This window comes from Excalfactoria chinensis, chromosome 1 (assembly GCF_039878825.1).
Source record: "Excalfactoria chinensis isolate bCotChi1 chromosome 1, bCotChi1.hap2, whole genome shotgun sequence".
Taxonomy (NCBI): Eukaryota; Metazoa; Chordata; class Aves; order Galliformes; family Phasianidae; genus Excalfactoria; species Excalfactoria chinensis.
Window position 1 is genome coordinate 43678546 of NC_092825.1, and position 144179 is coordinate 43822724.

Here is a 144179-nt window from a genome sequence, read left to right on the forward strand (position 1 = left end):
TATCTGTTACAGACCATTTGGCTCCCCTCTACCCATTACCATAAGCAGTCTCAGTTTAACTTTTGAAGCTTTTGCATGTCATGTTGTCAAGGAATCTTGCTTCAAAACTCAATTCATAAAAAGACTCTAAAAATCTTTCTAGCTAAAATTCCTAAAAACATGTTGCAATGCTCAGGAAGGATGGATTTGGAGATACATTCCAGACTTGTCTGGTTAGCTGCTGTTACATGTTTTGTCTATTTTGTTTTTAAAGCAACATATGCACAAGAGATGTTTCAGCATGTTAAAATGTATTTTACCCTGTGTTTTCTCATCAGTGCTCTATACATCATATTCAAACTAGGCTCATGTTTTCTTCTATTTTACTCACCCTAAGCATACTTTCCTTGCATTAAACCATCAGAAAAATTCAGAACTGAGGTATCTGAATATATTTTGACAAACAAAAACATTTAAAAAAATTTATCTTTTTACATCTTTTTACTGTCTTTCGGGCAGCCATTGAAAACTCTCAATAAATTGTGTAAAATGTGTACTTTCGCTGACCTACATATGCTTAAAGTGTATACAAGGTCTTAGTCTACACATATGAAGTGGCCAATTCCTTGAATAGGAGTTATAAGTCTTTAAGGGACAGTAAGAAAATAAAATGGATGAGAAACTGCATTAGGTAGCTATCTTGCCATATAGATGCTCTGGCTATTGTGGCCAGGATTGTTAAAATAATTGTCTTTAGTTATATTTTATATCTAAATGAAATATGGTGTGTGTTATTAAGTTTCTTCTTCAAGTTGATGGAAAATATTCTTATATTTTCCTGTACTGTAGCAGAGGAGAGAGTCTGTTTTTTGTTTGTTTTTTTGTTTGTTTGTTTGTTTTAATATAGGCTACAATTAAATAGAGTGGACAGTGAGTGTGATTACAATATGTTAAGAAGGCAAAGAAGGGAGTTGCCTACCTGAGCCCAGTGAATAGTTTCAGAGAGCTGAATAGTATTATGGTATTTCTAAAGTCAGTGCAGAAAAGTAACCGATCATTGAACTGGCAATAAAATGCTTGCTTCTGGAACTGGAGAGTGATAATCTAAAGGCATACTGTGGTGTGGAATAGAATTGATTTTGCTTTCCCTTGTTTATTTGGGTCTCTGGCTTATGTGCACTTATATATTCCATTTCCATGTGCATTTTATGTTGTGATCTATTCAAGTTCCTGGATTTTTTATGTATCAAAAATATGTATGGTAATTTTCATGAGAAAAATCTATTGCTGAATTTTTGTATTTAATTTTTACAGGATTAATGGCTGTTGTTGCATTTAAGTTTCTTTTTGCAATGGTTTCAGAAATTTGATTGTTACTAGAAATATTAAACTGCTCCATAATACTGCAGACAGAAAGTTCTGTTGGTGGGAAGATTCAACCTCTACTGCTATCCACTTCTGACATTGTGGGCCAGCATAATAAAATAGGAGACAATACTTTCAGAGCAGTCATAATGCTTGAACAGCTCATTGCTGGGCTGAGCTCAAGAAGACTGAGTGCCGGGTCCTGCACCTTGGCCACAACAACCCCATGCAACACTGCAGGTTTGGAACAGGTGGATGGAAGACTATGAGGAAGAAATGGATCTGGGGGCACTGGTTGATGCTTGGCTAAACATGAGCCAGCAGTGTGCCCAGGTGGCCAAGAATGCCATGGCATCCTGCCTTGTATGAGAAGTAGTGTTGCCTGCAGGAGCAGGGAGGTGATCATCCTCTGTAGTCAGCCCTGGTGAGGCTGCACCTCAGGTACTGCATTCAGTTTTGGGCCCCCTGTTACAAGCAAGACATTGAGGCTCAGGAGCATGTCCAGAGAAGGGCAATGAAGCTGTGGAGGGTCTGGAGCACAAGTCTTAAAAGGAGCAGCTAAGAGGACTGGGACTGTTTAGTCTGGAGAAGAGGAAGCCTTGGGGTGGGGGTGGAACTTACTGCTCTCTACAGCTACCTGGAAGGCTTCTTCTCTCATGTAAGTAGCAGTAGGATGAGAGGTAACAGCCTCAAATAGCACCAGGGTAGGTTCAGATTGGATATTAGGACAAATTAATTCCCTGAAAGAGTGGTCCAGTGCTGGAATGGGCTGCTCAGGGAGATTATTGTTGCTGTCCCTATGAGTGTTCAAGAAAAGCTTAGATCATGTACTAAGGGACATGGTTTAGTGGAGAAATAGTGGTGGTAGGTGGACTAGATGATCTTGGAGTTCTTGCCTAACCTTGCTGATTCTATGATTCTTTTGGTTATGATATAATTCTCTCTCAGATTTGGTAGAACTTGGCCAATAAGTTAAAAAATGTCTGTATCTAGAAAAAACATGATCTCATTAAGTATACATTTTTCAGCAATCAGGCCTAACTACTGTTATAAAAATGCTCATATAAGGAAATGTAGATATATATGCAGTATTTAGATCAAAGTATTCAAAGACTAGTCTTTTTCCGAGGGTAGTAAGGGAGACTGCTGACTGATCTCATATATACTTCTTCAGTCTTCATCTTTTATTTTGATACCTGCATGTTTGCAGTACAGACTATGACAGTTGAAAACAAAATGCTCTTCCTCCTCTTCTTTTTCTCACTGATTTCATTTAACTTAAACAGTGTTGACAGGAGTGAGTTGAAAGGAAGGGAGTTTGGACAAATTTATCTCTGTCATATGAAAAGTCACACTTGGGAGTGAAGAAAGGCAGGGCAAAACATCTAATCTTTCAGCATTAGACTATTAATAGCCAATTATCACAATTAAATATTAAATTCTTGCTTTTAATTATTGTGTTAGTCTTTGAAAACAAAGTATTCCTTGCTATCTCCCCCTTGAGAAGATAAATAAAACTGTCAACTAAAACTGAAAAATGCTAAAGTACATCTTTTATTTATTATGCTATGTCTATCGATTTGTCTTTTCTCTCATCGAAAATGTAGGCTGGTTTTAGATTTAGAATTGTTAATTTTTTCTTCTCTCTTTACTTGAAAGTCCTTTATTATCATGTGAAGTCAAAGAAGCATGAGTATAAGCTTCCATGCTGTGCGTATAAATAACTCCTGTAGCATCTCACAAGAATTAAAACATGGCATTATCTGTGATAGCTGCATTAGCTGGAATGGTTTTCCCAGGATACATTAACTAATAAACTTGTATCTACTTAAGAAAGAGTCTAATTAGGATACTTTTGTTACATAAAGCAAACCACATTGTTTATTCTAATAAAACCTACATAAAATAATGAATAGAACATCTTCTATTTTGTTATTTCTTCAAATGAGATGACTTAAAGGCAATTTCTACATTTTAAACATTTAGTTTCATCACATTCCCTAGCAATTCACTGACTATAATGCCTCAAATGTTTGCCATTATTAAGAAACATTTAATGTAAGATTAGATCGGTCATAAATATTTTATAGGGAGAAATATATTCTTTCAGGTGCTTTCTGATGCCTTTATGCCTGCAATTTTCTGCATCTGCATACAAATAAAATGGATGTTTCATTAGCATATTTCACTCCTACCACATCCTTCTGTTTTCGGTGAGTCAGTCTCAAAACACTCTGAAGACTGTTTCAATTTTGTTTCCAAAGTCAGACAGGTAAATCTCCTCTCCCTACCAGTGTCATCTTGGCTGCTCTCTGTCAGATGACAGCAGCCTTTGTGGGAAAGTTATGGCTTTTCCCAAGTGACAGCTGATACCCTGTATTATTTGTGATGTGGTTTGTGCCTGGCAATGGGAGGGATGGATCCTGCAGCTTCCTTGCTGGCAGTGGGCAGCCAGTTGGAGACCATTGCACTGCCTGCCCCGTTGGTCCTTTCTGTAATTAAAAATTGAAATTTTTTCATGTCTAAATGACGATGGAGTTTTGGGGGGCTATGGGTAGGAGTTGGTTTTGCACAGTAACTTGTATCACCCTTTGAACTATCACTTCTGGTTTTCCCTTCACAGGGTCTGCATCATGGTAGTGCCACTGGAGTACAAAAGGTCAGCCTATCTACATCAAGTCAGTGAAAGGGAAAAGCAGCCAGAAGAAACTGATTTTCATTTCTTATGGTGTGTTATGGCACAAATGCTACAAAAACAAACATTGTGCTTTTGTGGCTTGCAGTAAAATGAAAAAACTACCCAGTGTTTCTGAGAAAATGAGCCATGTTCTAGAGTTGGATTTTTGCCTACATCTTTTTGCCTTTTGTAGTGAAGGAGCTGTGTGCCACCTGCTTCTGTCCCATTAGGCCCATGTCCCTCCTGACTACTATTATGATCAGAACAGCCATTCTCAAAGTTTCCCTCTCAGGGGCTCATAATGCACATCTGGGCTGTGATTCACCTGGAGCGGTAGAATATCCCAAGGGCTGGTGACCCCACTTCTTGAATGCATCCTTTCTTACAGCATATGGATGCTAAGTGAGGATCTGCTGATGTGTATCATACACAAGAGCTGGATGTTAGCAGCAGCAACCTGGTGTGGATCTTCCCAGGCATGGCCACAGCCTTGTAAAGAAACAGAACACCTCAGAAATGTTGTGTGGTACAACTACTATGCTCCCTGCTTTAGGGCTGTTCTTCACTATGGAAGCTTAATAAACTTGAAGGAAGTACAGTGTCTGCCTTGCAGCCTGTCTATTCCGTTTATTTCCTTATTCTGGAGATAAAGCTGTTTCTGTTATGATCATATGTGATGAAACTTTGTTTTGATCACTTAAAATGGAAATAATACTAGTGACTAAAGATAAGAGAGTAGTTTTTCAAGCCATTGAAAACAGGTTAACAAAATGGAATTAACAATTTTTTCTTTCTGAATGTTTTCTCGTCTGGATATATCTATTATCTGCAAAGTTGTGTGCATTTTTAAAATCAGTCAAGTCTAGTTTTGTTGACAGGCAATGTTGTTCCTCATTTGGAATTTTGATTTGCTTCCTATGAGATTTCGTGATATATACTACAAGTACAGTTATAATTTAAGTCTGAAGAATCCCATCCTGCAAGTAAATGCAAATGAAGATGCTCTAAATCATGGGAATTTTCCTCCATGTACTGTATCCTTTGGCTTTGCACTAGCCCATGTTGGTGAAGATTGATTCCCCAAAGTCTTCTCTGCAATATGCTGTTTTCAATACTCACAAAATTTAGGTGCAAGGATGTTAAAGTCCTTGAAAGTTTCATTTCTTCTGTGATTCTGTGTTCCACAGCTTTTCCACATCCCTATGGATGCCAGAGCAACAACATTCCTTAGCAATTAACAAAATTGTTAAGAAAGATGAGGGACAGAAATTACAGCCCAAACAATTGTCTTCTTTTGCAGAACATGGGATTCCAATGCTTTTAAAGTAGTTTCATCTCTATACTTGGCAATAGCACTTTTTCTTCTCTTTGTTTCTTTTTATTTATTTATTTTTTTCTTTTAGTTTAGCTCTGTGTTCTCCTTAATTGTCTTTACTAATGCAAACAGTAGTCCTCATTCAGTGCATAGAAGTCTATTATCAAGTTGCATGCACGCAATAATGCCTTTGCTTTTTCCATTCTGCTTTTTTGGCATGCAGGAATTGGAGTGAAAAAGAAAATAGGCTGGCAATATCCTTTCTTGCTGTTTAATCTAAAAACATTATAAAGTCAGTGATATAACAGAATTTATTTCCTTTCAGCATATATTAGAAACAACAACAACAAAAATCCAAAAAAGCAGAGTTGTTTACAATAACATTTTACCATTTACCTCCTTTTTACACTATGTGATAAACATAATATTTTGTATGTCGGAAGATACTTCATACATCCTGCAGAAATAATAAAAACAAATAGTTCCTTGAGCACTTGCAGTAATGAAATCTTTTCTGCTGATTTATCTTGTGTTTAATTTTACTTTGGAGCATTGGAAAGATGGAAACACTGATTGAAACGTTTAATAGGTTTTGTGCCTGAACTCTCTCATGGAGGCTTCTCTAGCTGTTATGTTCATGCCACAGCCTGAATCTTTTTAGGTTTGTTTATTGGAGGGTTCTCCCCTTCAGCAAAAGTCTCTTCTGGCAATATCTGTGGGAACACGGTGTTTAACCCATCCACCCTTAAGTTAATTTTCACCAAAACTAACAATTCAGGAAGTGATTAATGAGAGTGGCAAACAAGCTGACAGAGCAAATAGTATTGACTGCATAAGCGTGCTCAGTTGGACACTGGTTTTCCCAAGTATATAAATAAATAAGCCCCTAACTTTATCTTAATGTTAGCTTGTAATGAATCAACAGAATTCTGCTGGAACTCAGAAACTGATGACATAACTTGTTCTTAAAACACTATTTAATTTATTTTAGTGTTGTACTGGAAGCTGGAACTGAAGCAAGTGTAGAAGATTTCTTCTTCAAATTCTTTTGGAAACAACCCAACTTTTGTCTCTCCCTTTTTATGGATGTATGATGAGGTAGGTGTCTTCTTTCTGGTTGCAAGCCCTGTCTTCTTTACTTAAACTGGTGGAAAATATTATACAGTGTTTGAACCCAAAGTTGAGGATTGGCATTCTTGCCTGTGGTGATGTTTGTTTGCATCAGAGAAGGGTAACAAATACAATTAGGAGAGCTAGTAACTTTTGGATTAGATTTTTCTAATAAAAGTACATATATTATTGATGCTTAAGTCAGGAAATGAATAAGTGCAGGTTCTCATGGTAACACTTTCTTAGCTGCTTGACACAAACGACTTTTTTCCTGTTTCTTGTACGATGCTAATGCACATTGTATTATCACTTGCTTTGCTCTGCTTGGAAACAATTACCTTTCTTGCAGGATATACATTGTCTTCAACTCACTGTCTTTAGTTAAACATTTAATAGTGATGATTAAATGATGGAATGTATAGCTTAGCTAAGCTTAATTAGCAAAAGCACGTTTTCATTTCCTGAGTCTTGATTGTTGATAGTATTGATGTAACCTTAATTTTAACTGTGTATAAGCTTTGCAATGTAAATATAAAACAGCTCATCTGAAAATGTCATCAACTGTGATTGAAATGTGCTAGACTGTGTACCCACCAACACAGAACACAAAAGACAAGGAAATCAGCAGTTAAGCCGTTTGACATCTAAGGTCATCTTCACTCAAGTCTGCATCTCAGCCGTCAGCTCGTCTTAAGTTTACTATGTAGTCGTCCTTATTATCACCCACAATTATCATTCACCAGTGTATTTGATAGGAAGTATAAAGCTGGCATGTCTAAACTAAATCTGTCATATGTTTCAAGTATAGTCTGTGTATTTCTGCTTGTGAGTTGTGCTGGCTAGTGCAAGCTAGACAGCAAAATCTTGCAGCAGGGTTTATTATAGCGCTTCTCTGGATTTTTCTGCACTTTTGAGGTCTAAAGAGGTATCCTCAGCATTGAGTGTGCTGCCCTCTGCTGCTGTGACTCCATCTCAGAGCTACTGCTCTCTGTGATCATTGCTTACTCAGGTCAAGAACCTCTCTCAAAAGCAGGGCTGGTGGCAGCAAGGTCGAGTCAAGACAAGTGGGTGATGATCAGCAAGGTGCAGGCATGCACACAGCATGCTTCAGGCAGGAACTAATGGCTGGAGCTTAACTATCTCTTCCAGGCTGATGGGCAGATGCAGGTTTCTCATAGCTCTTTTCCTGACCTAAGATCCACAGGTATTCGTTGGCACCATGACCAAGGCTAGCTTTGACTACAGGCAGCTAAATCCTATGAGGAGTGAGGGGTAAAAGCTGTGGGGTGCCACTGTACCTCACTTAGTGTTCTGACACATTCTTTGTCAAAATACTTAGTTTATGTATATAGAGTTAGTAACTCCCTCTGCCTTCCCTGCTATGAAATGCAAGAGTTTGGACAGGATGTGTGGAACTGGAAGAAGTGGGAAATTCTCCCCATTAGTATTTGGCTTTATCAGTACTTTTGAAAATCATACAGTGAGAATTCCTATCATCAGCAAAGCAAACTTGGATCTGAGCATTGAAGAACTGATGGAAATTCTGGACTTAGTGACATAAAGGAAAGGGAGCAGCTGGTATCTCCTGTGGGACGCTGGCAATCAGAGGTGAAGGCAAAAGCTGGTCATCTTCTGAGAATGCCTTAAGATTCTAAAGTCTTGTAATAGGGTTATAATGACTCTGGAATTTCTGTTTGGATCTCACAAAGAGATCCCCCATCTAACATTTGACACTTTCTCTGATGCCTGAAATAGTAAATTTTCTCTTCTTGTCATAAGTTTCACAAACTGTAATAAAAAACCTAACTAACTAGTTCACCTTTCATTTGTCATCTGTTTTCTATAAGAGTTGGGAAACTGTGTTGCTTAACACAATGAGTGAATAATTGAGAGACCTTGCTTCCTTCCCTCATTAGTGTACATGCCAGCAGTATCTGATCAATAAAGACAGCTACATTTGCAGGTTTTTAAGGAGTAACAGAAATAAATAAATGAGGGAGAAGTTTGTTTGTTTGTTTTTTCCGTTGGAGAAATAAAAGCAAATAGATTTTGATGTGACCTTATTAATATTTTTCACGGAAGAAGATATATTTCAACCAAAATAATTCCAGTAGTTTGAAGATTGTCTAATCAAAGGTCAAATGACTCCAAAAGGTGCCCTCAGGATTTCTTTTGGTCCTTCAAATTTATCTTCCAGTATAGTTGGTGTCGGAAATTTTTATATTATTAGGGTGATCCATTTTGTTTCCTAAAACTGAATTGATGATTTTCCTTTTTAAGCAGAATACATATTCCAGGAAGGAAACAGATAATATATTAGAAAAGGATTGGTGTCCTAGAAGTGTTATTTGGTGTCTTTCAGCCTGTGAGTAGGACACCTGCAGAGTTATATTCAGAGACATTTATTCACCATCTTTTTATTCTTTGCTCAAAGATCTAAATTTCAGTTGTCAAAACTTTTTCCTTTCAAGTATAGAAATGGAAAACTTAAAGCTAAGAGAATAACCTTTGACTTGAATTTAAATGCACATTTTCAGGGATTATAAACTCAAATCAGTCTTCTTTCTATACAACAGATCCAGCAGGTAATACAATATAATTTAGAAATTCCTTTCACAGTAAACCTTGCCCAATCTCTTTCTTTCTTACACAGTTATGGAGGGAGTGGAAGATAGTTTTTGTGTTGACACCAACTAGCATTAATCATTCTTTTTTCACCTTACATCAGTTGGCACACCTTTGGCAACTGCTGCTCATTTCCATCTTTCTCTAACAACAAGTTTCTTATAACTAGTTTGGTTTTGTGATAAATACATCAGCCACAAACTACCTTCCTTTATCTGGACACACATTCTAGAATTCTTAAAGCATGTTTCCAACATTTTGGTTTAAAAACCTGCACCATACTTTGTATTCACCTCTGTAAAAGGACTCTGTTGCATTCTCTGGTAGTGAATATTAGACAGAAGGTGGTCTTCACAGGTGATGTGATGCTATTAATCCTCAGAAGTCTAATGTTCGGGAAGGAGTCTTGCTCAGCCATCCAGCTGCAGTGCTACAGCACTCATGCAATACTTCCAAGGACTGGAAGACCATAAGGAATGTGTTAAAGTGCCGATAGGAATAACATATAAATGTCTCTTGCTAAAAGCAATCAAACAGTTGTTTTTACACGTGCTGGATAAGAGCAGGGTACAAGAGCAGTTCAGCCTATTGTGCATGTACAACTATGATGTACTGTTTTAGCAAACGAGAGAACTTGTCTTTCCATGCATCATGATGTGCACTATCGTCCAGCACACACATTAAAAGGGAAGAGAAACAAACCAAACCACAAATCCCTCAAGGTCAGTCAGTCAAAATAATGACAGGCAGGCAACACAATTGATTTTTTTTTTTTTTTTTTATACCTAAACAGAAGGGGAGTGGACAAGATCCTGTTATGCCAGATAGCAGTCTGGCTATGATTTAAAGCATTTGAAATTAAGTCTGTCTCATCAGCTGTACATTTTTACTAGGTCTGCAGAACAGGCTGGCAGACAGCATGAGCAGATGCTTGTAGCAGGATCAGGGATGGGAGATGAAGGGTGAAGTTCTTTGTGCTGGCTTTTCAGTTTGCAGTCATCCTTTGAATCCTTATGTAGAACAATAGCAGCAAGTTTTAGGTGCTTTCCAGATGAAATATTGGACCACATAATTCTACTGGTGTATCACAACAGAGAGTCTGTAAAGGCATCTTCTATTTAAAGATATCTGCTCACTGCATTGGTAAAGAACAATTATGGCTCCAGAGGAATTTCATCTTTTTCCTTCTTTCCATCTTCGCATTCCCCTTAAGGATGTTTAGAAAATTCTTGCCATTTTTATCACCCAGACAGTACACCACCTGTTCCTTTTTGGATATACAGTATGCGAAACCAACACCTTGTTTAATAAGTAACCAAGAGGAGACTGCATTTCTATTTTTTTCTTCAGTAACAGAAGAAGTAATAACTTATTTTGCCACCTGCTGCCTTATCTGTGTGGGTGTTCTTGGCCAGTTCATCAATAGCCAAAATCATTAAAGCTTCAGATCCTAGAAGCAGACTCTAATGCTAATAATCTTTTCCTCAAGACCTTACCTGAACCTAACATGTTACTTACTTCACTTCATACTAATGAACCATCACTTCCATGAGATACAAAATCACCAAAAATGTTTGGAATGAGGATTATTGTTGACTAAAAATATTGGAAGTGTGATTCATTATTCTTGATTCTTTATTGCTTAAACTTTTGCTTTAAGGCAGTAAATAATCCCCAAAAGTGAGTATGTCTACTTAGAAATTAAAATAGATGGATTGATGGAATTTGTTGGAAAGGAGCAAGGAGTTAATGAAAAACAAAAGAGGAGTTTAAAAATGTCCTTCCTAATAGTTTTCCATGTGCATTATTTTCCTTTGTTCCTCTTTTTTTCTTTTTCCTTTCTTATTATAAGCTTTGTTATCTGGATCTTTAGTTCTTCCTGTTTCTTTCATATCTTAGCTGCTCTTTCAGCAAGAGTTTATGGCCTGAAGGCCAATTGTCTCTTTCTTCTTTAATTATGGAAGCTGAAGGCCACTTTGTTTGCTCTGACTGCTTAATTGAAGGAAGACCGTGCATGCTCTTTTGTTGCTGTCCAATCTGCCAAGTGTATGGTGCACTGCATAGATGGGACAACTGCTTCTTTGGTTATTTCATTTTAATTGGCATTCTGGAGCAGAGGGGGAGCCAATAAGGAGATCATAATACTTAGTCCTTGGTTTAGGAAAGATTGTGATGACATAAACTAACTTAGTTTATATGGAACATGTATTAACAGCTTTGCTTTTACACTGGAAAAATATATGGAAACTGTTGTGTTTGTTTTTGTGTGTTTTTGTTTGTTTGTTTGTTTTTTAAATAAGGAATTTAAATCTCTCTCATCTTTTCCTTACCAAATGTGTTTTTGTTCACAGTCCCCTAACCCCACCCCATGCTTACTCTTATATCACTAATTAATGTTTTTCTTATAAACTTATTTTAGTAGAATTGCTTGTATGATCACGGCAAACTTTCTCTATGCCATCCCTATGAATCAGTCAGAGTGACTTTAGACAGTAAATATCTCTATTCACATTCTAGTCTGTGTTTGCCCTTGTCTAATGTATTTGCCTAATTTGATATCCGAATGAGTCATTGTTTTATAAAAGGAATGTCTTTGAAATTATTAAATATAGTGATAAGACTTCTAAGCAGCAAAATGTATTTGAACTGCTTTTATAGTATTTATGCTAAAATGACACTCAGACACTCCAGTTCTACCCCAAGATACTTGCTAATGTGGTAGTGGGATTGGGCTTGGCTCTGACTTATCAGATCATCCGTATCTTATGAATGAGTCATGAAGGCAAACTGTCATATATCAAAGCTTAATTATTGCATAAACTTATCTTTCAACCATTCTCCTCTGATCTTCTCATACCAAAACTCAAGCGTTTCCTGTTGTAATGTGTTTTATTTTGCCAAGAACAAATCCAATGATGCCAAAGGAAGCTGTGGTTGCATTTTAATGACAAAATACAAAAAGGAATGTGATAATTAAGTCATGCTCTGAATATTGGTTATAAATTATGTTGTCTCATGTAAGCACTTGGGGCTTCTGTTTTCTTTTTCTTCCTACTGCATCATTTTTATTTTTATTTTTTTCACAATATTGGAAGCTTAGCTGTGTGCAGAGATTTTCTTATCTAAGGATACCAGCTGTTTACTGGAGGTTGAAACTAGTTGTTCCTTTCTCAATCAATGTCTGTCACAAGGAGACAAAAATGTGCATATGACTTACATGATTTGTTTTCATAATGATGAATGTGGTTTAGTTAGGAAATTGATTATAAAAATAGAAACCAGGCTTTGAAAAGCAATTTGAAGATATGGTATAGGTCTGTTATGATCATTTTAAGGCTAATGAGTATATTTCACTTACATAGTTAATCTTCTCAGTGTCTAGCAACAATGTTAATGTGGGAAGCTCCTGTTGAGAGTAAAATGCACGCTTTGCTGATATGCACCCAAATTATATGCTAACTATTTAACGTGTTATTTCCATGGAATGAATACACAGAATGCAAATGCAATATAAAGCTGAGGCATTAATCTTCAGAACACACAAGTATCATCATAGAAGTGCAGTAATCTCATTTAGGCTTTCTATGGATAATGGTGAGAGAATATTTTGAATCATTGCCAGTTTAGAGGCCTGTGCAACAGTTTAAATAGTCAGGTTCTATCAGATCCAAACTACTCTTGAACTGGATTTCAACTCCCAAACTTGAAATGTAATAGTCAGGATGAAAGGGAATCTTTCTTGTATCAGGTGAGTATTGCTTTACTGTGCTATCTTCCTTGCATCAAGTGAGAACTGTTTTAGTGTGATGCAAACAGGCACTGTACTGTGCATCACACTGTTCCCTCACTCTTTCCAGAACATCAGTTTTGCTTTCCTATTCTGTATTAATTCAGTGTTTATTTTACAAATAAACTTTGAGCAGAGCAGTTACTTCAGATTCCCTCCAGGCTTTGATTACTTTCTTAGTTCCCTGCTGCCTCCTTTGATAGGTCTTCTACCAAGTGAGGAAGCAGAACAGGTGTAATTATTATAAAAAATAAAAATAAAAAATAAAACCAATATATGTTAATTTGCTTCTTAGCATAGGAGAGCTGTAACATTTCAAGTTCTCTTGGTTCAGTATGGCCTTTAAAAAAGATCATCTGTGATTATTTTGCTCTCTTGACAACTGTAAGAGGGAGGGAAAAGAGATAGTTGCAGCAGTCCTATGGAGATGGCAAAGAACATTTTAGAATAATGCCCTCCCTCTGTGTTACAGAGTATCACACAAAATCAGTATGGAAGGGCTTATATTCCTGATTTGAGCTCAGGATATGAAAAATTTTACTATTTCATCTTTTTACTTCCACTGAAGTATTTCCTTTGACCTGCTCCTACACAAAATCCTCATCTCTAAATTGGAGAGAGATGGATTTCAGGGGTGGACTATTCATTGGATAAGGAATGGGCTGGATGGTTGCAGCCAGAGGCTCTATGTACAGGTGAAAGCCAGTGATTAGTGGTTCTCTTTAGTATCTGTGAATAGAACAGTGGGTCTGAGTTGTAACTTCAGCAAATTTGCAGACAACACCAAGCTGAATGGCACAGTTGATACAACAGAAGGAAGGAATCTGGACAAGCTTGAGAAGTGGGCCCATGTGAATCAAATGAGTTTCAACAAGGCCAAGTGCAAAGTGTGCAGATGTTGCAGACAAGAGTACAGACATAGAAAAGATTGCCCTGAGAGCAGCCCTGAGGGGGTCCTGGTGGACAAAAATCTAGACATGAGCCAACAGTGTGCTCTTGAAGCCCAGAAGGCCAATCAAACCAGAGGTGGTCAGCAGGGAGGGGAAGTGATTGTCCCCCTCTGCTCTGCCATTGTAGGGACACATCTGGAGTACTGTGTCCAGAGCTCCGAGAACAAGAAAAGCATGGTGCTGTTGGAGAGGGTCCAGAGGGGACCATGAAGTTGAGCATGAAGCTGGAGTACCTCCCCTTTGAAGAAATACCAAGGGAGCTGGTCTTGTTCAGCCTAGAGAAGAGAAGGCTCCAGGAAGATCTCGTGACCTTTCAGTACTTAAAGGAAACTTCTGAAAAAGATGGAGAATGTCTTTTACATAGTCTGATAGTGACAGAACAAGGGGGAATGGCTTTAAACTAAAAAATGGAAGATTTAGATTAGATTTTATGAAGAAACTCTTTTCTCAGAGTATGGTGAGACACCTCCACAGACTGCCCAAAAAAGCTGTGGGTGCCCCATCCCTGGATGCATTCAAGACGAGGTTGGATGGGGCCCTGATCATGACAGAAGGTAGGAACAGGATGAGCTCTAAGGTCCATTCCAACCAAAGCCATTTTGTGATTTAATAAATATGCCAGCAGTTCAATGAAGAGAGAATAATTAAGGAGTATTTGCATATCTCTAGGAGCTAAACATTGTACATTACCAAAAGGTTCAGTTTTCTCAAAGGAAATAACAAGTGACTACTACTTTATTATAAATCCTAAACAGTTTTGAGTAAGTTAAAAGAAATATCACATTACATTAGCTTAGAAAATGAATAAAATGTCTGTAGATTCTTTGCAGGCTAACTCTTTCCTTTCAAGAAGATCCCAACAATATTATTGGTCATTGCATTTCTTAGATAGTGCAATATTTATTGGTCAAACATTGTCTTGAGGTACTTGGATGCAAACCTTATGTAACAGATATGTAAAATCTGAGTTATGTTGGAATTTTTTGATTAGTTGATTAGTTGGTTGGTTAGTATTTTCAGTTCATGTAGTCCTGTTTTTCCCAGCTGCATAAGACTGCATTGGGTCCTAGGGAAACAAAGCTGTGTCTGTTACAAAAGAGTATAGACTCAGCTGTTACAATAGCCATTGCATTTAACAGAGTTCTGACAGAAGTATCCTTTGAGGAGATGAGAGTGGCTGAAGGGAGGGATGATAGATCATGTTTTCTTCCATACCAGTTCTTGCCATTCTTTTACATACCGATGCCTCTAAAACAAGCTGGAGAATGCATCATCTTTTCTTCAGCTTTACTTTCAAGCAGAGATAAGGTTATGTATAAAAGAACTTAGAGTTGTCATACTAACATTTATATATTTTCTTTCCAGCACAGTGCCACTGTGGGTGTGTTACATAAATTGCCACAATGGAGTGTATTTCAGATTCTTTAGCTCAGAGGCCATCTGTCACTGGAAGTGGCACTTCCACCTGCTCATCTCTTCTGTAGTAGTGTGTGCTCAGGACAGAGCACATCCAGGTGAAGTTAACAAACAGGGCAGCACTACATACAGCTGAGTGTGAAAAGACTTAGTAATCGCGTCACTCTTTCAGATGAGAGCAAGCATCACAAATAGATCTCTCTTTTTATCCAAGAGAACACCAAGTGCTTTCAGCTTTGCTTCAGAAAAGAACAAGCTAGTTCCCCGAGGGATATTTTTCTACTGAGAATCCAGCATTGTGTCTATAGGCACTTCTCTTCAGTGTCTGACCTGCAGGTAATAACAGAACTTTCTTAAGAAAGTTGTCTTAAGTCCTATGATCTAGACAGGATTCAGAACTTTCATAATAAGATCAGTGCTCATCTATGTCTCCTTCTCAGCATTTCCCTGCCACCTCTGTATTTCCTTGAATTCTGAGGAAGTGGAAGTGAGCCAAGGCATGCTGCTGAGCACTTGTCCTAATATTATTTGCTTGGAATACTCTTTTGGCTTGAGAATATGTTCACATTTATATGTTTGTCTAATTTTTCTTTGTTTCATGTTTAATGCAGTCTATGTAAATTGTTGAAGGAGAAATTTAACAGTGTGGATGTGTGCTGACAATTTGCTCTAAGAATTCCAACTATGGGTCAGAGATTTTTCTTCCTAATCAGTGACAATGTACATAACCTCTCTGTCTACTCTAAATGTTCCTGTCTGTAAAATGAGGTTTTGCTTGCCTGCCTTACAGGCATGTTGAAGCTTAATTAGTGTAGGTAATAAATGCTAAGTATTTTTTAAAAGAATCTAAAATGGTGAAGCTTGAATCTTAATTCACAGCTTTTATGGGATAGGGTTCTGTATTGATTACCTTAGATTTTCACAAAGTGTGATCTGAATTTAATAAGAGATTTAACAAAAATAACTCTTGAAAATGATAGTGATCCTTGTTAATAAAAACTAACCTGCACTTACACTAAGCTAGTTGAGCTGTATCCTTATACAGAGTTTTCTTGAATGGATGGACTTTGAAATATAAATGTTGTAGAGGTCTTTCCCTTATGAAGTATATATACTTATTATTTTAGCAAGATATGTTTTTCTTCTATTTTCTTACCTGGTTTCCTTTAAGCTCCAGTGCAAAGGAACAATATAATTTAAAATCACACTGATCTGGCATTCTTTCAATGTTTCTTACATAAAAACAAATTACAAGATAAGGCTGGATTCCATTTAACTAGAGTACAAGACAAAATGAAAAATGTTGAGATTTTGGGGACTTGATTTTGGCTTTGTACCTCATAATATTTAATCAGATTGGTATCAGCCATGAGGGGCTGTCTGTCTAAGATTCCTCTCTCTCCATTGTTTGGAAGACCAGTGTTAGACATCATTCTGTCACACTGCCCTTCTGCTGCCATCTGTTGCATGGCAACAAAATGTAATGTGATATTGGTGAGAAGGTTCAGCCTCTACTGCCATACCACAAACATCTGCATTTGAAGTCATGAGCCAACAGAATAAAATAGGAGGTATTACTTTTGGAGCAGCCTACGCATATATCTCTTGTAAAGTTACCCATCTCCTTATGTGTGTTGAATTGATTTTCTTTCTTCTCTGTTTTTTTCTCCAGACTACTATATACTTTGTGCTATTATGCTATTTAATTAAAATTAACCTTATGTTAATCAGGGATTCCCAGTAAACTTCTGTGGATTCTTCCAATCTAAAAGTTGCTTAAAGCTCCAGAATGAGAACTGGGCTGGAAGTGTAATTATTCTGCTGTATTGTAAGTGTCTTTTGTAAAGTGCAAAAATTGTCTCCATATGATAAAGAATACTATTGGGAATGACCTCAGGACTTCGGGATTCCCCTAGGAGATAAGAATTATCATAAATCTCATTATAATCCATACCCTCATTGGTAAGAACATTTTTTTGAACTTGTGCAAATGCACAACGATATTTAGAAAACAGTAAATAAACTAAACTCCCAGATTGCTTCGTCTTAATCTCTCAGACATTATCCTCACCCATAAGAAAGGACAGAGGAACAAATATTATGATATGTTTGAATCATACTGCTGGATGCCCTTTTAGAAAATGTTCAGGTGTTATTAAGTGTTTCAAGTAGGCATATTTGTTGATGTACCAGAACCAGTAGATCTTGCTTTAATACATTCATCATGGTAACTAAGATAGTTTCATTCACAGCTGTCCTAGATGGATGTACAAAAGTAGTCTTGAATCCCTATGTAGTGCACAAAGAGAAAAACCTTAAAAGGAGTTTCCCTCTTGGTGATTAGCTGCTGATTTCCAAAGAGGAGGGGGTGCCTTTCTGCCCCAATACAGTTGTTAGGTGCTCCAATAGTGGAATTCAGGTCAGTTGTCCTCCAGCAAAAATTTGCAATATCTGAAAATGGTTGTTTAAAAACAAACAGATAACAAATATATAGGATGATTTTCTGTATAGCACAGTTATGTGTCTCCATCTATTTGAAAGGAAAAGAAATCCTGCAAATTCTCTACTGAACTGGAATAGACAGTAAGTTATGTCTTTGATTCAGAGCTGGTGCTCTTTAGATGCATCTGATGCTTTCACTCATTAAGGAAGATTTCCAGCAAACATCAACAGTTTTACAGCCACCTATTTTTGCAAGTTGAGAAGTCACTGAAAACAAAGCAGCAGATAACTTTTGTATGCTTTAACACTGGTTCAGGTAAAGCGCATGCTTAACTGTTCTCTAGGAGCTTAGTTTAGCTCAGAAAGACTAGTTTGACACTCCAGGCTGCATTTTTCTGTACCTTGCTAATTTCTTTTCTCATTAGGAAAGGAATGACTTCTTAGATTCCATTTGCTGCACAAGAGAAATATCACTGCAAAAATCTTTATCTTATTTTATTTTAGTATTTTTCAGATATATTTTTCAAGGACATGGTGGAGAGCTTTGATTGTTCTGACTCAGGAAATGACAGACAACACTAGGTAGGGAAAACCTGGTGCTATGTAAGTCTGTGGTAAGTAAGCTTTGATGCTAGCTGGTAGAAAAGATGCTACTCAGTTATATCACTAGTAGGTAAATAAGTCAGATTTTCATTTTATAATGCAGTTCTTAGTTGATTGCACTGGGGATGTACATTTAAAAGTATTTTCTCTTGTAGTTCACATCTCACAATGGAGTGTGGATTTCTTTGTCTTTGAATAAATACAGTCACTGCTTGATGCTGAGAATTCCTCATGCCCTTCTTTCATGGGGGAAGGAGGTTCTTGGGAAGCTGCACAGAGATATCCAGGAGGACACTGGGAATCCTGCTCTTTTAGGAGGGAGCAACATATTTTTTCCCCAAAGGAAAAATTAGAAACACATTAGATAAGAGAAGCAAATGCTGTTTCTTTCTCTCTTTAAGGAGATGTTTGTCCTTAGCTATGTGTCTAGGAATGACACTGGAAGGGTGTTTCTCATGTGTGTTGTGAGGTGGTTTGCAGGTTGATGTGGGGAAACCAATCACTGCAGTCTGTTTCTTTGTCTCTCTAGTCTATTGGTTCCCCCCACCTAATCTGGAGAATGGGGAGGATAGTCACATTGCTAGAGAATTGCTGAAGAGGAACAATTCAGTTTAGATTTTTTTTTTCTAAATTTTTTAATGAGTTATTGAAGTCTAAAACTATTTCCTTTTTCGGCCTAAGCTACAAGACAAAAAGGATCTTCATGAGGTCTGTGTATGGAAGAGGAGAAGTATGTCTTACTCTGAACTTGGCCTGTTTTTCTTACTTGTTATAATAAATGAATGTACTGGACATCCATCAGCTGGATGACTAATGAATAGTTCATACTAAGAGAGATTTAACTAGAAGTATATAGCAACAAATATTTACTTCCTTTAGTTAGCTCAGCTGTATGCAGTTTTCTCCAAGGAAAATATGCAGATCCTTGTGTAAAGGAGCATGAAATCATTTGTAACTTAAACTGTCAGTTGACTCTTCATTTCAAATGCCCTATTTAGTCCCTAATGCTTAAGAAATATTTAGTTTGTGTTTTCTTTCTGTAAAAATAATTTCCTGGGGGTTCCCTGGTTAGGGAAAAACAGTGGATAAAATCAGAAATGTTTTACAAGTCCCAGAAAATCAATTGTATTGCAGAAGTTACAGGAACACTTTGAATATCTGATGCATGTAGGGTTTGCAAAGAAGGCTGTATTATAACACAATTTAGTGTTTCAAGGTAAGATGAAACTGGTTTCAATGCTGTTCATATCGTGAAAGGCAGATTTTTTCATACTTGCTCTTCTGGGACAAAACCTTTATATTTGTGCATGTGTGTGTATACATATATGTATATACAAGGTCTGCTCTGAAAGTAATGCCTCCTGTCTTATGATGTCAGCCCACAACATCAGAGTTGGATGTTGGTGGTGTGGCAGTAGAGACTGAACCTTCCCACTAATATTCTGCTACACTTTGTTGCCGTGTGATAGACAGAAGCAGAGGGGCAGTCTGACAGAATGTCATCTGACATGGAAGTGTGTAAAATGCAAAGTTGTGTCACTGAATTCATCAGTGCAGAGAAAATGGCACTTGCATCATTGGCATTCATCAGTGCTCTCTGAACTTTTATGGAGATCAGACAGTGGGTGTGAGCACAGTGAGGTGGTGGGTGGTGCGTTTCAGTAGTGGTGACTATGACTGTGGCTCACCTTCACTGGTGCAGACTGTTACAACAACAGCAGGCAGGCTCTTGTTCATCTCTGGTGAAAAAGCACAGCTAGTGGTGGTGAAAAAGAGTGCTTCTTAGCTGAGAATTTGCTTTATCAAATACTGTTATTGTGGAGTTTGTTGTAGTTTTCATGGAAATAAGGAGGAAGCATTATTTATGGAGAGACCTACATATATTTATTGGTGAGTTATTTTTAATCAACAATGATATTTCCCCCTTCTTGCATAAAGTACCTCCTGTAGTGATTCAACTTTGTGCTCGCCATATTTTCTTCTTTTTAAGAAAAAAATTAAAATGAAAAGTCAGTGTGAAAAATTGCAGTCCTATCAGAAAGTTTGTGTTTGAATCACTGTGTAGCATTTTTTATTGGTGGTTTTACCAGTACAGGAAAAATCTTCACTATTATATTTATCACTGGAAGCCAGATGAAGTTTATTACTTCAGTACAGTGTTTAACTGGTTCAACAACTGCTTCTTGAGATGGCTATGGTGGAAAATAGGTATGAACAGCAGGTCCAGGTTCCGGTGGGTTTGCTAAAAGTGATTATTCACTGGTTGCTTACAGAGAGGCAATGGCAACTTCAGGAGCTCAGCTAGCCCACCTACATGTCTCAGGGCAGATCAGATCAGATCCCAGCAGAGCTGCATCTGTCTGTATTGATTTTTGCAAGGACCACTTGTGGAGCATGTCAGTAATCAACACAATCTTAATAACTGTCTGCTTTTTATTTTAAATCTCTATTGGTAATCGATTTACATTTAGTTCTTTGCTTTCACCATGCTGCAATCTCTTTCTTCCAATAAACTTTATTGACAGCAAGTATTAACATACTTTATGCTCACAGTTATTGCCTGTTTAATGGATTGGTGGTGCCTAAGAGCAGATTTTAACATTCCAACAACGAAAGTCGGTTCCATAACTCCCCTCATAAACAGATGACATGAAAATAGGGATTATGGTAGTTTGCCATGGATAATTTGTTTGGAAATAAATAATTCACTTTCATAGGTACATCCAAAAAAATACTGCCTGATTTTTATCTTTTTCCTAAATTGGAATATGTGTTTAACTGCACTGTATTTTGTAGGGTTTTGCCAATTTTGTACAGAAAATAAAGTTAATGCAAAATTCACATGTAAAGTATATCAGCCTCATGATTTTCATAGTCACCTTGAAAATCTCCAGCTTAAAGAGTTTTTGTAATGTATCAGTATGTTATATGAATTTGGTACTTTTAATAAGTTAGACTATGACTAACAAGAATAGCAACTCCCATGAGAGTGAAGCAAATGGCTAGGATTAGCTGTGCACCCACTTTCTATTAAGCTGATTGAAAGAGGGGTAGGGAAATACCGTGCTTGCATTCTGTAATCTTAAGACTCCATTTTTAAAGGCGTGATAACTGAATAAGAAATGTTTGCTTAGCTGAGTTCTGTTTTGTTGAGAAGAAGACTGTCGCATTTGTTTAGTAAGGGGTTAAACAGAAACTAATCCTTCAGGCTTACTTTGAAAGGTGGTTATCTTTCCAGCAATAGAGAGCATTGTTTGCTTTGCCAGAAACAGTGTAATTGTTCCTTAAGCCAGTATGTTCTCTGACAGAACAAACTTATTTGAAAGAGGAAAAATATCATTTGCATGTGTGTTTTCTTTAAAAGATTCAAAAACTGAGTGAAATTGCTTTAATTTATCTAACAAGCAGGCATTTTACATGAAATAAGCTCTGTTAAAGGTTTTTGTGAATAGATTATTCGGTGTGTGACCAGTCCCCTGATAGAAGTTTTATAGGTTATGGGAAAGAATAGTAGTGAGCTTTGCTCAAGTTAATTACATTTATTCATTTGAAACATTATTCTCCAGTAATGTTTGGGACAAGCAGAGAAAACACTGAAACCTTTTTTAGGCATCATTTATCTATTTCAATTATTTTTGACAGTGTGTGTTGATGTGTGCTTTAGCATCGGTGCTTTTCTATCGAGAGTTGGTAGCACAAGCCTTTTAAAGCACAAAGGGTAGCAGTACTTCAGCCAATCTGTGATAAAAGGGAAAAAATGAAATCACTATGGAAACTGCAGGAAGAATCTAAAAGCTTTCTTTATAAAGTAAACGTCTGATGTTTGTGACTGCGGGGGCAAAAAATTCATAAATCTGTACGATGCTATCATTTCTGATTTGTTATCGCAGCAAATGCCAAGTCTAAGCAGTCTGACCTTAGCCTTATTAAGTGCTTTCTTTTCAGATACAGTTATTATTTGACAATAGAGAGACTGCAGTGCTGCAAGGGGGAAAACTAATATATTTAAAATGTGTGCGTGTCTGCGTGCATGTATCTATCTATCTATCGATCTCTCTCTCTTCCCCCATGAAGCTTACAGAGCTGCGAGCACTGAACGTGGGAACTTGGACTGCTATTCTGAGCACATTTCAGAAAACTCTGTTGCGTCCCATTACGTGCCTGTCTTTGATCTCAAATTGAAAATCTCGGAGCCTCTTCCTCCAATCCAAAAGCAAATAAATAGCGAAAGAAAGAAACATCTCTCCTCTCAGCACGTAGGGCCTCCACGACTGAAAAATGAAGGTGGCAGTAATAGCTCTGATGAACCTGTTTGGACAACAGACAGCAACAAATACCTGTCTCTGTGGAGGAGTTTAAGAGCACTGCGGAGATCCTCAGACAGTGCAGAGCCTCTTGGCTTACACAGGCCACTGTCTTTCTCTCCAAACAATACCAGCCAAGCTTCCTCGGTACCTACAACTGAAGAGCTGCGGGAACAGGACAGTAACTAATGCAGCTTTCAAATTTGAATCTCCTGGTCTTATTAAAAAATAAGAAACGAAAGAAAGAAAAAAAGAAAAGAAAAAGACATGAATTCTAAGCAAGATGAGGGATTTGGTAAGTATTTCTTTTTCATTTGTTGCTTTAGCCTGGAGGATATTTTTAGTCATGTGTAACTTGCAAGTAGGATTAAGGCTTTGAATGAGTTTGTGGTTTTGGTTAAGGTTTTTGATTATGGAAAAAAAAAATTAATGTCTTTGCTGCTTTTCCAACTTTGTTAGCTTTTGAATTGCTTTGTCTTGTTACTTTGCTGTAATTAGTCTATTAGCTTTGTAAGTCAGATATTTTAAGATGCTGAAAATAACACTGGTGTTCCTAGGCTGTTTGAATATAAACATACCCAGTGGTAATGCACATAACTAGATATTACTCATATATACACAATAAAAGGCTTTAATATTGGTTTTAGTGTCTTAGTTTTAAAATATTGACCGAAGCCAAGTATGTACTTTCCAACTACGTGGCTCAAGCTCTGAAGGTAGTGTGAATTTTTTTAACTCATATTGAGAAAGTTAACACATGAAGATTTAATCTGTGACAGATGACAGCATGAAATTTTTTGGCAATAAATGAGAGAGATCAGAAGAATTCTTGGTTATATTCAGATTTCATGGTACACTGGTGAATGTTGCTATAATATGTACTTATGTTATTAACAGTAAGGTTTTTCAGGTGAACAGTAGAAAAAGAGAGTACAATTCTTGTAAAAGCAGGTCAATCTTTCTGTAATAAATATAAATCCTAAGAAAGATATAGTTTGACTTATTGGCTTCATTGTAGCTTTTTATACACATAATGGAAACCAATTATCTGTGGAGAAAATTTGACTTTGTGGAATGGAATTAAATTGCTTTTTAAAGGCTTCCTTAAACAGCACTAGCTGGAGGGAAGTCCAATAACATTTTTTGCTCTGAATTGTAATGACTATGCTACATCAATAAATCATGTTGTATTCTGACTTTTATAAAAGATTCTGAGGAAGAAAACTACACATGGAGACTTGAAGCTACAAGGGCAGTCCTGACTGTTTTTTCTCCACCCAGCTACTTTACTCATGGCCCTTTGAAAACAGCGATTCCTGTGAATCAGCAGTTAAAATGGTAGGTCCACATGGGCTTTTTGGTGATAAGAACTACTGCTAAATACAAATTCCTGATAACAGGTGAACTGTCAAACTGAAGTATATCTGTATTGTAGTCTGCCTATTTAAACCAGAGGAACTCTTCATTTTCATCCCTTTTGTATTGTGTTCCATTTTTAGGAAAAGTTTGATTCTGTTTATCTCTTGTCTTGATATGGAACTGGGTACAAAACTGATTCTAATAATAAGCCTCTAAATTGTTTAGTTTACTCTCTAATCACAAATATAGCCAGTGGTTGCAATTCACATACCAACAGCTAGGTAAGTGTTGGGGCTCAGTGTTGAATGGAGGGAGGTTTTGTGAATTGTGTATTTGGGATTCAGAATCTGGAGTGTTACAAATGAAAAGCCTTATTTTGAACCTCTATCCAGTCTGCTGATGTTAGCTCTAAAGTAATTGAGTGCTGAGGGGAGAGTGGGTTCGGAGGGGTGGGGGGAGTACACTGTCAACTTCTATCTATTTTTCCCAACAGATCATGAATCAAAAGTGTAATCTGTATGAGGAACATGAACTGGTGAAATGCATCTCTGATGCTAGTTTCCTATGTTGTTATGTAGAATGCTTGTAATTATCTTGCTGAGTCCTAATCCCTGACATTTGCTATCACAAAGCATCTAGTGGAGAATGCAATACTCTAATTAATGTTTCTGTGAAAAGAGTTGGGGGGAAGAAAGGTTGTGCTGTTTTAGCAGAGCGTTTTCAAGAAAAGCTATTCCGTTAATGATATAGATGTAATGTGTTGGGAAGTCTAAGTACACTTTATCAACTGTAATACCTTGTTGTTTTCTATCACAGCGTACAAATACAGTTAAACGTGTTAATTGTAAGTTATTTTCTAAAGTATGCACTGCACTTTCCTACATCAGAAGCAAAATAGGCACTTGCTCCAGTTCAAATATTTCTATATCTTGGTATTTCCTATCTCATGTTTTTAAGTATTTTCTGTGATAAATAATGCCTAGTTACCACATATAAAATAAACCTATTAAAAAATAAATAAATCAGTGCTTTCACATATCACGTCTTACAGTAATTTTTATATGAAGGAAAAGAAGATCAAAACAAAGTCAGTAAAATTTGAATTGCAGCTCATAAAGATTGCCTTGTGCCATATTTGTTTGTACAGAGAACAAGCCACAAACACTGTGAAGCTGCAAACCTGATTTTTGATCACAGGGAGACATCACTTTGTACAGTTTGTCTGCAGACTAAGGCAAAAGGTTAATTGAGGTTATGTGCTGTGGTACTTGATGTGTATTTCACCTGTATAGCAGTTAGTTTCTGAAACTTTGTGCTTTTTTATATCTGGGATGAATAATCTCTTAATACAAAGCTATTTACTAAAGAATTATTAAACTGGTATTTCTGAAGGAAAATGGGTGCAGAGTGCTGGCATGTGGCTGTGCTTACACAAGTGTGACTGCGTGGATTAACTGAAAGAAATCACTACAGTTGTGTGGTCACAGGCAACATCCTCAGGCACAGGTTTGCTATGCAGGGCAGGCATGCCTTTCTCCTTCTGAGAAATCTGTTCAAACTGTTCAAATATTGTATTTTACATGAGATGAGATATTCAACATTGTGCTCATTACACGCACCTTGCTTTTCCTCCCACTTTAGCAAAAGATCTGTTCATGTGCGCTTTTGCAAAAAAAGAAAAATAAAAGGAAAAAAAAAAAAAAAAGAATTAGTGATACTCAGTATCAAAAATCTTTGCCCTTTAGAGAAATCACATAGGAGGCACTTCATAGCAAGGTGGCTGCTATCAGCTATTTCTGGTAGACTTGACTGGAAGGAAGGGTCATCTTCCTGCCCAGAGGCAACCATCAGAGAGCATAGAAGGTCTTTGGAAAGCATTTTTCTTCCAGTATTGTCTCAAAACTTAAAGAAAGCTGTTTCCCTCACAGGCACAGCCTGGGGATGATTCCAGCAAAAACAGCAAGGGTTTCTGGGGAGGAAGTCAGGCGCTCATAGAAAGCACAGATTTCTCCATCCTCCCACGCGGTGTCCAGCTCACATTATCTCACTGTGGAAAGTTTTCCTTCTCATTCTCTCACAACCTCTTGTTTTTTAATACCATGTTGTTTTTGAATGGTGTGTGCATTTGTGTAGCTACCCAGAAGAAATGCAATCACAACAGCATTGGAAGACATGTAGGAGACTCCACTCAGGGCAGAATATCCCAGGATATTGCACTGAGCAAGGCCTTGCCAGAGTCTGACACCTGATATGGCCATGCTCAGAAGCCTCACGTGATCTACAGCTGTGCTTGAGACCCTTCTCAGAGTGGTGCTGATGGTCCTCACTTTGCAGTGCTGGCAGCATGGTGGGCAGAGTAGAAGGGACCAGGCTGTTCACCGTGCCTTTTGTAGTTGTGGCCTTGTGGACACCTTGTTAGCTGGCTCAGGTCTTCCAGGATCCAGCAGCACAGAGGCTGCCCGGCAGGCAGTTCCTCAGCAATTTTTAGTAACATTTAGGCACTGTTACTGGTTTGCCCAAAAGGGAAAGGACAGAGATGCAGAATGCTTTAGAATTTGAAATGAAATCATATTTTTTTTAAGAACACCATTGGTTTGTAAATATATTTTTAATTCAGAGCATTCCTTCTGCACAATGCTGAGCACTTCTGTAAGGTGATGAGGAAAAAGTACAGTCCAATGGATATCTCAGCCCCTAATGACTGACATTCCCATTGGCATAACTCAGATACTGTGTGACAAAACAGCAGCAGGGCTTGTGAATGCTGAGTCTTGCTTCTTTAAAACACAACTGCTGGTCCAGGGGTACTCTCCTTCACAGAGTGCATTGCCCTGAGTAACACTGATTTGCTTTCTTGCTGGTCTGCTCATTTCCTTACTGCACTGCAAGAGCCTGGAAAAGCACTGAATGCCTGGCAGTTTTATAGAAGTCTAACCAAATTCTCAAAGAATGAAGCAAAACTTACTCTGAAACACTATAAAATGACCACTGGCAAATTTTCAAACAAGGCACATGCAGATTTTTATGGTGTTACTAATAAAATAATTATTTATGTAATTGTTGGTGAGGCTTGAGTCTGAATTGATAGCATCTGCCAGGTTAAAATATGGTTTTTGACATCATGTCGCTAATTTGCAATTCTGTTAGCAGTCTGGTTATTCAAAAACAAACCCACAAATCTGTATTTCACAAATCACATTTTATAGCTGTGGGAAAAAATAATGTTGTAATCTTCTCCGTCACACTTCAAAAATTGCTTTAAAGCAATCCAGTCAACCCACCCTAAAGCAAGTATGCACATTCTATTGCAACCTGCTTGAAATGAAGTAAAGACTTGCTTAGAGTGAAGAAGGGAGAAAAGTCTGTTTAAAGCTCAGGTATAAATCTAGGCTGAGCTTATCCAATATTTAACCAGAACGTGGAATCTTTAGTCCTTCAAATAATAATACATTACTTGCTAAAAGTCAAGCACCGAGCATAAATGTCAGGATATTTTATCTAACAGCTTCCTTGATTTTGTCTTTGTGAATACATTCTTAAGCTCCATGTCTTACTAAAGAAAAATCCTTTCTGTGTATGTAAAATCAGCTTACCAAAAAAGATCACTGCAAGACTGGCATGAGTATCTGCTTCCTCTGGTGCCAACTAGTTGGCTGGGTATGTCCGTGCTCTAACACACTTCTGTGTCAGAGACCCTATCCTTCACTTCCAGCCAGTGCTGAAAACTGATTGCTGGTAGAAAATCACCCTACATGTGGTGAAGCACTAAACTGTTATTTTTTTTTTTAATTAACTGAAGTATTTATGCAAAAATGAATGATGTCTCTTCAAATTCTTTTATTTCCTTGTGAATTATGAGACTTCAGAAGGTATCAGAATAGGAGTCATTTACCTTACAGAGCTGGAATAATGTTTTACAGCTGATGTACTGTTGCTGTGTTGTCCAACACTAGGCTAGATCAGATTCCAAAATAAAAATCAATGCCTCTAAATGTGTATAGGATTTCTTCCCATGTACGTGAAACCTGAAACACTTTCCTTAACAGAAGCAGAATGATGTACCGATATTCTCATGGTTGTTTTTTTTTTTTACTTTCCCTGCCCCTCCTTCTCTAAAGCAGAAAGAGACCTTTATAAAAAAAGTAAAGCACTAGTAAATAAAGAGTTAAAATGAAGGCAGGCTCACTGGTTTGTTGAGATCTGTCAGAGTCTGAGTGGCTGGCTACATATCTGTCTGAGGAACAATAGCTACCTGTATTCTGCACGGGCTGCTGGGCAGGCACTAGCAAGCGGGAGAAGGTCTGCCTCTGCTAGAGCCTCGCTAGTGGGAATCCCTACTGACAGCCCTGCTTCACGCTGCGCAGGGGTGAAGCAGAACCTTGTCTGCTCATTGATGAGGGACAGAGCTTCGATCGCTCTTCCCCAGCTCTGACTTGGCCCGAGGTTCATATCCCCAGTCACAAAGTCCACGGGCTTTCCTTGCTCCCACACGCACCCACTCGCACACACCCCTTTGCCGGCAGATCCGTGTCACGGCTGTAACTGAGGCACACAGCAATAAACATAGCAGAACCAATCTCCATGGTGGCAAGAGGGGGCACTGGAGGTGACAACAATGGAGAAGGATCTTTCTGCTGACAAGTTTTAGGTAAGAGAGACTATTTATGTCCGCAGATGCGTATTTTATAGCCTTCTAAATAAGTTAGAAATTGTTAGCTTTCAAATGTGCCGGGTTATAGAAGTGTTTCAGTTTACTGCGGTATCCAGGCTGTTACTAGCTTGTAAAACTGCGCTTGCATGCTTTGTGTTACGAGACTGTTTGCAGGAAGCAGGCAGGGGTTTTGCATAGAAACGCTGGCTACTATAGTTACGTTCTTAAAACATTTCTAACATTTCTGTTTTTAAAAGTATTTGTGAAGATACATTTCGACTGAGTTAAAATTATGCTTAGCTGTAATAGATGTCTGTATGCAATAAAATGCTGTGTAGCTGATAGTACACATGCAATATTAAAACAGTGCTCCCTCAACCCTAATTTGTAATTATTTTTACACTCTTAACTGCACTGGGGTCAGAGAGTTTTAAAAATTAATGAGGTTCCCTGCTGAGTTCAAATAGTATAATCTACATGAGTTGTTGCTGCAGAGGACTGAAATTATTTCTGCATATTGTTATTGTAGGTGTAGAACTCTCATTTTAATCTACCGCTTTTGAACATTTTCTTTAAATGTCAGTTTAGACAAGCTGCAGTAAGGGGGGAATGATTATCCGTTTTCAGTAATGACAAATTGTGTGAGGGAAAAGCAGGGCATAGAAGGACAATACAATGCAAGCGTTTGTGAGATACGTTTTCAGATCCTATGTCAAATTTGTGTTAGATTCTCACAGCTGTGTGCAGCGTTACCTATTTACAAATAACTGCTGTTCTAGGAATAGAAAGAACAACAATACCTGCTGCTTTGTGTGCAAAGGATGTAGTTAGTAGGCTGCCTATGTGTTTGCAATGTTAAAAAGTATTGTTGGAGTACTTCAAAATGTATATGAGAGAGAACAGCAATAGTGTGAAAGAGGCAATCAAAACAAAACGATGTACCGTGCCTTTTCCTGGAAACGCCAGACAGATAGTATCACTGGCACTCTTGGAAAGTTGAATTTGCTGAATATCCTCAAATGGATGGACTGAAAAGGAAAGGGGGAGGGAGCTGTTTACTATGTGATTTCCATATTGAAATAACGACAAAGTTTCATCCTGCAAGATTTAAAGCATTGTTTATGTTTATTATAATCTACAGGGCATTATGTTTAAATGGGAATCATTTTGAAGCTGAATATGCTGCAATCAGCACTAAAGGTGCCTTGCACTCGGTCTTCCATTTGTAAGACCCACTCTGAGCTTCCTGTGATACATTGTCATGTAAATATGGTGCAGCAAGGGAAAGCGGCACTATGGAGATTCAATTTACTTTGAAAGTTGTTCATTATGGAAGGGATGAATGTTATTTATTTGATGTGAATCAAAGGCTAGAAATGACTTTTTCACTGTGAAGTCTATTGTGGTGGGTGCAGCGTGATCTAATCTTTTTAATTTTGGCTTTCACACCAGTGGAGATGAAAAGAGATCTGAGCTCATTTATTGGTTGCTAAGTCTTACTGGAGGCCTTAGTACCATTCTTGGTTGCTATGGCCAATCTGACCTCAATCTATGCAGTTTTAGGGACTTAGCAATCCCTTTTTTATTTAGGAGCATGTACCTTGATTTATGTCCAAAACTGTGCCTGAATGTCTTTGTCTACAAGTGATAAATGGCGGTGTACAATTCATCAGTTCTTACAAGTAAACACTGCTGTCCCACTAAAAATATGTTTTGTTCTGAGTTAATGGTATGGAACAAGCCAGTCTCCACAAACAGCTATCTTTTATTGTAGAGAGCTTCTGAAACTTGGAGCAAAGTGAAGGAAATTGGCATTCATCTTCTCTTCCATTAGCATTTCATTTGTGCTCTCTGGTGATGAGACTGGATGTCAGCTGACAATGAAAGGCTAGCGTTCTGTTTCCCTGCTTGAATATATAATCGATCAATTATGAATTTATTTATTCTGTACAGATATTAAAAATTCAGGAATACAATTTCTCATGCTGTTTGTCTGCTGCTTCATTATTACTAACTGTAAAAACATTTGCAGTCAAATAAACTGTAGGTTGGTTCTAGGACATTCCCAGTTTCCTCGACAAGTTCCTTGTATTCAAGTAATATCAGATATTTGCTGCTATCAGACATGTTTTGCTTGTGTGGTTCTTACTAGCACTTAGTCTTTCACATACATTAGAATTTCTCTCGCTATGAACTGTTCTAACAGGTAATTAAGAATGTAGAGGAGTTTTTAATAATCTGAGCAGTAATAATTTTGTTGTACAAAAATTTCTGGTAGTCGTTCATAATGTATGTACAACAAGCAGATGTAAAAATGAATACAGAATAGCAGAAGCTACTTTTTAATGAGGTATTAATAAATAAAATTATCTGAGAAGTTTGTTAATATGCTTTCTACTAAATTGGCTACTACTCCATGGAGAGGAAAGTCAGATCAATTGTTTATCTTAGTACTTGACACTTTATTGCTTAAGCAACACGAAGCCATTCACTCCTTAGTAATGTAATGAATATGTTTCTGCAAGAGAGTTCAATGTAGCTAAGTAGCTATGGAGCAAAAATAATTCAGTCGTGCTCATGCTTAAACTATTACACTTGAAGTAAAAGAGGTATTTCCCAAAACCTATTTTTTTTTCATAGCTTACTTTCAAGAATAGAATAAGAGTGAGCCTTAGGATTTTTATTGAGCCCACTGTTCCCTTTTTTTTTTTTTCCCTTTTTGTCTTCCCCAGGTGATTTTTAAAAATTTGAATCTACAGTGGTGACAGATTTTCTCAGTGTACTCTGTAGATAATAATTATCAGATTAAATTCTCAAAGAAATGGAATTTGCAAAGCTTTTTGGAACTACTGAACTGCCTTTCAGTGTTAGATTGATAGCTGAGTTTGCAGAGGCAGTTCCTTGGGGTTTGTTCACAATAGTGCTATTGCTTCAGCTCTTCGAAAAGCAGCAGTTATTACTAGCTTTTCCTACAAATGGTTTGAGCAACAACTGACAGAACTAACTTGGATGTTCCTCTTGAAAAGGTTCTTTAGAATAGTCAGTCCAGAATAGTCAGCATAGTTCATACACTGGCTGTTTTTTACAGTCAGAAACTGTTAAGCAAGTACTGCTCACTTTGCAATGGACTTTTTGAATTTTTTTTTTGAGTGCAACCAGAAGAAAAGATCTAAAGTCTATTGGATGTTTTAAAAATGGTTTTGCAAGAGAAATATCCTAGAAAAACATGTAAAAATACTTAGGAGATTATATTTATTTTGTCTTTGATGTTATTTCAATGCTTGGAGCTTGTTTTAACCAAGTAAGGAAAAATAACCTTTAATTTTGTGTAAAAATAATAATAATAAAAAAATATAATAGCATAATGATTAAAGAAGTTGTGTTGAATAGCACATATATTTTGTCTTATTTACACGAATATTTAAGTTGACTTGCTTCAGCACACACAGGCAGACACTGCTTTTGGAGTAAGTGTAGAATCAGGAGACATTCTTTGTCCTTGTTCTTTTCACATTTTGGTTTTCTATATACAAACATAGTACCTGAAACAGTTTCTTTGGAGCTCTAACATTCAACTTACAAAAGGAGAATACAGAAATTATGTTTTATTTCAGTCACGCGTAATGCAACAGCATTTATTAGGCTGCAAAAATATCACCGCCATTTCACTGGAGAACAAAAATGTGAGAGAAATAAATCAGTGCGTTTTCTGGGACTCTCTTCAGCTTCTGGAACAAGTTTCCATTACTGGTGTTACAGTTTAATTTTTGTAGCAGACTTTCCATTCATTAGACATTATGTAAGAAAGATGCATGAAATTGCAAATTATTGCAGGAAAAGAGGAAACCTTTTTAAGCTTCTTTTACTCTGTTATCCCCTCTGAATAAAGTTAATCATTATTCTTTCTCATCAACAGCTACCTTATCAACTATCATATAGTCCAAGTTTTGAAGAAAAGGTATAAGATTGGAGAAATCTCTATTTCTTCTCCTTAAATTGCATGGTTTTGCATGTAATCTTGCGGATAACTTGTAGAAGGTTTGGATATATGCATAACCTCCCCCTTTGCAATATTAACTAGTCTTATATCTTAGAAGAGAAGTAGGAGAATAAATTACAATGCATAAAATTGATGCATACTCATACATCTTTTTTTAAGTTCCCTCATGTTCTTCATGAGATATATGCATGTTCTTTTGCATGTACCCAGTGTAAGCAAACTATGACATGTAAAACTAGTCCATGTTTGTTTGCACTTTGGATGAAGCCAAAAAACATGTATGGATTGATTTCTTGGTCTTAATCTACCTACTTGGTATAGGGCTACTAATTTATTCTTGTGTTTGTCTACTGGTCTTCAAGTACTTGTCTATCTCTTGAGGTGTCTCATTGACTTAAATGTCATGGGAGTTGGAAGTAGAATCTGAGTGACTTGGTTGGTTATTTTACCTGCACAAAAAGGCTTTAAAGTTTGATGCCAAATAGCAGTAGGTCAAATCTTTTTAACATCTGACGGTTCTTGACTGAGGTATCGCCAGCATGTTATCCATCTTCTCCACTGGGCATCTTTCCTGTTTTTGATACTGTCTGTATATCACTTTACAGGCAGAAGATGCCTGAGAACAGAGTCACTGGGGTGAAATAATCCATTACTAAATAGCAGTCTTGCACACTTAATAAGAGAGGGGCCCTATTAAAAATAAGTATTAAAAATATTAAAGATTAAAAATAAAAAGGTAGTTTTGTAACTAAGTCCAATTCTGAGCTCATGATCAGCTTTAATTTTTGGTACCTCTCCTGTTATTTAATTTTGCACTCTATCATAACTTCTAAGATTAATATCTGTGCTTTTATATAAATGTAGTGTGTGTAGTCAGTATACATTTTGTGAGAATTACAGCTTTAAATAACATCCATTTTGTTGAAATAAGAGGGCAAGCAGAATAAACTCTTAAGGTTGTCTTGAATATTGTTACCCGTATTGTTTGTTTGCTTTAAATCAATAGGTTCTGCCAGAGCCTGGCTGAGTGAGAGCAGCGTTCTTTGTCTCTGTGCACCAATTTCATCATCTTCAATCATCCTGATGATACTATTGACCAATGATGTCAAATGTTTTCAGGCCCCAAACACTGAGTGATGTGCAGGTCTCCATGCCAAATGCAAGAATGAAGCCATTGCGATCTCTTTGGCTGGAGACCTTTGGGGGGCAGCTGCTGAGTAACGTGACTCCACTTGAACTGCAGCCTGAGCTGTCCCAAACTGAACTGCACACAGATGGCTGCTGGGATCACCTGACGACGAGTCCTTGCTCGGCTGCCGGGTGGCTGTGTGCCTGGAGCAGTCAGAGCTTTTGAAGTAGCTTAGCTGACCTGGGCTTGCAGTGCCCCCCAGAAGTGCTGGTCCTCCCTCCTCTTTGTTGCAGAAATGACTTCTGAAGCTCGCAGACCAGCTGAAAGCTAATCTGTCTTTTCTTTCCCTGGTAGGGTTAGCTTTCAGGCAGATCAATCGTCTGATCCAGCTGACTGCATGGCTGCTCAAGCCCTAGCATCAGTGCGAGAGGCAGCTGTGTCACACCACAGATTTGGGGAGGGCTGTTCGGCCCCTTGGCATGTGCAGGCACAGGAGGACATCTGTGAGCTGGGCCACTAGTGGAAATGCGGACCTGGTGCGCTGTGCTGCCTGCCTTGCCTCTGTGCTGCCTAGGGAAAGAGCCACCCACCTCAGTGGTTTCAAATACTAATGAGTCCTGGGGTGAATTATTCTTCTTTTCTTTTTTCTTTTTATTATTATTATTATTATTATTATTATTATTTCCCCTCTGCCCTTGCGTCTTGGTAGGTTTCTGATACAGATTTTCTTGCACAATTATGAAAATGTAATTTCTTGCAAAACCAGATAGATTAGACCATAGATCTGTTTCCTTGACAAAGATGCTATTCCTATTGAATCTGAATGAGTGCTAAGATCCCCCTTGATTCCAGATTCAGTTTTTAATGCTGTCAATGCTATTCTCTGAGTAAACTGCAAGCAAGCTTCTGCAATGAGTAGCCTATGTCTTCAGAGGTGTCTCTGACCTCTGTTAGCTTTTCTGTAGCACATCAAGGTATTCCCTTCAGCTTCGTTTGCTTTTATTCAGTCTGCAGTTATTGATTATATGGATTCCATCCCTCTCCTTTAGAGAATCAAGTAAGTTTGCACTTTCATTTCTTGTTGGTAATTCCTCAAGCACTTCCACAAAATCATCTTTATCTTCAATAACAGCTGTCATCCTTCCTCTAGGCCTGCAGCATCAGAAAATGGTGGCAGCGTATTCATTGCTGATGGCATGGACTTGAATCTGAAGAAATTCAATTTTGCAATGTTATTCTCAGCTCCTGGCATTACATTTTTAAATATTGCTGCATAAACTATACTATTTAGGCAGCAGTGTCATCAGAACCAATAACTCGTATAGTGATCTTATTTTCATTACTTCTTAATTTCATCATCTCAAAATCTAAATTCCTGTTATCCCGCCAGGACTCTTGCATCTGAAAGCAGAGAGCTGAGGCCCCAAGGCCTTGACTTGGCCATTAAGTGAGAGCTGTTGTTTTGGAATCTGAGGTTCTTGGTGGAAACTGCACCGGTGTTCAATTTGACATTTAACTATTACACTTACCTAAGTTTCTATGACTGAGAAAATACAGCAAATGAAAACAGGGAATGTGGTGAGGGAACAGTAGGTTTCTCTGTCAAATAAACACGTTCTTATCTTAGCATGTCTCAGTAGGATTGCTGCATTGTCCTAGACAGGAACTGCACTGTCCTGTACCAGGAAAACTGATATGAAAAGAATTTGTTTTTCCTTCTGTGGTGAAAATGCATATTCACACTTAACATTCAGTGAAATGTGATAGGCATTAAAATATAAAAATCCATGTTACTGGGCATTGTTGCAGCACAAATTATATCTTTGAAATATTTTATTGGAAAATAGATTATTTACTGCTAGGCCAAAGAACACAATTTTAGATAATTACTTTCTGGAAGAAGAAAATATTAAGCGTTTTGGACACAACATTTTGCCAGTGTAAATATATGTATACTGATATTGTCAAAAATAGCAGTCTTCCTGAGAAGGAACTTGAGATCACTGCAATTCAGTGTATTGATTCAAAATTGTTATTGAATAAAACTGACATTCTTCCTTTCAGTTCATCACCTTCCATATCCATGAAATTCGCTTAAAATCTAATATTTGTACTCACACATTCTTCTTGTCTAGAAATCCTTCACAGCTCTGGATATTACAAAAGCCTGTTATACATAATGCATTCTTGCAGTATGGCACACGTTTTGATTTTGAGTTTGCTCTAGCATTTCATTAAAAACTATAGATATGGAACATCTGTAACTTGTGCATTGTGGGTGTAGGTTACAATCCACTCACATGTTAATCATGTTTGTTATGCATTCCCTAGGCCTACTCACACTTACCCAACCTCACAAACTGTTCCATAATGTATAGTTTGATGTTTTAATATGTACATGTTTCATGTAGAGCTTGAGGCTTTCATGTAGTGGGGGAAAAAAATAAATCAATTGTATTTCTTCTAGATTGTCAGGTGAACTGGGATGCTTTGGGAACATCTTTTGAACAGAAACTGTCTGGAGGGCCTAGTAGGTACAAAGAGGAGGAATCATGTTCAGGTATTATTGCAGCACTTCTCAGACATGTAAGGATACTCCCTCCTTTCTTTGGATTTCCACAGGTTATATTTTGCCACTTCTTATTCTGCAACGAGTGAGTGTTTCCATAGGCTTTCTTGTTGTTAGCAAGTTGGTAGCAACCTTTATTGTGCTTTTGTATGCATAAGCAACTTCTCCCTATCAAGGTATGCCTGAGAGAAGATGAGATTTATTTTAAGAACAATTTGCTCTAACTGAAATGAAATTAGGTGTGGTTGACAGAGAAACCATAGCAAGTGACTGTCTCACTGAACATGCCTGCTCTTTTAGATCAGAGGAATTCACCATCCTGCAGTTTTTAGCAGTCCCCTTGGGCAGTCTGTAGGGAATACTTCCACTTGCATTTGACTAGTCAGTTAGGGTCACCTGGTGACTCATGACTGTCATCTCAGTGTCACATTTTTGGTATGTTCTGATGGAAATAAAGGTGTTGCAAAAGTGGCAGCAGGTTTTTATTTTAAAAAAGACAGCTGGTCATTAATTTGCATAACATTTAAATGAAAGTAATGAATAGCAAGTACTTTCCCTATGTAAAATGAGTGATTGACATTGGAAGGAGCTTTCTTCTTCCCAGATGAACTTATTAAACAGAAAAATACCATGGGTAAAAGGCTTTCAAAGTGCATTTTTCCCTGGTACACATAATGCCAAACAACACCACTGAATATTCAGACTGTTGTGTGTTTTGTTCCTCTATATTCCTTCCCTGAGGGATATGAGTGGGAGCCCCCACTATACTTTTCTAGAAACAGAAAAAATGGCCCAAGAAATGGAGAAGTCCTCTGTTTGGTAGCCAGCTGCTTTTTGCTACACTGATAATGTAGATAAATACCTTCCCCCATTTAAATAATTTTCCGACTTTTGTGGGTTTTAGTTTGAGGTCTTCATCCCAACCCACCTATGAATTCATCTAGGTGTGATGGTGAAAAGGGAAGATCTTCTGCAGAAGCAGCTGTGGTTTGGACCAGCTACTGCTCCAGTCTGTTCAATATAATAGAGGTGACTTTTCTGTTTTATATATCTGCTTTCTGTACGGTGAGACCAGCATAGCAAGCCTTAGCACTTAAGCAGTGCTGCCGTTATCATCTACCTGCGTGTCCAATGGGGTTTGGTATCGACTGAATTTGAAGACTTTCTGATAGAGGCAGGCAATGCTGCGATGATGGTTTCTATGGAAACAAGTGTGAGATGAGAAGCAACTAATAAGAGCTCAACTCAGCCAGCTCCTGGATGGTGATTTAAAAATATGGACTTTTAAAAATAACCCTTTACCTTATTCCCCCCCCCCATCTAATCTTTGTTTCTGAAGAAAGGGATCAGAAAGGCAGTGGGTTGCTAGCAGCAATGAATGAGAGCTCTCACTCATCTCTTTCATCTGTTGGCTGTCATGCAAGAGCTGTAAGTAGCAGTTTACTAAAACTGGCTGCGGGCTTAGAAAGCGTGTAGTAATTGTAATTTTGGACTGGAAGAAAACGTGAAAGGCATTTTAAAGGTGTTCTTCCATTCCTGTTTTTATCCCTTTGAATTCAATGACTTCAAGGGTGGCACAAAGGCACTTTCTAAAGCGTGAAGTTACACTGGATGCTAACTGTGTCAGAATGTTTGTGTCTCTTGCTGCATGCAAAATACTATTCTTATGTTGTACCTGTATTGCAAACAGATTCTAGGTCTGTTGTTCCATTTAATCTGTTTAGTTCCTTTTTATCCTGCCTTCCATTGACCTTTCATGGACAAGTTCTGATTTACACACCCATAATGACTCAAGAAAAATTATGTGAAGCATTTTTTTCAAGAAAGATCTTGGAAGCAAGTTATTACATATATCAGTGAAAAGGGGAAATGTTTATTTAAATGGCTTAGATTATTTGTATCCTCGAAGAATTTAGGAGATGGGAATTTCTCGTATAAAATTGAAAGCAGATACAACAGGTCATGGATGGTGTTAAGGCTGAATTTACTGCATTCAATCTCATGCTGGATTGATTTTGCTGTTGTTCTATTAATCTGACTCTTGGCTTTTCCTGTTAACCTTATAAAACAGGAACTAGACCAGATTGTGACTTAATCAATTTTAAAAATCCTGAGAATTTTAAACAATAGACATAGTCATACCCATGAAGATGGGAGCATCAAAGCTCAGCATTAAATGGCAGATTCCATACGTGCAGATGCTGAACCAGAAGGAGGAATTCAGATAGATTTATGTTCTTGTACATCTGTGCAATCTCTTTTCTGACTCAGCCATCCCATCCCACCCCATCCCATCCAATCCCATCCCATCCCATCCCATCTCCATGGCTAATGCTTTGGGAATCCTGGGAAATCTTGGCTAGAAGTACTGAGATGTTGCCTTCTCTGTCCTGTTGAGCTTGCACAGAATTGTTTCCTCTCTTCCTGTTGTGCCTGGAGTGCTATTAGCTTCCCACAGCCCATTGTCCATCCAACAGGCATATTTGTGACCCCACTGTGTGATGTGGTTACTGATGCTGAGAAATAGCTCAACAATCTGGGGTAACTGAGTAATCTGTCACAGGTAAAAATGTCACTGGTGAAATTAATTCAGTTCTGTGGAAAAGAAAAAGCTCCTGCACCTTCAAAAATAATTTGAAAATCTCTTTATGCCCAAAAGTGGGGGCAGAGGATATAGAGGACGCTTAAATATAGGAGAAAGATAGTTTACTGGGAAACGCTGTGTTTTCTGTGCACATGTTGTAAACATTTTTTTTTTACATAGGGAAAATTCAGTTACTTTAGACAAATGTTAGAAAACTGAAGCTCCCAGTTATTGTCTATCATTTTAACAGAAGCTATTTTAATTCAACCCCAAAAGGAAAACTTAATGGACTTTAGGTTTCCGTTTTACAGTAATTTCTAATTTTCTGAGGGGTTTGGTTTGGTTTGGTTTGGTTTGGTTTGGTTTTCTTTTTTTGTGGGGCAAGAGAAGAAAAGGGAATAGGGAGAAGAGAAAGGAGTAGCTATGGCTTGTTTTAATTAATAGTAATTTAAGTATGAGCAATTTCCAACATCTTAGTATTTTTCTGCAGAAGAAAGTAGTTACAGTCTACTATGAGTTTTATTTTTCCCTTTGAGGTACTCCACATTCCTCTGGTTGACTGTAATGTACTTAAGAGTAGTGTTTGCAGACTCAGAGATGTAACACATGCTGATTTGTCCTCCCAGAGGCATGGTAGACTTGATGTGCAATTTTTGAAATACTCTGTTTGTCGCTGTTGAAAAGAAATGAAAGCAACATTAGTTATAAAAAAGGCCACACGCATCCGTTTGCTGTTTTTGCACATAGACACAGGTATAAATGTTCATAAAAAAAGTGGAGTGCTGCGATTATTTGGACTCCATAACATTAGAAAGCACTTTTCAGTAGGTTTTTGCAGTTATTCAATTACCACTATGTTCACAATAACTGCCTTCACAAGACTGTGCTACAAAGGACTTGTTTGGAGTGTTTCTTGGAGATTCCAGGACAAAAGTAGGGTTATCCTACTGGCAGTTCAGAAAGTAGGTCCTTTCCAGGAACACTCAAGATTGAGTCTTGCAAGTGTGAAAGGTCTCCCTGGAATTTGATCAAGGTACTCTAGCTCTTTTTAATTTTTTAGCCAATTATAGACTTTCCTGTATTAACTTTTAAGTCTTCTACCAAGGGACAGCAGTAAAAATATTGCCAGAAGGATTGGTAGACATACCTATCCATTTGTTGAAAATACCTGAGCCTTTCTGGAAGTCTTGTTTCTGTTTGTTTATTTATTTAGTAACACAAGTCACCACAGCATCTGAGCATGATTTATTGAAATAGTCTTTTTTTCCCCTTTTCTTCTTGTTATCTAGATTTGCTGGCATGAATTAATGTTGGATATAATATATTTAATGATGTTTATTAATATTTAGACTAGTCCAGCTGGCATGAGTCACAGTAAGGAAGAAAAGATAACAGTTTTGGTATAATTTGCTTAGAAAGTAGTGCAATAGGTCCTAACACATGTCTGTAGAAATGGAAGTGCTAACTAATGACAGTGCTGTCACAGGATGCTTTGGGGGTGGAAGCAAATAGCATTTTCTCTCAATGTTTCTTTTGGAATGAAGAGTTAGAAAGCAAATTTTCTAGCCTTGGTTCTGCTTCTTTGCTGTATTTTTGTTTGGTTGTTTGTTAATCCATGCTTATGAGGTTCCCTGTATCGCTTCACCAATTTCCTTGTTCTGGAATGCTGCTGTCATGTGAGATAGTGCCTAGAGAGAGAGAGAAAAGTACCTTGAGTTAATACCACTTGTCCCTCACATCATTCCTCTTTTGCAGGGGCATCTATCCATGAGTATATGATAACCATCCACAAGCATTTGCAACTCGGTTGCTTCAGACTAAAGTCAGATTTACACTGTTTTTGTAAAAGAATCACTGATGACAGAGGTGGAAAGCAACCTGACAGATGGGTACTTCTGTATGATTTTTTGTTTATCTATTTTTTTCTCCTCCCTACATGTAATTGTATCTTTAATTGCTTTTTCCACTGTTTAGCAGTAGATGTTCTTAGAAATTTTACTTCTTGCCACGAGGGACAGGACTGTTTCTTAGCTTAACACGTCTCACTAACTGATGGTGTTTCCTACTGTTCAGTCTTAATTTTTCTATTGTTAGTATTATTTCATTAAAACTAACATACCTCTCTGCATCACACTAAACATTTAATGAATCTGCAGAAATACAGACAACTGTGTTCCAGTGGCCATTGGTTCAAACAACGAATGCTCAATTAACACTGACTGCCTCTGATTAAAAAAAAAACAACTATTGTCTTGTTTAGAAACTTCGCCTTTCTCCATCAATTCCCATTCCTTCTGTTTTGTTCTATTATGTTTGTTTCTATTATTTTTCTTTTTCTACCACTTTTGAACAATATCTTGAGCCCCCAGCTTTCTTGGGACTATATAGATGGTTTAGGCAGGTTACAGGTATATTAAAATGAAGGAATTGATTATCAGATGAAAGGCTTCTGAGTGTTTGTTTTAACACTCACAAATATTACTCCTTATTAAGACGCCAGTCACAACTAGACAAAGCTGTTAGTACAGGAAAAGAGAAACTGAAAGCCCTGTGAACCAAAGTGATGATCAGTTGTACACTGGAGCAATCATGGATCTTCTGGAAGGAGGGCATCAGGACAAAAGAGGTTTCTCTGAAGAAGAAATTGCCATTTTGTTCACAGTAAATGAGCAAGTGGGAAAAAAACCTGAAACAGGGAGAGAGTGTGACAGAGAGTGAGAGGTGTGTCTCCTATGGCACAATATGTTTGGAGCTGGCTCTCTTTCTACCATGATTCTTGAATAGAAGGCAACCAAAGAACAGCTATCTAAGGTTTCTTTTGGCTGCCCAGTAAAAGCAAGTTTTGTAACCTTATCTGGCATCTTGAACCTGGGCTGTGGAACTCAGAGCCGGTGGTTATTAGGGAGGACAAAGTTTTAAATCAATTAAAAATAAGATTAGCAAGCTTCGTGGACAGTAATGTCCATGGTGGCTGTAAAATACAACTGTTCAGATGTGGCCTGCTTTTATCAGTTCTCTGTGAATCATTGACTTCATCAAAAGTTGGAGGAATATGCCCTGTTCTTATATTTCTTCTAAACAGCCTGCTCTGTGTCATGGTCAAGGACAGCATCCTTGACTAGTTTTTTGCACATTGGAGTCCTCAGATTATTCCTTTGGATAAGTGAGGTACTTGTTTCAGGGCATCCTTAAACAGATTTTCACATGACTGTGCTCTGGCTTGGTTAAGGAGGTAATGCACAGATGTTCAGTAGGAATCTGTAATGAACAGGGAGGTCAGGTCTTTTACTAGGGTCTTCCACTCTTTGAACAGCTTTGCAGGTCTCTGGTAGAAATTGAATTATATATTTACCATTGCACACTGAGCTACCAGAACAGATGCAACCGATATTTCCACTTCAAATATCTAGCTACACTATGCTGCAATGTTCTGTACTGCTTCTGTGATGGTCTGTGTATTTAAAAATTATATCATAAATGGCTTCAACGTGCCTTTATTTATTTATTTATTTATGTGACTATGCGTCAGACAAAGATAGATTTAATAGACTCTGACTGTCTTTCTACTCCTGGTAAGGATTATGGTTATTTCCATACTGGTAAAAATGAAGTACTTTACTTAAATAGACTCTGTAGATTTTGATTTCATATAATTGGGAAGAAACAAATACCAGAAATTACCTCTTACACTGATTTTTTTTTTTTTGAGGTTTCTTAATAGATGGCAATCTCAGACACTTTTTTCAATTAGTCTGTAAGAGCATATTTTAGGCTCACATTTCAGGCTTATGTTAGTAAGTTGATTGTTGGGGAAAAAATGTGTCCTACTCCTAGTGAATGTTACTATTTAGGTCCTCAGGATGAAATGAATATTTACTAGTGTACCTTAGTTCATTTCCCATCGCTTTTAGACTCTTCTAGTCTCCTTTGCTGGAAGAAGTAAAATAAAGCTGGGGAGATGCTGGTGGAGGCAGGGAGAGAGTTGGGAGAGAGATTAGCAGTGCCATAGAGAAGTAGCTATTTGACTTTTCTTTAGAGGCTTAACATTCCTAAAATATTTGGGTTTTGAAATCTAATGTATTTAGTAAAGAGAAAAAATGCTAATGATATTAGCATTTTCATTTATAGATAATTCTGTTTTAAGTTCTCTTTTCCCAAGAGTACCTTTAAAATTGGTGCTATCTATTCTAGGAGTAGAGAAAGCAAAGATTGCTTTCAGACTGGGGGTTGGGACTTTTAGTAAAGACAAATCCCTGAAGAGCAGAACCACTTGTTCTGTTTAGCTCTACCTTAATTATTTTGAAATGTTTCAAGAGACATTATTTTATGAAATATCATTCATCACATAAAAATGTCTGTGAAATTATTTTTAGAGTATCAGTCAGAAGAGTTCCTTAAATTACTAGCTCACAATTTTACTTATGCCAATTTTTTTCACAAATTGTTGGATGAGCATTAGTTCTTTGGTGAGGTAGCTGAATTGTACTGAAACATGTATATGATTGGAATTATGTCTGTACAGAATAGTAGAATTTTGATGGAGTTATCCCGGGTGTATACTGCATTCTCAGGTTATATGCCTTTATCCCAAGCTATTGGAAAATATTTTCTGCTTATATTAAAAAGTGTAGAGATATTAAAATTCCAAATCCCAGGAAATGTATGTTTTATCTTTTTTTTTGCAGTTCTCAGTACACAAATGCACATGATGTGTGTCCCTTGTCTTCTAGCATTCCATCAGCTAATGAACACTGTTATGAAATTTTACTGTCACAATCAGCATTTTATATATGTAAGGCAGCATTCAAGTGAGTGAAGTCTATAGATTTATAAGGTGTGAGTTTATATGTTTGGTCATATTACAGATTTGGCTCCTGAAAATTTGTCCTCTCTCTGGAAGAAGAGCTGAAAAAAAACAACAACCAGAAGTTCCCTAGCACCAAAGATCTTAGCATTTTCACAGCTCTTCCCAGCTGGATTTCAACCTAATTTGGCACACATATCATAGTTGACCTCAGACAGAATAATTCAGATGTTTGAACCTCTTAGATGTGTAGCCAAAAGCGAGCTGTCTTGTTGCATGTATTTTTAAACATCTGCAAGCTGAGCTGGAAAGCAGAATGCAAATTCTAGGATTTGAAGATACCTGTGAGGTTATGAGAATCCCTTCAGGACTGTGGGAAATCCTGAAGCCTATGAACACACACTTTTTCAGGCACAATCTATTTAGAAGTTTAGTATTTGCTTTAGTTTCCACTAATGCAAGCAAAAATGACAATAGACGCAGCTCATCAATAATTTAAAAGTAAATGCAGAATCTGATATAATATCTTTTGTTGACCCTTTTAATGCGTATCTCATGAGGACTGGAGAAATTATCTCCTGCAGTTTGTACTTCTGTTATATTGTGCAATAGAAATAATGTACTGTTCATGTATGCAGGAAAGGTTTCCTTTGGTAACCAGTTGTTTCTCTGTGTAGCTGTCTTGCAGAATATTGCATGGACAATTGACATGTGCGGTACAGCACAGAGGAATTTCCATGCCTCTTTGTTATGGGTAGGTAGGGCCTAATTCCTCCACTCATGGTCACTTGGGATTTAGGTGAGGAGTCTGAGGTTAGGATTTTGAAACCACAGGTAAATGAAAAGATGTCTTGATTGTTTTAGTTTGGTTGAATATTGTCCTATTTTCACTGCACAGTACTTTTTTTTTTGCTTAAGATATTCCATTCTCTGACCATGCTTTTTAAACACACTGTGGGGATGCTTGCTTTTCAGCAGGGTGTCCTACACTCACCAGTTAACCTTTTGAGGCAGAACTGAATTCTCTAAACATTGATTTTTGAAATACTTAAATTGTTTGCAGTCACAGGTTTGATGCCAAGAAAGAATCATTTGGTCCTTTACAAAGCCCCTATCCTAAAACACTCAGTGTGAAATCTGTTGATATTTTCCTGTGGAGGTCATTCTCATAAACACTTGCTATTCAGGATTCTCTCTCATACAAAAAGAAGTTGCTGCTATTTTTTTCCTTTTCTTTTTCTGCCCAAAATTGATACCCACCCTCTTCCATTAGCTTTGCAATGCTGTTGCATTTCAGTGGCTAATGAGATGGCTTATCTCTGAAGTGATTCTTCAGCTACTGTCAAAGCTTTGAAAAGTTGCAAACTGCTTTCAAAAACATTGCAGACAGAGATTAATGCAAAAAATGTCTCTCAAGGTAAGGAAATAGTTGTGTGCCATCATAATTCAGATGACTTCACATCACATGCTAAAACAGCACCACATATTCAGTATGTTCCGAACTTCCCTTAGGCTTGCTCAGTCCCAGTCTGTAAGGTCCTTTGTGACAAAAGCTGTTGATTTACAGAGGTGAAGGTATGAAACTACATGGAATCCTACGTGTTTGTGAATTCACTTAGAGTCCCCATTCAGGAATGTGTTCAAAGATGGAGATGCGCTGTCATCTCTCCATTGCAAACCCTATTCAGAAAAATCTAGTGCTATTATTGTTCATTTTGTTAAAGTATTTGAAATAGAAAAATGTGTTAATCTGGGAAAATGGATTTTCTCAGCTTTGATTCTTAACAGAGGAACATAGTGGAAAGCTTCAGGAGGCAAAGTTACCATGAACATGGTTTCATAGAGCACTGGGGTCATGTGTGCCTCAGCATCTTCAGTTATGAGGCACTTGGCACCTGCTTCCCTGAATAGTGACCTCACTGATATTATTTGACTGAGCTATGCTTGATAGCCTGGCAGTGATAACTGAGCATGGTATCTTTTTGCAGTCAGTGAACATGAGGATTTGTGGTTTTGATCTTTTTCTCATCTATGCCATGGGAATTATCTGTCTTTTTCCTCATGAGTAAAATGCTCGCCTTGGGTTTGGATGCCTCAGGTGGAGTAAAAGGAGAGAAATAATTGAGTGCTTCTGCATAAATCAAAATATCCAGGAACAAGATTCAAACAGAAATTCAAGTGCATACTTCAGTATGAATACTGTAATATTTAGGAATGGTGATTTGGCATATCAGAAACTCATAGTAGGGGATAACCTTAGGTACTGAAATTTCACGTGAGGGTGATATTCTGCATTAATTTTCTGATTAGGTATGTTCTAGTAGGTCCATACACAACCATCTGATCTAGAAGAAGTTTATTAGAATGGCACCCTTATAGAGCCAAAAAAGAGAAGAATACAACAACCATGTACGAAAGTTGTGTCACATTTTAGAAAGTGCTAATGACCAACATGGCGGTACATCATCTTGAAACACTGAACTTCTCAGAGACTGACAGTTCTGCAATGTTGAATTGAGAAGCTACTGCCTTAGCAGTCTTTTAAGAGAAGGGACTCAAGGCAAAGAGATCTGTTGCAGTTTTTGAGAGAAAAGTAGTGGTTCATTTCATGTTTGATTGTTATGTTGCTGTTTTTTTTTTCTTTCCCCTGATAATTGTGACGTTTGATTAACTCTGAAGTTTGTGTTGGTATCTTATGACAAGGTAAACTGTTTGCCTTCTTAAGTGTAGAGGTCATTAAAAAACTAATTTGTTTATAAAAAGAAGAAAAGCTTGATTCACAACAAGCTTGAAAGGAGACTGTTCTCCCTGGGAAAAAAAAAAAAAAAAAGAAAGAAAGAAAAAAAAAAAGAAAAAAAAATATTAATCAGAGGACTATCAAGTGAAAGCTTTGAGTATAAGTGTTTTTGGCAAGATGGCTGTACTTGTGGGTATATTTCTGTCATGTCTTAACATCATGCTTGTCACAAAGCAGCTCCAGCACAACTTTGAATGAGGATGTCACCCACGGTGTGGAAAACAAACTGTATGCTTTCTGTTCCACAGGATTTGCTGACTGAGCCCCAAAGTTGCCAGAGGCCATCCTCGTCTCGTCACGTGCTCTTTCTGCAGATGGCTGGGGCTGGTGGGACGATTGCTGCCCCTCCTCGAGGGACTCACACCAAGCACTGCAGGCCTCCGGGCTGAGACACAGGTGTGTGATAGCGCAGGGAATGTGATGTGCTATTGATTTTATGGTAATGTTTGACACATAGAATGGGGGTCACATTCTGGTGTCAATTACCCTTAAGATGTGCACCATGATACAAAATGAATGGCAATACTTACCTTCTGTGGAGCATGCGGTCTGCTAATGCATATAGTTTTAAGTTGCAGATTTTGATACTTTAGACTGTCTCCTCCTCTTTCCTTGGATAATGCCCCCAAATAACTATTAAAATTATAATATAAAGGTAATATTTCTGCTTTTATTTCTTTTTGTGGGAGTCTTGGGATAGGAACAAATGTTTAGGCTGACCAGCAAGGCTGAATTTTTAAGATTCTCCAAGATCCTACTCTCTCCATTTTGTGGCACTTTTCCATACCTCCCTCAGACTCTCTAATGACTTTTTAGTGAAGGCCTAGTTTCAAGCACTATGTATAGAAGAGAAAACACTAATAAATAACTTCACCAGTTCTGATGAACAATTAGTGATTGCGATCAGACAACTTCTGATATAATGCAAGTTGAGTTTCCTGCTTGATGATGGATATGCACATGCATTTCTTTACAAATTCCAATATGTTTGTTGAGTTTTGATTTCTAACCCCTTAGGTTTGAACTCTGGTACAAGCTGAAGCTTTTATTTGTAATTTTATTGTCAGTGAAAACTTTGTGCCTTATAGCTACAGGCTGAAATCATCTATTATTTTAGCCAAATAATGGTACATAAAAAAGGGAAAAAGACTTCCACACTCTACTCTGTCAGTGTATAAAGTTTGATGCTGTGGGAACACTCTGAGATTTGCAGAGAATTTGCTTTGTTTTAGTCTGCTACTGAAAATGACAACTGTAAGCTTCACTGTGAAGAATGCTGTCTGTGGAGAGAAACGTCTAATTAACATATTTTATTGCCTGATAAATAATTCACAATACATGAAATAATTTGTTTGCTGTTTTTCTGAACTTGAAGACAAAACTGGAAGAGTCCAGGGCATAAATTTTCCAAGGTGACTGAGATAACCCAGGGTTATAGGAGTTGAGTACAACCCCATGCCTGTAGCTGAACCTGCCTCTTCCTGCCAGTAGTCTCTTCCTTCTGATAGATAGATAGATAGATAGATAGATAGATAGATAGATAGATAGATAGATAGATAGATAGATAGATAAAGATCAAAGCCAACAAACTGACCAAAAAACACAAACCTCAACTAATGTTCCAGGTTTTAGGACAGGAAGGCTGCTAGTTTCCTGAAAACAAATACGTTTTTAGAAGCAAATTCTTTCCTTTGGCTGGAAAAACAATGATGTACTTCTCACTTTCAGCTTTCTTTGTGAGCTATGGAAACACAAAATGTGTGTTGTACTCTGATGGCATATTGTGTGCTTTAACCTTAAAGGAGTTACTTAGTCCAGTCACTCTAGAGTAACCAAGAAACTTTAGAGATACCAGATTTGCAGATTAATATAGACTATTTATTTCTAGACAACACCAAAACACTGACGTGTTTCCTTAAACTCAAATGGGAGGTACTTCAAAATGTTTTTCTCAAGTTTAGTGCAGGTGATGCAGTCCTGGCTTAAACAACACAGTTGTTTGTCAAACATTTCCTCTCATTAAATGGTTTTCAGTTACTGCATATTGATTTATATTAGTGACTGTTCTGGCTCCTTTAATGATTACTTCCTTTTCTTTTTGTGTTGTCTTGCATAGGATCACAGGTTGACTATCCAGCCACTTAAGTGATGTTAGTAATGGGCTAGAGATATACTGAAGTATGTATTTCTGTACTGAGATATCAAGGTATGCTTAAAAATAATACTAATAATTAAAAAAAAAAAACACAAAAAAACAACAAAAAAAAACACCTCTTTATATGCTCGAAGAGATACAAAGATACAATACTGACTAGAATCAAGGTTATTAATCAAGGTTATTAAGATTAAGACAGTAGACAAGTATTCCTTGAAACTGTGTTAGCTTTTTGTATTGTTCCATAATGTAAAACAGCACTCTACAACACTCATTCCTCCTTATTCCCCCCCCCCCCCCAAAAAAAAAAAAAAAAACAAGAAAAGAAATAAGAATTACAATATGGTTATGTACTATTTTCAACCTTCTTTGATTCACAAACATTTTCATTTCTTTCTTATTAATCTGCCAAACCTAGAAAAATGGATATAATTCAGAATAAGTTACTGCATATGGTTTTAACAGGGTTTTATTCTAAAAGTGCTATTTATTTTCTTACTGGCAAGATGTTTTCCAGGCATAAGTTTAAATGTTAAAGTAATCTAATTGAACAATATTTTTATATTGCTTATGCAGTTGAGAACATATGATATTTTTCAACAAGCTCTAAAATTCATGTCAAGTTTTGGTAGCACAGAAAGTCTCTTACCCAACTTTTATTTAATAGAATTCTCTGGTTCCGTATTTTTCAAGGAAAAAAAAATCTTTTTTTTTCTTTTTTCTTTTTTCTTTTTTCCCCCCACGAAGGAAAACAATATTGGGAACAGTTGCAAATGCAAACAACAGATGCAAATGCCATTTGTTTCAGTGTGTCAGCAAAGTCATATTGCGGATTATAGTTTGCTTGCAGTTTCTGATACAGAAAATTATTTTAAGGTTCACTTTAGGCAGTAAGCCCACAGTACTTTATTATGTTGTGAATTTCTGTTGCTTGTTCCTATTGTGCAGGTAATGACTTTGGAGGTGGAGAGTAAAATGAAATTCCCTGTTGAGTAGATAAACATCCATTTATTACCACTTCTCTAGGTACCAAATTATAGACTAGTTGATAGTGAGAACCTCTATCAGTTTTTAGCCTTTGACTCCAGATGAGTGAGATAATCACATGACTTATATCTCTTCCAAAGAAAATGCACCTCTTCAGAAAGAGTGGTTGAAAGACTGTTGCTGCATTATTAATACAAATAGAGGCAACACAGAATCCCTGATGTCTCAGGATGATGAGGTGAGACTTTGAATTGTCCCATAGGAAACAGCTTTATTTTATTTATTTTCTACCAACTGGTTTTGCATTTCCTTTGTTGCCAGAGGCAACTGTAATGCTTTCAAGTGTGGAGTACAAAATGCAAATAGCAGCTTTACAGTTGATAAGTGGTTAGAAATGTTTGGTGCTACAGAGTAGCAAACCTGCTTGGAATGCGTTAGCTCCTGCACACATTTCTACTTTGTAATGCACCAGTTTAGATTTCCTGGGTAGCTTTGGTAAGTAAGGAACAATGTGCAGTGACACACTTTCCTAATGTCAGCACTGGCAACGAGGTGTAGTTAGTATGGTACCTAGGGCAAGCACCAACAGAGTGGTATTACTTCCGTTAAAAAGAAATTACTGTTGCTAAAAGATAAGGTTGAACCTTAAGTTGGTGACAGATGGTGTCGTTCAATTATGTAATGTAGAATTAACAATTAGATGCTTAATGTGTGATATCAGCACTTGTATTTTGAAAATTTGGATTCAGTGTTGTAGCAGCTCTGCCCCAGGAGCAATGACCAGCGAGTTCTGGTGTGAGATACAAAGAGCTTACAACTGCCTGTCAATGGTACCTCTTTCAAAAGGGAGAACTTCACAGTGCATTGCACTTTTATTTAATGGAAGTAACTTTGTTCAGGAGTATGAATGCATCAGGTTTATTCCTGTACCCTGTTTTTGAATAACAACTCAGGATGACTATACTTTCAACCCATGAAGTACTTTGCTACTTCAAAACCAAAATGCATTCAATAGATGATGTAATGATGCAGTATTCACACCAAAAGCAGGGCAAAAATTATAAGTCAGTGAAGGGATTTTTCCTTCGAGTAATGTTCATTTAGGAAGATAAATGTACTTATTGACTTTTCAGTGATTTTATTAGTAAAAACTGCTAAGAAATTGTTTTATTTCGAAACCAGCAGTTCTCTTTAAGTTTTAAGTTCAATAGGCAAAAAAATGTTAGGTATATGGGCGGTAAAGTAAGCAGCCCTGTGGAAGTTAACACTGCGTGTACTGTTGCACATCATGCTCCTTTAGCTGGTCTGACTTTCATGCAAGTCCAAAGGAAGACAGACGTAAGGACCAGCAAGCCAGAAAACCTGCACAAAACCCACAGTTTTAAAGAATTAGGGTTCTTTGTATGCCGAATAAAAGACTGAGTATTTAAATTCAAATCCATGAAAGGTTGCTGCAAAGAGGAAAGGAGTAAATTTTCCTCTTTGTCTGTGGGGAATGGGGCAAGAATTATAATGGGCATAGATTATAGTGAGGGATATTTAAGTTAGACATAAGGGCAACCTTCTAAAGGTAAGGTTAATAATGGATGGCAGTTGATTATTTGGAGATACTGTGGAATTTCTACTGGAGACTTCAGGAATGAGGCAGCATCCATCACAGGCAGGTTGGTGCTCCTTGATGGGAGAAGAAGGATGGATGAGACGGCATCCTGACGTTATTTCACCCAGGTCTGATTTTATGTTGTGATGGGAATTCAGTGAGGTTTGAAAGTAAGAAGCAGCTAATCTACCCTAAGCTGTTTTATGATTGTACACCTTATTTTACTCGCATTAGGACAGAAGATAAAGTTTTAATATACTTTTCACCGGTAAGTTTCCATAGATTACTTTTTTCAAGAAGGGTGTTGAGAGAATAGTCAAATCCAAACGAGATTTGAATTTGACCTGTGAAAATGCAGCTTGTCTCTTTAATACTGTTTAATATTTGAACCCTGATTGTTGTGTTCTTTCACAGTATTCTTGGTGCTTGTGTTGTGAGTGGAGTCTTTTTTTATCATTTGAAACAAAATTTGCACGTTGTCATTGGGTAAAATTCAACCTCAGAAATTCATGGGTTCAGTTCCAGCTTTATTTAAAGAGGATTTGTTAGGATTAATTAAAATAGGTGTTGCAGAATACCCTTCTGTTTTTGTTGTTGTTGTTGTTTGTTTTTCTTGAATATAGGATCATAAATAAAGTCTCTTTTATTCTGAGTTTTTGTGGAATCGCATCATGTCACACATCAATTAAAAATTTTGTTCTCTAGAGAAGGTGTTATTTACAACACAGTCCTACAGTATTCAAAGTAATATAAATTGTCTGGTCACAGCTGATGAAGACATTGTTTTCTAGAATGGATGGCAAAGTTCATCAGAGCATTAAGGATGGTATTCTTGTTATCTCGTATATAGATACAGTCTAGACACTTGAATAATCAGCAGTCATTAGAATGTCTGCCTGTAACAATACCATGCTGGTGGTGAGAAAACAGAAATATTTCTTACTCATCATTGTATGTCTTTCACATTTGTTTTAGCAACTGACTTTTCTTTCTTAGATATTAGTTTGCCCTACTTGTGTTTTGTTTTTCCATGCCTACTTTTCAGTTTGATTCAAGAGCTGGAACGGGAAAATAGTTCTGGAACTGCATTGATGTATTTCCACTGAATGGTAATAGAATTAAACTGACTAATACTCCACTGTCTTAATTCATTCTATTTACATCAGAGAAGATTAGAGAAACACTTTTTTAGCAGAAATCAAATCACTGTCTTTCACGAATATTTATTCCTGCATGCTTTTAGATTTGGAAATAACCAATGGAAAGACTATCAATGCTTTTCAAATAGAAAACTTTTGATCACATTCTCAGACTTTAAATAGAGTGGTGGTCTTTCTGAGTATTAAAACAGTGGCTTACATGGCTCCTGCTTCTCTTAAGTCTTTGAGAAGTACAATTAAAAGTGTATTTTTCCTGTTGCTGTCACCATGCATTTGTTCTACGGCAATTTAAGAAGGGAAGTTTTCTTTGAGTCCAGCAGGATGGTGCTGAAGTGCTACACGTGAGAGAGAATACGTTCTAGTGGGTTTTTAATAGATTGAGAAAAAATACTGTTTGTCTTACAGAAACAAGTAAAGGGCCTCCTGTGACACATAAGATTTTGTAAGCACACTGAACTGGCAATCAGCTAATCTCCAGTGTCAGAATGATATCAGTAATTGGATCCCCTATGAAGCAGCCGCAGTCAGTGGTGGGTGGATTGTGTATGTGCAGTTCAATGGAGGCAGCTGAGTTCTCTGTGCTCAGCTGTGAGGTTGTGGGAGCACAATTGCAACACTACCTGGAGAATTGAGGCAGGTTTTTAATTACTGCTTTATTGAATTATTTGGTATTATTTCTTGCAAACGCGCAATGAAGCACCATTTGAGAATACTAATTTCTACTCCGTTAATCATGGGTGGTAGCACCTCTGTTGCATGCTTGTAACCTGCTGGTGTACTTAAGTTTTACATCAATCATGAAAGATGCCACTCATATTTTAGTAGTTAACACAAATTTTTGAGTCAGAAATGACTTTTTAACTGTATTTGTGATGCTATGATTGAAAGTCACAGGACAGATTTCAGCTTTACAGTGCAGCGCCACGGGTATGCCTTGTTGTTTGAGAACAAAACCAACCCAGAATATAGAAGGCAGAAGTACGAAAGAATTTTATTTATTTATTTATTTATTTATTTGTTCTGTTTGTAATGTGTAGGACTATTTTGGCTCAATTAATCATCAGAAGTTTCTGTTCTTCTGTGAGTATTTTCACCAAGAGCAATAACTCCTACAAGACAAATGTCCTGATATTTTTGAAAGACTGTTTTAAATATGTATATGTATGGTTTTTGCATCTATTTGATGTTTAAATTAATTTTAGACACAGACATGGATGTAAGGGATGTAAAATGCTCTTTCTCTTTTAACTGCCTCAGCCCATACTCCTGTGAAGTAGTCTAGCATGTTTTTCAAGTCAGCCATGGCCCTAACAGGCTAACTTTTTAAATTGCTAAAGTGCCAAATAAAGCCAAGCCTTTGAAACAGTATGAAATGGTTACTATCATCTGATGTATTTAGCATCCATGAATTGAACAGCAGCTTTTGAAACTGGTTTTCTTCCAGCTTTGACATAATTTTCCCTACCTCGTCACCTACAACTGTTCCTGGCACTCAAATGAGTCAGAACTCTCAGAACATGTTTTCCTATCTTATGTTAAATCTGAAAGACCTCAAAGTAAGTCTCTGAATGATTTCCCTTGAGTGGAATTAGAAATTGAGAATGTCCCTGTTGGGAATATAAGCAGGGGGAATAGGGAATTTAAACGCATGGGAATATACAGAGGGAGCATTTTAAGTAAGAATTTATTTATAATAGATGGGTTCTACATTTATAATCTGTTTTAATAACTTCTTATGAAATCAGCTTGGTTTTGGTGTTTGGCCTCCAGCTCCAGTGTCATTTTTTTCTTACTTGCAGAACAGCAGCAGACAAACAGGGGTAGAACAGAATTGCATCTTCTCAGTCATGTTCCATAGCTGCATGCACTGTAACAGAAGCAAGCTGTTACTACACACAGTTAAAGAAAGACTAAAATGGACTTTTAAAAATGATTAAGTAAGGCTGGTTGGAGCCCAGTAAGTTTTAGTAACTTCAGAGAAGGCAAATTTTTATCTGATTGGGCATAGAAATGGATTTTTGGTGATATCATCACAAAGGGAAATTCATCAACTGTTCCTGAAGTCACTGAACACCACAGTGTTTGGTTATTCTTGTTGTTGTTGTTTTAATCTATATGTTTTTGTCTTTCAAACTATTAATTTGTGTTTCTTACATAGTGTTACAGAACTCTTTCATAGAAGCTTCTTTCTTTTTTTTTTTTACTGAAACCATTTACTACTGGTGAGCATCATTACATTCATCTTTTCTGCCCTCTGTGGCCAAATAAATAAAATTAGCTGTACTGGTCTAATTTTACTATCTACCCAGTGCATGCTACACACTACAGTAAAGTCTCCTATGTCAGACCTTTAGTCTGCCTTTTCTGGGATGCTCTCAATGGAGCATTGCTTCAGACTTTTAATTTTTCCTTTTTCTTTTCAAAGCTTCTGCTTTTTCAGATGTAGTTATGTGATTTCTTTAAAACTTGTTTTGTTTTCAAACCATGTGCTAGCTATTATCTTATTTTTTCTCCTCATTTCAGTGAGATGTTTTGTGCCACAGCTGCTTTCCAGGTTTACTGAGTACTACTCTTCCAGCCTATTTTTGCAGATAGTGAGAAGTAATAATATCGTTATATAAGAAAGTTGAACAAATACATCAGCTTTTACTTGACATCAATATTTGTCCTTTTCCAAATACCCTATCTTCTTGGTTATCTTTTTCATTCTCCATGTAATCGCAGTCTCAGTTTGAGGATCTTAATCAGATCCCAAATTAGCAGATAGCATTTCTCTTCGATACAAATTTTTCAGCAGTTTTAGACGTAAGATAGGTTCCTTCCCTTGAATCTTTTTTAATGTGAGAAATGCCATTTAGGATTTACTTTACCCAAATAGGTATTTTTGCTCCTGCTGTTTCTGGGGCTTGGTGTGCAGCGAGACAGCTTCTTCATTCCTGATGCTGGGTTTCTCTGACAGGCTGCCTCGACTAATTGGTCTCTGTCATTTTCTTGATCTTTATCTCTTTCCTCTTGATTTCTCTTTTTGAGCAGACCCTCACTGAGAACAGCCCACAGGAAAGTGCTCTCCTTGAGCTTCTGATGACCACCTCATGCATGGTGCTATTATTAACAAAACAAAAGAGAAAGTCCTTATGTGGGATTCATGGAAGTATTGAGGAACCAACCTGTGAACTAAACATCCGCCTACATTTAGTCTAAGAAAGAAACAGAAGAATGATGTTTTTGAGGCAGCCTTAAAAATAAAATAAAATAATAATAATAAAAAAAAAAAAATGAAGACACTGTTAGGATTTGGATTTAGTTTTCTTTTATTAGAAAAAAATTTACAGTGAAATAGTATGATTTCAAATTTCGTAGGGTAGTAACATTAAGAACTGATTTATAAGTTAGGTATAATTATTGTACTCTGTTCTTACTTGTTATACAGCACTTTTAGCGTCCTTCCGCTCTTCAGATTGATTAGGTGCATACAGTAATAGTTGTTATTACCAGTGTTCAGAAGGAAGGAAGGAAGGAAGTTCATCTTGTATTTGCTTGCTTCACTAAAATTTTAATTCAGTTTGAAATTCATAGGGAAGCTTTTGATTCATGTGTTACATTACAGTATTTTTAAAATAAACATTTTCTGCTGAATTAAATGCCATTATAGAGCAGAAAAATAAACTTTTTAATGTGTAATTCATGTTGAGAATTCTCAGCAGATACAGAAGCATAGAAGATATGATACATTCATATTTAAAGTTATGCTCTCTACAAGGGTACTGAGCTAAATACAGGAATTTACAAAGCAGCTAAACTGTCTTGATGCTGCTCCATATAAATATCCTCTAAGAATGATATGTTTGTGTTTTAATAACTACAACATTCATGAAGGAATGAATAGCAAGTTTACTTTTTTTTTCCTACATTTTCTTTTTTCTTCAGACAAACATGATCCAAAATTAAAGCTTTTGAAGCATCTTAGATGATTAAGAGCCTGGAGCATCTTCTGTATGAGGAAAGGCTGAGCATCCTGGATCTGTTCAGCCTGGGATAAATAAGACCAAGAGGGGACCTGATAAAGGTTTATAAATACCTAAAGGGAGATGTGAGGCAAATGGATGAGGTCAGGCTCTTCTCAGTGGTGTGCAGTGATAGGAGTAGGAGTAATGGCCTAAAACTTGAACATAGGAAGTTCTATACTAACATGCAGAGGAACTACCTTATGATAATGATGGTGGACCTCTGGAACAAGGTGCCCAGAGAGGTTGTGGTGTCTCCTTCTACATAGATATTCAAGACCCATCTGGACCCCTACCCATGCAGCCTATTGGAGGTTGTACTTAGTGAAATCTAGAGGACTCCTGTGACCCCTGCAGTTCTGTGATACGGTGATATTACTCATTCCCCTGTTTAACCTACTTGAGGCTTTTTATTTGCTTTGCTTTAATTCTGAACTTTGTTAAGCCAGTGGGTCTTGACAAACTGCTAGTCTGTTTAAAATGTGTGCATTTGTGTTTCTGATATAATATTTTTTTTGCCTTAATTCTACTTCTAAGTATTCTGTCAACTTAAAATTAGGTTGCTCTGTTATACTGCTGATGATCTGCTCCAGATTGAGCACAAACATGTATCATCATTAAATGTTATTGAACTATAACTTTCAATTCTATGTTAAATCAAAATTTAATCATCCACAACATCAAGAACAGCTTTGAGTTAAGCACAGTTTGGTGTTGCTTTGTGCTGTCAGAGCAACACAGTGCCCAAGTGCAGTTCAGACTATTCTTGAGCTGCTACAAGGCATTCTGAAGTTGATTTGTTGGAGGATTTTCTTTGTAAAATTGGTATTGATGTCTCCATGTTAGGGATTTCCTTTGTAGGCCAGCTTCTTCAGTGTCTGTATTGCATAGCCAAGTTAATGCAGCTGCACAGTGTGTCAAACAAGACCAGCCACTGTAGCAGACCACTATCGAAGTCATTGGTCATCAGACTAAGTACAAAACTAGCTGTAATTTTTGACTCTCGAGTTAATTCTCCCTTATTTTATGTAAGCATGAAAATCAGCATAGTTGCATCAGTGTAGAAAAGTACTAATCGTTTCATTTTCTTATTTCTGATTTGACTTTAGGGGTGTGTGTGTGTGTACGCACATATATATGTAACTTGCAGTATTGAGGTATATATATTCAAGTGCTGTGATAACGTAACCATGTATTGCAACTTTACTTATTCAAATGTAAATCTGCAGGAAATTTAGGTTAAACATCAAGAATAAATTAAACAATTAAGCTTTGCTTACAATCGCACAGGATTAAAAATATAAATTCTAAATTTCTTAACCACTTAAAACAAATGTTAATCTATCCCTGTACAAAGCTACTTGGGTGAAGAAAAAAAAAAATCTGAACTTCAAGGATACAGTCTGTTTTTCATACATCTTAATAAACTTAATAGCTTATAGCAGCTTGTACCAGGGTATTGCACTAAAACCTCCTTGAACATTTTGTCAGTAATAAGCAAAGCAAAAGTTTTGTCAAAGGAGTTTACTAAATTATGGCTTCATCTGGATTCCCAGTTTCCTAAGGAAAGAGATTACAAAGTGCAAGGTACTATCTTTTATGGCATATGTAGCATTTGTTCTTGCTCAACACCTGTAACTAGGCAGATAATAACATGATGCTTCTATTTGCAATGCTTTGTTTAGTCTTGGAAAATGAAGATAGATAGCTTCTGCAGCAGAAATGCTATTAATAAGGAATACTAGAGGCTTAGAGAAGATCAAGCAGGGGGAAATATCCTTTGAAGGTGAAAGAAATAACAAAAATATCTATCTGTTCATTTGATCATTTCTATGGTAAGGAAGAAGCTTCACCATTTGGTGTTTCCAGGTCAGGCAGCAAGAAACTGATAACCTTGTTGTTGTCTCAGCTGGAAGTGAGTAAACTGTTCACTTCATACTTTTTCTGCCTGCTGCTTTGCTACTTCTTGATGCATTCAACATTGTGTTTTTCTGTTGCACCATATGTCAAGTCAGTGTTCATTTTGTCACGTTCTCTACAAAGACATGAAACAATTTATTTTCATAGATTTTGTGATTTTTTCTTTGGCTTATATTTCCCACCTTGGTACCTGTGCTGTGACATTTGGAGCTGGCGGATCAAGCCTTGGATCTTCTTGTTGCACAGACCAAACTATAATATCTGACATAAAAAGACTGCTGGGTTCCCTCTTTCTCAAGTAAGAATTAAAACAGCTTATGTGCTCCCTTTCACACTGAAAGATGTGATAAGGACCTATAGGAACAAGAGAGAAAGTAGGGAGCTCCAAGAGAACTGGTGACCACCTCTTTCACCCATCTGTGATATGGGAGTAGTTGAGATCATACTGAAGAATCCCTCTGTGTAGACACAAAGGAGGTAGCAGGTGGTGTCACTGAAGTTTGTCCCTTCTGTTTAGTGGTGATGGTATCTTTCTGTTGGTCTCTATGAAGGCTGTTAATTTCCTTGGAATACCTTTGACCACAAGTAAAGATCAGGAGGAAATAGAAAGCTTGGACTTCAAAGAAAACATGTTTTTATGTCTACAACTGAAGATGAGAAGCTTAGGGAGGAGATGAAAGGGTGTTGCCTTATCCATTTTGACTTCCTGCATTTTCAGTGCAGATGTTTTCCTTAAGAATGGGTAACATCCTGATGCACAAGATCCTGCTATGCATCAAAGATAACTCTCAAGACCCCTTGACTTCAAAACCCATAACTGAATAGGTTTAACTTAAAATGAAAAGAGTTGTCATGCTTTGTAGGGGCAAATAAAGCAGGCTTAGGACAATTTGTTCTTCACTGGAGCTTCTCACTGCTGTGGGTATGTGTGACAACCTTTGCTGTTATTCTGCATTAAGCTTCAACTTAATAGCCCTTGCAGAAGAAGGGGGTAGAAATGGATGCTGTAGGAATGCCCTTCAAAAACTTTTCATAAAACTCGAGTATCTCAGTCTTTAAAGGGCATGTTATGTAAATTATCTGTCATAATTGTTCTTGGAAAAGAAGGTGAGATTTTGAGAAGGAAGATCGTTTAGATTGGTTGTCATTTATATGTAATATTGTATGAAGTCTTCTCTGTTGATCAATTAGTTTTATTTGCAAGTGGATGGAGGGGAATAAGAGGGTTCAGGAGAAAATCTATATCATATAAAGCCCTTCTCTAAATTACTGAAATTAAAGTCCCAACACTTTTTATTTGGTCAGTAGCAGTAAGTGAAAGCAACATAATATCTGCTTCTTAGTATTTTGAATTCTTTATCTGAAGTCAAGAAAAATGCCTTGATGATGCTGAGGGACACTGTAGGTACAAAGGAAATTAAACTGAAAGCATCTTTACTTAATGGCCATGACAGGTGCTTATGGTAAATGAGACCAGATGCTAAGTGGATAATCCTCTATTTTGGCTGCACTTTAGTTCTTTGACTTTTCTCCCTGTACTGTTTATACAAGTGCAGATTATTTATTAACTTATATAGATGTAAAATCATGATTTCATCATCATTTCAGTGAGTCTTACTGGAAAAAATGTTCACATAGACCCTAAAAGTGTTTAATATTCCTGAGAAAGCAGGCAGAGATAGGATTGTGTTTAGAGAATTACAAAGAAAGCTGGAAAGTTAATCATAATTCTTACTGATAATATTTGCATATAGGTATATATATATATATATTAATTTGCTAAGAATATTTGTGCAGCTTAGTTATCATCAGTGACTGGGGAGAAGAAGGAGAGCCCTCCTTTGCTACTTCTGTTAACAAACTGGTCCGTTCTGAGTTCAGCAGAATTTCTTACTGTTCATATGGAAATGACCAAAGAGTGTCTGTGAAATTGAGAACAACCATCTGAAAAATTACTATATTCAGGAAAATCTCATCTCCTTTTAATACATTCTATAGGTTAAAATTTATACCCCTTTTTCAGTAAGCTAATGTAGGAGTTGAATTGGGAAATACCTTTCACTCCTAAGTGGGATGGTGCTTTCAAAAATGTTTGAATTTCTCATCAGTCTCCTACAAATTTAGCTCTGAAAGCCCCTGAAAAAATCAGTGAAGTATTTCTCTCACAGTCCACCAAACTGATTAGAAAAATATTCATACTTAATACTGAGTTTATTCTTATCTTTCCCAAACTGGGCATGAAGCAGATCTGGTATATAAATTCACATGGAACCAATGACATTTGCAAGTACTTCCAGTGCTAGTAAATTTGCAGTCACATCTCCTCTGTACTTTGCTCTTCTGACTTAAATATACAAGCAATTTCCAAGATACAGTACATGCATTTTGTAACATTCTGTCATCTTTTCTAGTAACCCTTTAACTTTCCTAGGGTGAATTACAAATGTTTGCATTCATACAAGGCATAAACATAAATGCTGACAATGTCATGCAACAGTGACTTCTGTCATTCCTGCCAACTGTGTGGAGCTGTATTGTACAACAGCAGTTAGAACTTGGTGGTAGAAAAATAATAATAATAATACAGTGGGCTTTTGTGAACCTGTATGTTTGTGTTGCCAAATTCCTATTGAGTTTGACATCCTTTATTTCATTTCATTTTAATGATTTGTTTTTTTAAGGAGCACAAAACTTCTGCAAATTGTGTTACTGTTTCTTTACTACTAGGCTTGTCAAATTTTGTTTTGATATGTTTATTTTCCTTTTATTTAGTTTAGGAAATTCAGCCTAAATTTTGTCAGTCTGGAGGTCGAATTCTTTTACAAATGAGTACAAATTTGGATTAAATTGCCTAGTTTGGGAGAATCTCAGTGATGTCTGCTATCCTCCACTGATGGCTAAGAATTGGTCTCAGTGTTGCCACTGGAAATGAGAACAGTAGTGGCAATATAGAGGTCTAATTTGCAAGGATATTTTTAAATATCCATGACAGAATGGTGAAGGCAGTAGGGGACACAGAATTTCTTCAGTGTCCACCTTGTTAGAGACTTCTGTTTCCCGGTTTTATTTCAATTCTGTAAGTGAGTAGAGGCAGGGAGGTGTTAAATTACATCCCGTCTGTTCTCCAGTATTTGAACATGAGTATTGGACTGTTCAGAAGATTATTGATGTCCTCAGCAGCTCTTCCTTTTTCCTGGCAATGGTATTTTGCACATGACAGAAAAAGTGTTGTTCCTCTTTTCCAAACAGCACCTGTGTGATGGGCTCATTTGCTCAGTCTGTGGAATTAGAGCATGATTGCATTTCACCATGAGCAATTGTCTGGCTGCCTTTTCAGGCATTTACAAAAGTGTTCTCTTTGCTGCTCCCTGATCTGATAGGTACCTCAGGTTTTAAAATTCACACTGTTGCAGCTTGCTAGGAGCTTCAGGCAAGTCACTGAAGAGTGTCCCATTTACATCCAACCCAGAATCAGGGCACCTTCTTAGGAATAATGGAGTTAAGAAAGGAGACAGTTTTTTTCTTGAAGCTTTGTTAACCCTTGTGTGCTGGAGGAGCAGTGTGGTGATAGCTTTCAGGCTAGTATTAGCTGTTGGTTTTTTTCAGGTCTCTGAAAGACTTCCATGAAATAGAACTGAGAGTTTCTCCACAGTGAGGAGAGTCAGAAGTGGTCCATCTTAAAATGCAGGAAGTTAAAAGGAGCAGATTATGCTCCTTAGCAGATTAATGACTTACTGCCAAAACTTTTTCAGGTGCACCTGGCAAAACGAAAGCCTTTCAACAAAAGTCCAAGACTGTTGTCCCCCCCCTTTCTTCCTGCTGTTGGCAGTAGGATATATCTGTTGTCAGTGGTGCTCATCTGCTCCTAGAAGGATGGATAATTGCAGCTTGTGTGTTGGATGCTGTGTTTGTTGAGCCCTGCAACTTTAAAGCGTTGTTTATTAAACCAAACAAACAAGGGAATTAAACAGATTATAGTCTTATCGTACAGCAAGTGAAAGACAGAACGCACGTAATTGGAAGGAGGAGTGTTTTGACAGCTTCTGCAGATGGCAGCAGACAGAAGGGAGGATTGCATTCCTAGCATGTAACTTTTTACTAACAAGGTTCAAATAATTCTAGCAGTTCTTTTGAGGATATTGTATTTGTCACAAGAAGTATGATGGGATTTTTTTTTTTTTTTTTTTCAGTAGGTACCAATTATGATACTTTCACTGTTTTTTAATGGTTGAAAAGATGTTCTGAACAAGGACATTGTGAAATTTGCGTACTCATTTTTGAAGCAATGCTCTGATTTTTATTTATAATGCCGTGTTCTCTGGAAGGATCAGTAATTCAGTATTACCTCAGAGCCTTTGCTCTATTTGTCACTTAGCACTCAACAGTGCTTTCATATTCAGTATCATCTCTGGAGCAATACGTTTAAAAAGAAGATTATATCAGATTATTATTATTATTATTTTGTCAGAGAAACATATATAAATACAAAAATTGCACAGTGAAGAATTTCTTCTTGTATGTACTTTTTGGCTTTTGTCTTATTAAGAAAAAAAAAAAAAAAAAGAAGAGGATTTCCTTGGGGATTTTGCTTGTCTAAATCTATTTTCTGTCTACCATGTGAAATGACAGGCTATCCAAAATGCCCAAATATTAATTTCTGTGGCATGTCTGTATATTCATCTGTCAACCTTCAGTGAATTTTCTGGTTTTCTATTAGCTTGTCCCAAACTACTGGCAAGCTAAATTTCTCAAACAGGCATCAATTCACTGCATTAAATGCCTGTTCTGCCCTGCAAGATGTATTGATTATTTTTTTCTCAGCAAAGTGACAAATACCATTTTCATGACAATAATAGAGATTGATTACAATTTTATGGAGCAGAGAAGGAGCCAATATTACTGAGCAAACCTTGGGGCTTCTAAAAAATTGGAAAAAAATCGTTTGAATTAATAAAGAAATTAATGAATTCATCTGTTGCTGATGAAGCTGAAGCATTTTGGATATAATGAAAACTATGGTAAATGAATGATCATTGCTGAAGTGTGGCAAGCTTGAATGTAGTTATATCATCTAGTGCCTGAAATCATTCAGAGAAATGCTTATAATCCATTTTGAAGAGTTCAGACTAGAAAGGACTTATAGATCTATTTTTTTCTACAGATTTAGGTATGCATGATCATGTGCAAGTGAACGCTGTAGTGCTGTCTTCATCAGTGGAAGCTAAATCTGAAAAGCTGAAGAAATATTACCAGATTTTGCTTATTATGAGTATTTTAAATCTAAAGAAAAAATAAATTTCTTTAGGGCTATTTTGGCTCATTTTCATTTTTATTTTATGTTATCTAATTTGCTTGAAGTACAAACTGTAGATCAAAACTTTTCTACTGTTGTTCTCATTGTGTATCACCTTGTTCACTATTTAAATGAAGTTGAACAGATAGATCAAAATGAGGTTTCAATATGAGATTGAATATCTGTTTTTGACATGGAGTTAGATTATTCATGGCATTGTATCAAAGCAAATTGTAAAAGCAGAATTTACTCTGGGTGTAGTAACATTTACAATATGTATGTGTTTTTATATATTGTCTCAAAAAAAAACAAACCCTGCATATGGAAACTTTTCTACAAACAGGGTTTCATTTGTGTGATGTGACTGTAAAACCCACCTGTCTTATTCAATGTGATTGCCTAGTATCAATTTTAATACACTTTTAACTTCAGCAAATATATTTGCCTGGTTGAAGTACAATTGAAATACTACAGTGAGAGTGCAACGGATGTGAGCCTTTCAGACAAACTGAATGGCGGGGTGGAAGATAAAAATTACACTGATAACTGTAGTCTCTCTGAAATGGTGCTACAGTTTGCATATAGCTTATTGTCTGATCTTCTCCTTCAGGAAATATGAAGAATGGCTTAAGAATAGGAAATTGAATCCACTGGGCAAAGTTTACAAAGACAAGCCGGAGTTATATGAGTTATATGCAGAACTGAACAGTTGTATCTGTTGTACACATAACTCATCAGAGTGACTTGGAAAATAATGGTCTTGCCTCACCATTTATATATATATATATAAAAATCATGGCTCTTATTTTCTGTCAAGGCAGAACAAAGTCTGGTTTGAAGCCAGTTGCAAAGGAGAGTTTCAGAGTTGGGTGCAAGTAATTTTTATTTATTTATTTATTTATTTATTTAGGTTTGGCATACTTCAAAGTATTTCTTAAAGTTCTAGGTTAAACTGTGAAACTTAAAAGGATTTTTTTTTCTTCCTTTTTTACTTGAAAGAATCTGATAATATATTGTTTTCCTTCTGCTGAATCTCTAGATGTTTACGGGGAGAAAGCTGGTTATTTTAGAACAGGAGATTGCAAGAACTGCAAAGTGTCTTATTCAGATTAAAAGCAAGATAAACAAGTAAATAAGCAAGCACATCCTACCACAGATCTTGCATAGAGGTTAATGATTAAGATAGCAGTAGAGCCAATTTCCCCAGTTAGCACTAGTTTTGAACTCTTCTCATACTGCCTTTTCATTTACATATTAAATATTTTCATTGCAAAAGTTACTTCAAGATTATCTAAAACTGTTCAGGAGTATTTAAAGACAGAGGAAGAAAAACAGCACCTTCATTATGAAAAGGGATGGCTCTGACATTTAAAATGACAGCTGTAGTACTGAAACAGCTGGGGAATCTCAGGGTGAAATTTTTCAAGGTGGCAGCTCTATCTCAGGAGAAATGTCTTGTGAATGTCTCTATAGAAATAGTTGCAATTTAGTCTTAAAGTGGTGTGATTTTCACATGTGCAGTAATATTTTATTAATGGTGTCTTCCCCAAGTTCTTTGGAAGAAAAGTTGGCTAAGCCTCACCTTACATATCTGAAGTGGTTTCTGTAGGATGTGCACCTGGGATGTGCAAGAGTCCTGGTGTCATTCACTGCTGCTTATAATTTGTAAAATGATGGGCTACCTCTTGACGGTGCACTAACAAGAATATTTATGCCCCAAAAAATCGAGCAGTTCTATTGTTAAGGATTTAGGTACTATCAGTTTTCTCTCTGTTTTCCTTTTCTTGAAAAGAGAACTCTGCCCAAACCGGACTGAGAAATGATGCAGTTAACCTTGCGTGGAACCGAAGATGATCTAGCAAGGATTTAGAGCAGCCACAGTGCTGCATGAGCATGTTGGCTGTGCCACTGGCTTCAGTTTGGTCCTCCTCCATGTGCATCAAACTTGTCTGGTGCTTCAGCCATTCAGCCTGTCCAAACCTATTTGAATTTTATAAAGAAGTTGCTGAGAAGTCTTGCTGCAGTACTCCCTGAAGGAGCTGCAGTGATGAAGAAGGACCAGGGATAACCCATGTCCTCCTGAATACCTCAGCCTTGCTCCTGAGCCATAATGAACTTCATGCAGTACTAATGGAATGTCTTTCCACAGAGCGCCTTAGCACCTGAGTCAGGCTGTGTCCAGAATGATGTTGTCCAGCAGCATATAATAACTAAGGTGTCATATTTCATTAATGTTTTCTCGTTACTCTGCTGCAAAAGTCAGGAATATTACTTAAGAGTTGTTCCCTTAGCGATCAGTGTAGTCTTACTGGTATTGTGCCTCCACACCATTTTGTGTAACAGTAAAGTTCAGTAGCCATAAAATGGTGCCAGCAAATAAAATGTGCTCTATGACTTTTTTCCTAAACAAAATATTACCCTGCTTTATTTATAGCAAAGTCGTTCTCAGACTGCTCAAGACTAGGTGAATTTGTAGAAAAGTTGTTTTAAATATTACCTACAGCCTGAACATATGCAATCAGGAAGAAATGTATTACCAATGAAACAACACATAAAATTCCTCATAGCAGTACTTGCTGAATTTGCTTTTCATGTTCTTATTTTGGATTTGTTTGCTGAAAGAAGCACTGTAGAAATCTGACTTAACGCTGTGCAATACAAACTCATTTTTGCAACCAATTCTGGAAATGTAATGAGAAATTTGAAAAGACTTGCTTCTTATGATAATTTTCATTTTTAAACACAAATTCATTTAAAACAATTAAAATTGTACATAATGCTGGCAAGGAATTGATTATCTCAATTATCATATCATTTGATTTTTTTTTAATATGTTATTTCTGTAATGAAATCTTTAAGAATTTAGCTCGATGAAGGGCTGTGGGACGAAGCCCTACTTTCATGCAGTAGGTGAAGGACTCTTAAATCAGTCTCTGGAGTTATTTAACTGTCACCAATTACTCCTGCATTGTAAACAATCAAAGTGCTTGTATCTGCAGGCAGTAGATAACGTGCAAATCAAATAGATCAGCTCTGCCCAGATCCTTGAAGAGATTGTCCTGTCAACTAAAACAAGAATAAAAGATGTGATTGTAAATAACATTCGTGGGACAAGCAGGTTGCTAACATTCATTTAAAAATAAATAAAGAGCCACCTGTAGCAAGCTGCTGACATTAATTGAACATCCAGCAGAAAGCAGAGCCTTAAGAAAATTCCAAGCGTGTGTATGTTCAATTAGCTTTTTTTTCTGATTATTTTAAGTTACGGTTTGCTGCCTTCTGGCATAAGGGTTTCTTTTGTCTGTCCCTTGCAGTGAGGTGTAGCACATAGCTCTGTCCTTTCATGAGCTTTAGAAAACTGCAGTTGGACTTCTTTGAGTAATGAAGTGACTGAATTGAGAGATAGTACTAGTTTTTTACCTACATAAGGTTTGTGCATATGGACCATGGGGATTTTATTTTAATACTAGAATTATTCAGATTAGTATGTCCAGATAAATAAACAATTTTTTTTATTATTTTTTTTCTGGTTTTATTTCTTGTTACTAAAGATAATGAGAGAAAAGAAATGAGTCATTACCTATTATTTTTGATTGTTGAAGTGTTTCTATTGCAATCTATTTAATGAACAGGACAAGAAAACTGAAGGTTTAAGTGTAAGACTATTTAGCATGGCATCAACTACTACTAGTTATATCAATTTTAGTGACCTTCAGACTTATTTAATACTGCTGCACTGAAGTTATTAGAGCTTTGACAATTTGACTGATGGAGTACAAGAAAAGATCCCAGAATTGTCATATGATGACAGATATTTTCATTCAGAATTCTAGACTGAACCTGCTGTATGTTCATGATTGTGTTCATAGGTCAGGTAAGCAATGAGTCTTTTTCTTTTACTTCAAGGGAATGAGAGAATGGTTGCGGCAATTTCTTTATATTCAGTTTTGACAAAAATATTTGGTAAACAAACTAGCTGGAGAGAGAAGAGCAAAGCTGTTAAATGTCATTTTCTTGTATCGACTCTTTTTTTCTCCTAAAGATAGCTATTTAGTGCATTAGTGGATTTCTTTGCCCTTCCAGACTGGCTTCCTGTAGGTTTTACTGTGAAGTAGCAGGTGTACAATTCCAAAGTGTCTTTACAAGTGGCTCAGCAGGGCTTCCTATGCCATACATCCACTGGAGACAGCTCATCTGTTTAATCCTTATGTTTTAGTCAACCTTTCTTATTATGCGGACAGAGCTCCCATGCTCAGCTGGATTTTGACTCTCAGAATGAATTGATGGAGCTCTTTGATCTTTGCTGTGTATTGCATCTGTTTCATCTTTCATCTTAATGCATGATCTTCCTAACTCCTCGCTGGTGATTTATTTATTTATTATTTATTTTCCACTTGAGTTCATCAGTTTTACTTTGTTCCTTCTGACATGTCTTTTTACGTACTATGAACTTGTTTGTAGAACTTAATCACAATTAAGTTGGTATGGGTGTTTAAAAACATGGGCAAAAACCTAGCCAGCATGTTTTATTTAGGGCTGGCACTTAGCATCCTAGAGACTTGATCAGAATTGTTACACTTAATTTATAAATTCTTTTCAAACTTGCAGATTTTTGTTCCTAGTGAGTGTGATAAATGGGGGAATTATCAAAGAATAAGAGGATGTCACAGTGTATACTTTTGAAGTAGGCTGCTACTGGATATCAAAATCTGAACTACAGCACTGCTGGGCAGTGCCAATATAAAGCAGTGCTTTCTTGAACTGTAGCCTAACACATGAGCATATGTTGAAGTTCATGCCTGCTAGGGGCACAGTCTAAATTTCTATTCAAAATTAGCACCTCCTTAGGTGGGGATAAAGCAGGGATAAATTGTGGACTTATTTTGCTCCAGGCAGTTTTGATTAAACCTATTCAGAACTCTAGGTTTTTTTTTTTAAGTGGAAAGTTACTGTTAACTTACCTCCAGTTTTACTATGATAACTAGTGATGAATTCCCCTTTTCTAAATGAAACCTGAAAAGGGACAATTTAGATGATATTTTTTTAGCTTAAAGTAATACTATCAACAAAGCATTTTGTAATGGTATATTTGATTCCAGCATTTATGCAAGAAAGCTTAAGTTCCCTTCTTGAAAAGATTTAAATCGGTGTTCTATTTTTGAGTGACAGTAGCAATTTAATTCCTCTAGTGATCATTAATGCTAAAGTGGCAAGCACATTTTCAAGTGAGCAAAGAGCATTTGGTCTGCAACAGCTAAAATCTCAAGGAGTCCTTGCTCATAAGAGGTTTGATATATTTCACTGCAGTGCAGCATCTTTAATATATGGCATTGCACAAGGCTATTTCTTGTTTTCATCCATAAAATGGTCATATTTTTGGCTTAAAAATGCTTAGGGAATAGGCATCATTTGGGTGCTTTTGTTTTTTTGTTTTCTTTTGTTTTGTTTGTTCTTCCACAGGAGAGGGCTCCTCATGTGGAACTTTTGCTTCCCTGTGTGGTGAAGCCTGATGCAGTTGACTGTTGTGTGTTGGAGAAACTGGAGGAAATTTCATGTGGAACTGGAAAGGGATCCTTGAGTGATGCTTTTTTGGTCATCTAAGTATGATCTTTTTGGTCATGGTGCACAGGAGTCCTTTGATATTTTCCTGCAAACACAATCTTTTAAAGTGGAGAGAAAAAAGTATTTTTTCCTTTTGAGCCTGCTAGGATTTATTTAAAAAGAATACACAACTGTGCAGATTGAACTTGAACTTCCAGAAGATTAGAGTATCCATGCTGTTCTGGTGACTTTGAAAACTTTAGTGACGTACAACACAGACATGTATTCCTTACCACAAGAATTTGCAATGTTTGTTTTGGAATTAGTCTAAAAAATGAGTAATGTTAGGCTTTGTTTCACGGTGACAAAGATAGATAGGAATGTATATAACGATAATTTCCATAATGAAACATTAAAAGACCTTGATGTTGTACAATGCAATTACATCTGCTGCAAGAAAGTGTATTTGTTGTCTGTTATAATAAATATCATTATTCCTCCCGACTATATTTCTCTTACTGTTGTACTTTCTTTTAGCTACTGCTTGATGTAAGACTCTGTATGAACTTGCTGTTCTGAGATTTTTATGAAAATGGTTGCACGGTTGGCCATCTTGTCTTCTATTTAAAATTATTATTTTATTTTCTCTCTGGAGTTACAGCTTTTTAACTGTTTTGAAATTAACCGGGTGTAAAGCATTCTCCGTCAGAAAATTAACTAATTGTATTGAAAGCATCTTATAGCAATCTGGAAAATTAATGAAATCCTGAATGCCCATGTTGGGTAGTTTCATGATTTGAGACCTACCTTTGGAAAATCCAAATCCAAAGCATAACTATAGCAACCACTTTACTTTTATTTAAATAATGATTTATAGACAGGCAATAAATAAAAATCCTACCTGCCGTGTATTTTAGATTATTTTGCTTTGTTTGGAATGCTACACATTGGACAGGCTATGTCTATAAGGTACCAGAGTTTGATTCAGCTAGTGTTTTCATCATTAGTATTCTACGTGCTTCATTTTTGTACAGAAAAAAAAGAAAAATGGATACTTTAGAATACTTCAGTTGTAAGTGCATTTTTTTACTTTTGGGAAAAAAAAAAAAAAAAAAAGTACAATATGACCTAAAGAAACTGCATTACTGTAACATAGCAATACGTTTTCACCACCGTGTTTTTCACTCATTGTTGTCTCCAGAATCTGTTTAATTCAGATGTCATTTCACTCTTTGTTTCCATGTATCTGTCTGCCGTCCCATAAGCATAATGAAATTCATTCCAGTTTAGTGCAGGTAGGAACTTTTTGCTTTAGAAAAGGCTTTTTAAGTGCAAAATTGAGAAGGAATTCCTGCACACTACTTTCTTGCAAAATGGTGCCTTCAGGGAAGAGCTACTGCCAGCTTCTGGAGCTCTGCGGCTCCGATGTCTCACTTGACCTAATGAGGCCCTCTTTCAGAAGTTGCTCTGTATATGGGAAAAATAATCTTTCTGTTACGACAATGCAAGATTTTCTTGCCTTATCTTACAGAGTGATGTAATGGTACTAACAAAATTATTTAATCCAGAATTGTGCAGTGTTGGCATTCTGAATGTGTGTGAATGACTTGCTTTCTTTTTAATTTTCAGTTGTTATTGTTCAGTAAGATAGAATTACTTTGGTAGATTTCATTTTACTCTTGGCTTCCTATTCACATGAGTTTTGCTAATTGCCAGGTATGTAACATATTTCACTGGATTCTTGGGCTGAATTAATTAATTAATTAATTAATTTTGTCATTCTGTGTCACAGAAATTGCCTAATGTGTTGTGTGAAGTCATCCTGACATTTGTTGTACTAAGTAAGTCTCATCATGGATAGGCAGTAGATGGGAATTACACTGGGAAAAAATTGCTCTGTGTACACACTTGTGCTTTTCCTTGGGTACGTGCTACTGAACTTTGTTAAAGATGAGATGTTTAGCTACAAGTGTGGGTGACTCAATATCAGTGAAAGAAAAATCAGCTTTGGGGCTTACCTAAGAGCTGTTTAGAGCAGAAGTCATCAGCTCATATGTGCTGATGATGAGGGAAAAAAAAAAAAAAAAAAAAAAAGGTTGTTATCCCTTTTCTTCCTTGATCGATTCATGGAGTGTAAGAAAGGTCATTTTTCTTACAACACGTTAATATTTCACTTTAGTTCATTCTGTTCTAAGAATTGACACAACATGTGGCCTCTTCACACCTGCCTTGAGGAGCTTCCCCCTGGAGAAGCTACACATGACCATTGCAGACATTGTTCAGTGCCGCGAAACTTTATGTTTTCATTCCATTTGATGTGCAATATGTGCAATTTATGATAAAGGCTGATTCTTGATTTGCACTGCTAAAAATACAGTAAAATAAATCCGTGGCTATTTTTGATGAGTATGACATGCCAAAATGAGAAATTATACCAGAAGCTCTCTGTCTGTAGCTACATATGTTCTTTCTTGGAATTAAGAGGGAATCAATCAGTGGGTGAAGGGATTTGTGGGTTGATGCATAACTGAGCATCTGAAGTTCTCGATTTCATGAAGAGGTTCACTGCAGGAGGACACTGTCTTTCATATGCTTGCTCTGCCATGTGTGTGATTCCTTAAACTAGCCAGCCGGCATCTGTGCAGTGTCCTGCTCTGACTTTATGTACTTGTATTTGGCCTTAGTTTCTGTGTTCTTGTCGCCAAATGTGCGGACTCTATTAATTGTGAGCCACTGAACATTAAAAAATAATTTAAAAGCCCGCTTCCCTGCAAGGTGAAGAATATTCCTTTCATTAATCTGTCCATTATTTTAAATGTATAATTTACATATAATATGCATGTATTTTCACTTAAGTTTTTTAAAGAAGTACTGAATTGAAGATGTGCATGAGTACAAATGGAAGGTTTTTCAGGCTGAAGTTTTTATGGTTTACATAACTTAAAAAGTCATCTAATGTCTGTCTGAGACTGTGCAATACAATTGTTATGGTTTATCAAAACATTTCAGAATATTCTTACAGGCGTAATTCATGTTATTGGGTATATCTCCCATAAATTTTGCCAACTCTGGTGCTTTTTTTTTTTTTTTTTTTTTTTTTTTACCTCAGCCAATTCATATATTAACAGAATAATTCAGTTTCAAAGAGACCTCAGGAGGTCAACTAGTCAACGGCATCCTGGCTTGTATCAAGAATGGTGTGGTGAGCAGGACTAAGGAAGTCATCCTGCCCCTGTACTCGGCATTGGTGAGGCCTCACCTCGAGTACTGTGTCCAGTTTTGGGCACCTCAGCACAAGAAAGATATGGAGGTACTGGAGCAGGTCCAGAGAAGGGCAACGAGGCTCGTGAAGGGCTTGGAGAATCAGCCCTATGAGGAGAGGCTGGGGAAGCTGGGGCTGTTTAGCCTGAGGAAGAGGAGGCTGAGGGGAGACCTTATTGCCGTCTTCCAGTACCTGAAAGGTTCTTACAGTGAGAGTGGGGCAGGTCTCTTCTCACTAGTGACAAGTGACAGGATGAGGGGAAATGGCCTCAAGTTGCGCCAGGGCAAGTTCAGGTTGGATATTAGGAAGAACTTCTTTACAGAAAGGGTGGTTAGGTACTGGAATAGGCTCCCCAGGGAGGTGGTTGAATCGCCATCCCTGGATGTGTTTAAGAGCCGTTTGGATGTGGTACTCAGGGATATGATTTAGCAGAGTGGTTTTGTTTTTTTTTTTTTAGAGATGGGGTACTGGTTAGGCTGCGGTTGGATTTGATGATCTTCAAGGTCTTTTTCAACCTGGACAATTCTATGATTCTATGATTCTATAGTCCAGGGTCCAGCTCAAACAGGGTTAACAATAAATTCAAATCAATTTTGCAGCCTATGTTATTGCTAACAGAGAGAGCAGTACTTCAATGGACCAGTCATTCCACTGATGGCTAGGTATAGAAATATGTAAATAATTCTTGCCCAGTAGATCTCTGTCATGCCTGTATCCCTCATCCTGGGTGTGACAGAGGAGAGCACAAATGACCAGCCTAAAAGCTAAGAGTAGAGTAGGTGAGACTTATTCTATGTCTTTCCACAGTGTCCTCTGAAGTAAGGAGAAAAAAAAGCATGACAGAAAAGCCTGATATATTTACTGAAAAATTGAAAATATACAAATGTAAGTGCTGCTTGGGCACCAGATTTTATCCTTCTTTCATGCTGCAATTCAGACTTTCAATTTGGATGTGTTAGAGACCATCCATTTGTTTCCCAGCTGTGCCAGCTCAGATCTGCTCTGTCAGCTTAGAAACATAGTCAGGTCCATGCTGGTTGCTGGCTGGAGATACTGCTATAGGCAAGCTTATATGTCTGATGGTTTGATTCACCTTCTGGAATTGGTTTTTACTCAGCCTCCTATTCCTGTGTACTTTCCAAGACTCCCTCATTTGCTATACACAATGATTTCACCTTGTCTTATACTTATCTGTCAGGATATTAGGAACAAGACAACTTCTTCATTTTTACAGGCTGTCTATAAAAGCAAGATCTGATTTGGGTACAGCAATTGAAATAAGAAATAATAATGTATAATAGTCTTCCTTAATTTCTGAGTAAAATTTGCTTTGTTGTAAATATTTTTACAAAATGAATTAGTCATTCTAGTTGAGCTAGGACTGATCTTTCTAACAGTGTGTCTGCTGTAAAATTGATGACAGTAGGGTGTGAAAGTGCTTGAGCTAGATCTCAACTTCTTAACAACTCGAGTTTAAGTAGCAGAGCAGAACTGGTGCAGTCTTCAATATCTGACCGAGAAGCTGAGATAATACTTGATTAGTGACTCAAAATGACTGGATGGATGGCATTACATTTGAGGATGACATTTATTTTCCTGCCTTTATCCTTTTCAACACATATCAGCAAGCAATTAGTTGTGTTTTGACCAGTAACAAATATCGTAACTGTTCTTGTATATGGCTTTGCAAGCTTTCTAAATGAGACAGATCCATGAAAGAAAAATTTGACTCGGAAAGACGAAGCAGATTCTGGCAACACTGTAATTTCAAGGAGTGCAGTCAAGTATAATTGATACTCCCACAAGCTGTTGTTTTCTGACTGTTGCTATTTTGTTTGGTTCGCGAGAAAGTGTGAAAATTTTATCTGACTTTTATGTGATAACCTTCAAGAAAAAATGTATTGTTTTCAACTGAAATGTTAAAAACCAAGGTCTTTTCTTTCTTGTTTGTTTGTTTTGTTTTTGTGTGTGTTTTTTTTTTTAATACTTAAAGTTGTTTGAGATAAGATGACACAAATGAGTATGTGTGGTATTGCTGGGTAGAAATTTTAATTTGAAACTAGCCTTTAAACTGAAGTAAATGTAGGATCACATTTCCTGACAATATGTGGCTTTAGAAAAGGGACCGTTAGTCCAAGTGCTATGTTAACTAGAGTAACACAAATTAAAAAAGTGGACAGAAAAATTTTTGCAAGATCTAATAAGTTAGTATTAGTTGACAACCGCACGTAGCTTTAACTTATTAAATGGAATTATCAGAAGGCGTTTCAAAGTTATCAAGTTTTATGCTGGAATGCTGGGCTGTGATGGTATTTCTGCTACTGCAATATTTTTTCTACTTTATATCAATTACCTTACAGTACTTTGTTGTGCATTCAGTTCATATATGGAAAAAAAGAGAAGTCTTGAACCACCAACACAAGATCATTAGACATTCCAGTAAACAAAAAGATGAAGCATTGTTTTTTAGTGCAATGCTGAAATTGTCTATTGGCTTATATTTCATTAGCATGTTTTTATATTTTGAGTGCATAAAATATTTGTGTTTTTAACCGTCTCAATGTGTTGGCTTTGCTAGTTGGAATTTATAGACTATTAGACTTGTTGAGAGGAAGATGTATACAGAGAAGCCTTTAATGGTAGCTAACTGCTTCTGTGGGCCCAATTAAGACTACCCAACTGTGAAACTCAGTCTCTGGAGTATCAGTGCAGTAAGCTTGCCTGGATTTTTTGAGATGGAGGGGACGGAGGTCTGGAATAAGGGAATATCCACAGAAGGCATGAAGAAAATAAATAAATAAATAAATAAGAATAGGGATAAAAGAAACCCAGATCTCATAGAAACAGAACAGTGACCAAGCGTCAAACTTTTAATATGTGGTATTAAGTAGTCTCGGGTCAGCTTTATGTATGTGCCATATTTTGGACTGGAAGCTGTAGTAGCTGTGCCTAGGATCTGGATGTGTTGCTGGTCCAAAATCAATCTTGTCGTTCCTGAGACGCAATGAGAGATAATAAGTACTATTCACCTGATTGCCTTCCTGCTCTGAGACAGCTGGTGACGCTTGTCTTCCTGATAACCAGGAGTTTCAGATCTAAGGCAGGGATAAAGAAATGCTGGGAGCTTGCTGAATCTAAATTTGACAGTCGATGGCTGTGTAGAGGGTCAGGAGGGATAGAATCTCTGACACGTATAAGAAAGGAACAAAATTTATCTGCTCTGGTTGCAATGATTAGATGTCTCTTTGTCTGGCTTTCTTACAGTGGATGATTGATTGTACCCGCCAGCTGGCTAATATCATAATTAACAAAGTTGCTACCATGTCTGAGAAGTTTAATCGAAAAAATTGCTGGCAGTATGATACCATTGTCACAGAGATCACAAGCACTGCAGTGTCGACTTTTGTACTGTTGGAGCCACAGGACTATGTAGATGTGGAGAGAAGTCGTTCGCTGGGATAACTAAAGGTATGTTCCTTTCCCCATACCTTTCTCCTGTGTCTGTGCACTTGAAAAATGTAGTGAATGGGTCTTTGATGGTATCTTTCATTTCAGTGTGACACATGAAGCTATTCTGTTGTATTTTAAAGCATTGGCAATGGCAATTTTGAATGCGTTATCAGTGCATCAAAAGGGAGATAGCCAAAACTGTAGTTCAATACTACTCACCTTTTTGAGGTGTTCTTCGTTGTCTTGTCAGATGGTTTTTGAAAAAATACAGATGCAATATTTTTCATAGATACTTTTCTCAGTCGTAGGAATTATAAATGCTGTTGACAGCCTATTTGGTAGGAACTTGTAGTTCAATTCAGTTTTTGTTTCGTAATGCTTCTTTGCACTCAGTTCTTCAAGTCAGAATGCAACTTGAAAGGCAGAAGAAGGAAAACCCTGTATGCTTGCATTTTTAATTCACTGTTAAGATATCTTGTTAAAATATTCTCCTTTATATATACATATTTGTGTGTGTATTTGAAATGCAAGCAGCATCGGTTCCATCAGCTGAAAAGCCTCTTCATAGCACTTTTATAAAACATTGCTTGAGAATGTTACGTATTCCTTTTGCATGTTTCTGTAGTTTTCCAAGTTAAAAATGACTCCACTGAGCTCATCTTCTCTGCGGATGTATTTTACGTGTGTGGTGTGTGTGTGTGTGTGTGTGTGTGTGTGTGTGTGTGTACGCGCTCTGCGTGGTAGTTCAGTTATGCTCTGGAGTATGTGTTGAAAATGCCAGCCTGACATATTGCTAATGAGTGTGCATATTGACAGTGACGGGGGCGTGTGTCTGTCTGTGTGCCATATATTAAAACAAAAAGAGGAGGGAGACAGAGACAGAGAAAGACAGAGAGACACAGAAGGAAATATTGGGATGGGAAAGAACAGTTTATTTACATTACGGTATGTCAAAATGTTATTGTGGCTAAAAAATCCATTTTAAATAGAAATGAGATAGCATATGACAATTCCTTCTCTCTCTCACAGGAGTTAATATGACCATGGTGAGAGTAAGCAAAAACAATTTGTTTTAGTATTATTGGGGTTTATTTGCTCTAACAATTGGTGCCAGATTCTAAAATTTGGGAATGTATTCTTTGCATTGTGTTTCAGTTCTGTAATAAGCTGTCCCTGAGTTTTCTGTTGCTCTTCTTTGTGTCTTTACAGGTAAAATAGTTTTGAGCATTCAGATCAAATTGTTGCAGTAAATGTTTGAAGGAATGCTTTGCTGTATAGCTAACACAGTTGATGTTATTTAAAAACAAAATATTTGGGAGATGTACTCTTTTCTATTTTATAATTTACTGTTTTGATTTAAATAACTATATAGCTTTGAACTGATGCAAATGTCATAGCAATTTCAAACTAATCCTGGCTTGTGTTTTTGGTGGGAGAATTTGCAATTCTCAGTCACTTAAATTTCAGAAAAATTATTATCAAGTAGTAGACCAAATTGGAAGTGCCAACCGAAGCCTTCTTTTATTATTATTATTTCTTTATTTGCTAATAGTCTGTGCCTTAAAAGACAGTTCTGTTCAGAGGAAGAAATACTTTTTTCCAGGCCATAAAAATATTTCTATAATCGTGATTATTGCTACCATCAGTAACATATTCCAGGTTTTAACTTAGCCTACTAAATCTGCGGCTTTTCAAGAGGTGCTAAGTAAAATTTAAAAATCGATATTTTATTTTGAATGGGTAATGCCGAGAACAGTGGCAAAATAGATTTGTATTGTAATTGCAGACAATAGGGAAGATTAAGTTACTAAAACATTATATTGTTGTTCTAAACTAAACCCTGTAATATTTGATGTAATTGAGACTATGCATTGTTGGAACTCAGTTGGAGTATCAAATGGTTGTGAGGATTAGAGCAGACAACTAAAGCAATGTCAGATAGATGTGGCTGGATTTTAACAGGATTATCTTCTGAGATGTGTAGAAATGAGCTCTTGTAATAGTTTCAGAGGAATTAATAATTTTAGTAAAATGTTAATGGCAGATGTGCTAATATAAAGAGTTAGAAGATTAGCGATGCATTCTTTTGCATGGAAATAAGAATATAATAAATGTCCTGCAGGTGACTGAAGCTGCTGCAATTTTATTGGAGATTAAAGTTTGATTGACCTTTGCTGAGGTGATTAACCCTCCTGAAATTAAAAGGCAGTGCTAAATTATTCTGTCCAATTTAAATGCAAACACAGAACAGTGTGCCGTGTCATTCAAGTGAAAGGGAAAAAAATGTTTTAATTTTCCTTTTGCACTCAGTGAGCTGTGCTTGCAGACGGTGCATGACTGTGCTCTGCTGGAGCTGCCCAGTGGCATCCTTTCTCTGCTCTGCTTGTCGCCGCTGAAGCAGCAGTGCCATGGGGACGCCGAACCTGGGAGCAGCTGTCTGAGACAAACCATCATGCAGGGATATCAGCAGAAGCGCGTGGAGGCACATCAGTAAGGTAAGCAGTAGAAAGCACAAGTGAAATACTTTATCTCCTGGTTTTGACCTCAAACTGGCTGGAACGTGCATGAGCAGGATCATAATACAGGTGAGGGGTTCTGCTGAGCCTTCAAGGGAGCTTGAGGGAGCTGGGCTGCTCACCTGTGACAACCATTGTGGAATTAGATGTAAAGAGTCGTGTGTTGCCTTATTTTCTTCTCCCTGACCCTTAATTGTCATCTCTATAAGTGTGCAGAAACGTATGTTTTGACTGACAGCGCTTCCTTGAGAGCAGCTCAAGTGCAGGTGTGGGAATGGTTGCACCACTTGAACATACTGATCCCAGTCCTTCAAACCACATGTGCGCATGTACTTAGGTCTGAGCCAGCACGAGTAGGATCAGACCATGGGGTTAGTAGTTGCCTAAAGCCTGTGGGAGATTACTTGCTGATGTCAAGTCATGCAAATGGTTTTTGGAGTCACTGTTGCTGTGCACTTGAGCAGACTTGGAGAAACTAGTAATCTTTGAATTAATTTGTAATATATTGTGGGACTTCACAGTGCAGCTGGTAACTGTGTGCACACTATATTAGCATATAATAAATATTACAGACCTGAGTGATGTGTTCACTCTAAGTTTCTTTATAGATCTTTCATAAAACATTGAATGTATTTAAATTCCTCCCAGTTGACCTGTCTTGCTCTTATCTTGTTTAAAAAATAAAAATAAAATAATGAATGCTAGGATTGGATTTTTTTGTAGTGAAATAGTTTTGCTTTTCTCAGAATGAGAGGTTAGTGTCTTATTATAAAACGCCATACGGCTTAAAAGCAGTTCTTGAGGATTGAAGAGAATTTGAGAGCTTAGATTTAGAATAGATAGAAATACTATAGTTGGATTCATTTTAAATTTGTCTCTTTCTGGTGAGCAACAATGGTTAAAGATTTGTGACAAAATAGCAGAAGATTCAAACCAGGTTAGTTACCTGAGGCTGAGCTTGCACAGAAGTACTTGTAGCATCACTGCCTCTTTCCTTTGCTAACCCAAGAAGGGAGGCAAGTGGAACAGATCTCCAGCCAGGGGTGCTTGTGGTCCTTGGCACAAAGTGTTCTGCATCAAACTACGTGGTATGCCATTCCATATCCACTTCTCTTTGACTGTCTGAGGAGTGATAAAATGGTTCTGTGAAGCCTTTTTCTTGCATGCCAGTATCATCAATGTAGAGAGTTGCAGAAGGGCTGCTTTCTCTGTTTAGCTTTGAGTGGACTTTCTGCCTAGTAAAATTCCCCTATTTATACAGACACAAAATGCTAAAAAGACTATGAATATGCCACTTAAATTCTATGTTCTTATTTTTCACCAAGAAAGACTTCGTACTGCATTTGTCAAGACAGGGAAGTCCAAGGAATTGTAGTTCAGAAATTAAGGACCCTGCGGTTGTGGCTCACTTCTGTCTAGGCTTTTCATTTACACTTTAAACAGCCTTCTGAGAGATGAGCTGCTGCTTCTGGGACTTGGTGAGGAAAGTGAGGAGTAGATAAAAGCAAAACTTGTGGTGGAGTGACCTAAATGGAACAGCTGGCAAAAGCATAGAGGGGGTTCTCCAGGGTACTGAATTATACCTCCAGGCTTGGATTAGTGGGATGTTTAACAAAGAGATCCATTTGCCAAAAGGATCTCTGCCTGATTTTTAATTACGGAGATAGCACTCCCTTCAACATTTGTAAATTACTGAGCTTTTTTCCTGTAGTAAGGTGTAGAGAACTAATTGTTGGCTTTGGGCTCTTGCTTCTTATTTCTTCAAACTACAGGTTTTGCACTGTCTGGATTAACCCTATAAATACTGGAGAAATGAAATATTGCCATAGCTTTTCTTATGAAAAAGATGCGTTCTCTATATAAAAATAAACTTTAAATTTGTATATGTCATAGTGCTAAGAGTGCTTGGAACATACTTTTTAATAAAAATTTAGGAAACCAGTGTTTCATAGGATCTTTTTAATAAGTACCCATCCTATTTTAGTTAACAATAGGTATATATTCATCACCCAGCGTTTTTTCAAATTTTAGTAGTTGCATCTCTCCATCTCCCTGTGTATTTTAGAGTAGAGCAGTGCAGGAGAGGAAAACAAGTGGGGCTGCTTGTGTGAGAAATTCCTATTTTATTAGCGAACTTTAGTATGACTTTCATGCTCCATATGCACTCTGCTATTTTATATTGTCAATTAGTCTTGCCACACATTTATTATGACTCCACATAAAATGAAAAAAAAATGCAAGAAAGTATGATACTCTAGGAGTCCAGAATATATTCAAAGGGTGGTGCATCAGGACAATTCATGATGAAGTAATAATGTGAGCAATACATGTGATCAGTGAAAAGAGGCTCCTAAATGTGTTTTTGTGTTAAGTGACAGGTATAGGTAGAACAGACAGGAGAGTGCAATAAAATATTTCTGGAAACTTAGTTGTAATATTTACTAAAGCTGATTACCTTAGGCAAAAAAGAGAACAGGGTGATGCAAGGAGGCTAGGATGTTGTTGCTGTACTCACTTCCTACAGATTGCAACATGTAGAATATGAAGTTAGTCCATACAGCTTCTGGTTTGCTCTTTCACAAAATTGTTAATCAAGTATAGGAAATTCTAGAAACAATTCACATAAGATTAAGTAATATTCACTATATGTCAATGTAAATAAGTCATATGAGAGACCAAACAACTGCTTAGCCTGTAGTACAACACATAGCTGATTCTCTCTTGCAGCAGAGAAATTATTACATCATGACTCATTTCCCCAGCCATGATGGCATACGGAATTAGACATACTTCTAGGATGACCTGGTGCTTTCCTTTAGAAACCATCTTTTTCAACATTGTGATATTTAACTACATTGGCAGTAGTTGGGATTATTTGAATAAAAAACACTTCAAAATTTTTTCTTTTTTTTTTTTTTTTTCTGTAAGCTTTATTTTTCTTCTGAACTCTGTCAACATCCTCTCAATATTCTGCTCTGCCAATAGCTAAATGAAAATTGGAGGTGTGATAATCTTTAACTACAGTATATATTAAGCATTTTCCATATATCTTTAATGACAGTACAATTCATGCTTTTCCATATAGAAGATATTTTCTAAATAGTGATGTATGCACTGTAATGTGACCACAAAATGCACTGCGATATCAATACCTATGTAGGATTAAATTTTAAAGTTTTAAAAACATTAGCAGTGAAGTTCATAACGAAAGCTACATATTCTGTGTTGTAGGTTTACACATGATGAAAATGTATTATGTATTCCAGCCCAGAAGTAACCCTAGAACTAGGACAGAAGATGCAAGCTGACTAGTCTGAATAAACAAATTATATGAATTTGGAAATAAAATTATTCTGTCTTTTTTTTTTTGTTGTTATGGGAAGAATAAATTAGCTATAAGTAACAAAAATTGTAAGTTCCTTTCAAGCTTCTTTTAAAAAATTAGTAAATTACCTAGGTGATCATTTTATCAGTCTTACAATTTATGGAAAACTAGCAACAGGTTGATGATGGAATTTTTGCCCATCAGACTTGCTTAGCTTAATGGAAGTGTGCATAACAGAGAACTGAATTTGAATAACGCAAATAGCTCCATATGAAAACTTTTGAAGAATAATGACTGATCCTTCATTCAGTTTCCTTATTTATTAGAATTCTGTTATAAGTATGTAGATTCTTATATGGCTTTTGTATTTTTGCTTGTTTTCAAGTTGTCATAAAACTTTGTAGGTCAAAGTGCAAGGCTTTTTAAGTATTTTCCATTTTAGATTCTTTAAAATGAATAGCAAGATAAATTTCTAGAAGCTTTACTTTAAAGTAGACTAAAAGATATCCTCGTTGAAGAAATTAAATTGAAAATGAAGTGAGTGAGTTTTCATTAAAAATTGTCTGAGTGGAAATGAGAACAACTTGGACCATCGTGTTCAACAGTTCAAAAACTGCTTGAGGAGACATTAACTTTTTAAGTCCTGTCTGAATAATCACTAAAGTTTTAGTCAGAATTGAATCCACTTTTCCATGTGGAAATGTTGAGGCAAACATTTATATCAAAAGATATAGTCCAATTTCTGAAAATACAGACCAATTAGTGAGATTTAATTTAGATATTTGTTACTGAGTATGCATCATGTATATGTTAGAGATGATTTACCATTATTTCCTTGTCTTATTTGCAAAAAGAGACTCCTACTTATTGAAATATTACTGAAGAATCTAGCTTTCCCCACAAATTACACACTTTTTGCATAAATGTGCCTAATTACCTGAATTCAGTTTTGATTAGCAGTGTTAATTGATGCAGCTGTGGATGGGCTCTGTTTACCTAAATTACCATGTGCAAACAGCAATACGTCTGAAAGTGAATATGCTAAACTGAAAATACTAATTAGCTAAGACAGATTGTTATTCAAGTCACATCTCAGAGCTTTTTAATGAAAGCCTGAATGTGTCAGGGCTTTATGGTGTTCAGACAGAAATGTCTATATTACATATGATTTCTAAATTTAATTCATGGGAACAGATGGGATGTCAGCCGGGATTCTTCTCCATCACTTTCAGTATTTATTTGAAAATTTTACTCTACTGGAGACTTGTGTGTGTTTGTGTGTGTGTGTGTGTGTGTGTGAGAGAGAGAGAGAGAGAGAGAGAAAGAAAGAAAAAGAAGTGTGAAAGAGGAAGGAGGAACTCGTTGTGTGCACTGACAACGTGTCAGCCAAGAACAGCTCACTGGTCTGTTTTTCACTGACATATTTGTAAATTATTGCCACCTACTTTCCCAGAATGAGGATAAACAAACTATTTTGAAAATTTAATAAAGCTAGATAGTAAGTGCAATAAAGCCAAATAACAGAAAGGTTAAACATATCTCAGTAACAGAGAGATCTTTTGCAGCAGTGCATATTTTTCTTTCTGCAACCATAACAGAAATGCATCTACATTTTATAAAATAGGAGGATTGGATTTGTGTTTCTAAATGTTGCTCACAGGCTTTTAATTATATTGAGCTGTGCTACAAAATACAGTGATAAAAAGGTTTTCTCAATTTTATTAAGAGCAGGTATTCAGATAGAGCACTTAATTGCTTTTAATAGTTCAGTTGGTTGGCAAACTGTGAATATATTTGAGAGCAATAGAAAATAATATTTAAAGCATATACATTGGCTTAGATGTTCTTAAGAAAGATCAGCAACTGTACCGCATATGCCTATTCTTCAGTCAGTTTACTCTTACTTTTGCTCTAGAGCTTAAATATTCAGAGGTCAACTCCCATGTGAAACTCAGTAATTCCATCAAAAGCTTTTCCCACAATGTCTTGTCAAAACGCAAAGCAAGGATTAGAAGTACTGTGCCTAACTATTTGTACCAAAACAATAGTTAGAGTTGTAACGCTCTAATTTTCATGTTTTTTCAGTTCTTGCATAAATGTTGCCCATGATGTCTGTAAAGGTCCTAATTCAGTACAGGTAGCTATGGCTATTAAAAATGTTTGATCTTTTGGCCTGAATTGGTCATAATATGCTCTTGTGTTGCATGTATTTTGCAATATATTTGCAAGGAGAGTTCTTTTGGATCTGCTATTCCAGAATTATAGATAACATAGTGAATAGAATTCAGCCTGCTTACTTAGTTTGGAGAATAAAATAATTCCTTTTTCCAAAGATGCAACAGTTCTGTTTTTCAGTCGAACAAATTGTATGTTCAACAATTATCTAAGCTCCTAAACTTTATATCTGAGTTTTTTAGTCATGTCTTCTTGTACTTCACTTGTGTAGGCTTTTCTGGTGGAACATACTCCTAAAATAATCCTTGCCACAGATATCTGCATTGTTCAGCTGGCAATTAAATCTGCTAGAGAGAACAGCAGTACTACATGTCAGTTTGGGACCACTTTGGTTAAAGAATTTCTTTGTTCCCATTACTGTTGCAAAATGAAAGTGATTCTGTATAATTGTCACTTCAGTCCAGACATCTGACCTAGTAAATCTTATTTCGTCCCAAATAAGTCATATTTAACAGAATTATTGAGTCAGAAAATCTTATACTAGACCATTTCGTGATGTGTAGTCCTTGGCCTTCAATAGGGCTTGACTTCCTTGTGCAAGGTGTAGAGAAAAGAATAAATGAGAAAGAGAAGCATCATATTCTAAGCATAGAAGAGGCAGAGACAGAAATCCATGCTAGTTTTAAGAAGCTGTGGAAGTGCAGATACAGCTGTGTGTCTCAGCATGGTTTTCATGACAAAATGGAAGCATAGCGTGGTATGAACTACCATGAAACAAATGAACTCTATCCCAGTCAAAACCATAATAAAACCATCCTCAAGTTCTGATAAAATATACCTATAATTGCAGACTTGAATCAAGGGGACAAGAGAAGAAAAGGGCATTCTAACTCCTCCTTGCTCAGCACTACCTTCAAAGAGTTTTCATCCCCACATCATGTAGTGACATTAAAGTTGTGTGTGATTAGGGGAAAGCCCACTGAAGAATAGAAATGGTTTTCAGCTTCACTTCATAAACGTACCATTTTTTACTAATTGCCTTGCTCCCTATGCAACAGTTTATATCAAATTCCATTTTACTCTTCTCCAGTAGAAAGATCAATTGGTGGCTCAAGCAGAAAATCTCTCTTCATCTTTTTCTTAAATGCTTGTGGTCTTTTCTTTTCCCACATACAGTCTAAATTATTGTAGTTCTTGTAATACAGGGTTGACCTGGAAACAAGGCTGAAGTGATGTATTGTATTGGATACTGCTTTGTGAACACACTGGGTGGCCACACATATTCATCTGATCTGTTTTGATATTTCTGCAGGATTAAAGATTTCTGCTGTTGCCAACTCAGTGCCATGTTTCTCATCTTCATAGCAATTCACATGTCAATATTGGGTCTATTGGCTACCTCTGACTTGTCAAGGTGACTCTCAAAACAAGTAGGATGCTATCCCTGCATTGGAGAATCTCTTTAAAGGCTGCAAGACAAAAGCATCTTATTTTTGCCTTAATAAGTAATATTTGACATATTCATAGATTAGCTAATGTAATATGTTGTATTTTCTAGATCTGATTTTCTTTGGTTCTGAAATTGTGAGTTTAGAGAAACAGCTTGCCGTTCACCCAGGACAGCAAAGTTCAGTTACTTGCATGAATCTTTTTCTAAAATCAGTCTTAACCAAGGTAAAATGCACAACTTCTAAGTGATTGTATTTATTCACCAGAAAGCCTATACAACTGAAATCACTTGAATGGTTCCTATTATAGAAATTAATTGCACAATATTATGCAATTAACACTAAAAATAAATAAATAAGTAAATAAATAAATAGGAGCAGTTTTTATAAATCTTTTTCTTTATATTCCTGTTCTGCCTCCAAGTGTCCATTACTCTCTTGGGTCTGTGTTTTAGAAAATTCCTCCTTCAGGAATCTGTCAGAGTTGAAGTCGTTCAGTCTCTTCCAGATGCCTTCAGTTCTCTTCCAGGCTTCTTTTCTCTTATAATTTAGTTGCTCTTTTCACTTTCACCCTGATTTATCTTTTCATACAATGATTATATCTTACCTTATCCTGAACTTCCTACCTCTCTCTGTGCTGTTCTCCTTATTGATTTTCTTTTCTTTGATAGATTAAAACAAAGTGTTAATCTAATAGGCTACTGTAGACATCTAGAAGTACTATGTTCAGTGATGAATAATGTTTCCTAAAAGTCTTGTGTCAGCACAGATTTCAAAAAGACTTTCAATCTACTGCTTAATGAACTAGTTCTGTAAACTTTTCCAAATGCTTTTCTCTGCTACACAGTCATCTCTTTTCACCCAAATTCAACTTCAACATAATTCTTTTCATCTATTAATTTAGTTCATATCTAAATTACAGATCATCACAATAGTATGTATGAAAAAAAAAAAAAAAGCATGATGATCATGTGTCTGAGGACTTCCATCAAATAAAGACTGATTACCAAAAATTTATTTCTGTTGTCACTAATCTTGACCACATCTACTTAGAAATTTTCTCAATTCTTTAATTCCGACTACATCATTCCTGATACATTTCTGCACGTAAAGTACAATACAATGCACTTCTAATCTAAAATGGTTTTCAGTTTCATAAAACTGCAAGAAGTAGTAAGAGAAAATAGAATAGGCAGTATTATGCTAACAGGTTACAGCTACTCCGCCTTTTGTGGGGTTGCCTATGTCTGTATGAGGAACACTTAGAAAAGAAGAAAAACTATGTAAAGGTGTTTCTTATTGAATTTTATTATCACCTCTGTGAATCCTATTAAGTAGAAAGTTTTTGTCTTCCTTTAGTCCTTACATAGATCTACTATTTTTGCACTGTCTTAAGTCTTTGCTACCGTGTTTCTTCCATCCACTTAGAGCACTAATGGTTGGATCAGTGCAACTGCAGCCATCTAATAGCAAAGGTTTCAGATATATGCTTGTATGAGTGTGCATGTGTATGAGTATTCCTATCAACATATGAAATGCATGTACTTGTGTCTGTTTCGGACAGAATTGTGCTGAAATGAATAAAGCCTTACATAACATGTTAAAGACCATTAAAATACCTATTAATAAACTATTTGAGGCATCAAGAACTAAAATAAGCAGTGTGCATGTTTGCACACATTTGAATTCTTTCCAAAGTGAGTATACCTGTGCTGATTGTCATCTGCATGTTGAATATGAATCAGTCTGTGTGTGATATTTTAATGTTGTGATCAACTAAGGCATCCAATTTATCTGTCTCCTAAAAAATGTATAATTTTTGGATAGTGTCTTTTCCAAGTCTTCAAACTCAAATTGAAACTACACAACTGGATAAAAAGGTTCTTAAGTGCATGTAAACTAGTGAGAAGAGATAGTAAAAGTGTGCTTCCGTCTGTATTTTGCATATTCATATTTCATACACATAAGCTTTGCCCATCAATATGTCTGTACATAGGAAATTCATAAAAACTCTCATAACTTTAATGTATTTTTTGCCAATTCCACTTTGGAAAACCAAAGTTTGGGAGTATCATCCATCAGAAAAAGGACACAATAGGTATGCTTTTGCAAATCCTTGTAAAAGTTCTTTTTCTCTCTTAGATGTGTTTTTAAACTATGCTTATTAGTATTAAGAGTAGTATCAGGTCATCTTTACATCAATTATTATTTTAACATTAATTTTCTCTCTTGGTATGATAATTAAGTGGTACACTTTGAAAGAAGATTCCTAGTGGAACAAAATATTTATTTTCAGGTGTTTGAGATCTGAGGTGTGGAAAAAAGAAGTTGACATTTTAGTCACCTGGCTTTTCTTTCAGTTATATTTTATAATTATTGTAAAATGTTTTTGCTGTGGTTATACTTCATGTTTTAGAACTACATAACGCTTCAGTGTGTTGCAAAATTTTAGGCACAATCTCAATTCTTTTCCTGTTTCCTCATTATAATACAAATTTCAATTACTTACTTGTACAAAATACTTCTTTGTAAGCTCACCTTCACCTCTTAAAAAGAAAGTGTGTGTGGATGAAAGACAGATGATAGGAGTTCTTGGGGCAAATCATTTCTCTTTCATTTCCAACTTCTGCTTCATCTGGATTGTCTGCAAGACACCTGAGAGAACAAGCTGAAGAACTTGCTAGCTTCTAGTAAGCACTACCATGTGATACTCTCATCTAGGGGACTCCAGACACTCCTGAAATGAAAACGCTAAAAAAAAAATATTCCATATATCTAAATAGAATGTTATGGAAGAGTGATATGAAGCTATTTAAATAGCTAAAGCACCATTTTAAGCATTGTCCTTGCTTGTTTTTACCAAGTATAGGCAAAAAAACCCAACACAATAATGTTGTAAGACTGTCAGGGATAGCTGAAAAACAATCTTTTCAGGGCAATAGGCATATCTACTCTTCATTGTACAGAACCAAGTACAGTAACTCCTTGGTGATAACCACTGGTTCTAGGCCTTACTTGTAATATAAATTTATATTTACATATATAAAATATATATATTTACAGACATACATGTCTTTATAACCATGTGTAAAAAAAATAGAATTTTGTTTTCGCTTGATGAACAAAGGAATCCAGAAAAAAAGTGCATGTTGGTTTTGTCTATTTTTTTCCCCCTTGTGTTTCATTATGCAAACTTTACATTGCTTGATTAGATTTCAGATAGTATGAGGAACTTGGCTGTATCTCCTTTATTCTGTAAAGCAGCCAAGCAGTTTACTTGCCCATATGTTTTTCGTTCAAAAATAAATTCTAATAACTATATCTATCTATCTATATATGTATGTATATAAATTGGGATGCAATTTTATTAAATAATTAGTTGTGGTGTGTATAACTTGGATGATATTCAACAACATACTGAAGAAAGATTCAATCTGGCCATTGATTTAAATATTGCTTAAATAGTTGGAAGGCTTAATGATTAAAGTGTAATTCCCCAATCATTAAGGACTGTGTCTCAGGGAGTGGTTTTAAAATGATTACTGGTTGGAAAGACATATTCACTTTTCATCTTACAAAGACAGAGAAGTTTACATGTTAACAGCTGTTGATGATATTCAGGTTTGCTCTCCACATGATCCACTAACATATTCTTGTTGAAATACTGAGTGGAAAAAAAAAAAATAAAAATCTGCTATAAATTCTTGTACATATATTTATTTTAGAGATCTTTTCATTAATTCTTTAATTAAATTATATTTTTTTCTTTCTTTCTTTTCATTAAATGTTCATAAAAAGTTAAATTTCTATTGTGGTACATATTTTATTTGCATTTCATTGTTCTCAAGCCTAATTTGCTTAAAGTTAACTTTAATAGTATTAGAGCTAGGAGCATAATCAATGTTCACAGTAGAGAATTTGGCAAGATGAATTTTTGTTCATTACAAATCCACCTCAGTATTATGTCTTTAAGGGGGACTAATTTCTTATAAGAATTAGATGTTATTTAAGACAGAAGCATTGCATCTAAGTGAACTTAAGTCTTTCTGTAAGAATGTTTTAATTGTTCCAAACAGAAAAAAAGAGATTGGTTCAAATTCTATACATCACAAAGTAGCTTCTAAAATGGAGAGTGTTACTAGTAGATGTTTAACTGATACACTATGAAGGACGCAAAGAATGAACTTAGCTTCCCATTACGATGTAAGATGTTAGAAAATTTTCTGTGCTGTCTTTGAAAACCTTTGTATGTCAAGTTAGATAAATAAATAAAGAAATGAAGTTAGCTAATTCCATTCAAAAAGGAGAGGACCAGTTGGAATACTGATAAGTAATAGAGCCAGTAGCTATCAGCTAACTCTGCTTGTTGGAGTTAATCTTAGTAATGATTTTATTCTCATATCAATCTCTCAAGCCTTTCCTTCTCTCTGTAAAATAGCTACCCAATTCTTTTGTGTGCACTAAATAGGTGAAAAACATGGCCTGCTGCAGGTTGAAGTAACAATAGAGCTCATTTAAAACTGGGATTTTGTCTAGAATGTGCTCCTACACAATCTTTTTTTTTTTTTTTTGTTTCTTTCTTTTTCTTATTCTGTTAATGGACCACAGCTTGGACATCTTTGGTGATAAAAATAAAATTCATGAGTGCCTGGGCAATCTTAAGACTGTTTATAATAGAAAGGAGAATCCAGCCCTCCCCCAGGCTCTGTGAAGATTCTGACCGTGGGTCGGAGCTGAAGAATGGCATTTCACTTTTCTATTAGATGTATGAGGAGCACAGATTTTGAGCCAGATGTGAAGGAGAATGCTGAAGCATTCAAATTAGTTTATGGAAGATGGACAGGACATACTCATTTTGTAGCCTCGTAGGGGTACGCATTCCAACATCAAATAAAATTTATTCTTTGGAATTCCATTTTTTGATTGGCTACAGTTAAAACTGCATGTTGAATGGTTTCCAGTAACCCAGTGTTCACATGACAAAAGTAGCTACAATTCATAGAATCATAGAATTGTAAAGGTTGGAAAGACCACTAAGAACATATAGCTTGACCATCCGCCCACACCCATGCCCATTCTAGATGAAGTCACTCAGAGCAAAATCTACTTATTTCTTGAAAACTTCCAGGGACAGTGACTCCACCACCTCCAGGGGCAGCTGTGCCAGTTCATCACCATTTTTTCTGAGATTAAATTTTCCCTAATATCATTCAAGACCTGGTTGTCTTATCAAAGTCACAGTTTCTCCCAAATGTTAATCTGGCTCAAATAGAGCAAGAAAGAATTCATAAGCACAATGAAAATCATAAAGGCACTCTGCCAGTTTTTTAAAATCGTCTTTGAATACTGGCTGATTTGAGAGAAGTAACAATATGTAAGATCATACAACATCACCCGTTGTTATTCAGAAGATGAGAACAATAAAAAAAACAAAAGCAGTGAGAGTTTTGCAACAATTAAATGAGGTGTCTTATTACTGTGTTGTAAGAGGCACCAAAATATGTTGGAGGAATATTCATTGGAAAACTGAGTCTCTAACATTAAATATTTTTTATCTCAAACATCTCCTATTTTCATGATCCATAAGATTTGTGTTACTTTATTTCTTATATTTGGGGGTTCTTTATTTTTGGATTAGAATAATAAAACTTAATTTCTCAATCAGTCTTTTTGCTGGGAAAAAATAAAATAAAATAAAATAGAGAAGTCTTGATAGCCCAGAAACTGTATGGTTTCTATTTATTTACACATTTCTTATCTTAAAATATTAAATTACCATTCTGCTTCAGTATCATCCTGAACCCCTTCCCCCCCCCCCCCCCCCCCTCCACCCCTGAAGCTAACACTTCCCGCAACTATTCTGCTGTGATTTCTTGTTACTCCAAATGTATGGTGCTTAAAAGGAGGGAATACAACCATATGGAAATGGCTTTCTTATCCAAGTGGAAACAGTTTTAGTCATCTTTCAGTCAGGTTCCATAAGCATAATGCAGTGGAGGAAATTACAGAGCTATACTTTAATGGCCATTAAAATTGTCTCTGCATTGCATTCAGTGCCAAAATACAATGAATACCAATGTTTGTGTTATGAATGGAAGACAAATGTCTTCTGAGTGAAAGGAAATCTAATGTTAATTAAACTTTTCTAGGGGCTGGGATGGATAATTCTGCTTTTGTGTTGTTAAATCTCCTTTGATTTTAATTGCATGACAAAAAAATTGACTGTTAATGTAATGTTAGCAAATGTTCAGATTGATTGCAAGCCTCTGTGTGTGCTAAGTAAAATAATTAAATGCTTTTAATTGAGGTGGTTTTTTTTGTTGATTTTTCTTTCTTTTTTTTTTTTTTTTTGGTTGTTGTTTTTTTTTTTTTGTTTTGTTTCTCCACAGGACAGCCACACTGCTAACAAAGCTTGTGCTGTCAGTACGTTGAAGGTCATTTTTTAATCTGTTCAGAGAGAGCTACTTCCCTTTAAGTGAAAAGAAAAATCAACTGAGACGACCTAAAATTGTTTAGAAAATCCTATTACACTTACTGATTTCATTATATATTTCATATTCACACAAAATTCTATGAACTCTCATATCAAATATGAAAAATTGTAGCAAGTTTTCAATGATATGCACAATATTTCCCCCTTTTTGTGCCTGATTTAGACAAACAAGGCACTTCTCTCAGTGATAGCAATGGACAGACTGAAATTATGAACGTTAAAATGTACCTAATACTGTGATATGTGTTAGAACTGGAAACAAAGGTAGGACATGTCTTACACATCTGTCTTGCTTCCTTGTGCATCTGTCTGTCTCTTCACAGCAAGTCAATAAAAATGATTAGAGCTGGCATCTCACAAACGTACACCCTTAAACCATGAAGAAATAATACTGTGAAGGAAATTTTTTTTCTGACCTTTTCAAATTACATCCAACTGTCTAGGGAATTTCTCAGTGACTAGAGGTAATAAGGTTCAATCCGTTTTGCTGGTTGGCTTCAAATTTAGCTCCTCAGAAGCTCTAACTTATCTATTCTTTTTATCTTGGCCTTGGCATCTATTCAGTACAGTAATCCATGCATCTAATCTATTTTTTTCTCCCCTCTCAGGTTTAGCTGGTGGATCACGTTTTGAAATCTGCAGCCATGAAAAGCCCTCCATTTATTGCACCCTTCAAAACGAAATATTAGCATGGGAGGCTAAGCTGGTATGTTGCCTTTGAGAGGCTCTTGTTGAATTTAATTAGCTTTTAGATTTCATCTCCATCTCACATCTCAGCTTTCACTATATTGTGTGTGGTTTAGGCTTCAGTGATTTTCATTATTTAAAACTTTTCCAACTTAGCTGTGCCACTTTTGCACTGTATTGAGAGAGAAAAGTTTAAAGTTCATTGTCTTAAATTGATTTCTGTTTAGTTTTTATGACATGAGCTCGAAAACAATAGAGACATAGCCTCCCAGTAAGTTAGTGAATTAGCCAAGTGAGAAAGTCAAACAGGCACTCGTGCATGTCTTAGTCCTCATTGTACTCCATGAAGCAGAACAGGAACGATGTAAAGAATATCTTTTGCAAAAAAAATTTATTAGAGTATTTTGATATAGCCTTGTGAAGAAGGACCTGGGGGTCCTGGTGGATGGAAAAACTGAACATGAGCCAGCAGTGTGCTCTTGCATCTCAGAAGGCCAATGGTATCCTGGGCTCCATCGGAAGAGGGGTGGTCAGCAGGTACAGGGAGGTGATTGTCCCTCTCTGCTCTGCTCTCATGAGGCCCCATCTGGAGTACTTTGCCCAGGTCTAGTGTCCCCAATACAGAAAAGATGTAGAGATGCTGGAGAATGTCCAGAGGAAAGCCATAAAGATGATCAGAGGGCTGGAGCACCTCCCCTGTAAAGACAGGCTGAGGGAGCTGGGCTTGGCTTGTTCAGCCTGGAGAAGGCTGCAGGGTGACCTCATTGCAGTATTTAAAAGGGGAATATAAAAAGGAGGGGAATCAACTTTTTACAAGAATAGACAGTGATAGGACAAGGGAGAATAGTTTTATGCTCAAGGAGGGAAGGTTTAGATTGGATGTTGGGGGCAAGTTCTTTACAGAGAGTGGTAAGGTATTTCAGATCATCAGTACTGAAATGAATTTGAACTAATAAGCAGAAAAGATTTTTCTTTCTTTTTCATCTTCTTCCTTCCTTCCTTCCTTCCTTCCTTCCTTCCTTCCTTCCTTCCTTCCTTCCTTCCTTCCTTCCTTCCTTCCTTCCTTCCTTCCTTCCTTCCTTCCTTCCTTCCTTCCTTCCTTCCTTCCTTCCTTCCTTCCTTCCTTCCTTCCTTCCTTCCTTCCTTCCTTCCTTCCTTCCTTCCTTCCTTCCTTCCTTCCTTCCTTCCTTCCTTCCTTCCTTCCTTCCTTCCTTCCTTCCTTCCTTCCTTCCTTCCTTCCTTCCTTCCTTCCTTCCTTCCTTCCTTCCTTCCTTCCTTTCTTCCTTCCTTTCTTTCTTCCTTCCTTTCTTCCTTCCTTTCTTTCTTCCTTTCTTTCTTCCTTTCTTCCTTTCTTTCTTCCTTTCTTTCTTCCTTTCTTTTGCAGTTAATCACAGTGTATTTTGCATAAAGGCAATTATGTGGAAATACCTAAATGTTTGCATCTCATTTGTTGGAGTGTTTTTGTACCAGTAATTATAAAATATTGACAACAGTTGAGCAAAATGTGTTGTGCTCTTTGAATGTCGTTGAAACTTTTTCTTTGTCAAATCTGAGTGTTCCGAATCACTGATGATCTTAAAAACCTCAAAGCTGTATTCTACTTTGTGGTATTACTGGGGAATATCAAACTCTTCTCTGTAAACGAAACTATTTTTCAAATCAAACACAGTAGTTTTAAGTTGAAAAGAATAATAAGACAAGTCCCCATTTTTGCCTGTTTTAATGTCTTTGTGGCTTTGACTTCTATTCTTCCTGATTTTTTTATAAGTTGAAAGTCCAACAATAGGAAAACAAAATGGGCACCAGGGACAGGTATATGAAAAACTGTGTTTCAGATTTGCCTTTTTTCCTCTGTTCTCATAAAATGTCAAGTACGGTTATGTATCAATATAAAAAATCTTTATGAAAAGAAAATTCTGTAGGTCCAGTCAAAATAACTCCCATCCACACATCTGTGGTGTTGAAATGGGAGGTTGCATTGTGCACATCAAAGGGACTGTGTGAATGTTATTGATACACCATTCTTTATTGCGCTATATTATTTATATTTTCATCATTAGTCTAGAAAGTCATAATAATTAGCTCTCTAATTTCCCAGAAAAAAAAATGTGTTAATTTATTGGACTGGCTGAAGCAAAAAGTAGCTGATCAATCTGGCATTGTAGGTTAATAGTATAGAACAAAACATACTCATAATTAGTTGAGAAAAGGACTTGTTCATTCCAGTTTATAATAAAAAGTCCCTTGCCAAAGTGACTTAGAAAATAATGCATTCAGACTGAGTAGAATTACCGCCTAGCAGATTCTATTTATCTGTAGCTTAAAAAGCAGCTGCGTTTTTGTAAAAAGCAATGAATGTGGCAGTCCTACTTAAAGGTAGAAGAAAAAGAACACCCCTTGTTTTGTAATAAGGGGATTTTCAATTTAAAAGAGAGAGCAAGCCTGTTGTGTGAAGTATGGTTATTACATTCGCTGTATTCTATCTCACCCACCAGGAGGCTAATAACGAAGGAGTCAGTGAAGGAGACCAATGCCACGAGGGTTATCTCGCAGCCCCAGATGCTGGATAAGTTGGAAGAGGCAGAATCGCTTTCAGATGACATTCAGGAAGGCCTTGAATGATTATTTGGGGAAGAAAGGACTATTCTTTCCAAGGTAAACAGTCCATTTCATCTGTCTGTTGGTGACGGTAGTGTAAAAAATGTTTGTATAAACACCTATAAAATTCTTTATTTTATTTTATTTTATTTTTTTTCCAGGTCTTTTTGTTTTTTTGTTTTTTTGTTTTTTTTTTTTCTCAGTGCAGCAATGATCTTCCAAGAATCCTTTCTGAGACAAAGGATCCACTCCAGATCCAGCCACACCTAAAGAAATGCTTTGAAGGAATTGCCAAGCTCACTTTTAATCATGAGAAAGAAATTACCCACATGGAGTCAGCAGAAAATGAAAAAGTAGAGCTCGTGCTGTGAATAATTCCAGCAAGTGCCAAGGGGCTAGTTGAGCAATGGCTTCATGAGGTGAATATCTTTAGCTCTTACTTAGGGTTTAGTTACTGTATAATCATTTTCTCTTTTAGGAGCAATGAATATCATAAGCATATTTCCTACCTAAACAGCTCTTTGAATATTTGTCAAGATGTTGACAGATTTCAGCCTTATTGTTGTTATTTATTGCAGCTAATATAGCAACTGCAAGTGTGCAAAAATTAATTTTAATAAAAAGCTCTCCGAGCCAGGCTGTCAGCAGAAACGGATCTGTGTCTGAAACCATGTTTGTGAATATATGTCTAAGTCTACATGTATGTGTTTTTGTGCTTTCATTGTGTAATGTCTGTGGTTGAGGAGGAAACATTTTAAAATCAAACAGATAAATTTATATTTCAAATGCACCCCATCCTGTACAGATGTGTTCCATTATATTGGAGGGATTCTATTTATAGTGTATTTTAAGAAAAGGGAAGAGTAATTATGTCACTGATAACATTCTAACTTTCCCTTTGGAGCTTCTCACCCAAATTCATTGTCCTCAGCATGAAATTAGTTTGGTGACTTCTTGTTGTTAATGTTGTTTATTTCATTTAAACTTCCTTTGTCAAATGTTGGGAATGGGCCCTTTCATTATTCTTCATTTCTGGGCCAAAAGCCCATCTTCTTTCCCTTACAGCTCCCTTTATTTTGGGGAAGGACCAGCCCTGGGTAGACAGGGGCTGACAGCTAGTGAGATGGGGCAGTTGGAGGAGCACCATTTCCATCCCCATCTGATTCACTGGACTCCCTGGGCGCAAAGGAACAGTGAAGCCTGGTGCAGGCAGTGGGTTGGAGGAGTTTTTTTTCCATTATATGTTGCTTTTCTGCTGTCTGGTTGAACAAATTTGAGCCCCTTGAGCCATCTTGTAAAGCCTTGTTTCCCACTGCACTGAGTTGTGTGGCAGCAATGTGCCAGGGTGTGGCTGAGCCACTTCTTACAGTGACTTCAGGTCATTTGAGATGTTCCATCAGCAGCATCCTTTGGACTAAGGGAGGAAAACATGACAGGATTTAGACAAATAAAAACCCTTCCACCCTGTTCACTGTGTCATGTGTATAGCTTGATGTTTGGACAAATTTGCAGCTAAAAGTTACTTTCATGGAGAAAAGTTTTTATAAAAAGCTGCGGTGGGCAAATGGCAATTCTGAGGTCCCCAGGAAAAGCCTAATTCTCAGTCACACTAAGCCTGCAATATACTTTTCAGTTGTTTTTTGTTTTCCCCACAAATGATAGAGATTTGGGGATGTGAGCAGCTGTGTTTATTTTAACACATTTCATTTAACCTTCACCTAAAAACAAATTGGAAGGTTTGGGAGTGCATTAATCTGGACCCAATTAGTGTCTCTTCCTTTCTCAAAAGTGCAACCTGAGATTAATGAATATAAACTAGAGTTTCATATGCAGTCTTTAAATCATTTGCATGTTTTATGCATGATAATTGAATTTATTTATGCACTTCCTTTCATTTAATGATTTCTTGCTCTTTTCTGTGCTATCAACATCATATTATGCAAGAAATAGGATTTGGTAGGCAAGAAAGAGTAGCAGTATATAAATCAAACCTGAGTTAATTTTTAGTTCTAGTGTCAACAGTACATCACTATTCATTTGGGTATCATGCAAAGGGGGTACATGGCTGGAAAAATATAAAATATTTTTGGTGAAGACTTCTAGCTTAACAAGACATTTCTGATGCAGCTTAGTTTGCTTGCAAGTTTGCAAGCAAAATTATTTTCAAATGGCATTTAAATTATTGTATTGACTTTTCAATGACCCTGGAGACTTGTGTTTCAACTTGGCCAATTAGTAGTAATAAGCAGATGAACAGTAATTACATTAATAAATAACTGTTTTCAGACCAGGACCTCAGTATCATAGTCTGGCTAAGAAAATAAGGGCATATTATAATTTGTCTCGTTTTGTCTTTGATCAGGAGAAATAGGGACTTTGGAACTATAGTAAATAGCTCATAGCCCAGAATGTAGCAGTCCTAGGGACTAGCGAGCCATATCAGCTAGCAGCTCTGTGGTAGTAGCTGTTTCAGTGCCATAAGTAGGGAATTTTGCTTTGTTTCTCTACTCAAGCTCAGATGTCTTAAAGATTTTTTAGTGTTTGTCTCTGCATTTTTTATAATGCAAGCCAGGAAGCCACCATGGCAAAGAATTTTAATAAGATGCTGGTAGTGGTGCTTTCAAAGCCTTAACCTATACCAGATTCTATTTTGTCTCGTCTTTCCTTATGTGTTGAAAGATGTATGTGGAAGTGACATTTTTCTGTGGTGTCTTGTCTTTTATCAGTGGATTAAATGGCTGTGTGTTGTGATTGTTTCTTGATTCTTGTAGATAGGAATGTGTTTAAAGGCTAAAGCTTTGTTAATTTGTGATGTAACCATTTCAGTGTGTTTCTTGTCATTGAAATGTAGTTTCAAATGTTCAGTAATATAGCATGAAATTATTGGTTAGTTTTGGAGTGGTGGTGAAATCATGTGAAGAAAATAAGTATTGCATCTGATCAAGATAAATTCACTCTAGTGTTTTATGGCTTTTTATTCCTATGTGATAGTAATAAAGTCTCATGTAGGGATGGAAGCCATGAAATACATTGTGAAAAATCATCAACTCAGATGGGGCCATCAGGATAGCATGCTGTAGTTGTAGAGTTATTGAGAATGACTGGAAGATGATTTAGTATGTCACCACGTTGACTACCATGTTATTCATTTTGTTTCTTCATCCATTACTCATGTAGTTTGATGAGAGGAAATCATCAGTTTCTGATGGGCTGATCCATCTTCACATCAGTGTTTGGTGTTTATACCATTCATGCATCTTTCATTTTCTGCTAAAGATAACACTGTATATGAAACACTAAGCTATGAATTTAATGTATATAATAAACAAATGCCAAAATGAATATCAAGAAAATCCAACAAATTTGTAAATGCTTGAAAATTAAGAACAGAACAAAGCAAGGTTTACCCTGTTAGTTAGTGATCCAGGTTCTTTATTTCCATGTTCAAGAGCAAGTCTGATCTGGGGATTGATGAAGAATTCTCTTTCCCCACTTACTTGTCTTTGTGAAAGTGCATGATCTTTTCTCATTCTGGAACTGAGATAAAGGCTGATAGGGCTGAAAACAGAAAACAATCCTTGACAATTTCTTTGCATTGCTGCCATTCCATATAGTGCTGTACCACCCTGCTTGGCTCTTGGGTACCAGTTTCCTTTGGGAATATTTTTGAGTAGGCTGTTTGTTCTGCTACAACTATTTACAATTTTTATTCTGTATTCTTTATCTGAAAAAATACACTAATAAAACTATTGATTTTTTGTACTTTGACTCCTTCATTATTTCTCTCCCGTGTGGCTTTTATTTTTTTTTATTTTTTGGTCTGCTACAAAAATACTTTCTTGTTATAGAAACTCAGGGCCTCATTTGGTGAAAAGTTCAAAAAATAATTAGGAAGGAAGTATACTCCCCTTTTCTTCCCCCTGAAGTTACATTTCTAGATTAAATCAAATAGCGCTCAGAAAAGTTGGACCTTGGCAAATTCACAGACAAAGTGTGGCAATTATTTCAGTCTTTGGCTTACACACATGATATCACATGAAGTAAAATGTGTAAAACTTTGTAAAATAAGTTACTTGCAGATTTGTGTTAGAAAGCAAAGTATTTGCCTTTAATGTTTTAACAGAATTGCTTCCAAGAGTATCCAGGATGTACTGCCAAGAGAATAAACTGCTCTTGTCTTTCAACTTTGTATTTGGTTAAGATAAAAACTGTCTTCATCATTTTCAGCGTTTTCAGCGTTTACTTTGGATATGGTGATTCCTCACCAGAAACCTGGTACAAAGCTCTTTAGACAGTTTCAGATGTGCTCCATTTCATCCAGTTTAATGGTAGACTGCAGTATTATTGTAACTCCTATACAATATACGATTCATAATTACTGTAAAGAATACAATGGAAAATGCAGTCCCACTTGCAAAATATGCTTTCAATACTGTATTATATTTCCAAAGTACTTCCAGACTCACATGTTCTCCAAGATGAAGTACTTTTACATGCAGAGCCAAATGGTTGAAGGTGCGATCTTGAAGGAAAGCTGAGCTCTTTTCCTACGTATCAGCACCCATTTGGAAGGACTCTACTGACCAAAAGTTAAGTCCTCAGTTTCAGCAGTGCCAGTAGTCCTTCTTGATTATTTCCTTCACAGTGCCATTGGTTTCTGTGGAATTACACAAGTTCCATGGGAACATGGTAAATAATGTATTAATTGTTAACTGTTGATGAGAATTCAGCTCATTTTCCCATAGTAGTTTTAGTTCTACAGCAGCCAGAGGAAGTTAATAAGTACTATGTAATCTATCAGAAACTACATTGAAAATGTAATGTGCATATTTTTTGAGTATATTCATGTTGTTTATAATCCCTCCGATAATTTGGTGTAAATAGGTTGAACATCTTCCTTTCTAAGCATAGCATATACCTTACTTTAAATGACTGCCTTCACCTTGGATAAGAATAAGGGTTAAAGAGGAAATACAGAACTGGGTTTAAAAAGGCAGATTTTATCACTGGGGCCACCCTCATACCTGAACTTTTTGTGGGAAACATTTAATAATTCACTGCCGTGACCTATTTGGAGAAAAATTTGTGTGGTTTCAAAAATCCAAAAGAGGTTTGCCCAGTAAAGGAAAAAGATTTATTTTCCTCACCTCTGTTAATTATACAGTGTTTACCTGCCCTTTTGGTCACTGAAGGGGACTTACTCTGCCTATGTTGAGATATTAAAAATGTAATACTTGTCTCTGTGTTGTGCTAATGCAACTACTTCCTGTCTGCAGGGAGCAAACCTTCCTTGGAGCGTGAGCAGGACCTGTTTACGTCTGCCATAGGTATGCCAGTCAGCATACCTGTAGGTTTCATCTTACCAACAGTCTTTGTCCCATTTGCTTAATGAAACTTGGCTAAAATTTTAAGCATGCCTTTTTTGAAACTGCTCTGGCTTTACAATCAGTCACAAAGCGGTAAAGTGTATAGAAAGAAATGCCAGGAAACCTGAAATCCTCTGAAGTATCATCAGGATTAATATATCCCTGTAAACTAGGTACCATAATGGCCCAAGTGCACTATTTCACTTTGGTACCTTGTTTTGGTCTGTCTGCTGAAGCAGCTCCACTGACTTCCCTTTATAATGAAGTGCCAAGGGGTTTTTACCCATAAATTATTGAGCAATAGTATATCTTAGTCACATCTTAAATATGTTTTTGTGTTTCTAATAAGTTTTTCTTGTGTTAGTGGGGGTGAGGTTTGGGGTTTCTTTTGCAATAGTTCACCCAGAGATAGCGTAGATCCTTCTTTAACCTCTTCTTTACAAAGAATTTTATTATTGCTACTCTAATTGTTCTTCCATCTGCCTCCAACGTGGAGATGATCTGTTTCTGGGTTGTTTGTTTGTTTGTTTATCCAGAGCAAGGGATGTGCTTTCTTACAAATCCTGTGACATGATACCAGAAATCCCTCTTTGAATTGTGCGTTATTGTTATAAGAGCTTGAAAATCAAGCCTTATGTGACATCTTGCCTTGATGACAGAGTATTTTTCTTGTCAGTGTCAATTTGAGTAAAAAGCGTTCATGTGTGTGTGTAATGTAGTCACTTGTCAGAAAAAAAAGCAAGGTCTTGTCACAAAGATGAAATGTTAAAGTTACTACTTTGTTTAATGTTTTGCAAACGTCCGTATTTTGTACCTTCTTTATTCATTAACAGCCTGAGTCAAGAGCAAGGCAAAATGCTTCTTATGCCTGGCACTACTCTGGATAATCTTAGGTAGCGTACCAGCTTTCAGGAAAGGCAACCTCTTGGCAGCTGTGTCAAGATGGATTTTTTAAGTAATTCTAGGACAATGCAAACAGCTTGAATGTCATCTGTGAAAGCGTGTAAGCCTCTGAAAACAAGTGTAATGTGTTTTCCAATGCAAGGAAATAAGGTGAAGGGTAGGTGCTTTTTTTTTTTTTTTTTTTTTTTTTTTTTTTTTTTTTTTTTTTTCCTGTCAGAACCACTATTTTAAATCAGCCTTCAAAGGTAGACTCACAGATAATAAATAACAGCAATTAAATCTGGATGTATGAAATGCTTTGTTAACTGTTGGGAAGGCTGTGCCACCGGGGAAAGAAGAGACACTTGCAGTAGTTGTCTAAAAATAGAATCAGAGATGTTATTTCTGGACACTGGAACTTACCTGTTCTCCTAGTACTTCCTTGCTGATGGAAGAATCAGTTGACTTCATCCACAACACTGTGCTGGACTTTGGAAAAATAAGCTTAGAATTATATGAAAAGAAGTTGAGGTGCTATTTCAGTTGACTGGTCGGGGGTAGAAGAATCTATGTACATAGAGATAAGTAAATTTTTCTGACCAAATCATTCAGAATCATTTTAATTCCTAGGGTTAGCTTGAAAGTTGCCTTGTCAATGTGGTTGATTTCTTGATTTCTCAAGAAATATTGTACACAGTGTATTACTTTAGATCCTTCTCCCTTATACTCTTTTTAATTACAAACTGTCACCTGTAACTTGACCATCCGGCAAATGTTATGTGAGTTTTGATATTTCTCTCTCCCTTTATAACATGGGTGGCAATTGTTTCTGGTTTGCTACTCCTTAGCAGACATTTTTAAAATAAAAATAATTTTTTTTTTTTTTTTTTTTCCCCCTCCTTAGAAAATACACTTATATTCAGAATCAAGCCAATTTTTATATCCACATGAACTTGCCTCTTAATGTGTTGTTACCCATTATGGATAGTACTGGGTTGAGTTCAGGCTCCATATTCCTACTTACTTGCTTGAATAACCGAACTTTTCAAGAGGATTTTTTTTCAGGTTTGAAATGAAAATACTTTGGTTGGAGCTACATTTTTAGTTGTTTTGATCAACCTGGAATAGCATTTTGAAGGAATTAGCTAGGTTACTTTTAGAAATCTAGCAAGTAGGAAAACAAGAAGAATTAGTACAGAAAGTAATAGTTTTCTCTTAAAAATATTTTGGACAAAAAGCATTTTTATTTTTCTTATTTCATGTATGGTTCCAAGTCTGTATGCTAATTCTTCCTGTCCCCACAAGGAAATGCAATGAGGAGGATGTTTCTTTGGTTCTTCAACCCTGAAAGCACTTGTGCTCCAGACGGACATAGGAAGGCGAATGCAAGGAGATGTCCCAGTCTGATAAAATTCTGAAGACCAGCCATAGTCAATCATTATCAACTTTGTGCTTCCTCTTTGGCCAAAGTTCTCGAATTTTTGAAGAAGCTGAGTGCACCCTGAAGAGTTCTCAACTTATGGCCCATTTCAATTCATTTCTGCAGGATGCTTCTACTATCTCCATGCTAGTCTTTGTTCAGTCTTTGTCCTGGGAAATGCGAGGCAGGGAGACAGAGAGAGGTTGATAAGAAGCAGAGATAGAGAACCGAAGAAAGGATCAGTGAGTTAGTGAAAGCTGCATGACTCTGGATTCCTTCCAGCCCTCCTCTGCACAGATGCTTTTGTAAAACTCACTGTGGCATCTGAAAGAAAGGTCGCTATTCATCCGGCCACTGAAGGAGATCATGCTAATAGGCTGCAGGATCACAAAGACACTCACCGCCTGCTGTCATGAATGCAAGTCAGGCTTTGTTTGTTACACTGAATGCTTATTTAAAAAAAAAAAATAAAAAAAAATAAGAAAGAAAGAAAGAAAGAAAGAAAGAAAGAAAGAAAGAAAGAAAGAAAGAAAGAAAGAAAGAAAGAAAGAAAGAAGAAAAAAAAAAACAAAACCAAAACACACACAAAAACCCACAGAAACCTGTAGCACAGATATATATTTAATGGAGTTTGTGATTCTTTCCTTTGAGCATTTCAATTTAAAAAAAAAAAAAAAAATACAGAGGAAAAACAGATATTGTCCATATTGCTACTGGTAAATACAGGTGCATCTCTTCAAAATAAAATAACATTCAGGAAAAATAAAAATAATAACAAAAAAATAAAATAAAATCCTGGAAATCTGTATGCAGAACCAAACCTAAAATAGTCTGATTTAAAATTAAGGCTTATTCAGCTTCAGCTGAACTTGGCCATTTTGATGTGGTAGTCGTGAATTATTTGGGCTGACAATACAAGTATTCTCTGGTTTTCCAAACCAATACAATGCATCTAAATACTCATCAATTTTTTTTTTTTTAAATAACACATTGATTAATTTCACGTTGACAAAATGAAACTGTGGTTTCATTAGGACTGCTAAAAGCAAAAGTCTGCGCTTTTAACAGCTCCATCAGATTTGTCCTTTGAGAGGGACAGCAAAACAGTCTACAACATAAAAAATGTTCAACATAGCCTGTATTACATTTTCAGATCTTAACTGGTTATAATCTGGGATTCTGAAGAGCATTAAACTCAGTCCTGAAACAAATAATCAAATTTGAAAAGCAAACATTATAAAGAATTGGTATTTGAAACTATAGGAGTTTGAGAACTGGTATCAGAAGTGTGTAATGAAACTTCTATGTGAATCAACAGATAGTTCTTTCCTTTTCTTACATTATCTCATGAAGACCCATTTTAAGAAATCAATTTCTTAGTGTGTTGAGATAATAGGAACTGTTTGAAGGATATAGTGTGATAAAAATTAGATTAAAGCAGCGCTAGAAGTGACAAATGTAAACATCTCCTGAGGTACTGCAAGCTGTATCCATATAAGAGCACAGCTGCAAATAATTTGAAAACTAAATTGTATTTTTACATCAACACGGTTAGACAAAAATTACTTATTAAGTAATTGCTATTGTGACATAAGCTTTATGCAGTAGCTGAATTACTTGGCACAGCTAAAACGTCAAACTACCTTGGGAATTTACCACATTCTTTAATTTTCTGATTGATTAAATGGATTATTTGACATTTTGGCAGAGCTTTGAAATCACAGCATAACAAAGACTCCTTTCATTGCTCATTATTTGCTCTCTTCAGGCTTAGTACAGATTCTTTGAAATGAAAGGTTTAAGGTGCTTCTTTCCAGGGTAATTTTTGTTCCAGTTCACATTTTTACTAGCAGTGTCACATTTCCAACTCAAATTCCCCTACTGTGTAAATGCCTTTTCTTATAATGACAGTGTAACCTATGGAGATATGTAATCTGGAAAACACTTTTCTATAGCTCACAGTGCAACTGATGCAATCAGCATGGCCAGTTTGCTATCACAGGCTCTTAACCCACACAGCCCTGGTATTTTCTAGGCCATGGAGTGCAGGGTGCTGCTCTTAATGGTGGGTGTCTTTGTTCAGTGTGTGACAGCATTTGATTTTCTGCTGCCTGAGGTGGAAGTAGGCAACACAATGCACCCATTCTGGGGCACAGCTCAGAGGCAGCCAGGTAGTTGAGAGGTGTTTATCAGCTTGATACCAGTGAGTAAATACATTACCTAACTGTACAGAATATCATGAATGAGCAAAAGATGGACGAAAGAGTCCTACTTTGGAGGTAACTGCATAGTCCTCTTAACAAAAGCAGCCCATGAGGTTACGAGGAGTGGTGATGACTGTTCTGCTCCATACTGCTTCTGAAACACAAATTTGGTGAAGCTAGGTAGCAAGTACATACAAGGACTGCAACAAAAGTAATGTTTCCTATTTTATCATGACAGCCCACAGTGTTAGAGGTGGATGCTGGTGGTATAGCAGTAGAGGTTAAACTTCCTGCCAATATTCATTACACTGTGTTGTCATGTGACAGATGGCAGCAGAGGGGCAGTCTGATAGAACAGCATCTGACATGGAAGAGCAAATGAAGCAAAGGTATGTAACTGAATTCCTCCATGAGGAACTGCACCTACTGGGATTCGTCAACACTTGCTGAACGTTAATGGATACCAAACAATGGGTGTGAGCACAGAGAGGTAGTGGGTGCTACATTTCACCAGCGGTGACAGTAAGAGTGGGTCACCTCCACCAGTGCAGATTTTTACAAGCAAAGCACAAAAGTTCTTGCTTATCGCTGGTGAGAAGGCACAGATCATTGTGGGGACTATGCCATAAAACAGTGTTTTATAGCTGAGAATTTTCTCTATCAAATAACTTTACTGTGATCTTTGTATCTCTTGTAGTTATCAAGGAAATAAATAGGCGGTGTTACTTCTGGAGCAACATAGATGAAATGAGACCTTCATTGTATTTTACTCACCTTTTTTAATGACAGAAATTATTGGCAGTGCTGAATGGGAGAGTTCTGTATTTTTTCTAATGCTGCAAATGCAATTGGGGTGAATTGCCTTGGCATTTGCCCCCAGAGGGGATGGTGTGTCCTCTCTCAAAGCCTTGAACACCAGTCTGGGGCTGCAAAAGCACTAGAACATGGCACCAATAATTCTGTCTCCATGGCAAGGTTTCTGTTCTGGAAAAAATCCTTTCAATGCTTCTACATCACTGATGGAGCACAGCCCACCAGGAGAAAGTAAAATATTTGCAAAGGCTTCTTTGAGTTCTCTATGGGGTCTCTGAGACATGTTGGGTTCACAAACAGCTGGGACTACTCAAACTATTTCCTATTCTTAAAATACAACTTTCTATGTAAACCACCACTTACTACGTTCCGCCTTAATCACAGAATCACAGAATCACAGAATTATCAAGGTTGGGAAAGACCTAAAAGATTACCCAGTCTAACCATCACCAATACTTCCCAGCTAAATCATATCCCTCAATACAACATCCAAACGTTTCTTGAACACCCCCGTGGACGTTGACTCCACCACCTCCCTGGGCAGTGCATTCCAGTGCCTGACTACCCTTTCCGAGAAGTAATACTTCCTAATGTCCAGACTGAATCTCCCCTGGCGCGGCTTGAAACCACTGCCTCTAGTTCTATCACTGTCTACACGAGAGAAAAGGTCGACCCCTAGCTCACTACAACCTCCCTTCAGGAAGTTATAGAGAGCTATAAGGTCTCCCCTGAGCGTCCTCTCCTCCAGGCTGAACAATCCCAGCTCCCTCAGCCTCTCCTCATAAGGCCTGTGTTCAAGACCCCTCACCAGCTTCATAGCCTTCCTCTGAATGCGTTCCAGGGCCTCAATGTCTTTCTTGCAGTGAGGGGCACAAAACTGAACACAGTACTCGAGGTGTGGCCTCACCAGTGCCGAGTACAGGGGGACAATTACCTCCCTGTTCCTACTAGTAACACTGTTTTTGATGCAAGCCAGGATGCCGTTGGCCTTCTTGGCCACCCAGGCACACTGTCGGCTCATGCTCAGCTGAGCATCAATCAGTACCCCCAGGTCTGTTTCTCTTGTGGTTTTCAAAATAAAGATATAATTTTGAGTGGGGAAAACTGGATGTCCAAACCTTGCAAAGGTAAAGCTGTGATTCCTTCCATTTTTCCATTTCAAAAGAAGAGAGAGGGCAGGGGGGTCCTATTCAGCCTTCAAGCAGTTATGGATGTATTTCCAAGGAATAAACTTCTACTCACATCTAAATATCCCGGTTTGTTTCCGCTTATAAGAACTGGTTCAAGAGTGATGCTCTCATCTTTCTTTCCTGAGAGCAGGAGCAAGATCACAGTTAATAGCAAATTTTTTCTGAAGTTTCACTGGAAGTTGTATGGTAATAAAAAATGTCCCAAGTTTGGTAATTTTTCTAGCTGAGGTAAAGCTGATGTTTCTGATAGCTCTCTGTTATTAAGTGGTTAGAGCTCTAAGGATGAAAGAAATCCGTAAGTCTATATGAAGCTATAAGTTTACTCATCTAAAGCTGTGATTCTTGAAGTCAAGACTGTGCAGTGCTTTCAGAGAATCACAGAATCATTAATTTTAGAAAGCACCTCTAAGATCATCCAGTTATCATATGAAAAAGTATTGCTTTCAATTGCTGTTGACTTGTTCAGGCTAAAATTTTATATGCCTGTAATCTCCTCCATCCTGATTTTAAAACAAACAGAAAAACTCAAAACAAAACCCCAGAACCACAATCTGTTTAGTGAAAAAAATATTTCAGTATCATGGTGGTAGTTTGGTGTAAGCATCCATTTGATTCATATGATGGAACCTACTGTTTAGAAAACTTAGGGAACAGCAAATGCAAAATAAAAGAAGAAAGAAAAGGTGCCCAGCTCTGTCTTTAGATAATGTAAAACCCCAAAAATGTGAAAAGAAGAAAGATGCATTATTTTAAATGTATGTAGTCCAAGTCTTCAGTTACACATTAATTTTATATCCCATATCTATATGGGATATATATATATATATATGTATATATATATATATAATTTTATATCCCACATATCTATGTGATAAACCCACTGGCAACTGGCACTCAGATCCTAGCTTTCTCCTCTGCTCCACCCATAGAGGAACACCATCAGACAGGAAGGGAGATTTGGGAATTCCTATTTTGGATATCCCACATCAATTATCTGGTGTGAGAGAAATAAGTTCAAGATATTTACGCAAAGTCTTGAGCATCCTAATAACTCATCATCTGCACCACCAGTACTGTCTATGGAATGTGCAGAGGGCAACAGCTTGTTCATGATGTTTAGGAATAAGGAGGTTCTCAGGATCCAAAAGGTAAAGTGCCTAATTCCTAGTGAGCACATAAATGGAACTGAGATTTGTGGAAAGCGGTGTATTGTGTAACTTGTAAACTACACGGAATCCTGTGGATTAAATATAGCCTATCTCTCAAAGCACTCTTATTGAAGTTTTAGATATGTGCTTAAATTATGGCTGAGGTAGCTGTAGAAGGAATGATTGCAACTTTCCAGCTATCCCTGAGCATTCTTTTAGTCCACTGAAAATGGGAGGAAATGTAACTTAGCGCATTCAGGGAAACACACAATGCCACCTCAATCGCTTCAGTTTACATTTCTTGTGACCTTGCAGCAGTTTGAGGCTCATCCTGGTTGTGGGGCTGATTCTGGGGCCACAGCAAAGCATTGAGTGCAGATGTGACTCCTGCACATGAAGCAGAATCTAGCCATGACAGTCATTACTGGTTGATTTAAAAGGAAAGAAGACAAAACCCCCAAAGGTTTTACATCTTACTTATAATGAGACCATACAGTAGTTTTATTTAATATAGGACTACTTATGCCATAGCTCTGGAACTAAAGTCATCCCCTTTGGGTCACATATCTGCCTCAGCTCTAGAAAGAGCAAGACCCTCCACTTTTATTATCCTCAGAGCAGTAGCATGTATATGATCAGCCTTCTATCCTACTAAGAAAGCCCTTGCTTGAGCACTGGTCTGAGCCCCTTTGAGCAATGCCACTTTGTTGTTGGTTTATTTATGGCTTTATTTTGTCATTTTTATGTTATAATAAAGTTTTCTACTGCCCCAAAAATAGCTTATAGTGGGTGGTAAAGATGTTGAAGAATGGTGCGTGATTTTAAACCAGTATAGTCACATCAATATTGAATGTGCCACACTGAAATTTTCTTCAATTCTAATGCTGTACCAAAGCCTGACATTCACTTCCATAAAAGTTCCAGTTCCTTTACATTTTACAGTGCCTACCACTAATTAACTCAATATAGAAATGCATCCTATACAATACAGCCTTAGAGTTAACCAAGCTCAGCACACATACCTCAAGTTTTATTTAAAGTTGACAACAGTGTTTTCATTGTCTTCTGCAGTATGTATTTGAGCTTGAAAGCTCTATGGGTTGGTTCTACACTTATATTAGTGGTAGTTAATGAAACTTTTTATTAATAAAGTTTAGATAATTACCTGAGTAATTTTACAGACAAATAATTCAGTAACATGAAATGATTTATTATGTTTTTAATGATGCTCTTATCCTCTTTAAGCTGCACTTAACATATTAATTGCAGACCCTCAAGGGACTTGTGAAAAGTTATTTTAGTGATTACATGTTATTAATTCTCCAGGGACTGTTTTGGAGTAGTACCTACAGACAGATTCAAATGTCAAGACAATGTACAATATTGTCATTTAAAGTTTTTATTACAAAAATAAATAAATAAATAAATAAATCACTACAGGATTTTTTTTTATGTTTTGTTTTGTTTTGTTTTGTTTGTTGGTTGTTGTTGTTGTTGTTGTTTTTCCCCTGTAGAATTGAGGCCACTTCAGCTCCCTTGATAATGAGTCTCTACCTGGAATCAAGATAGATGTTATGTGCCTTCCTAGTAATCCTGGTATGAAAGTACACCATGTCATTTGATCCTATCTTCCCCTGTGACAGTTCAACAAGCTGCAATTCTGTCAGCACTGTTAATATGTAGCACTACTTTACTCTGATAACATCTTTTCTGTTGATGCCTCAGTGACGTCTTTTGCAAGTGCAGAATACAACAGTCTTGCAAGCACTTGTTCACTCAGAGTTGTGTGCATCTGATCTAGGGTTAGATGTGAGAACATTGCCATCTCTTCACTATTTGACACCAAAGGTCAGAAACCCCTGTGATGTTGGGATTATTGGCACCTAATATTTTTTCAGACAAAAATATGGAAAGGCTGGACTGAAGAGGCCTTTTGGTTGTTTGGTTGGCTGGCTGTTTTGACAAATCTGTGATTTATGAAAGGTAGAATTTCCTGAATACCCCGCTTGAGGCTCACTGGTGAGTTGATTCTGGACAAGTGGTGACAATTGAAGTACCGATACTCTCTATTGGGGTTCTATCCTGCATAAATCTGAAAGCAAATGCTAACACAATTATGGTTTCTTTTCCTCATCTGGCTTAACCTGTGATTCAGATAATTCCCATGAGGAACTGTCTAGCTGTTGGCAATTCTGACTGCAGTAGGGCAGGTGGAACTATATGATTCTTCAAGGTCCCTTCTAAGGCAAGCTATTCTATGATTCTATGATCTGTCAACAGTGCTGTGTCTTGCCACGTCATATTCCACATAAAGGAAGAGTGTAAATAATTCTGAATGGAAGCAGAAGTTGGGAGAAGTGCAAAGAATTATTTGTAGCAGATACTGGAACTGCAGTCATGCATTCTGAAAGTCCAGTTGATAAGGTTTCCACCTCAGTACTACCATATCTGCACATTTTTCTGATGTCTCTCTAGACCAAGTTGTAGATAGTGCTTAGCTGTTTTAATAGTTTGGGCTGCTCTACCTACAAATTCTTCACATTCACTATATTTTGATCTGCCATGTAGCTAGACAGACATGCAGATGATATGTTCAACCCACTTGAGAAAATACGCTTTCTCCTTTGTCATATTATCATAGCATAGACACCTCTGGTCTCAGGTTTTACCTTGGTGAACATTCCATCTTCTCCAGAAGAGAAGCAGTATGTATATTTTATAACTTCTAAAATATTTGGCATGTATTTTTCTCTGCGCAGTATCATAAACAATATTTAGAATGCTGTAGCAAAGATTAGGAGATTCCACCTAATGCAGAGCTGATAGTAACATTAGGAAAAGTTTCAAAAGATTCAGTGAGAAAAATGACACTGTGAAACAGCAGCATGAGGAACATTATATGTAATTCATTCAGTAAATATATAGATCACCAGTGGCATGTGCTAAACTGAAAATGAATACTGTACTTACATCATTAGAAAAGCTTAGTAAGTTTGTGTGTAATGGTTCATTCGGGATTATCCCAGGCATGTGGATATTTATCATGATATCCTTGCATCTGTGTCTAATACAGTAAAGAGATGTGCCTCTGATTAAGCTAGGACAAATTTTAATAGCTGATACATTGTGTTTAGGGCAATAAATCAAGGAAGCCTCTCTAGCCAAGTGTAAAACATCAGACGTTATAGCTTGAGCAGTAACAATATTGATCTCTCAAACAAATACTAGAGAGCTATGGAAAACATCCCCAAAGTGATGGGAGCTGTGTCAATTTTCCAAACCTTTGATAAAAAAGATTTCCTGGATCCATTGGCTACAGCAGGTAAAAGAAGATGATAGAAAGAGATCATGTGATATTAGTTGTCAGATCATGAATTCCTAAATTGACTTCCACATATTTCAGGTGGTTTGATAAAGATTCTGCCCAAAACTGAACAGAGAAAGAATTAAAATACCATTTATAATATGTTTCTTTCAATGTATCAACTTGCTTGTGGGAATATACTTGTGGGAGTGTGCTAACATGGCAGTGTGTAGAAGTAGCTGTCCAGAAGACAACCTGCTCCTAGGCTGTTTCCTGACTGATTGATTGTGACTCATCTGCTGATTTTCCTATGCTGCTGTTGAGAGTATATGAGAATGCTCTTGGTGGGGAGAACTGAATGATGTTGAAATGTGGAATAAAGATCACCATGAATTTATACCACAACAAATTCAAACATGAAAGCAGGAAGTAATTGAAAAGCTGGTGTATGGAATTATGGAGGGAAAAAAAAAAATAGAAGTGACCTAGAATGCAAATAACTGATTTATTCTAAGGATATCCATATTTACAGCAATGTAGGATTGTTCATTTGAGTGTCTGACATAACAATGTGTTGCATTACTGAACTATGCGATTTTCACAATAATCTCTTCAGCTATAGCAATGTAGGTTGAATTAGGGGAAAAAAAACTTCTTTTTTTCCTTTTCAGCCATTTTTCATCTCAAGGCCTCATTCTGTCTCCCGTTTTTTACAGTCTCCTCTTGCTTTGCAGATGTTTTAAATCAGGGACAACTTTAAGGAGACTGCTGAAAGCAATAAAAGTGCACAGCAAATAAAAACACTAAAGAGAGTCTTGTTTTCAAAATTTTATTTTCTTTGAAAACCTCTCAGGAAGCAAAATTGGATTTCTTTAAACAACATTTTTGAACAAAATGAAATTATTTTTTTCTCTAGTGTTTGTCAAATTACCTTTGGGCATTCTGTTTAGCAGTACTTTTTTCCCTGAAAATTCAGGAGAGGAGTTGCTTCTTGACCAACTTACCCATAAAACTATTAGTCCTTCTGACCCTGGAGAAGAAAACTGGAAATAGAAGTATAACATCTGAGAACTCTTTCAGTATCTGTTACACAGAAACTTCAATTGATTCATATTGTGGAAATGTATATCTTTATAGCTTTCAGCCAGGAGTATTTCTGAGCATGCCATGTGCATTAAAATATTTTGAGAAGTAATCAAATTGATAAGACTTTGTTCTTCCAATAGTCAAATCCCTTTGCCATTCCAAAGGGACATCCACGAGCATGAGAAGGGGCCCATGTGAACTGAATGAAATTCAACCATGCCAAGTGCAAGGTGTTTCTGTTGGGTTGGGGCAATACCAGATACATTACTAAGGATTATGGTTTAGTGGGCAACATCAGTGGTAGGTGGATGGTTGGACTAGATGATCTTTGTGGTCTTTCCCAGCCTGAAAGGTTCTATGATTCTATTCTATGATTCCATGTATGCAAGCTAAGAGAAGAGCTCATTGAGAGCAGCCATGCAGAGAAGTATCTGGTGGATGAAAAACTGGATGTGATCCAGCACTGAAACCTTGCAGCCCAGGAGGCCAACAGTATCCTGAGCTGCATCAAAAATTGCCCCCTTCCACTCTGCCCTTATGAGGCCACATCTGTAGTACTGTGTCCAAGCCTGAGCCTCCAGTACAAGAAATATGTGGAGCTTTTGGATTGCGTCCAGATGATTAAAGGGCTGGAGTACCTCTCATATGAAGAAAAGCTGAGGTTGCTGAATTTATTTATTTTGGAGATGAGAAAACTCCAGGGAGACCTCATTGCAGCTTTCCAGTACTTAATGGAAGCTTGTAATCATGAGAGAGATCAACTTTTTACATGGTCTGGTTGTAATAGGACAAGAGGAAATTATCTTAAACTAGAAGAAAGGAGATTTAAATTAGATGTTAGGAGGAAACCTTCACTGAGAAGGTGGTGAGGCACTGGAACAAGATGCCCAGAGAAGCTGTGGATGCCCCATCCCTGTAAGTGTTTAAGGCCAGATTGAACGTGCTCATGGGCTGAGTGATCTGACAGGTGGCAGCTCTGCCAGTGGTGGGGGATGGAATTAGGTGATCTTTTAGGTCTCTTTCAACCCAAGCCAGTCTGATTCTATGATACAAAGTTGCAGAATCATAAAACAAGCTCTTGCAGACCTCTTCCTTCACAGCGTTCTGATAAGAATTTCTGATGTGACAATCTACTTTTCCTGATCACATTTATAGACAAATATTTGTGTGGTGAATGTTGTTTCTCCAACTGATCTTACATTTTTGTCATTGGAGTAAATTAGAAAAACAGACGATCATTTGGTTAATCATTATCACTGTAATTGTCCATAATTTTTACTCTTCTGCTGTCAGTGTTGGAACTTCAGACAGTTTCTTTTTCTCATTTTTTTTCCATGCTATTTGAATAGTGTTGTTAATTTTGTAAAGAGCTGCCAAGTCCCATGAAAAGTTTGATGAGAGAAAAATGGGTTTAACACAGCTAAAAAGCATTGTCAGACTTCATCTTTTAAACCAGTTTATCTCACAGAAACAGTGTGTAACAGTGTGTGGTCAAAGATTTGCAAGCAAAGATACCCTGGAGAATCCCACTTGTGATGAATTCCATCCCACCTTATGACAACAGCAGTGCATTGCAAGGTTGGTGGCAGGAGAACTTATGGAATAGATGAGGTGCTGGAATGGGCTGCCCAGGAAGGTGGTTGAGTCACTGTCCCTAGAGATGTTCCAGAAACGTTTAGATGCTGTACTAAGGGACGTGGTTTAGTGGGGAAATATTGGTGGTAGGTGAACAGTTGGACTAGATGATCTTGGACATCTTTTCCAACCTTTATGATTCTATGAAAGGCACAAGAAACGTACACTCAGGGATACCTGTTCTAATGCCTTTGCTTCTCTTTCACTTACACACTGTGAGAAATTCCAGGTCTTTATGACTGTTAACAGATAAGCTCTGTGCAGTGCTGAAAAGCTTGGAGAAGCATTATAAGCCTGCCTATTACTGATGCGCTGATCACAGAGAAGCAAAGCTGATGCGTTTTTGAACATGGTGCCAGGCAGGAACCAGAGGAAAGGTGGCCTTTTGCTCTCACTCCTGCCCTTAGATTATGCTATGATGAAGGACTGGTCTACATGCTGTGTGGCAAAACCTGGGGAGGAAAAACTAAAGGTCTTCCCACAAATTTGTGCATCACCAACCTTCCCAGATCACTGGTGAGAATATTCATTTGTGTTGGGACCTTTCTCTATGAAATAAGCCCTGTATCTGTGGTACATGAGTGAACATGGTGGTGGTGGGCTGATGGATGGATGACCTTAGAAGTCTTTTGAAACCTTAATGATTCTATAATTCTAAAAAATAAAAAATGACACTTCTGAGACGGTTAGGCTGGGAAACAGAAAGAGATATTGTCTGTAGATTTAGAAGATTCAGATAAAATAATTTGAACTGGAAGGGTTAGGGAGAGCCTGGACCAATTCTTCTGAGAGAGATGAAAATTGAGTGCAATGAAAGCATTATGTTGAATTTCTGTTAAAAAATTCCAAAGGATAAAAATTACTTGCCCCTGGAAATATATGGCAAATTGAAGTTCTTCCTTCAGAGGAAGTTATCCACATGCTATTATTCTTGTGAAAACACCTTAAAAAGATATTAATGAACAGGAATTTTACACAAAGAAGACTACAGACTTGAATATTGTATCAGTTTGCTTCTCTGCTGCAGGAATGTAGATGAGATTTAAAAGCCGCAGTAATTTATGAGCTGTACTTAGAACCCATAAAGAGATATCTTGGATTCAGAATTGTTTCATTCCTGATGTGATTTAGAAGATTAAACTGTCATATTTTAGCACAGATAGATGGCCATCATTGCTATAATTAATCATGTACAATAAATTCTATTATTTAAAAGATACTTCATGTAAAAGTTGAAAATATTTTTTACATAATGCAAAATGAAGTAGATTAGTTAAGCTTTATAATTACATTTTCTAGATATATGTTGATCTGTTTCATACGCAGAGGCTATTTACAAAATAATTCAATATACCGAATGCATACTGCAAAACAATATAGTAATGAAGTGTTTGCTAATGACTTCAATTTAAGGATAGCCTGTCTAATAGCTGAGATAAGATGTTACTAAAACAGTGTGCTAATGATTTGAAAATTGCTACAAAAATTGTGTTCAGTCTATGATGGGTTGCCAGCATAATCGTGCTGATAAATATCCAAGTCAGCCCTGATTTTCAAGCTCATACAGTGACTACCAGGAGTTTTAGGAATGAAAAGGGGCTAAATTATGTTGTTGTGCTCACATGTATACCATCTCTGATGGCACAGCTCATCTGAGAAAAGTACGCAAGCACACTCTTACTAGACAGCAATATAAGAAACTTTCATAACTGACTGCTCAAAGTTGCTAAACTATGCATGTTCTGTGAAATTCTCTATCCTGAAGCTCAGTATATGTGCTAGCCTGAATATGTTTATAAATATATATGAGAGATTGCATTGCTACCTGTAACTGTAAAATGTCATGCATGTAGTGATGCCGATATCATCTTTTTATATATTATTTCAGTGTTTAAACTTCTCATACAGGATAGAGGTCATCTGAGCTGTTTTCTTCTCTGTCTGCATGGCCCTGATGCTTATATTTTCCATTCTATGATTCTGTGATCTCCTATGAAAACATTCTAAAAAGGTGCTAGTTTCTTCAGAGGAATGGTCCTAGGAGTTGATGTCCTTTTGTTCAATGGCTCAGAGCATCTGCTTGTTTTCTGGTCTGCTATGGGCCTGCTTATGTAGTTTAGGTTAAACAGAAAGAGAGTAATATATATTTACTAGATCTTGGGACAGAAATTGAACCTTAATTTGCTGTTTTCAGTAAGTGGCTTCAGCATGGTGCCACTCCAGAGGAACCTACACTTTGACAACCAGGTTGTGAGAAGAGGACTGTGTATTGTGTCTCTGTGCCCTCTAATGAGGTGTCAGCATGAGATGAGGTCGGAGTTCAGTGGTCTCAGCAATACAGAAATATTTCAGGGAGTTTCCTCAGGCAAAATTCTGTAGGCAGAGTTTTGTGTGGTCGTGCTATTTCACAGCTGGGTCAATAGCTATAACTATATGAGAATTTATGCACAGAAACCCCTGAAGCTTTGTGGACAACCACCTATTTCAATGCTGATAAAATTTCAGCCTATGTTCTTCATAAAAAGCTAAGGCTCTGGCAGAGAATTTTTTTCTTTCTTTCTGAAACAGAATGAAAACCTATGTGCAGCTACTTGTAAGGTGCAACACTTGAAAGCATTAGCCTGAAACTGAAGATGTGAAAAACAGTTTGTCCTCCAGCTTCCTGACAAGGCAGGAATGAGATGTTTCCCCAGCTTCTTGCTTCAGAGTGAGGCAGTGAACCAGCTACCTCATGTCAAAAAGTGGGGGCTGAGGCTGGCTCCTATGGCAGCTTGTCTAGGATAAGTGGTACACAAGCATTTATAAGGATATATAAGGCATATAAGGATACTGTGCTAGGGAGGCCTTGGAGGAAGGTGGGAAGCTGTGGAGGAAGGCAGAAGCTTTTGTGAAAGGGCAAAGGAGATGCAGGGGCAGGGTGTGCCCCTGGTGTGCCTGCCTGGTGGTACAGCCCCCCACTGCTGACCAGGAGGGAGCTGAGAGCCTCCTGGCAGCTCAGAGCTGTGCAGCTGCAAGCCATGAGGAGCAGCGGGAGAGGACTACATTCAGCTGGAGATCAGGGAGAGAAAAAGAGGCAGGCTAAGTAAGGAACATGGGAGGCTTAATTCACTTGGCTTGTTTTCTCCTTGCAGCTGTTCTACTTCAGGTTATTTACCAGGCCTGAATTCTTTCATTTCTTTCATCATTGTTGTCCATAGTTAGCTTGCTTTGGGGTTGAAAGGAGCTAAGAGTCAATTATGTATTGGGGAGCTTCTGAATGACTAGAGTGTAGTAGATTGTTGCAACACTTACTGCTCACATATAATGGTGCCAGGCAGACAGCTGCTAGCCCCTGGTCCAGCACAGGCCCATGGAAGTGCTCCAAACAGCCAAACAAAAGGGAAGAGAGGGTAGCACGTCTGCGGGGCTTTACAGGGCATCTGCAGCTACTGCACTGTTTGCTTGGCTCCTCTGCTTGTTCTTGGCCTGCCCTTTTGCCCTTGTGGGCAGGAATACATCTGTATGCCTCACGTTTGGGGGTACCTAATGTGAGAGGACTGTTTCAGGTGTCTTCCAGACATTGGGAGTGTAATGATCAGCAGTGGTCTGCAAGGGGTGGCACTGTGAGAGCTCCAGGTAGTGCTCATTGTCTCAGGCACTGGTCGCTATCTGCTTATTTTCTGGTTCAAACATCTTGCCTCTGCTCATGACTGCTTCTGCTAACTCATGGTGATATCATGATGTATAGTGTACAGAATCAGTTACCTCACCTCTGCTTCTACTCCCCAATCTGTAGGACTGAGCTAGAGAGTTCGCTTTGCTCTTCACCTCCTCTGACTCCCTCTGCCTTGTATCTTAGTTAATTATCGGTAGACAAAGCCACACTTGATGCCTTATCAACTAGAAAGACTGAATTAATCAGCTTTGTTAGGCAAAGGTTACAGCAAGGGGGCGACCATCCTATCCATCTGTTCACTCATCTCCTGAAGAGTAACCATAGCAGAACTCTTAAAAATCCTATTAATGGATTATAGGTCAATAGCCTAGACACTCCAATATCACTGTGAGCAACTATGGACAAAATGTCTGGGATTAATGGATTTTCTGAAGACTTTTATAAGGTCTTTTATAGATATTTTCCTCTCAAATGCTAATATGTTCTGTAAGTAGAAGGAAAATGGCTTTTTACCACTGTATTCCCTTGATGTGGCAAAGCAAAGCAGGGAGGTATCTTAAAGTATATAAAATGCATTGAGTTGATCAATTCATATGTAAAGTTCAAGGAGAAAACTTTGGCCTTTTGCCTTCAGAAGTAATCATCCAAGTCACAGAATTATCTCATCTTGACGCATGAGGAGTCTCATGCATTGAAATTCAAAAGTTCACCCAATTTACTAGTGGTGATAAAATTGGCGAAATGTACTGGAGAAGCATCAGACAATTTGCTGTGCAGCATACCTTGCTGAGGTGAATCCAACCTCCCCAAAATCCTGTCTTATAGAAAAACATTATACGACTAGGCTTAGAAATTCTGTCAGCTTCTTTATCCTTTAATTATGGAAACTTTCTTTCATTCAGAGGTGTATTGTAACCTATTCAAATGTTAGCACTCTAAATACTGTGTTTGTGCTTAGTTTGCAGTAAGCATGGCTGTGCGACAGGGCGACCATTTGTCTCTGTTCTTTCTTGCCTTGACAGCTAGACTTGACATCTCGAATTGCTGCAGCGTACACTCACATCCAGAATAGGGCAGAGAGGGTGCAGAATTGTTTATTGAATCTTTTGTCCCTTCTGTCCTTTATTTTGCAGCATTGAGGAAAGCAAAATGATTAAATGTGGGAAATTGAAGATTTATGCCAATGCTGGGAATTTGCTGCTGATATATCCACTGCTGAGATATCGTTTGAGGTTTATACCCTTCCCCATCGTTATTCTGTAAAACTGAAGGGATCTGCAAAAGCTGAAGATGAATGGTTTCTCCCAATAAGTGCACAATCCTCATCATTTCTGATAGAATCAGTAATTACAATGTTTAATATGTTTATGCACTGGAAATAACAAAGCATCGTTTCTGTCTGGATTTTTTCTTTCATTTGAGTGAATCAATACGTGTGATTACAAGGAGAGCAAATCTGACATTTCAGTTTCTGCCAGATTCCTGAGGATTCTTTGCACTTCTTCCAGGCTCTCAGAAAAGAATTGAGTATTGTGTCACACTCTTTTGTCTCTCAAGATGAAGGTCTGGGCTCTTGCAGAGAAAGTTTTTCTCCTCAATGAGGTGTATCCCAGAGGAAAGGAATGCTCAGATCTCCTTTTCTAGAGCTCTACAATGAGACTGCTTCTGCCACCCACAAAAGTAAAAGAAAACAAAGGAGTTCCTTCCATCCTCGCCCTCCATGGTGAGGCTGTGCTAACAGACAGCCCTGAAGGCAGAGAGCTGGATAACGGCTTTTTTTGTTGTTGTTTTATTTTCAACAGCAACCCCAAAAGAATCTGGCAAGCAAATCTGGGACATGGAGGGGGGGGGGGGGGGAAGAAATTGAGGACACCTGTCTGAAGTGGCAACAGCTCCTCTTGATCACAGCAGTGGACCCAGTGAACAATGGCAGCCACCATCTACCAGCACCATGCAGGCTGGGCTCTTTGGGAGGTGGCTGACCCAGGAGCTGAGCATGGAAACATGATTCAGCTGTGAGGTGTGAGAAGCCCTCAGCAGGGCTGGCCAGGCCAAGTTCAGACAGGGAGCTGGCAGCCTGTGCCTCCTTATTGCCCCAGCTGAAATGTTGGCACAGCCAGAGAGGCACTTAGTTCTCTTTATGCCACGCGCCACTTTAAAGCAAAATATATCAGCTTGCAAACATTTGGACATCTTTATGAAGGTCAGGATTTACACACGAATTGTCTCTGAATATCACAAATTCTTTCCTGCCTTCTCATTTCTGGGAAAGCAGATGTAAAGTCTAAGGGATGAACAATACAGGTATTGTCTGAACATTCTGAGTAAATCTTCCTTGACCAATTCCCCAAAAGTTTCGTCAGCAAGATGTTTTGTTTTCTTGGTGTTTGGGGTTTGTTTTTCTTTTTTCTTTGTTTTTAATCCGAACCCACAGATTGGTGTTTCTTCTTGCTGCTTTCACATCTTTGGTGGTGTCTGTCACACATTTAATCTGAAAACCTACAAGTAACAGTTTGGTGAGAGAGTAAGACAAAAAAGAGAAACCTGCTTGTAAAGGAAGATAATTGACACAGTGAGAGTCCAGGCCAAATCCCCTCTACAAACAGTCTCAGTGTAGTCAATGTGATTAGTTGTGTGAATAAGGCAAAGAGAATTTGGCTCTTGCTGCAGTCCCAGCTACCTTTTATCATTGGAGAGAGAGAAAAACACCATAAAATTAAATAGGTATCATCCTCCCCTCATTCCTAGTGTAACTATTTTAACTGGAATGCCTCATAAACAGATAAAGGCACTCCTGAGCTTTGGGAAGATCATTTTTTAAATGACCATTTAGAGCTGGATTATGGTTTTACATTTTCACCTTGGAACATTTAAGGGCTGTTTGGGACATTAAATGCTAACCTATCAAAGCCTAAACAGAAAGGCAATGTTGCTTGCGGTCGTACAGCCCACAGAAATAATATACTGCTGCTGCTGTTAATACTTTCATTTGTGGAAGCAAAATGGTGATTCAAGAACGTTTGATGCCCCTAAAACTCTCACAGCAGCTGGATATTTTACATTGGTTTCTATAATATTCTTATGATAACATTCCTGTCCCGCAGGGGTCTGCTTGAATATCAGAGCACTCATCTTTTTTAAGTTTTGCATAATGTGAGATATTAAAATTAAGGCTGGTGTTTACTGTTCAGTTCTTATACACATATTCCCACATTCACAGCTAGATATTATTTCCCTTGGAAATGCTTTCTGTCCCTGCCAGTTACTGAATGCAATCAGATAGCATTGCGTGGGCCAGCATACCAATTAAGTGCTATGCCTGGATGTGTGCTGTTTCCTCCATCAGCAGCTTGATGGTTCATCAGCACATAAGCAGTGTCTATTGATAAGAAGAAAGCGTGATTCCACAATGGGAGCAGAATCTATTTCTTGAAAATGCTTTAAGGACGCATTTTGAGGAGGAGAGGGGAAAGGGAACAAGCAACGTGTTTAACGGTTGGAAAAATGAAACAGGAGGAAAGATTAATGAAAGCAGGATCAGAAAAATATTCAATTAGAACTTGCAGGCCTGGTCATATTACTCTGTGTTACTGTACATCTTGTCATTATCCAAATCTGTTGCTAAACTGTTGGCGTTTGTCTTCATTATGCAGTAAAATGGTATAATGAATAGTTACAAATGTGATGGAGGAAATGCCCTGGAATTATCACAATTCCTGAGAATAAAAAATGCCTTAATTTAAATTATTGGTGTGCAGCATCTGCCAAGTGCACAGACAGATGTGAAGAGTGGAACGTGATTTTGTTCTGATGCTGCCTTCAAAGTTTCTGTTCCACTTCAAAGCAGTTTTCAGGCTGAATCTTTCCTTGAAAGCCAATGTCAGGGATGTGATACAACAGAGAGCGGCGTTTGACATATTTCTCAGCTGCGAGGATCTGCACAGCCTGATATCTTAAGTCCAGTTTTAGAGCCTTTTGCAAGCAGCACTCCCCTACATTTTAGCTGAAGAGCTGGTTAGTGTAAGGAATGTGACTTCTAACAATGAAATGAGGTGGGAAAAAAGGCTGCTATCTCAGTCTAGTTAATTAGACATAATTTACTCTTCAAAAGTGTTCTTATCCACATTGCTACGTTAACTTTCAAGCTCGTTTTCACATTTGACTGATTATTATGTTCTAGAAAGACAGTTTCAGGGTACTGAAACTGAACATTTGGCCTACTTTGAAACTATGAGCTTGAAATTCAGAACCACTACATAATAAAGAATTTTATATTAGTATCAAGATATGAATGAATATTTTACTAAAAGTTCAAATAAAATCATACATAAGATTAAAATAATATTTCAGTAGCCCAATCTGTATGTGTATTGACTTAAATAGAGCTTCCCAATGATGGCAAGGACTGTCCATCCAAAGTGATGTGTAAGCTTTCAAATTCATTAGGAATTATGAGTTGTTGTAAAAATAATGCAAGATTTGTAGAAGGAGCATGAGAAATCATATGGTCATTCAGCAAGAAGACCCACCTGGACCTGGAGAAAGTTTATCAGAAGGCATTGGTAAGTGTCGTTATTTCTCTGTCTGGAAAAATGATAGGAGGAGGGAAGCAAGAAAGAAAGCAGGAGGGGTTTTGCAGGGAGTACTCTGGCTAAGCCAAAGTTTGTGATAGCGAACTCATTGGCTATCACAGTGAGCCCAAGTAAACTATTAAGTTCTTTCCTTCAGTTTTTTAAAACTGTCACTCATGGCTATAGTGCATGGCACAGCATACTGGTAATGCAGTGCATGAGAAGCTGTTTTCAACTTCATGTATGAGAAGTGAAGTACTCGAGTGGAAGTTTGTACTTACTGTTCTTACTATTTTATCTTGTGTTTATATTTTTACCTAGATTTACGTGTGTTACTTTGACACAAGATCAAATATTTGGATGAGATTTCACTTCTATATAAGTATCACTCTATATTGCATTAGAGTTAATGACAGACAGTTATCTTTGCTTCACTGTGAATGGCAGCTATATTTTAAATGCATAATATGCTGAAGCTGATAGGATTGCATCTATCATTCAAAGGATAATTCTAGTCTTAAACTTCACAATTGCTGTTAGATTTTTCATAGCAGTATTTCTCTGTTAAATTGCACATTTGGAACCAGATGGCTCAGGAAATTGATAAGATGATACCAAATCTCTCACCTCTCAGTCACTGTTGGGTTGAATCCAGCCCTGGTTCAGAGCGACTAAAAGTTGCTACCATCTGACAGCTGTTTTGTGGCTTAGATGTTTCCAAGTGGACACCTGTCCACAACACACACACACAAAAAGGAAAGGAAAGGAAAGGAAAGGAAAGGAAAGGAAAGGAAAGGAAAGGAAAGGAAAGGAAAGGAAAGGAAAGGAAAGGAAAGGAAAGGAAAGGAAAGGAAAGGAAAGGAAAGGAAAGAAAAGAAAAGAAAAGAAAAGAAAAGAAAAGAAAAGAAAAGAAAAGAAAAGAAAAGAAAAGAAAAGAAAAGAAGAAAAGAAAGGAAAAGAAAAGAAATCTCCATAAATAGGGGTTTGCAGATCTGAACAGTGTTTAATGGCATAGAAAGCAGAGAAAAAAGAGTAACTTCTCTGGCTGTTAGGTATGAGTGCTGCTAAATGGAGTCCACATATCTTTCTGGAGATACCTAAAGTGTCTAAATTTTGCTGCACAGCTTCTGTGCATCAATGCCTATGTGCAAACTCATGAAACTTATTTACTGAGTTCACCTAAATGTGTATAAGATGGAATGCTATACAGCATTCCCTGTCTTTGAAGTAAAGCTCTGATCTGTTGCAGTTTGCAAGCTACTTTTCTAATGAACAAAAAGTTCATCACAGAACCTTTATAAGGCATAGAAACATAATGATAGTTGGATGCCTGGACTAAAGATGCAAGATGATCTCTCTGTTTTTTTAATCATCATTTTTTAGCATAGTCTGAAGGATACAAAAGGAAATAATGGTCCCCACAGTATAAATAGCTCCAAAGAAGATGACTGGCAGGATCTGCATGCATGTTTGCAAGACAGATGAGGGGTATAAGACCTAGAACAGGTCTTACTATTTATCTTTAATGCCAGGTGGAAACTTGATGCAGTAATTCATGTGGAAAGCTGAAACTTGGAGGGCCGTGTCCTTTGATACTTTTGCACAGACAGCATTTGTGGATTTGAAATAGCCTGTGTGCTTTCATTTCTTCCCTGCAGAAGAGGGAGGGTAGCACTCCCCTTCCTAAACACAGAGCTGAGTAAAATATGCTCAGGCTTATGTATGAGTGCCACACAGTGACGACCTGCTAGGATCTCTGGCTCTACAGAATAAAGTCTCATTAGACCTCTTAGGAATAAATAGATAATCATGCATGACTACTTTGGCTTTGCATCGGCTATTTTTATTTTCCTTCCTCTCCCATCCATCTTGATTGTATTCTGGGTGGTGATATCATTCCTAACCCACATATAAAACAGCTGTGTCTGTTCTATTCTAGAATGCTAGGTTTGACCAGTGCTGCCCCAGCCTGAGTGAGTCTGCAACTCTGCTTCTCCAGTAGGAAGCGGGGACAGGATGTGCCCATAGAGCTTGGTCCACACAGTTCAACACAGTGTCCCTTCTCTGAGAGAAAGTGTGACATTCTTACTAGGCACTTCAAGTGGAGCAAGAAGTAAAATGGTAAGTGTGGCATGAAGAAAAATGTTGTACCCTTCCCAGCCATTTGAGTATAATTATGTGCCAATTAATTTAAGAAAATAACATCTGACACTGTCAGTGTTCTGAAGTGTCACATATTAGACCCCAAAAAGAAAATGAGACACATATTCATTTTAATTAAAATGTTATCAAGAGGTGCTGTTGACCAAGAAACCCATTAACAGTAATCTGCTTTTGTAACGAGTGAACAAGTCAATTTATTGAACTAAGCTAAAAAGCTAACCCAGTAACAATTGTCTACTGAACACATATTTGATCTACCAGCTTCCTCTGATTAGCAGAGGAAGGCGTTCCGTGAATATTACAGGTTATTTTTCTTCCTCATTCTCAGTAGCTGGGTATAACTTCTAGTAACTGTCTCCATTGTGCAATCAGCATTTGCTCATCAAACCTGAAAGGGAACTCTGATAGCAGATCCCACTTGAAAGAAAGCATTTATAGGGACATCGGTTGCCAGGTACTGTTATTTTCTTTTGTATCTCAGCTGTTAGAATCTCTGTACGGGCATTTTCTTTGGAGATTTGGCAATTTTGCATACAAAGTCTAGTGCATAAGATTTGGGAGTTGCAGTGAAGGCTGTTTGCATTGAAAACTGATATAGCTGCACCAACTTGCCTTTTTTTTTTTTTTTTTTTTTTTTTTTTTTTTTTTTTTTCCCAGTTAAATTCACTAATCCATTCCTTTTGGATTGATTACTGTGTGCTAAGGAGCACTATAATAACCAGAGATTTCATGATTTCATGAGAAGAATTCTGGCTTCAGTATTGGCTTAAAGCTGGCAATGACAACATAGCTGCTGCTTATGGCACTGGGAGGTTTGCACTTCACGTTGGCCTACTGTCAGCATCAGAAAGAAAAATAGTCCCTCCTGTGGCTCTAACCTCTGCCCAGACTAAATTCATAGATGCACCTGACAGCTCAATGAAGCCAATCTTCATCTCTACGACAGTACTGATAATCACCTAGTCCAAGAAAATTCCCCACTTTCTTTTTGTTATTGTTTAGTGAAAGAGGCCAAATCCTTTCCTACATGATCAATAAACATGGAAATACATCACCATTCTAGAAATAGACATTATTTCAGAACGAATTTGAATAACATCACACAAATACAGCAAAGTGGATTTATTCATGTGTCATGCCCAAATGACAGCTCTTCTGTGGCTTAGTTCATTTTTCAGCAGCAAGGAGTTCAAAGCTTTGGATTCTTCCTGAATTCATCAGTAAGCAAAAAGCATTGGTTCTCTTGGACGTATCTGAACATACCAGACCCAGAAGCCCTCCAGATGTCTTTCTAAAAGCTCTGTTTTAACAACTGTAATCCAGGACGAAGGAATTTTTATAGTGATTCTGCCAACTTCTGTCTGACAGAACATTTTAGGTGGGAAATGAATCCTGTCAAAAAGGCACTGATGCCTTTTAAGTCCTACTGTGGACAATAGACATATCTGTCACTTACTGTTTGAGGGGCATGCTGTGTTGAGCAAAACTGAAAGTCAATGAAATTTAGTGTGCTTTAGTCATTTTGAAAACAATATCCAACTTCTACTGGTCCAGAAGTTGAACTGTGAGTGGAAAGAACAACAGCTGTTCTTAAAAAGGAGATGGTGGATGGCAAGCCTGACGTGAGCCAGCAGTGTGCCCTCACAGCCCAGAAAGCCAACAATATCCTGGACTACATCAAAAGCAGTGTAGCCAGCAGGTCAACAGAAGTGATCCTGCCCCACTGCTCTGTGATGTTAAAGCCTCACCTTGAGTATTGCGTTCAGTGGTGTCCTCTGTACAGGAAAAACATGGACCTGTTGGAGAGCATCCAGAGGAGGTCCACAAAAATGATCCATACAATGGAATACCTCTCCTATGAGAACAGGCTTAGAGAGCTGGGGCTGTCCAACCTGGAGAAGAGAAGGCTAAAAGGGAGATGAAGACCTGAGTGTGGCCTTTCAGTATCTAAAGGGGAGCTACAAGAAAGGAAGGAAAGCCACAGACTCTAGCAGGGTCTGTGGTGATAGAACAAGGGAAAATGTCTTCAAGCTCAAAAAGGGTAGATTTTGGTTAGATATAAGGAAAAAGTCTTTTACAGTGTGGGTGATGAGGCACTGGAACAGATTGCCCAGCGATGTGATTGATGGCCTGTTCCTGGAGACTTTCAAGGTAAGGTTGGCTAAGGCCCTGGGCAACTTGATCTAGCTATGGTGTCCCTGTTAATTGCAGGGGAGTTGGACTAGATGCTGTCAGAGGTCCCTTCCAAGTCTAAAAATTGTATGATTCTATGATGAAAATCAATGATAAAACTGATTTTAAAGTTTCTCAGTTTTCACATTAAGTTGGTTAAAATGCCTTTTTTTTTTTTTTTTTTTTTTTTTTAAATCTAGATGTTTAGGAAGATTTACTTAATTATATGTATAGAATCTACTTTGCAAACAGAATTTTAATGGTTCTTCTTGCACTTTGTTAAGAAATATTTTGGAAGTTTTGACAGGAAATAAGTGAAAATTAAAGGAATTAATACAAAGAACTCAAAAATACATTCTCAAAAGGAACATTCAGAGAAAAAATATTGTTTTGGCCATTTAGAAGTAATTTCATTGGCACTAGAACATTTACAATTATTTCCAAACTCTTTTTGCAGAGAATTGATAGCGGAACTCTTAAAAGAATTAATACAGTGTAAACTCATTCTTTTTAATCCACAGACCATTGCTAGGAAGGATTCTTGAGTGTTCAAGATTAGTTTCTTAGCTAAGTGTAATAGTGTCTTCAAATATTAAATACTATGATAAAATAACATCTAGAACTTTATCTGCTACTGACTTCACCCACTAGTGTTTTGTGACATGCTAGTGACTCTTTACTTGTTTGTACTGAAATCTTTGAAGGCCCTTTAAAAATGATTTTATATTTTAGAGATTTATGATTTTATGTGTTTTGGTTTATTTTTGAACTTTTATTGCTTGATGTTTCTTTCTGTGGGTATGGATGCCTGGCCCCTTAAAGGTCAGATTTCATGGAGGTTTGGCAGTCTGATCTGGTAGAAGGCTTCCTTGGCCAAGGAGTAGGTTTTGGAACTAGGTGAGCTTTAAGATTCCATCCAGTCCAAACCATCACATAGTTCTATGTCCTAATCTAAGCTCCGTGGCCAGTTTATTTCTCATACCCATGCATTTTCATTTTAGGACCAACAAGTGGCTTCTTGTCAAGGATGTTGGTATGACAGCAGTCCAGATGGCCATCAGCTCTTCTTCAGCTTGCGTGGAGAGGGATTTATCCCAGAGCTAAAGCCCTTCAGTTTCATCAGGATAGACAATAGAGATGAGCAGCCTACAGTCTTGCCACAAGATGATTTTTAGTACAATGAGGCTTCCTGATCAAGCCTAAATGGCCATAAGACAGAAAATTTGACTTACAGGTAGCAGTGTGTGGTACCAGTTGTCATTCCCAAAGCATGACAGGAGATAACATTGGTTTGAACACGCTGCAGATGGTCTTTTCCTCCCATCCTTAAGAAGGCATTGCCTGCTCAAGCCTGCTGGGCTATCACTTAGAAATGATAAGCAGAAGCAGAGATCACTGTGGGACCCAGACTGTTTATTTCATTTTTCTGGATTTTTGTGTGATAACTCGACAAGCATTTAGCAAAGACTCAAAGGACCAAACTAGGCCTGTTGCTGCTAATCAGTACTTGTCAAAAAGTTATGTAAACCCTGCAAAATACTTTGGACATGGGAAAATTTACAAAAGAAGATCTAAGCTAGCCTGTGATGGATTTAACTTCCAAGGGATGAATTTTTAAACCTTCCTGAACTATGTATCACTACAGTAGGAAACTTGGATGTTTCAGTCAGTCACTCAGGATGTAAACACCACTGATGAGAAAGACACAAATATACTCAAAGGTCCAAGTAGAGGTTCTGCCTTTAGAGAATTTTATATTCCTGTATATCTCTTGCATAAGAATTTCAGTAACATGGATTGATGTGTTAGGACTTCATGGGAGAGATTTTCTTAAAATAATGTTAAAATATCCTAACCAACATAAAAAGATTATAATCAATTTTTGTTTTCTTCAAATAATCTCTTTAAGAGGAATGCCCCTATGCATTTACCAATATACACACATCTAATGCAAACTTCAGAAAACAATGGCTTTCAAAATTAGTTTATTGCAGTGTAATCCTAGTGTATGGCAGCGAGTAGACAAGACCATTAAGAACAAGGAATGGTAATAATCAAATCCTGGTGTACTGGAAGGGCTCTGAAGTTGATCATTCTTACCCTGCCCCAAAATGTATCTTCGCTGCGTTAGCAATTCAATTTTCTATCTATCTTAGTCCTGCAGAGTGATTATAGCAATGTGGCTATGGTCAGGCACCTGTTTGCACTGTAGCAACATGTGGACTGGGCACAATTTTTTAATTTTTATTTTATTTTATTTTATAACTCACAGAAGTGACAAAGCATGAAAAGATATGGAAACATTCTCTTCATAATTTTTTAAGAATATGCATGCAATTTTCAGGGTCTCAGCAAGGAGAAGTAATCTGTAAATGTTCACTTGGAGCCAGGCATGGCTTTCCAAAACCCTTTCAAGGGAATCATATGTCCACTTAGCTGTACTGAATAAAAACTACCAGTATGCAGTGACTGCTTTTATTATAGTAAGTCTCTGTATTACCAAGAAAACAGTACCCAAAATGATAGTAAATATAATAGTGTCAACATTCTCCATCATTCATACAGGCTGTGGCAAGAAAATATGCACTATAACCATGATGAACTGAAAACAACGTTGCCAAAATAACTGGAATTTACTCATTACCTGAAAGAGTGGAGCTATTACTGTCTGCTGTGATGGGCGTAACTGGGGGTGTGTTCATGTTTTGTAAGAACAAAGGAAGTTCAAGGTCAGGCATCCTGCAAATGTACCTCTGAAAACTGCTACTATTTGTCTTAGTCTTATTTTCAATGCTTAAATATTTAGGTTAGAGTCAAACCAAATATTATTTTCTCTTTACTGCTAGTTTTTTTATTATTATTATTATTATTTGTTTCTTTGTTTTCCCCAAGTATTTATTTTTATCTGTATTTGTTTTGTTGCTCTTTGCTTGTTTGTTTCATTTTAGTTTGTTTGCTTTTGTGAAGCTTCCTCAAACTTCTTTTCTACTGGGAGAAGATACACCACTTGATCATAACACCACCATCTTTGCTATGTGCAGCAAGCCTTGACTGCTGACTATCTGAATCTGAAATTGGACAAGCTTACATGCAGGTAAGTATGTTGACCACCTGTAATCCATAGGTGGTGTGAATACTCACACTCACATCTGGTGTGAATAGATGATCTCAGCCTAGTGGCAGCCTCCAGTTTGTGATTTGTAGTTGTCTTCTATGCTTCCAATGGGTGTTGGAATAAATGTGAGGAGGAGATTTTCCACTGACAGGGTGGAGAGGTGCTGAAACAGGTTTCCCAGAGAGGCTTTGTGTAGTGGAAATGCTAAGTCACAGCTTGAAGCAGTGAACACATGGTGGGAAGATAGGGACAACCAACCCAGAGGAACATGCACATGAGTGACATGAAGGAGTGGAGCCAGGATCCACCACTTCCTAGACCTCATGGAAGGGTTGGCAGCAGATGGAAGAGTATCTTGCTGGAGATCCCTGTGTACTTGAGGCCTTCCAAGGGCAAGGAGATTCTTTCCTTTTTTTCTGTGTTTATAGATGCCACATTTAAGCATATTTTCATTTGCTGCAGCCTAGGAATTTGCTAGTATGCTGTCATTGCTACGCTTTCTGTTGCACCACAGTGTTACACTGTGGATGTCCCATCTCTGCAGGTGTTCCAAGTCAGGTTGGATGGGATACAGACCCTTCCTGATGGGGACCTGACCTAGTGCTTGATCTAGTGCTCAGCAACCCTGCCTAAGAAAATGAGGTTGGAGCTAGGTGATTTTTGAGGTTCCTTCCAACACAAGATGTTTTATGTAATTCTATAGCTTAGTGGCCTTTCTTCTGATGCATCGAAGTAACTACTCTCATTTATTAAAACTACATAGTAGGAGGTACGTGAATTTCTGTTCATAAATTTTAACATCACGTGATCATAGATATAACATATGATCTTCATATGCTCTGTCTGACTGAAAGGTTTCTCTTCCAGAATGTTTTGGTTTATTCTGTCCTTTTCAGAAGGAGTCCCTTCTTTTTGCAGTAGCATATTTTAGGAAAACAGAAGATAGGTTCTCACTGTGACATGATAGTGAATGGGCAAATGTCTGTTTCTAGTTACCTTTGGGAACAAACGTGAGACTTAACAGTTTAAAGAGAACCTTTTTATTTTTCCTTTTGACACAGAGTGGACAAGTCAAACCATAATCTTAAGTCATGGTAAAAAACAAAAAAAAATCTGTGAAGCTGAAATGTTTTGGTTTTAGGTTTTTTTTTGTTTGTTTGTTTGTTTGTTTTTTAATGTTTCTGAAATATTATGAATGAAATATAAGAAGAGTTTGCAGCTTTTCCCACTATGGCAGGATGTGTATTTCTTTGATGGAATATTTAACACAGCTTCACTGATTTTTTTCTCTTAAGAGTCAAAACTGTTTTGGCTGTGCTCTTTAATAAACTTTTTTTTTTTTTTTTTTTTTTTTAAATTTGACATTATCCATCATCAAGGTTAAATAAGAGAATTGTTGCCTACTGGTATTGCAGTGGAAAGCTTTAATCTAAAATCAATATTGTTTTAAAGACAATTTGTTCTGATTGTACTGAGAAGGAAACATGACTGCTCTCTCAAGTGAATTAGCTTTCTGTATATATGCATAAGTTTAGTAAATGTCTCATTAAAAGAGAAGACACCTCAAATTAGATGATTGGAGTTGAAAAGCCTCAGTTTGTGCTTGTGGCTAGCTGGGTTACATCACTATCTGAGTTTCTCATTTACAAAAAATCATATTCTTCCCTGGTCTATCATTTCCTATTTACATATTTTGCCAGTAGTTTACACATTCATATAAATCAGTATCAAAGAAAAAATATGTAACATTGAAGTGAAGCTGCTGTCAATGTGTGTTTTGTTCTTAATGCTCTCTTTCACAATGATCCACAGTGATGAAGTATAAATAGTATTGGTGGAGTGTTGGCTGTAACTCGTAGCTCATCTGAAGGGAGGTGAAAATCTTGACAGAAGAAAATTCTTTCTTATGATATCTAGTTTGAATAAAAATTTGTTTTAATGGTAGAAACACACTGACAGATGAAGACATAGTTTGCATGGCTAAGTGAGAAAGAAGAAATAAAGTCTACATTCATAAATGTTTTTGAAGCAGTAATTAATTACTTTACCTATAAACTGCTGAGCAACAATGGAAAAGTGGGGGAGGAGGGGGGTGGGGCGGAGGAAGGAAAAAAAGTAGGAAATTAGTTTAAGAGCTCTCAGGTATTACTGTTCTCCTATGGGATCCAGAAAAACAACTCATTTTCTACAAGGCACTATCCCCTCCACAGGCAGAGAAAACTCTTAAATATGTTGCCCAAAAGCAGAGATGTGATCATAAGAGGACAACATTTTATTGTCATATGTAACCCAGATTTATTAGCTGAAATCATTGTCTTATGGAAGTATCAGATATAAAGCAGACTTGTTCAGGCATAGCTACTTGGATACAGCAGGGACATACTCAGCCATTCTCCCAGGTGCAGGAGGGCAGAGCATGCACCTTAGCATCATTATGTTCTAACTATAATTTTTCCAACTAAATATTTTCTGCTCTGCTAGATCAAAAAATGGATATCAGTATTGAAAATCACCAGCTTTAGTCACATCTAAACTGTGGTGTTCAAAGTTGGATATATGCATCAAAGATTCAGCCAATGGGAAAAAGGAAAACATCATGCAGTCTCTTATAGCATGATAGATGGGATATAGCTGATTCTGTTGTCTAACAGGTTTTATTTTCATTTTTTACAGAGTTTTGGTAGCAGATGTTTGGGTTTTTTTGTTTGTTTGTTTGTTTTTTAACATATCTTAACAATCAGCCCTTGGATAGCTCCACTACTATACCAAAAATCACTATTGCATTTGTGTATTCAACTTGCGGACCTGATGATAAATGGGCTGGCAGTCTGATCAAAACAAAGCCTTGATGGAGAAACTATGCAGAGATTTTCTTGAACATTAGTGTTTTTAGTGAACATTACACTTGAACCTAAGTATCTCTTCAATCTCTGTAGGGCCAGAGGAGGAGAATCAGTGGAGAATGTGACTCTAAGTCTTCTCAGAAGTGAGGTGAAAAGGGCAGCAATGAAACCAATTTTGAAATCAAATTGCTGTACTGTTTAGAGCTACTGATAACCTGCTAATACTTCAGCAATAAAAAAGCAGATAAGCAGTGCCACCCCATCCTGTCTTTTCTTTGTCATCTCATAAATAAAGAAGTGTCTTTATCTCACCGGATATTTAAAATGCTTAGACAGTCAGGGACAGAATCAGAAAGAGTGGTGTAGGTGACATGGTGGCAGACAGTCAATTGAGACAGAGCTTTGGCAGGAAGAAAGATTTTGCAGAACACCCAGCTGTTTTTATTCCTTATTGTTCCCAAAATCTTTTCAGGTTAATAAACATTAACATTAATCCATGTTAATATTAATGAGATATTCATCTACTTTCTCATTGTCTCAGCAGCATTTATACCAGATTGTATGTTAACTCTTTCAGCACTCTTGGTGACTGATGAAGGACAGTCTTCTAAATTGCAGAAGGATTAGATCCAGCTCTAAGGATTGATTGCTTGACCTCAGAGATATCTAATCCTCAGGTGAGGCTTAGATCCATAATATGCCTTCTTTTGCTGAGTCTTCTCACAGCCCTGTGCTTTAGGAACATAAAAACAGCAGCAGTTGCCAGTGCAACTCCAAGTCTTTGACTTCAGCTCCAGCCTCTGTGGCGCACGGTCTGTATGACCTTGGACATTCACTTAATCTCTCTGTATGTTATCCTTTCTTCTCTTTTGTCAGCTTTGATTATACTCTCTCCAGGGCAGAGGAGCCTGTTGCTTATCACAAGAGGAGGGTATCCAGCTACTATTGTTATGCAAAGTTAATTATGAAGTAAAGTTATTAATACTAAATGACTTACACTGGTGGAAATTTAGTGCTTAATAACTGTTCCCTATTTGAGAATGTATTCCCTAACCAGTCATTTTCATAGCAGTTTAAGGTAAAAGGTCATAGAACTGAAACTGAATTTGGTGAGGAAGATATAAGCAGATACTGTGCTTTTTGCTGGACAGAAGATGTTTATTGCCTGTTCAAGAACTTCAGTGGTATCTCAGCTTCTTACACTGAAGTTACACTGTGGCTGTCAAACAATCAGTTAGTGCCTCCAGATTCACCTCCCATCCTTGTGAAGCAGCAGTTCAGTGGATTATCACCACCTTTTCAGCCATCAGCAACAGCTGCTCTGTTGCTGTCAGACATCTTTCCCTGAACTTCTGACAAAACTTGACCCTGGTTATATATCTGACTGTCTGGTTTTTGTGTTTCTCTGAACCCATTTCCACAGAGACTAGAAGCAATCTGGATATAGAAAATGGGTTTTTTTATACGTACAAACACTTGCAAGGTTGCAGGAGGAGAGCATCCCTGTGTGTGGAGCTTTGCTAGATGCACTTTTCAGTGACTGATTTTTTTTTTCCCTCTCATATTCCTATTATTTCCATTCATTTATCTGTTGTGCAGCAGAATACATTTCTATGTAATTATTGGCAAACAGGATAGATATGAATAAAATGTCAATCTCAATATTTGATGAAGTAGGTAAGCATAGAAATGACATTTCCTAGGGCTCTAGTGCAGTTAAAACATGTAAGAAATGTTACTTCTCAGACCTAGTCGTGTTTACAGCCCATCAGGACTTTTACCAGCATAAGCTGTGAGAAGCGCTAGAGGTGACAAACAATTGCTGGCCAGGGTTTTCACTGATGTTGAGATGCACAATGAAAATGATACACTGTCTGAGCTGACCCTCTTAAAAGTTTTGTTTTCTTTGATTAATGCATCTAACAAATGTTAGCTCTTACTAATCTGCTACTATCATATCTGCAGGCCGGATGGTGCACTCCCATGCATGGCTGAGGAGGCATTCAAGCACATCTTTGTATAAAGTTAGACACAGTTGTTTTGGGATATATATATGTGTGTGTGTATATATATATATATACATATATATATATTATTAGTATTATTATTTTTTGTGGGTTTTGTTGTTTGTGTGTGCATTGTGGGGTTTTTTTGCTGTTGTATTTTGTTGTTTGTTTTTTTTTTTTTTTAATTGAGCTTTCTGCAATGCAGCCATGTCTTGCTGGCAGTCAGAAGCATCTGAAAGCTACTTTTTTTTCTGTTGTTCAAGTATTCATCCTGCATCTGGCATCTCTGCAGCAGAGACTGTCCAATTTGTGAGTGGGCACAGTTCCATTGGAACAGACGGGGAGGAGTGGAGGCAGACAAAAGATCATATGGAGTAGTCAGATAAAAAGTGTGGTGGTGAACCTGATCAAGTGGCAAGGAGTTTTCTTTATTAGTTGTTGGTGGTTGTTTTTTTTTTTCTTCTTTTTTTCTTTTCTTTTTTTTTCAAGGAAATCCTTAGCAAATTCTTTTACAGGGCATACAATTGACAGTAACGCTGCATTCTGAACAAGTTTTGCCTCCCCTCTGTTCCTGTGATTTCTTGTTCACGGGCTTAAAACAACGACAACAAAAAAGTAGCCTACTTTCTGCATTGGGTTTCCATGCCTGTGTCTGAAAATGCATTCAGAACTCTTTTCTGTGGTCCTGACATAAAAAGCTTATACAGGCAGTATGAAGAACTGAGGTCTAACTCTGTAACTCTTCAAAGTGGAGAAAAGCTTCCAAATGTTTAAGCTAGTTACATGGCTGATTAGATTGGAGTCTAAAAGGAAACTTAAAAATCAACCCCTGCCTCAGTTTACATAATTACAGTGTAATGTGAGCACAGAGTTTAGAAAAATGTTTTATCTGGAACTGGCTTTTTCCTTTGTTTTACAGTATTTGTTTTGAGCTTTTCTGAAAACCTTTCTGTTTGAGTTGCATGGTATTAAGTGTCATAGGGCATGGAAGGTTTAAAAAATAATAACCCTACTTCTCTTTCTTGTCTTTTTCATTTCCTTGCTTTCCTTTTCGTTCCTAGTGAGGTCCATCTCCCCTTTCTTTTGCCCTTCACTAAGCAGGCAGTTTAATCAGGTTTGAGGTAGGAGAGAAGAAATCGAGAAAAAGGAAGCAATTCAGCATGATTACAGGCTTTTTGCGCATCTCACAGACAAAGTGAGCACATTTTTTGGGGATCTGTATTTTCTCATGTGACCTTGTAAGCCACTGTAAATTGTTAGGTCATGTAATGTTTTGGGTGGTGCATTTTCTGTCTTCCATTTGTTCTCAAAGGCTAGCTTTGTCCTTCCAGAGCTCTTGGAAAGCTAGCTTTGTCCTTCCAGAGCTCTTGGAAAGTAGGCCATCTGCTTATTCTTAATGACTTACAAAAGCTCCATTTCTGTAGGTCGTAGTCACCTCAGTTTAGATGTGATCTAAATTTGTGCATGTGATTAGAGTTCATATTCACAAGAAAAAATGTGCACAACGTACATCTCTGCTCTGTAAATTCGACAACATAAATTCTGTTCCTTGTCACTGTATCTGATCAGTGTAACAGGTTGTGTTTGTTTTATTACTTTTATCACTGAACAGCTTTTGTTCAGAAAGGCTGCTGGAAAAGAATGTCTATCTGGAGTTGAAGGGAATTATCCTCATGCAAAATCCTTTCCTGGTAAAATGAGTGTTAGAATTTGTCATGGAACTGTAGAAACTCCAGACTGTTGTTTATAACCAGGTTAGGAGAGGGGCTCTTTGAACATAACAAAATATAAAACAAAACAAAAAAGACAGTTCTTTAAATGAAACCTAAACTTTTTACTTAATCACACTGATATAGAATCAGTGGTCAGAAAACAAAACAAATCATAGTTTCAGCAGAGCTGATGGCGCTGGTCCCTCTCTTCCTGTTAATGTTTATTAACTAGTAGATTTTGCCAACCATGAGCTACAAAAGTATTGCCTCATATTATGTCTCAAACATAATATGTTTTACAGTTCTGAATCTGTATCTCTTTGCTATTGTCATTATTATTTTAATGTGTTACTTAGTTCTTCCAAAATCTGTGATTGTTTGTTTGCTAGATTCTGCTTTTCACCCTTCTGCAAAGAAAAAAATTAGAAACATAACTTGAATGTATCTCTCATGCTTAGAAATACCTTCAAATAAAACCAACCTGAAGCTTTTCAGAAAAATGTGACAGAGTGGAATCCATACTCTGTTGAAATCAGATCTGCCATCTACTTCACTGAGAATCTGAATCACTGAGTCTGAATCGGAATCAAATGCACTGAATCACTGAGTCTTCATCTCAAATACTTAAAATGAATTTATGACTTCTGATGGTCATGCATTCATATGTGATTTCTTTGAATGCTTGGAGCTGATAAATTCAAAATTTCTTTTAAAAGTTTCTTTCAGTTTTCCAGCCAACCAAAATAAAGATTTGCCCTCCATAACTGAATGTGAGAAAATGTGATCACCACAGGTACTTACCATTATTTTTTCCATATCATTCTCATTCTATATAGATTTTGAGAAGTTACAGCAACAGGCAATGGAATATGTTCTCTTGCACAGATACAGAGAATGGAGACTCTTCCTATTTTGACTGCTTGGATATTTGAGACTCTTCCATGGTTTTCAAACAGTGAATTTCAGCACTGTTATGCAAGAGTCACTGAAAGAGATTTTATATATTGACACTAAAAGCATAACTGATTTCAATATGTGCAGTATCATTATTAGCAGCATATCTTTCCACAAATAAGGATGTTATCAGTGGACTTCAAAGGAATCTGTTTTTGTTTTTTTATATACTTATATATACTTATATATACATATATATACATATATCATGCTGCATTTCCTTCCTCAATCTTTCCACCAACACCACCCACATATTTTCCAGGTAGCCTCAGATTATAAAGACGTTCAAGTTTTTATTTTGTTATAACTGATCTGATTAGGGAATGTACAAAAATTGGCAGCTGTAATTTGGAGTTCCTTGTGAGTATTGCAGTCAATGAGGAAACAAAACAAAAAAATTAGTTTTTACTTTGCATGATAAAACATCCAGTTCCATAGTAGTTGTCTCCTGACAATTCATCATATGCGTCTAGAAATAGTCTTATATGTTTTAGAAATGTGTGAATCAATTTCTACATAGAGATATCAATAGTTTCATATATGTGTAACAATCTAAATAAAAACTATTCAAGAATTCACAGAAAACAGAAATAAACTTTCTACATAGCTTTCATTCCACAAAAAACTTGGCAGAAAATATCAAAATATTATTACAGCCCTGTTGATATGTAAGTCCAGAAGTCCTGCCCATAGAAGACAGATTTTAATATGTTGTATTAATAAAAGCCTAAGAAAATGAGATGTGGTCTGCAATCAAGGAATGTCTCCTATCAGCCCATCAGCAACAAAAGAGGGGGGAAAAAAATTGTCAGTGCTTTGGGAATCACATGGCTAATGTTCTGGAAAGCACTCAGCTTGGTTCTATATGTGAGGCAATATGCTGTGGTTTTCTTTCTTTGGCTGCGTCAGAAGGCTGCAGCTCATCTGTTGGCTTACAGATATGAAAAGGAAGACTTACATGGTCCTTTCTTGCAACAACTTTTTAGATACTAAAGAGTGTGCAGGTAAACAGTAACAACAGGTTGCATTTGTGCATAATGCATAAAAGGCAGGAATTAGCTCACAGGGCTTTTGTGTCTAAGAGAGCTTCTTGGTATGAACTGCAAATCTGCTCAATTCAGTTTTCCACTCTTGGTCTTTCTGTTTCAATAGTTGGTTTGTACTTGCCACTCTGCCACTGCCATGTGCAGTCCTGGTTTATCACTGTACTCAGATTAAGTAGAATATTTATCGAGTAATAATTGAAACAATGCCGTAATCTCTTACGGAAAGACATCTGAGTGTATGAGGATTGCACCTGGAAGTTAGACTAAATACAGTAGAAGACACTTAGTGTGGTATTGGATGTGGTATGCACTTGTAGGAGTTCCAACTGCTCTCCTGTGCTGATCACAGCAACTTTCAGTGTTACTCTCAGAAGAGAAATGTTGAAGTTTCAAGTAGAAGTTTGAATGAAGATTCACATTCTTGGCAATGGTAGGGAGAATAAATGTCGTTTCCTGTTTTCACAAGCATATTGATGAATGTGAAGAGTATGGTAGCTTCCACAACCCATTTTGGAATAGATGCCATTTTAATTTCATTGTCAAATATGAGATGGTGTCCTCTTCATCCTCAAACTTTTGCTGAGGTATTGGAGCCCTTCAGAGGGCGGAAACCAGGATAATGGGGTGGAGGTTGGCAGAGGAGCTGCAGAAACAAAAGGTAAATTTTACTGGATGAGTCACTGCCATACACCAGATTGAACCCATCCTCTGGAAGTCAGGGGCAAATTGCTTTCTCATTTGAACAGAAGAGGGATTTGAACTCTATGCACTTCTTATGCGTTGTATAGGTTTTAGTTAACATTATTCTGCTATTTCAGCCCATCTAATAACAGAAGGTCTAACAGAACTTCTATGTTCTAATTTAGCTGTTATGAACAATAAAAAGGAATTGGAAATTATTTAGTGTTACCTATAAATAATACTTTTACATTTCATCTTTTTAACCAGAATTTGCTGTGCAGTGTTGACACTGTCAAAAACACAGCAGCTTTGCAAACAGTAAGTGGTAATTGTAAAATGTACTTTCAGGTTCCAATTGTTCCCATTCTCACAATTTATAGCCTGGAAGGCAATTGCTGGAAAAGCTGGAGGAGCTGAATCCCCTCTAAGTCTAGTCTGGTTTCTCCTGAATATTACTTTTTCTTTTTTTATTTTAAAGGCATAGCTATTAGCCAGGACTGTTTCCTTGAATGCAGCTTTCTAGGTAATGAAAAGAATGGTATCATTTGTCAGTTTATGGAGGATATTGTGAGCAGCACAAACCTAGATGGTAAAAAAAACGTTATGTCTATTTTCTGGGACATACAAGAAGGGAAGAAATTGGTACCATTTCCACTTTTTCTGGAGGCCAGATACATTCACTAATTATTATTTCTCTTTCAAAGCTGTGTTCATTCTTGCCACTTGCTCTTTTGGTTCATGCTATCCCAAGCCAGCATCTTGCACATGAGCTGAGAATAGAAAATGAGGAAAAAAACTGTTTTCAGCTAATGTGAATACCAGCTTTTATTGCCTTTTTCAGGCATCTAAGATTTTTCATTATTTGTTTTACTTCTGGCCACCATGTTAAAAAGAAAAGAGATGGGATTGGCCCTAGAAGAAGTCATTAAACAGCTTTTTCTTTAAAAAAAATAAAAAGTTGATTTTTTTTTTTCTTCTTTATAATGAACACTCATAACCAACCTAATTACTGTACCCAATCTGGATGGCAGATATGATAACACTTGTATTACATTTTGGGGTGAATTACAGAAATCTTAGAGGCTTTCCAATAAGCCTTTTTATCTTCTCTAATAATTTTAACTGCAGTTCTGCACTCAAATGTTCTTGCTGCCTCCATCTGGACTCTGTGCTTGTCTGGTGAATGGCTCTGAGCAGTTCAGTTGTATCCTCACTGTCCGAAGTAGTGAGGCTGACCCATTCACCTTTACATTGACCTGTCTGACTTTGGTCAGAAATACTCTCGGTGCACTCGAAGACCAGATGGTATCTTCCAGGGGAAAAAGCAGCCGGCAGCATCCTCTACCAGCTAAGCTAGTGAAAGATGTACCAGCTGCCAGCAGGAGGTCAGCTTCTTCCAAGCATCGGAAGAGGGAAATGGGTGCCAGCAGGGGTGCTGAGTCATAGCACTTCAGTCAGACACCTAAAATAGTATCCTTGAAATTGCACCAATCTTATGCCAGTATAATATGATATCCCTGCAAAGGTTAATCAATTTGAATGTTAATATCATTCTTCTTTTCCGACCGATAACATTCAGGTATATGGTGTGCGCTTGTCCTCATCCAAGATTAACAGCATGACAAGACTGAACTTTTAAAAGCAAGACAACTTGGAGTTATTGGAGAGCAGAAAAACGTCACAACACTGTTTATTAAAAAAAAAAAAAAAAAAAAAAAAAAAGCAGGGCAAATGTAGACTCCTGCACCTGGAGATGAACAACTGCATGCATCAGTACTGGCTGGGGGCTGACCTGCTGGTAAGGAGCTCTGTGTTCTGGTAGACAAACAGGTTAGCCATGAGCTGGCAGTGTGCCCTGGTGGCCAAGAAAGCCAGTGGTATCCTGGGATGCATTAAAAAGAGCATGGTCAGCAAATTGATGGATGAGATCCTCTCCCTCTGTTCTGCTCTAGTGAGGCCACATCTGGAGTATTGTGTTCAGTACTGGACTTCCCAGATCAAAAAAGACAGGGATCTCCTAGAGAGCACCCAGCAGAGAGCCGCTAAGTTGATGAGGGGCCTGGAGCATCTCCGTTACAAGGAAAGACTGAGAGACCTGGGACTATTTAGCCTAAAGAAGACTGAGAGGGGATCAATGCTTATAAAAATCTGAACGTTGGGTGTTATGAGGATGGGGGCATGCTCTTTTCAGTGGTGCCCAGAGACAGGCCAAGGGGCAATAGAAGCAAAATGGAACATAGGAAGTTCCATCTGAACATGAAAGAGAAGTTTTTTGCTTTGAGGTTTCCAGAGTACTGGAAAAGTATCAGAGGGGTTTCAGAGTCTCCTTCTCTGGAACGTTCAAAACCCACCTTACCTCTGCAGCCTTTCATAGGGAACCTGCTTTAGAAGGGCTATGGACTTAAATGATCTCCAGAGGCCCCTTCCAACCTCTATGGTTCTGTGATTGTGTAGATTTCTAGGCCCATGATTTGCCTGTTTAATATTTTCTAAAGAAATATGGAGAGCAAGTGAGCCAAATTAACAAGAAGAGCCAATGCTCTTGTTGCATGTGGTGAATGAGGTGACCAGATAAAAGCATCATTTCTGTAGATTGACAGGGATGTCTGGTTCTGGTTGATGCAACATTATATTTCCAAAGAAAACAAAAACAAAAACAAAAACAAATGTAGGTCCCAATTCACCATTTTGCCTGATTAACACTACTCTTTTAGTTATAAGTTATTTTTTGGTGGCAAATGGTAGTCATGGGGAAGTGGGAAAATATGTTGGTGTTAGTGTTTCTTTGATCAGCCTAAGGCAAAGGAAAACTCAAGTATTTATTTTTCTGCTGTGGCTGCTATTGTCCTTGGGGACTGCTGAAGCTTTAAATCAGAATCCTAATTGGCACTTGGATAACCATGAAATAACAGAAGCTTGAAAAGGAGCTTAAGAAAGTAGTTTCTGCCTTTTTCTTCTTCCATCCTGTGCTGTCTACAGCATGCACACAACAGGGATTTGGGAGGTAGAGTTATCAGCATTAAATCTTACTGTGTGACCGGCTCAGACTTTGTAAGACAAGGCACCCCTGAGCAAAGAGGTGACACTGAAATCATAAACCTGCAGCAAATTACCCTGTGCAAGTGATTGGAAGTATGACACAATTTGCCCTAACTCATCCGCTGGTGATTTTGCTGCTCTTCAGGTAAATCTGCAAGATCTGTGTTGTCATTTACCACTTTAAAAGATGGGGATAGCTCACCAAAAGTTAACCTGTTCAAGTGCTTGTGGCCTAAGTACTCAGAAAGGATGAGTATGGGGCTGGAGTAAGAGAGTATCCCCAGTTTGCTGGTGCAGTCATGTGTCCCCAGTTTAGAGCTTGCTAGTTCAGAGCAACTTGGTTGTTAGAATGCTAATTCGTGTCTTCCTCCACGGCTCTCCCATCTCTGGTGGATAATTTGAGCCTATTTTGAACCTGCCGTGCACACTCAGACTAGCAGCTATCACACAGCAGTAATGGAAAGTCTCACTGGTCTGTACAGTGCCCAGAGCTTTTGAACCTTCTCTATTCCCCTGCTTTAGCATGAGAAATCCAGAACTGTCACAGTTGGAGCTGTCAGGCTGTTTTAGTTCAGCTGGAGGCATGAAGCAGTAGCAATATTGGATGGAGGCAAAAAATGTGGGATTTTTTTTTAAACACCAAGTATCTTCCACACCACATTTTTCATCATCTAGTATGACTTAATTTCTCCATGATAGCACTGCCATCCACCTACTGAAAGCTGTTCTTGGTGATAACTCATACTCCATTCTGGAGGGACAGCAAGGCTGGGTTAGCTGCTCTTCCTTCTCTTTCTTCTGACTATGCAAAGCAGGAGAAAGTGAGAAGGAGACTACCAATTTCTTGCAAAAGCATGAAAGTTGTTCCCAACTCACCAGAAAGCAACTGCAACTTGAACAGCAAGTGCTTCTTGCACTTGGGGTGCTTCTTCTACACTTAGCAAAGCAGATCATAGTATGCCTGGTCATTTCAAGAAGTTTTACTGAGTTTCAAATAATCTTCAGAGAATTAAAACCCAAAGCCATTGCAGGGTTTCCTGTTCTATGACATCAGGCTAACATATAGCAGTTGGATACACTGGAAGGACGGTAGGACTTCAGATAAATGTGTTATTTGTGTGTTTGTTGATTATTTTTACTCTTTCATCTGATGCAGTGTAACTTATGCATGAAATTAGAAAGGGTCCACAGCCAAAAATATTGACATCTGAAGAGTTTTGTTTCAGCAATTTGAAAAGGAAATTAGCTACACCAGAACAGCCTTTCCTCCAAACCTCCAAATACAGCAATCCCAAGAAGGGTTATTTGCAGTGTGAAAGATCTAAGATTTTAAGATGAAGCTGTGAAATTAGAAAAATACAAATTTATAAGGAAAAGCCAGTACCCTTTGTATATTGTTGAGATTGTACTGAACATCTGCTGTTTGATGTAGGTTGTTTGCTTTGTGTTCTTTTCTTATAGCTGTATGAGTAGTTATTTCTGTTTAGAGAGGCTAATTGTCCAAGAGTCATGCCATGGGAAAGGAATTTGGGGTGGGAGTATGGGGTACAGCTTTTGGAGAAACAGTGAAATCAGCCATGTAAGACATTTCCAAGAGTTTCTGCTTCCCACAAGGGATGAGAAGGTTAGATACACATGGAGTCAGTGCCCCCAGAAGTCCATTCCTTTGCACATTGAGAACAGTTCTAGAAGATGCCTGCAATCCTGCTTCTATGTCACTATGTCAAAGCCCTTCAGACTTACCAGCTTCCTCTGCAAAACTCTTCCCTCGTTCTTTTCTTCCATAAAATTGTGTGCAAGTGTGTACAGAAGAAAGTAGCTGCAGAGATTAAGATAAAGCAATTAAACATAGAAAATATGAAAAACAGTTATGGGAACCACTTACAAGACCTGGTTTAATCCTTTGTAAATTCTCAAGTGTCCATACTTACTGTAATTAGCTTTTTCTCTGAAAAGAGACTTAAAGCAGGTTCTGTCTTTTCTTTGCACTTGACTAGCATCATATCCAGTATTCTCAGCATGCGTCAAATCAGATGTGTTGCTCCTTTAATTTTCAGCTGCTGAAGTGCATCCTAAGGTTGAACTTACGCTTAG

General features: G+C 37.2%; 1 long non-coding RNA gene across 2 annotated transcripts; it reads left to right on the top strand.

The window, feature by feature from the left end:
* The first annotated feature begins 22168 nt into the window (after nucleotides 1–22168).
* On the top strand, nucleotides 22169–98842 carry LOC140255643 (uncharacterized). Of its 2 annotated transcripts, XR_011904516.1 has the most exons (8): nucleotides 22169–22868; nucleotides 23782–23911; nucleotides 46715–46862; nucleotides 75653–75856; nucleotides 78149–78333; nucleotides 92404–92501; nucleotides 94978–95137; nucleotides 95242–98842. It is a non-coding gene; the product is annotated as an uncharacterized lncRNA (long non-coding RNA). The 2 variants fall into 2 exon arrangements; XR_011904515.1 differs by lacking the exons at nucleotides 22169–22868; nucleotides 23782–23911; nucleotides 46715–46862; nucleotides 75653–75856 and adding an exon at nucleotides 76712–76783.
* The last annotated feature ends 45337 nt before the right edge of the window (nucleotides 98843–144179 follow it).